At 40.7% G+C, this 144,179-nt stretch overlaps 2 protein-coding genes and 1 long non-coding RNA gene across 4 annotated transcripts; 2 read left to right on the top strand and 1 right to left on the bottom strand.

The window, feature by feature from the left end:
• Positions 1–26,497: 26,497 nt before the first annotated feature.
• Positions 26,498–35,318, bottom strand: LOC135298172 (uncharacterized). Of its 2 annotated transcripts, XR_010360166.1 has the most exons (4): positions 33,968–35,318; positions 32,871–32,950; positions 28,537–28,677; positions 26,498–27,982 (listed from the first exon to the last, which is right to left on the bottom strand). It is a non-coding gene; the product is annotated as an uncharacterized LOC135298172 (long non-coding RNA). The 2 variants fall into 2 exon arrangements; XR_010360165.1 differs by having other exon boundaries at positions 32,871–35,318.
• Positions 35,319–35,689: 371 nt separating this feature from the next.
• On the top strand, positions 35,690–56,962 carry RRP15 (ribosomal RNA processing 15 homolog). Its single transcript, XM_064414174.1, has 5 exons — positions 35,690–36,072; positions 39,294–39,568; positions 41,381–41,478; positions 42,276–42,477; positions 56,290–56,962. Exons 1-5 carry the CDS (start codon positions 36,012–36,014, stop codon positions 56,440–56,442), a joined length of 789 nt encoding a protein of 262 aa, XP_064270244.1. The 5' UTR covers positions 35,690–36,011; the 3' UTR covers positions 56,443–56,962.
• A 12,433-nt stretch (positions 56,963–69,395) lies between these two features.
• On the top strand, positions 69,396–131,462 carry TGFB2 (transforming growth factor beta 2). The gene is made up of 7 exons (XM_064414173.1): positions 69,396–70,316; positions 107,044–107,207; positions 123,125–123,257; positions 123,376–123,486; positions 125,211–125,385; positions 125,958–126,111; positions 127,933–131,462. The coding sequence occupies exons 1-7, from the start codon at positions 69,974–69,976 to the stop codon at positions 128,089–128,091; spliced, it is 1,239 nt and encodes a 412-aa protein (XP_064270243.1). The 5' UTR covers positions 69,396–69,973; the 3' UTR covers positions 128,092–131,462.
• Positions 131,463–144,179: the final 12,717 nt, after the last annotated feature.

Below are 144,179 nucleotides of genomic sequence, written 5' to 3'. Positions count from 1 at the left end.
TTCCATGATCATACATAGCCATATTTGGGGGTGAGGGGTGGGGGATGGTTGAAGGTTTTGGCAGCAGAAAATGGAAACTTTGACTTCTCGCTGTCACACATGAGATGTGTCTCTCCTGCACATTGTCAACTCTGTGTCATGACCACTGTGTCCCAGTAATGGGACATTTTTACAGGACTTCTAGGAAGTTGATCTCATCTCATCTCATCTCATCTCATCTCATCTCATCTCATCTCATCTCATCTCAGTCTCCCCTCATCCTGTCTGCTCAGTTAATTATTTATTTGTCAAAAAGAGTAAACAAGGGGATAAAATAATAGATAATCCTTTTGTTTTGCAGTGCCGCAGTAATAGTGTGGCAACTGGATTTGAGAACTAGGCAACCACACGAAGAACAAAGTTACTTATCACACACTTTTATGCTGGCACATATCACTGATCATGTTTTTTGTCATGCTAAATTACAAGTAACTTTGAAATTTTAAGTGTGTATTAGCAACCTTATTTATGTCTGACTCTTGAAGCTTCCTCCTTGCTTTCCATCCCAAGGGTATTTCAGAAATTTAGCAATGGCAGACTATTAAGACTAGAGAAATATAATTGTAGTACTTGCTGCTCCTGCATTTCACTTTGTCTCTTGTTTGCTTGCAAACCACTAGAAACACATCTCAAAGCCTATTTTCAGCTATGGAGATATGCAGATAGGTGTCCAGTGTGATTGTCACATAGGCTTGGTGTCTGACTCCCATAAAACCAGTACTTTTATAAAGCTGGCTCAGAATCAGAGCCTCCATCACAGACATTTTAACAACTACACTTTGCATGACTACAGATTTATTAAATTCTTTGAGCAAAATTTGGAAACTTTCAATATATTTCCATAAATACCTAAAAACAAATACTTCCCCTTATTCCTATCTAGTATTGTTGCATTATAAAAAAAAAACAATTTAAAAAAAAGGGGGGGGGGAATAATATTGCAAGCAACTTGTAAAGCTCTTTCAACAACAGAGAGGACTTCCTGCATTAAGTTCTGCCTGATGTGCTGCTCTGAATGCTGCTCTGCTATATGGACTAGTGTTCCTAAATATGAATAATCTTTTCCCTATTTGTGTGAGTCTAGCCATCCTTTTGACACTTTAATAACATGAATCCTTTCAGAAATATGATTGATTGGATCAAAGTATTATGCTGCCCTTTTTCTTAAAGTAAGTTATCTGCATTGCTGGAGATGAAAACAGGTTTGTTTTCTAGCAAAAGTATGTCCATGTGCCTGGTCTTCAAAAAGACCACACTCTCTATCTGTTATGTTGCTCAAGAAAACTAAATACATTAATGTTTAGTAAAGATTTTCATAGAACAATAAAATAAAACTCATAAGAAAAGCATGTATAAATACCAGAAAAAATTATACAGTGAGATCACCTGCAAATTACAGAAAATGTCTAACCCGTGTGAGTAGAAAAAAGGGTTAAAAAAATTACAAGAATTCTAGAAGCTCAAATGACTTTGGAAACACAGATCAAAAACAAAGAGACTGGAAGTATAATTAACTCCATTACTGCTCAGTCAAATGAAAACAGCTGTGACACCCTGTCTTATTTATGACAGCAGCAAATAGCTCTATTCCCTTGCTGGTTATTGCTGTAGGACAGCAGTGGTTCTAGCAGGTGAAATAGAAACAAGCTGCTAATATTTATGTCACTAGATCAGGCTATGGATACAAGATTTATGCAAAAGTTCTATAAAAATATCCAAGTAGCTTTCATATCTTCTGCAGCAATCCTTTTCCAATAGCAAACTAAATATCTCTTTATTAAATATGATCCTACACTCTAAGTTGTACTGAGGCAAAAAGGCAGCTCTCCCACTGCTGAAGATGAGAATGTATTTTCACAGCTAACCCAGATTTGTTCATTCTAAAACACAAATAAAAACATTTTTATCTCTCAAAACCACTCAGTTATTTGCAAATGCAAGCTAGACTTTGTCAATGTGGAGTGGAATATGTGGTAGCTTGGTAAGAGAACTCTTCACTGTATTTTGAAAAGCCTGTGCTTTTAACAATGATGAAAACAAAGAAGAAAAACAGCTTTCAGATAAAACCCTTGCTTTACTAGAAAATGTCATTGCCTCCTTTGATATATATATATAAAAATGTTACTGGGCAGATTTTCTAAAGCAGTTTTTTACCCCACTGCTTTAATCGCTGTGCTTACCACATGTAATCGCCCTTCTTACTCTGACTAACTGCCCATTAAATAATGACTGAAAATAAGATTGTCAATAACAGGACAGAAAATAAAGCAAGTAGGATGTTGCATACTTCACTGCTAACCTTTTTATCCTCTCCCCTGCTCATCACCCCTCCCTCCTCCCATTCCCCTCTAGTTGCTTGCACTCCCCAGCTCTACGGTGCACTGACACTTGCTCACTATCACAGTCCCTACCTGCACCTCCACAGATCTAAACCCCTTTATTTCTCCACCCCTCTTCCATTATGCACAAGGCATTTGCTCTCTAAGCACTTCGCTTTGGTCCCATGGAGGCAGAAGGCAGACTGTCTTTCAACAGCCCCTGCCTCCCAGGGGCTTTGGGCAACCCTGACATCCCTGCCAGAAGAGATAATCTCCTCCACTTACCTCATGGATCACACGCCATGGGCCCAAGTGGCAAACTAGGTCCCGATTCCTCTCCTAATGTGGGCAATCTCATATGCCCAAATGCTTCTTCCCACCCCTCCCAACATCATAGTTTTCCCTTCTTTCTGGTTGTTTGACCTAAGGAGTATCATCAGGAACCAGTCTCTGGGGTTTGGCTATGCAGGAACACCTTGACAGCACTGTGTCACCAGGTAACACAGAAATAATGGAACAGATGAATTTGGGAACCAGACTGATGCCATGTGTCTTTGTGTCCCCCATCTGCCACTTGCTTTTTTTTTTTTTTTTTTAATATTTCTCCAAAATCCACAGTGTTGATAAAGCTTCCTGGTATTTTTTGGGCCCATCTACGGCATATCCAAACAAAATGCCATCAAGGCATTATGAGGGATTCAGAGGAAAGTAGAAACAAACCTGCCCTTTTTCTACCACAAAGATATATGGTTCTAAAGGGTTCAAGACTTTCTCCTGTTTCACTTTCACTGAAATTAACGTGCATAAATTGGCTGAATAACTACACATGTGTTTAGGGATTTAGTTATGCGTGAGCACAGCATAGAATGTGGTGAGTTTTCCATGTGGTCTGACCATTACACCTTTACTTGGCCTTTTTGTACCTGTCCATAAGAAACCATGGGCATCACCTCTCTTTGTGGCATCACCTTTGGCATCACCTTTGGCATCTCAACTAGCCTTGAAGACTTTTTTGATCCTTACTCTTCCAATGATTCATGGTAGAGAATACAGGAGTGAATCCCTGGATCTGACAAAGCTGGGAGCAAAACTCCAGCTGGACTCAGCTGTACTAAGGTCGAGCTGCTGGCAGCCCTGTGGGCATGTGCACAACACACACATGAGGATTACTTGGCACTTTAACACTAACACTGAGCTACTGTTTCCAGCTCTTCCACAACCCAGATGTTGAGTCCTCAATCTGGGAAAAATTTATCTAAGTTTTGAGTAGCAGTGATAATAGCTGCAGATTTTAGCTTACAAAGGGATGAATTTTGCCCATGTTTACTTCCTGCAGAATGGAGAAGCAGCTCTAGATGCTCACAGGAAGTAAGAATATAGTAAACATACTTTATAGCCCTTTTCTTAGGCAATGAAATTACTCATTCCTGCCTAGTACAAAGGCTTAGCCCCACAAGGTAATTTATGCAAGCAATGCAAATTATGGAAATGGTAAACACATGCTTGGATTTGAACCACAAATGAAACTCTCCCAAACCTCATTGAGATCCCAAATGAGTTCCCTGCTTCCAGGAGAGACCCTGCATTTTTTGGCTTTCAGCCACCCTGCAGCTGCAGCACCATCACAGCTCTGAAGGCAACACACAGTGGCCAGCTGTGCTGGCAGGGCTGTGCTTCCCATGGAGCCATCCCTGTGAACCCTGTTCAGAGAGCTCTTGGACAGATGAACTGAGCATCCCTGGCAGCCACAGCCATCTGGGGCCACTTGCTGCATGCTGGGGCCATTTGCTGAGAAGACTCAAAAGTGGGGTTTTTCATTCCAGGTTGGTGGAGATGGTCAGATTCTAAAGCATGTTTTGGAATTCCATTTTTGCCTCCTCTGGGTGACTTATTTTGTTGGTAAGAAATTGCTGCCAGCTCTAGCGAGCTGTCACTCTGCAGCAGCCCTCAAGCACAACAAAGCACAGAAGAGCCTGAGCTCAGTGAAAACAAGAACTGGTCAAAAGAAGGGCAAGGTGTAAGGGATGCTCCCCAGGGCATGCAGCTGGCAAGGCTGGATTCCTTCAAATCTTGGGTCAGAAATGGGTTGTAAGAGACTTGAGGCACCTGCACAGAGAAGGCTGTTATCCCTCAGGATTTAAGGAGCCTTGCACCCTGTTGGACAAACATGTAGGAGCCCAGGACAGCCAAAGTACCTGAAAGGATTCTAAGGACCCAGGTTTGGGTTGCCGGATCAAGCTCTGAGAGCTGACATTGAGTCCTGGACCACTGTACTGGAAAACATCCTTCTCTTGCCTTCTGCAAAGGGCTGTGCCAATCCCAGGAACACGGCTGACATGGTAATGGGAGTGCTGATACTGGAGACTTCATCACTGCTTCTCTCTTTTTATTTTTTTTAGCTTGCCAAGAGCATGACTAAAAGCTTTCCTCTATTATAGTAACAAAATCAGATGATCCTGACATTTACTGATGATGAAGCATCTGAGGCTACGCCCAACCAGCACCAAAATAGACAAAAAAATAATTTTGCAGCCTCAATTACAGATTCACTTATTTTGGCATATATTCCCAAACTTGGTCTATAACCTAAAGACAGGAAATGTTTAAAAATTCAAAACAAGAAGTGCAGGCTACCCTGGCACAATTTGGCTGGTCTTTCAGCAACATAACCAAGAGAAGAATGTAGTCTATGAGGTATTCATATTTTTAGAATTAAGTAGTTGTTGCCTTAAAAAAATATGGTGCCATTTGATACAACTTATCCAGAAAGTAGAAATATAATAGTACTCCAAACCAAAACATGTGAGCTAAGAATAAAATTTAAAAAAACACATTTAAAACATACTGTACTTAGTTAAAATAACAGCTAAATACCAGTTTATCTTTCTGTATAGGAATATCTTTAACCTGAAAAACACTACAAAAATATTTTGTCTTTTGTATAAGGGAACTATATTAACTCTACTTTGTGAAGGGAGGAAAAAAAAAGATTTTTAATTAACTGGAAATTGCTTATTAACCTCAAAATAAATTAATTTCTTTATCTGTCCCTCACCCACATCACTGAGATGGCAATAGTAATTAAAAAACAGATAAACTGTTTTAAAAAGTCCATAACTTAATGTACACAGGCAACCTGAGATCTTAAATATGCAGCAATAGAGACATTAAAAACCATCACACTGGTAAGATTCTGTTTTAAAGATGAGACCTCATATGCCAACTTTCAACAGAGAGTGATTTCTTAAAGTCAAGCCATAAACCCTAAAACTGGGATTTCATGGCGACACTATAATTTATAATACTTCTGCAGTTTTCAATTATTCAGATGCTCATGGCCCAACAAATTGAATAATGAATGGAGTAATGAATTGAACCCTGACAAGATGATAACAGAAAATATTATGAGTAGTCAATACACAGTGGAAACCACTTACAGAAAGATCCCTCAAAGAAACTACTTGTTTGAAGGACACATTTTCCCTTGAAATCCAAAAGACTTGCGGGAAAATGTGTGCAGGAGTTGCCATTAACAAATAACCACTGAAAGCATAAACCTGCAGAGCTGTAGTATATTTCTAGTGACCGAACTGTGAATCACAATCATAAATAGACCAGTTATATTTTCTGTGGATGTAGGTTATGCATTTCATTATTGCCTTTTTTTTCCACCCTCTAATGCCACACAGAGAGAAAAAGAATGGCCATATAAATTCTTAAACACTTTAGCTGCAGGCTTAGCCTTGGAGGTGTGATGATATTCCACAGATGCTAAAGCACACAGGTCTTAACAGCATTTAATACATTTGCATCTACATTGCAAGCCAGAAACATAAATAATAAAAATGATAAATATACTGTTCAGAAATGGTGAAGGTAATGCACGTTTGTATCTCCCAGCTAGTATTTAAAGGAGAAGTGCAGGCAGCCAGCAAATGCCATGTTGAAAAAAAAAAAATTACACAGCTCTTAAAAAAATAAAATAAAATAAAACCAACACAACAAAAACCCCTAACCTAAAACCAGATTCAAACAAAGCAATATTCTGCATTAGCAAAGAGATAGGGAGCTTATCCCACATAGTGAAATTTTATGAGATATTGACAGTTTAAAATGAAGGCAAACAACACTACCTTCCAAAAACTGCCCCCAAACTTCATGCCAAAAAGCAAAATAAGCCTTTTATGGAAGACTGGAAAATACTGGGCTAACTATAAGAGAAAAAAATACTAACTCCACTTAGAGCAGGTTAGCACGGCCAATTATTTGTGGCATGTTTTGCTTGAATCCATGCTTGATCTTCAGTTCAGGGCCAACACTTTTCCTGAGCTCACCCCAAAGGCCCAAATAGCTGTAAACAGTGTAAAGGTGGAAATAAACTTTACAGCTCCAGACCCATTGTGACTGTACTTGTGTACTACCTAAGTTGATTCAGCAAAGAAAACTAGAAGGTTTCAGAACCCTCTGAGCTTACTTGATTTGGTAAAAAAAAAAAAAAAAAAAAAAAAAGGAAATTCAGACGCCTGGATGTTTTATATTCAATACTCAAATATTATAGTGGGGAAAGAAGTGTCCTTATTTCTGTCAAGTAGTGAAAGTGCCTATTTCCAGCATTCTGAAGAAAAACCCCATAACCCAGGAACCAGTAGCCAGGTGGCAGGGCCCACCTTTCAGTAACACCTCCAGGTGCTCTGTTCCTATATGGCAACCTCTAATGCGCAATGAGAGTTCATCAAAAAGCTGCATCAGCTGGGAAAACAGATCTACGCCTCAATCTCCAACAAGGGCAGAGCTCCCACCACGTGCAGTTGCCAGCTCACAGCCCTTTGAGAAGCTCCCATGCCCTCACATTTGTATGAATTCATCCTGGACCACCTCAGCAGTGGAGTATGGCTGGGTTACAGTGTTCACTCAGCCCAGACCACACATGCAAACCCCTCCCTGCTTACTGACTTAAAAGGAGGAGTTAGTTAGCTCTCAGCACCTAAAAGATCCTGTTCTTAGGTCATGGAGAAATTCAGATCTCTGCTGTAATACTGTAAACCCATTAACTATATGGGTGGAAGAAATAAGCACACACAAATATGTAAACTGTGTGTATATGATTTTTTGCTTTATTGTTTTCCTCTCATAATAGAGGGAAAATCAGTTATATCTGGAAGTTTGGACTAGTGCTTTGCATTTCCCACTGAAAAGGCAAGCCTGTCTTAAGAATGAATAGGCTTTGAAAATGAGATGTGACAAAATCACTGTAATTACACTTTAAAAATCACTTGCATTTTTATTTCAGTGTTTTCAGCACCCTGCTGATACTAAGTGACCTCCAATCAAATTATAAACATTAAAATGCACCCTTTGCCTTTCCATTCTTCAAAATTTGTTTTTTAACAGGACTGCCACTGTTCTTTTTCCATGAGCATTTTTTTCCTAGTATTTAACTAATCAGCTGTGGCAGCTTGCATTGCTTATCAAATCTAATATCCCATTATTGAAATCATTATATAGCCATAAAAACATATTGATTTCTGTTTACTGTTAATATTTTAGACCTTAAAGCACATTTTCCTCACCAGAAGCATGATTAGGTGGTCATTTCTGTCATCCTTGCTCATCCTGAGCTGCTGCAATGAAGCCAATGGAATGGCAAGACTTAGTGTAGCACAAGACTATGATTCTTAACCAAAGACAGAAACTTTTTATGAACTTTGTTTGAATTATTGCCGTCATTCTTAAGCTCAACTGCTACTGAAGGCAGTGGGAGCTTCTCTAGACAAAGCCTAGTAACTAGTTTTATACAGGCTCAAATTGTGCTCATCTTCTTTCATTTCCCTTCCTCACAAAGGAGCTATGAACTGGAAAGACATGCCAATTTCTTGAAAAGGATATGGAAAAGCTCTTTGCAAAATTTCTGACCTGGAAATAGTCTGTCTCAGTTGAGAATGAGCCTCCTGAACAGATATTCAGCTGTTCTCAAAGGGATGCTTCAGCAAAGAGATCTAAATTTCAGCCTGGTACCACCAGAATCATTTTGGTGTGGTGGAGACCTGCCCCCACAAGGTGGGGACTTTAAGGAAAGATTTAAGGTCAGGGATGTAACATTTGGAAAATGTCAGCCAGATACTAACAAAGAAAAATCACCTAAAATATGTATTTCTGAAGAAATTGCACTGCTAGAACTTCTTTACAGTGGCATTTTCTCCAGCTGGGAGCTGTAATATTCGTTAGAATCTTTGGGGTTTTTTGATAGATTTCTTTCCTTCCATAGAAAAAGCACCGCTGTATCTTCATTATTGGTTTGTATTCCTCACCCTTTGTCTGGTGCCTTTAAGAAATTAATTTCCTTCAATGGAAATTAATTGGACTGTGATGGAAAAAACATCAGTCCTATGTGGAGGGTGAAGAGCCCCAGGCAAGACTCTTGTCTTTATTTACTCTGAGACACTGGAGTACGTTCTCTATAGAGACAGGCTGAGAAAGTTGGGGGTGTTCAGCCTGGAGAAGAGAAGGTTGTATGGAAACCTCATAGCAGCCTCATATATATCTGAAGAGGCTACAGGGAAGCTGGAGAGGGACTCTTCAACTATAGAGATAGGACAAGAGTGAATGGCTTCAAACAAAGGTAGGAAACTTAGCTTAGATATACAGAAGACATTCTTTACTGCGAAGGCAGTGAAAATTGGAACAAGTTGCCCAGAGAGGTTGTGGATGCCCCATTCCTGGAAGTGTTCAAGACCAGGCTGGATGGAGCTCAAGCAACCTGGTCTAGTGGAAGGTGTCTGGGCCCATGGCAGCAGGATTGGAACCAGATGCTGTTTAAGGTCCCTCCCAGCCCAGACCATTCTATGATTCTATCTGTAAAGCCTGTGGTGTCCAGGCTTCCACTAAACAGTTTGGGTTAAAAATTACTCAAACATTTAATATAAAGGTAATTTGTTTATCTGCCTTAGCTCACACATTAGCAGCAATACAAAAGGCACTAAAATAAGGGTAATATTTAAATTCTGTTAAGATTAGTGCTCCCATAGTCCACAAAAATGTTGGGCTCTCCAGACAAAAGTCATCTTATAATTGTAAAATTGCTATTTTATTATAGTTCCAGTACAATAAATCAGTACAAAAAATCTTCATCACAAAACCTCAGCTCCTCTTAGGCCTAGCACAACTCACTGCTGGTATATCAGGACACACATCCCGGAGCAATATCAGAGTGGTTTAGTGGTTCTCACCTCCCTACACATGACAGAGAAACATTTATGCTAGTAGCTTATGCAGATGCTAATATATGGGTTACCAGCATAAATCTACTGCTCAGAATGGGAAAAACATCTAATTCACTTACCAGGTTTCTAAAAGCTGAAAACTGAAACTATTCCTGATACTGCCACCCTATCCACCAACTCTGACTTCTCCAAGACCTAAAACATTAGATGAACCCAACAAATCAGAAAGGGGCAGCACTGCTGCCAAATCCTAGTGATGTGAATTTCATGTTTCCCACTTAAAAGCATTGCCTGAGTGCCTAATCCAGCTAGTTTAGGCATAGATTGCATCTCTCTTCTCAGCTGGCCCCAGGATGTTGCACCATGGAGCTGGGCATGGTTGTGCTGACACAACAAATACCTCCTTTTCTTTTTTGATGGAGAAGTGCTGCAAAGCATGTACATATCATCATGAAATGAAAAGACTTGTTAAAATCAGATGTTATTTAGCACCTCTTTCAATATGTTGACTTTTAAATTTCTGTGAGGAGAGGCAACAACCACTGTGCTGATAAAGGAGGGGTTTGCTGCAAGTACTGAAGATGGATAAGGTGTCCTTGCTCAGAGCCAAACAGTGAGGCAACACCAGTGGTGACTCCAGAGATTTGCAGGTGACTCCAGAGATGTCACTTTCTTTGACTGAGCTCTCCCTTACTTTGATCACTGTTTAATCATCCCTATTAGTTATTTTTCTTTTACTTCAAGACCTCCTGAATATAACCCAAAGGGTGTAGGTCATGCTGTTATTCACTGAGCACATACACATTGATACTCACACAAGAGAAACAATAAAATCAGTAACAACAATGAACTTTGGATGCAAAACAAATGGAAACACGGGTTACAATTTGACATGAGGAAAAGATTCACTCTTTCTTCTACAGATCCACTTTCAACCCACTCTCAACCCAAGTTATCCTATGCCTCTCTCTTCCAAGACTCATCTGCACTTACTATGAATGACAGTTCCTGTAATCTTCAAAACAACAGTGATTGTGTGGCAAGCCAAATTCACTTATGCAAAAATACTAGGATTTTGGGGGCTGTTTTGGTTTGGTTTTGGGGGATAGATACAAAAAGACACTTTTTGTAAATAGTAAAAGTGTCACTTTTTGTAAATACTAAAAGTTTCTCTAATTAGATTGGTTTTAGCTGCCTGCAGATTATTTTTTAGCTGCCATTATCTGCCCAACGATGAGAGGATACACCACTGACCTAAAAGCAGTCTACTCCCCTGGAAGTTCCCTAAACTTCATTCAAGCTTAAATGTCAAATAAACCTGGTACTGGTATTTTGCACAACTATTACTATCATCACCATCTAGCAACCTGATATATGTAATTTATCATGAATTTTAAACATTTCTGTAGGAACTTCTGCTTTATATTATTGGCACATCGCTGGTAAAACTTGTTGCTTACATGGTAGAATTAAAAAATTAAAACTTCAGAAACAAAAAGGCAAGCATTATTTAAAACTGCAAAAATTATTATAAATATTGTGTTAATGCATTTCTAATTGTTAAAGAAAAATTAAATTCTAAACCATGTTTTATTAAACCATAGCTTCTGTGATATCTTCTTTTCCATAAGATAGTCTCATGTTTTATTTTACTAACTCTGAAAACATTGCTGGAGTTAACTAAGAAAATAGGAAGCAGTTTGGGTTTTTGAAATCATGCTTCACAGTTAAATATACTAATCCAGTTGTAATTGCCTCACTTCAAAGCCTAATGTGTAAAGCATTTCTATCTCACATGCTAAGACAGACCAGGTTGAAGATCACTTTTGACTTACAGTCAAACTTGATCCACTCACTGACAGCCTGGTTTGGAACAGATTTCTTTATTTTTAAAAATCTAGTGCCACTCAAAAAATACTTTAAACATGTGTACATACCACGTCAAATATGTATATACAGTCCTGCTGAACTCAGTGGGATTTAATGTATTTAAACCACTGCACCTATGGAGCATTTTGTTGGATTAGAGCTGTACAACAATATCAACATCTGGATTAAAGAATAAGCATCTATAAAATTCATATCTAAAGCAAAATTTTAGCATAGTTCTAGCTGCTTTAAGCACTTAGATAATGTTATGGACAACCACATATACTTGGACAATCATGTATGGGGAATACCTGGCAATTAGGAGTAAATGTGGTTGGAATCTACCTGACTGGGAGTGGGACATGGAAATCTGATGGACAACAAACAATGTTAGTTTTGGAGACAGGGATCAAAAGGAAATATGAGTGCCTCCAGCTTCACTGAACACCATGTGCAGAATCTGAACACCATCCTCTCTCTGCAATCAGACTGTTAAGAGAAGGAAAACATCCTCAATGGAGTCTTAAAGTCACCCTCCTAGAGCTGAAAGCTGAAAATGCTCTCCACCTGTCATTTCACACACCTGTGCCCATCAAGGCCTTCTCTTGTCATAGAGACAAAGCCCAGAGCTGAAGGACTCCAACTTGAAGAGAGAGGACCACCATGATTTCTCTGGGACTGTGTTCTGAACACTTAGCGACCTCCCTTGCTGCTTTCCAGGAGGTCGGGCTTCAGGAGAAGTCAACACAACACACAGAAGTGTTTGCACATTTGAGAGGTATTTTTAAAATAGTAAGGGAGGTGGGTGAAAGCAGAGGAAAAGCCTCCTCTCTGATCATTACTGTAAACCTACTTCTTGGCACACTATGGGAAATTAGTAGCTTTTAAGAAAGGGCTTTTAATTGCTTAATCTAAGTAATGTGGACAATGGCATACGTGTTTTATTTTAGGGTCTATCTAGCCCACTCAGAAAATGTAATGGACCTAATTTTCATTTAGTATAGATCTGTGCAGTTCCTAAAACATCTAAATGGCTATTAATTTAATCAGGTAATTTAACTATAGCTCTAGAAAAGGCCACCAGCTAGTTGTCACGCAATGATTATGAGGATGACATTTCTATCCCATGATGCCAGAGGCAGACTTTGATACATCATTTTCTTTTTGAAGGTTAAACTCAGATAACCTGCCTTTGGCATTTAATTAGCTACATATTAAACACTCTTTTAATAATAAAATGATTAAAAATTTTATTGCTTCTCAAATGAGGCCCTTTTAGATAGATTTAATGACTTGGTTAGAGCACTGTAGTTTGTGAACCAAACCTTAGTTAGACCAGTATATAGTATAATGATATGCTTTACAGCTTGCAAAATCTGTATTTTATTCAAATGACTGCCATAATCATTTTGGGTAAAACTTATAATGCATTCTTCTGTATTTTTAAGTCTAACTGTTAAATGTCATTGAAAAGTAACTGAGAACCAACAGATTTCAGGATTTAAAGAAATTATCAAATTCAGGTAGTTGCATTAAGCTGCAGCTGGATTAATGTACTGTGTTTTATACAGAAACTGTTTATCCTTTTAAAGATCATTTTTTCACAGTTCAGTATCTGTAAAAAACCCCCTCATGTTCACCTAGCAATCATAAAAAAAGCATGAAGTAGCTGACAGTCTCCACTCTATTTGGTATAAAAATGTAAGAAATTTAATGAAAATTGACGCCAAAAAAAGAAATATTTTTCCATTCCTTCATGGTAATAACAGTGTCATGACTGCAAAATAGCTGTAAAGATAGTAATTCCATGGGCTGTGCCCACAGAGCAAATAGCACTATAAGGCAAAGCAAGTACATGACATTTAAGTATATATATATATATACATATATATATATATATGTTTTATGTCTGTGTGCATATAGATTTCTCTCTATACTTAAACAAAAAAAGCACCTCACCTAAAGATTAAGGCAATTATTAAAGCTCAAATTTTTGTGGCCAGAAGTTTGGCCTGCCAAAATCTCATCACCTTCACAGCCAGAACTAGGTCATCTCCTCACAGGCAGTTAGTTACTGGCAGAGACGCATAAAGTAGGAGTCAGCCTACCATCCAGTCCCCTTAAAAGTGGTCCCTCAGGGAAGAAGTACATTGTCAAGACAGCTGGATAAAGAGGGAAGTTCATCTCCAAGTCTGTCAACCTAGCACTTTTCATGGGCATAAAACTGAAGGAGAAAAAATAAGAGCAAACCAAATGAAGAACTGAAAAGTGATATATTTTAAGCTGTACTGCCTTGTTTCCAAGACTTTGAAAGATTTCTCTGCTGGAAAAAACAGTCTGTCCTCAACATTTACTCAACCTACTTGTGACAAAGCTGGAGTCTTTTTAAACCTGCCCTTAAGAAGCAGATTATTTCCTTTGCCAAGATCTATTTGAAAAAAGAAAAGTGGGAGGTCATCAGGATTGTGGTTATGCCCTTTTAATTTTCAAACATCTTCATCCCTATCCAGATGTAAATTAGGACATTATACAAGTTACTCTGCTTACAGACTCAGCTGAGATGCCACTGGGAGAAGAAATCTACTTCTCCCTGCTCTTCCCATGTTTCTTGTGCCCGAGCAGGCATGCACCAGTGTCCTTCTCACCACTGACATCCACACAGTTTAACATCTCGGTTTGACACAAGACACCACAAACCTATAGATCAGGGCAGTTGTTTGTGCCAGGGCTACAAGCACGTCACCAGTGCCCTGAGCAGCCTCTCAGGCAGTGGATATCTGCCTTCTGCCTCAGTGGTACATTGGCCTGACGTGTCCCTGGAATTTGGAATCACCAGCCTACCTGGGCTGTTGGCTGACCCTGGTTGTTGCTGTTGGACTCGATCTGCTCCTCTTGTTCAGATCCTGTGGGGCTGAGAAATTTCTGCCTAAGATGTTCTCCCTCTGTTACCATTGCCTCTTGGCGTCATCAGCCCTTGGGAAGCAGCCTGCTCCTGCTGCTTCTGGGCAGGTTGCTGTTCAACAAAATGTTGACCTTTGGTTTTGTGGCATTTTGGGATTTTTTTGGTAGGTTTTGGTGGTGGGTTTTGTTTTGGTTTGTTTTCTTTACACCTGGCCAGTCTGACTCCCAGTAACTGTCAAGAGTTCCAGGTTTCATGCTGATGTATGGACATGCATATCATGCACTGTTAAAGCTTTTGTAAGCCAGACTCATTTCAATGTTTAAGATGCCTGCATGCCTAAGAATATGAAATCTGTAAAAGTGTAAGAGGTACTCGCACCTCACTTGGTGCTTGCAGCACCTAACCTGTGAGATGAGATAAAACTTTAGAAGTGTTGTCCTGGTAACCCAAAAGCAGTTCCATTTAGTGCATTTACATTTTATAAGCTAGACAAAAGAGTTGCCTCAGAGGACCAGCACAGAAATGTTTCTAGTAGAAATTGTAGTAGATCAAAGAAAAAAGACCAGATTATCTGCTCTTGGGCATCCTTACAAAGGCAAATAGAGAACACCTAAAATACCACCATTTCACTTCACCCACACATTAGTAAAATGCTGTTAAGCCACTAGGAAGCAGAGCCATGTACCAAGAAATAAAGGTTTTGGAAGCTATTTCTTCTCATACGTAGCAGACTTTTTGCTTTAAGAGACAGTTTATCACTGGGGAGTTGATACTCCCAATGTTGCCTTTGCACACAACACATTGTTGCCTTTGTTGCCTCACTCTTTTGTGAGGATGGAAGAAAAAATCACTCAGTTTGTCTTCAAGCAGATATAGATTCCCTCTCCAGAAGAATGATGGTGGAGAAGAAGACAAGGATTTTCTGAAGTATTAGATCTACAAGCATGTCAGGACAAAAGAAATAAAGTAGTCTTTTTTGTAACGTTTTTCAGTATAATCCATTTTAAGTATGTCTTCCAACACTGCTATTCTTTTGAAGACGACTAGTTTTCATGGGTTTTTGTTGTGGAAGTTGAACCTTCCTTTTCAAACTGCCTGACTCTGCAAGCTATTGTTATTTGAGAGCAGAGCAATAAAACAAGCAGCAAATCTGCCTTAAAATACAAATTCCCTCTTCCAGTCACACACATGCCTGCTCTGGGATCATGCCTACCTTCTGCAAAAAGTCCTAGGCATATCAGCTTCCATATTCTCATTTTCTTTTCTGAATAATGGCTATCCCTTTTCTTATGTTAGACTTCTGTGCCAAGCTATACAGTTTCTTTTTTTTTCACAGGGGAAAATGATACGATCTTAACATCTTGGGATGATACTCTAGTGTATTATTTTGCTATGCATCTATGTGGTAGGTAAACTAGTGAGTGACGAAGGTTCAGGCAACACTCTTGCTTTTTACTCCTGTTTTGAAACTATACAGAATTTTTACTCTTTGAGTTCTGCAAAAAGACTTTCTAATGTAGTGGATTACATGGCCAAGGACAAAATCTATGCTGAAATACAAATTTTTAGCCTTTCTGTGCCTCTTGCAATGCCCATCAGGATTAGTCAACATGAAAACAGGTCAGAAGGTGTCTTCCAGCAATGCCACCAAGCAGGTACTTGGGTAAAAGCCTGAGTGCAGGAAACTTCCTCCCTGCAGTGATGGCCATGTTTCACCCAATTTATTTAAATACATCAGTTATAGCTAAGCCAAATGATTGTATTAAGGGTGTCATATTAATCATTAAGCCAAGGTAGCCACTTGTTGCAATGAAATAAAACTTTTTGCTTTCTCCTGGGCATGTGATCCCACTCTCCCCTCTGTGGGAGCGGAGTTATGGTGACTCTGTCCATAACACCAAAGAACATCTAACTTGGCAAGGAGGAAGTTTTCTGATTGCACAATCAGCAGAGCTGGTTCACTCAGGGATCTGACAAACCCCAGTGCTGGCCTAAGGGAACAATTAAAGTAATTTTTTGACTGGGACCAAGATGGTCTCCTTCAACAACAGTGAGCCTTTTGCTGTCATCAAATGATGTCCTAAATATGAAATGAAACATAAAAACACCTCTCCAGCACTCCTTCAATAGAAATATAAAACACAGATGTAATTTGTTGAGAAAAGACAGTGATCCAACTTTGAAAAACCATAGGATATTCACCTAAAAAGACTGTAAGCATTCCATCATCATCACATGATAGCTGATGACACAAAGAGGTTTGGACCTGCACCTTGTACTTTAACTCCAAGCTACCTGCAAAGTAGTAGCAAATACAAAGTGAATCTGAAAATGAAGTACACTGGACTCAGATACTACAAGAATTCCAAATATTCAAAACCACATTTCTAATTATTATTTAAAACCAAAAGTCTGCCTGTGAAGTTATAAGCTCATTCCATGACTAAGAACTGGAAAACTAACTAATTGTAAGAGAAAGGACACTTACAGCACTGTGCCAGCAATGATCAGAATACAACATTTAAAAAATGATGATGAGATGCTTCCATACAAAAGCTTGATGCAAAATATCATGGCATGAATGAATCTTTCCTTTGACTTCAGTGGACTTTTTGTGAGGAGTGAAGTGTCTGCATTTAAGAGGTAGTTGTTTTGCTAAGATAATTAGATACAGAAAATAAAGCTATTAGGATTCCAAGTTTGTCTCCAAAAACCATATGAATTTGGAAAAAAAAGTAATCTTTGAAATCTCAGGATTGGTACCCCATCATTTGCAGAAGAGTATCTGGTTTCCTATCTCATTTTCTATGGATAGAACTATCCCCTTCCTACTCTTACAACACTTATCAGATTAATATTTGCTTACGTTTTTTCTTTAGGAAGTAGAAGGTAGTGAAAACCACAATGAATTTGATATATTTACTTACGAATGAGAAGCCAAGTGAAACTACAGAGTTTTAGTTTTCATTTGGGACCTAAATAAATAGAAAACACACAACTATAAAGAAAATTAGACAATTAAGAAGACTTTTATATTCAGAAAGATACATGGTTTGACCAATAAAATTTTGACATAATTGTTTTAAAAATATTTACTGTTTAAAAAGTGAAAGTCACACTATTAGTTTAGCATCACTTTCTGTAATTTGAAATGCCAGAAGTCAAGAAAAGATAGTACAAATACATTTTTACATTTCAATATTCTTTAGCTCTGAAACTAACAGTGAATTTTAGTGGTTTTCAGTCTCTGGGCTTTTTTAGGTACATTTTGGCAAGCTGTTATGCAATTTGTATTACTTTTCTTTTAGAGAATGGTTTTGTGGTCAGAGCTAGAAAGCTGCTGACTGATAGTTCTGAGCTAAGAAGACAAATACTGGTTTGGAGTTCCACATATTTATAAGATGTAATGCAGAATGAACACAAACCCAAGAAAGCATAAGGTTGTTAAGTTGTTGTCATGTTTTAACCCCAGCCAGCACTGCTTGCTTACTCTCCCACCAGCAGGATCAGGGAGAAAATTAAAAGCATAAAAGCTGGAAAATCCATGGGTTGAGATAAAGACAGTTTAAGAGGGAAAGCACACAAGCAAAGAAAAAGCAAGGAATGAATTCACTACTTCCCATGGGCAGGCAGGTGTTCAGCCATGTCCAGGAAAGCAGGGCACACAAAATCACACTCCAAAGTCACCTGAAAAACAGAGCATCCCTTTTATATGAAGTTCTGGTTCAGCCCCTGGTGGCTATAAGAGATAAAGGATCACCATGAAAATAGGAATCAGGATGTACTTTCTTGGCATGACTCTATTTAACCCCAAAATTACTTTTTCCTCTTCAAATTGGGTCGATAGATTCTACTGAATAGTAATTTATTTATGTCCAAATGAAAACTAGTTTCTCCACAAGGATTCATATTTGAATTCATATTACTTTTTCTATTCTGTGTATGAGCTCAGAATTATGTGTACAATTTGTTCCTGAACCTAAAGCCTCATGACCAGAGACAATGGAGCAATATATTCTTCCACCATATGCTTTGGCCTGTGCCAGAAAACACCTGATCCTTTTGTTTTATTCCTGTCTTAGTGTTTAAAATAGTAAAGAAGTGATCACTTGTAAGTGTTTTAAATTATTAGGCATATTTTGATTAGACATTTGGGTCATCCAGAGTAATGAAAGACTGAAGTTAACTGGTGAAGTTAGTGGTGCAGAAGGCCAAAACAGATATATATACATGTATATATATATATATATATATATATATGTATGTATATATATGTGTGTGTGTGTGTGTGTATATATATGTGTATATATATGTGTGTGTGTGTGTGTGTGTGTATATATATGTGTATATATATATATATGTGTGTGTGTGTGTGTGTATATATATATGTGTGTGTGTACATATATATATATATATACACACATACATAGATAAGTATATATAGACTTCCCACAGACATATACAGCTCTTCCTGTATAGGGTAACATCAAGGATTCCTGCTTTTACAAAACCAAGTAAAATCCAACTCTACCTGAAAAATACTACCTGCAAAGCACAGGAGCTTTCCTTTTCTTATGTGAAGTACATGAAACCACTACTCCCTGCCCACACAACCCCAAAACCCAAAGCTGTTGTTTCTCTGCACACTTGCTGCTTTGCTGTCTCCCCTCAAGGGCAGAATCTTGGGGGTTTCATGTAATTTGTATGAAAATGTAATGCTTTCCAGCTCTTTCATTTATGTTATGCAAAGTCAGGATTCTCCTCTTCAGAATTTAAAGCATACCCAGTGAAACTTGACAGGTAAGGGAGGGTAGGTGGAGGAAGGTCTTAGAGGTCTGAGGAAGTGAATATAATTTACAACACCTAAACCCATAAAACCTTATTAAATATGTAGAGGCAGCATACCTAGCAGGAGAGGAAAGTGGGTAGGGCTGGCCCCAAGCACAGAGGATGTGCTCCACAGAGACTCCCTGGTGACCTTCAGTAGGGAGAGGACTGTGTCAGGGAGCTTTCCTGCACACTCTCCTGCTCAAGTCTTGTGGGATGCTCTCCAGCAAGGCAGGTTGCTGGGAAACCTCTCCATTCAACCTTCCCCTGCATCAGCAGTGGAGGAAGTGTGGGGTCTGTGTGTATATTTGTCCATTGTGCCACTCCTTTGCTGGCAGGGATTGCTGAGGTGAATGAGAAATCATCACCCTGTGGCACTACATTTAAAAACCATTTCTGTGACATGCCCATGATTTTTTTTGCAGTTTCTGCTATAGATCTGATTATCTAGTGTTTTGAATATATAGGTAGGGTGTAGGAAATGTAGCTGTCCTGTGAACTCTGATCCACCACAGCCCAGGAAAGCCCATCATTGGGCAGAACTTACCCTTGTCTCTTGTTAAATTCTTCACCAAGTCCTCCCAATTATAAGAAGACCATTATTAAATGGAAATGTTCAATATTAACAAATTTTTCAGACAAATGCTGGTTTGAGACTTTCCCAAGCATGTCACACTCAATCTGCAGATGTGGCCCATTTCCATGGTCTCAGTAGAAACAAAGGGTTTTTAAAGACCCCACAAAGACAGGTACAGAGCCAGATCCTATATATTTCCTGTGTCCATTGGTTGAAAAACAAGAACCATTTCCAAAGATTTTGAAATGCCTAGTGCTCTCTAAAAGGAGGGCTCAACACATATTACACCAACTGAAATCCATCTTTCTCCTTCTAGTTCCTTATGTTCTTTTTCTCCCTCTCTCTCCTTTCTGTTTCAGTGAAAAAAAGAAATATTCCATCTTAAGCATGGCACTCAGCCTCTCAGCTTTACTATGAATATGAAAAACAAATGCTGAAAAGAAATGTACCTGGCTCTATGCAGGTCTCTAAAACACAAGACACAGTGAAAGAGCTGTCACAAATCTTACAGCAAGTATAAAAAAAATCTGGGGCTTTTCCTTTCCATGCTTCACATCTAATCAATTTATAGCCTGACACTATTCCTAGAAAACCTTCTTTCTCACTGTATGAAGGCCTGGTATTCAAGCATTTTTGAGTGATAATTCAATAGGATTAAATTACACTCATGTGACAGCTCAACCTCACTAATGAGGTACATTTCAGTAAACTGTTGACAGAACTGTCTGGAAGGCTTCTTTAATTTACCAACATGTAACAACATGGGAAAAGCATTAGTCAACTAGATGAAGATGAATAAGCACTGGGGTCTGGGGGCATTTTGCATTAACACATGACAACCTAAAAGTGTTTTTGTCATTTGCTCTTTTTAGCCCAAGGCAGTCACTGAATAACTGGTACCTGTTAGTGTGATTGACTTACCAAAGCAACAGAAGGGATTATTTTTACAAATGTCTGCATGGAAAACAAGCCAGAGAAATATCTTTATTTTTTCTTAAAAGATAACAGTTGTTCTGTGGGAAGATGTCTTACAGCTTCAGCCAGGCTGAAAGAACATTTAAATCTCTTCAGCCTGCCAGCATGCTACATCCATTATTTCATTTCAGAGGTTCTTTTAAGACTAGAATTTTTTTAAGCTTGTTTAAAATACATCATTCCATAGAGCTGTTGACTACAATAGTATATACAACTTCTACTAAGCAGAAAATGTAAAAGGAAGAGTAAAGGATGCAGAGACAAACTCTGTGGCTTCAAGTAACACAAAACTCTTCATATGCACTAGTTTCTGCACATATACTGCTATTAGCAGGCTTAAATAGAAGCTGGGGCGTAGTTAATGAACTGATGACATCATTAAACTAAGGAGACTTAGGGAGACTAAAATGCAAATGAAAGCGAAGACAAAACAATGCCAGTAATTTTAAATGTGCAGCTTCCTGTAGATGTAATCGGTGCAGGCGATTTTAAAGATGTGATGAAAAGTCTCTTGCCCAGTGCACTCAACTAATGCGTCTGCTGCATTTTTAAAACTAGGAAGGTTAAATACTTGTAAATAACATAAGATTTGAGCAAAACAGATTGCACCATGAGCGATGGGAAGTAGTCCACTGTAGGAAAAGTCTGCCTTTCCATTTATTCAGGTTGCATATTCAGAGAGTGTGTGAGTGTGTTTGTGTATATTTTATTCTGTTCTTCCTTGGTGTCACCTGGTGCAATGCTCACAGTTCTGTGAGTCTGCATCCTCAACAGGGACTTTCTGTTTCAGAAGAATTAAAACTTTTCTTGATGGAGGGGGGAAAAAAGACAACTGAACCAGAATACAAGTTTTCCAGTGTAGTGGAGACAAGTTAAGCATCCTAAAATAAGACTGTGGTAGAGGATAGAGGGGCAGCAGGAGATCTTGTAGGCCTACCAAAAGAGAAAAATTCAAAGGCTGAATTCACTTGAACAGGAAGCAGACCCCAAAACCACATAGCTGTCTGATTATATTGAATTTGAACAATACGAAAAGAAGATAAAAAAAAGAGGCATAAATGAATCTTGCCATGAGTAAAGTTGATGAGGTTAAATGATAGATAACCACTGAGTCTTTAAAAAGATTCATCTTTTCCCATTTGGATTTGTGCTAGTCTGCAGCTAAGGGCTACAATAGCCTTAATTTTTCCCATCTGTACTGGCTCTACTACCTGAAGTCACCATTTCTTTCATCTGTTCCTTATTAAAACCAGACTTTATCTCACCAAGGTAACTCTATTGTCTGTGACCACAAAATGAAAAATCACAACTTTTAACACCAGTGAACAGCCCTCCCCAGTCTCTTCAGCATTTCAGACTGGTAAATATGATTGATCAGAACAAAAGGGGCTATGTAGGTAACATCTGGGGAGTGGGATAACTGCTGTGGTCTCATGCTGTGTGTCCCTGCCACCTCCCTGTCACTGACACACTGACACCCCTGGCTCTAGACAGGAGCAGATACACAGAACAACTCAGGCACAATATTAAGGACAACCCGAAAAGTGTAGAGTAACCCACACTTTGGTCCCTTCACACAAGTTACTTCCTGCAAGAATAAAATACTGAAGGTCTGGGGCTGGCAGGAGCCTCTGTCCTCCTCTGCAGGCAATCGTCTGTACTCCTTCCCCTGTGGCCCCCTCTCTTTCCGGCTGTGTTGCTGGTGTTTTGAATGGGCTGTGCTCGCCTTTACAGCAAATAGTGGGGAGCCAAAACTTTTTGACTGCATTTTCAAAACTGTTTTGAAAATGTATGGAGAAATGTCTCAAATGACAAATATCCAGAAGAAGGAAGAGGAGAGGGGAAAAGCTATTCTCATTTATAAAAGAGCTCACTAAAAATTGTTTTTGAAGAACCTTGCACCTTGCAATCCCAGTGATGGCTGATTGAAAGCACTGATGCCACAAAAGTAGAGTAGAAAAATAGATGCGTGCTGTGCCAATAATGTATCTTTTTTAACAGTCTAAGTCTCTGGGACTAAAAAGGGCTGGTGCATGACTTTGTCTCTTCCTTTTTTTCCTCAACTCAGATGCAAGTGTATTTATTATTCAGCAAGCTGAACCCCTTTTGTCACAAAAAGTTAAGTTTTTTCCATTGAGTTTTACTATTTATTGAAAAGGGGAAATACCCTGTTTTCATGACTGCAGTGCCAGAGTAGCTCACAGTCCTGGTGCATTTATCATCACAGAATTACTTGAAGGACACTCTTACTTGTTCTTTGTGTATGGCAGAACTTGAGCTCAGAAACTGGTGCATTGCAACTCAGTGACTTACCCCACATTACATAAACTTTTATGCCAGAATGAGGACCTGAACTTGAACCACCTGAGGTTGTCTATATGGAAAAATCAGCAATTTATAGTTTTCTTTTCAGACAAACCTAATTCCCATCGTAATTGCTTCTTAGGTCTACCAAATGTCTACAGCTACCACACGACACCTTGAATAAACCTCAGGATGATATTATCTGGCTTATTAATAAGTCTATGATGGCTTTAAGTGTTTTTCCTGTTCTGATATTTTATTATTAATATTTTTTAACTATGGCATAATCAGTAAGTGAGATTGAAAAGGTTGGTGTGTATTGGTGAACCAGGGAAAGGCTGAGAGCCCTAGCTCCAAAATACCAAGAGAAGTAATAGTCTAGCTTGTTGAAAACACAGGGATCCTTTTTTTTTTTTTTTTTAAAGCACAAAACCTTCCTAACTAGTCACCAGAATCCTTAGGAATAATTTCAACTGGTTTCCAGGGGAAACAGGTAGGAATCTTGTAAATTCATTCCTGTCCATGAATACCTGACCCCTTACAGAAACAGAACTATAAGTGTAAGGAGAGGTTCTCTTTCAGAGACTAGAGGTCATAGGTTTCCTCCCTTTTCCCTTCTAGCAAAAAAACTTGGAATTAGTAGCACTTAAAAAACTAGTCTGATCCTCTGTAATGAAAGCAGCTTTTTTCAAGTTCATCTCATGCATTGCCAAAAATACATAAAAAGAAGGGAAAGTTAAAACACTCACTGCACTCTCATTTACTTTTGGATGACAGAAGGCAGCTTCGGAGCAAACCTGAATAAAAACCACTTCTCTTCCTTGACGAGGCAGTATTTAGGAACATCCACAGGTTATGAACTATGTTGTGTTTTCTCTCACACCCCATGACTTCCTCAGGTACAACAGATGCTTCTAGGGAAGTAAGTGTAGCTGAATGAGCACAAAGATCTAAATCCATATAGGATTTAGGACTTACACTCTGTAAGTACAGAGAACCACAGAATATTCTGCGCTGGAAGGGATCCACAAGAATCACCAAGTCTAACTCTTAAGTGAATGGCCCATACTAGGATCAAACCTACAACCTTAGCACTATTAGCTCTAAGCAGCCACACGACAGACATCCAGCAGAGGATTCACCACTGGGTCAAACTGACACTCCTCTGGCATGTGAACGGAATGACTAAGTTTGTACTCAATACAGGGGAAGAAACCGGTCAGTCTAAAACTTGAAATAGGACACTGGGGTGCCAGAAAATCTGTTTTTGAGTGCTTCTTCCCTGACAGCACCATCAAGCACACAGTCTGAGCTTGCTGGTACTGCTCAGCCTTTCCAGCACCCTCAGCAAATTCCACAGGGCACACAGAGCAGAGCTCGGCAGCCTCCTTTGGTCCATCCTAGAAGGGAAGGACAGCAAGGCGTCTTCCTTACAGTTTTATTGTGCAGTTGCAGAGCTGGATCTTGGGGTTATTTTCTCTCTGTGTTGAAACATCCATGGATTATTAAGTTAGTATATGCCCATCACTGTCTTGATTCTTTTTTTCAGTTAAGAGTGCCACAAGTCAGTGTCCTTTTTTCAGGACTGTAACACAAGCACTTTACAGGTGGCAATGCCTTCAGGCAGCAATATCTGCAAATCCTGCACTTTCCAATCCACAGGTAGTGCAGGCAACTGTCAGAAATGGCAGTCAGCTCCATGCTGTCCTGCTTGGCTCCAGCTCCTGAAACACAAGTCCCATTCCTATCTCTGCTGATCAAAGGTAACATCTGGGGCAAAGGTGATGGGCTGGGCTGGAGAAGCAGCACCTGCACATGAGTCCAGGCCAGGGTGGCTCCTGCCTGCAGGTGTGGGCCTGAACCGCAGTGGAGCAATGAGCACAGGTAACACCCATCTGGAGGCATCTCACAGACAACAAACAACTGAGCAAATAGCTTAGGTCCCACCTTGTCCTTTAAAACATGTCTTTATTCATGTTTGTGCAGCACCACCTAACACAAGATAGAGAAGAGGCACCATCCCAAACAAATTGTAACTCTTCTAACAAGTATAGCACCTGTCCCAAAAAAATCCACATTGCTTGTTTGCCATTCATGGCCTTGACTTGCCCCAGGAGAGTAGCTAGGTGGACAGAGCATGGATATCCTGCTCCATCTTTCATCTCAGGGAGAAAAGTACACCCTGAGCTGTTACTGCTGCTATCACTCTGCTCCTGCAGCTCGGAACACTGACAATTCCAGGTCTGCTGCCATTATCTACTACAAGATCTGCTAGCCAAAAGATGACACACACGTCTTGTTATGACAAATTGCTTAATTACAAGTTTGGCAATATGTAATACTTTGTATTTTCAGCTATCATTAAAGCTGAAGAAAATGAAAAAAACATCCATTACCCTGAGAAAAAAGTCTACTCTTACCATAAATTTCTGATAAAGAAATGAAGTAGGTTCAAGTTTAATCACACCAGCAGTAAATCAAATATCAAATTTAAAACAACGAATTACAAAGAGCCTCCTCACAGTCACTTAGCATTGATAAATTAGTAATGTAATATTAAATTATTCATATCTTTTTTTTTCCTTAGGACTATAATGATATACTGTACACAGCACTGATAATTTACTTAGGCTGAGTCCATTCATTTAATTATGCTGCTAAACTTGGTAGGCCAATTGGTCATCATGAGAGTTTCCAGGCAAGCTAATCACAAATATATAGAACATGTCCCTTATTGTCCCCAGCGGCTAAGTGCTAAAATGCTATTTAGTGCTCAGAAGGTTAATGTCCTGCTTATGTAAATTGTCCAATTTAACATTCAGCGGCAGTATCATAAATTCTGGCTCCAGGATTTCATTAAACGTATGTTCAAACTAGTTGACCTTAAAGGTTAACAAGCACAAGTTAAACAGGACAATTATTTAACTCGCTTCTTATCAAGAGACTGAAGCGCTCTAGCCATTTAATAGTTATGCATACTTCACAATTAGAATTCTTAAAAGGTCTCTGATAAAGCAGCAGGTCATGAATTTTCATAAGGATGTCAGATAATAACTATTTATCTGCACTTGTTTTTCTTTCTTATAAACTTAAACTTTGATCTTAACATTCAATTAGAAATTATTCCACAGAGAAAGACTAGGTGACTCAAGGAGCTTGTCTTCACATTAATTTGAATCTAAATTAAGCTTTAAAAACATTGCATCCGTATTGTCTCCTACAGAAATTAATTCAGAAGTTAGCGACCTATTCTTCATGCAAAAACCACTTCAGCCTTTCAGTGTTAGGCGATCGAAAACCACTGAAAGCCAAATTATTACATCAGGTTAACAACTGCATTTTAATGCAAATCATAGAAAGAAAGCCTCCCTATACATCATGCAATAATTTGTATCATACACAATTAACTTGCCTCGTACTGTGTTAACCAAGGATGAAGACAGATTAGCTGAGATCATTCCTTTTTTACGCTGCCCTATTTCTCACACAGCCTCTTTTCTGGAGGCTTTGGTGAAATATGAACAGCAGCAGTCCCTGGAAGTGGCTGCCACAGCCACTGCTACCTATGGCAGTGGTGATGCATTGAGAGCAGCTCCTCTGCTGACATTTCAAATCCCAAACACAACTTCTAAATGCAACAGGATCAAGTCATAGCTTCAGGGATACATTAAAACAGTAAACATACATGAGAAATCTCTGGAGCTGACAGCAACTATATTCCAAGGAAGTCATAAGAAACCTTTTTTATTTTTTTCCAGTCTCAAAGGTACAAGGTGATTTCACTTTCAGATAAAATAGAAACTACAGTTTTATATTTATAAATCATGCAATTGCCACAGTATTTTAGAGAGAAAGAAAATGCAAGAGAAATTTAATGGTTATTTAAGAGAGAAAAAGTCTTTCCCTTTTTCAATATGATTGTGCTTTCGCTTAGCTCATGAGGATCTTTTGAGAACAGAATTTTGTTCCTGGGGGTGTCTGCTGAAAATAGGATCACAGGACACTTTATAGCTAGGGCCTAATTTTTTCCAGTAATACATATGAAAAAATGCAGGTCAGTGGGAGTAAGTCCATAAAGATGGCAAGCTGGCTACCCATTTTCCAGTATTCAATTTTAAAAGTTTTCTATCCTAAAAGAGATCAGAAAGCTACACACTTTGGCAGTTAGGACAAATAGTCCAGAATAAAGTTACATCATATAAGCCTTGAGGGGAAGAGACTAAGACTCTGAGAGAGCTGCTTCCTGCAGTACATTTAAACAGGCCAAGGAAGTGTGATATATTCTAATTTTGTGAAATTAGCAGATTACTTTGGCTTGCTTTGCCAGAGTTTTGTTTCCTAAAAGCACTGTAATTTAATGATGGCAAAGCAGTAAATGATGTATACTCATTTGTCTTTGTAAAGGTTACAGAAAAAAAAGAATTTTCTAGCATCTTGAAAGTGACAGCTTTTTATGACCTCATGTGTGGCTCCTTTTCCAAACTTCATCTTTTGCATTCTGGCTTCAAATTCTTCTTGAAAGAAGACATAAATAAAAATGAATGGCTAATGGACTAAAAACACTTAGGATCCGGTTTTCATAACGAACATTATTAATGGCTTCCTTTGCACATGCACTGACATACAGTGCAATACTCATTTCTAAAGTAAGATTTAGAGCCCTATTTGCAATAAAAAGCTAACAGATGCAAATAAAAAATGAGAGATTCCATTACATAGCTACACACAATGGATTTCTATTAAAGATAAACAGAAACATTTTCTTCTAAAGGCAAAAAGAGCCTCATTAGAAATTCACACATGTATGTAGGATTCACACTTGTCTTCTCAGACATAGGTATGTTTCTTTTATTGCTATCAACAGTAGTGGTAAAACCTAGGGTCTGGTTTTGAGTAGCAATGGACACACACGTCCTATTTTGGCTCTTCCTAGAGTTGTGAATCTTCACACCTGAAAAATCAGGTTGACAGAACTCAGATCATCTCCAAACGATGCAAAAAAAAAACCAAAAACCCACCAAACACACCAAAAAAACTCCAAATCAACATGCCCAAAAAACCTCAAAATCAACTCCAAACAAGTGTATATCCTTCTGCCAGATTTCTAGTCTTTCTCCCACATCACACCACCACCACCACCACCACCTATTTCTTTTTAAAGGGCAATAATGAGACAGAAATTAAATCCAGAAAAGAAGATGGGCAACTTGAAGAGTTACTATTATATAAAACTCATCAGTCTGTCCAACTATTGGTTAAGAGCACCACGAATCCTCTGCTCTGGCTATTCAAAAATCCAAGATTTAGGTAAATATCTTTGTTCCTGTTTAGAAAGGCAAGTAGTTTTTCCTGCTGCCACCATGGGACTCCAGGCAGCCCCATTCCTGCAGATCCTGCCATGATGGGGAGGTTCAGTCAGGCAAGGAGGTTGAACAGCCCCATGAGCCTGATTTACTCTACAGGACTTAATCTCACAGCAAAGCCAAGAACATTTACAGAACTCACTGCTTTTGAATTTAAAAGTAAAGCTTATATCTCTGACTCCACGTTCTTTCAATAATTTCCACAGATCCACTCCAAACATCCAAACTCATTGCATCGAAAAAAATTCATGGATTTCACTTGCAATAATTGTTTCTGTTGGGGCTGCAGTAAAAAAAAAAGCTATTTTAGTTAGTGTCAACATTCAGATGAAAGCTGAAAGAGTACTCCAATAACAGGTTTCTCCTGTTATTAGCAATTAGCAATTCCATCATTAAGGTACATCACTAGAAGTGTATAGACAAGAAAATGAACTTAATGAATAATGACTAGTAATTATGGTTTTGCACAGGCAACAAAAATACTGTATGTAATTCTATTTTGCCTGAACACAGTGAAGGATCTGCTACTGGATTTGGGGGAATTTATTCACCTGTCTTTTACTAAAGATGAAAGACTCCTAAAACACTTTGAAAAAGAATCCCAATGTCAATTGGCAGGGTGCCTGTTGATAGAACACAGGAAAACTTGATGAAGACAGATTGGATGATGAATCTCTCCAGCAAGTTTCCTAACAGAATGGGTTTCTGGCTTGATAGAGCCACCTCTTCCTTTAATTCCACATGTCTAAACACTCATTCACTGAAGAGTTTGGTGCCTCTAAATATGCCCCAGGCCTGGTAAGACTCTTGACAGATATCACCTCATTTAAATGAGTATTAACTCATAACTATTGTTTTCCAAGTTCTCATTCAGCTGAAGGAGTATTAACTGAATTCACTCATTTGTAGATGATTTTCACTGTGAGGGCAAGGGAGTCGAGAAGGGGAAGGATTTGATTTTTAGGAATAACTTACTTTGCAGCAATACATCTGAATGCAAAGTTTAGTTTCATACATTTAAAGTGTTCTTGTGACCTTACTTCTAGGAAGGTTCAGGTTCCTAAAAGCATACTATTACTTGAAAATCTGAGACTATGACAGGAGACCAACTGTAAACCAATTCCCATTGTGCTTCAGTTGTCAGAAGGAAAAAAAAAAAAAGAAACAATCATTGTACAGAATATTTGCTGATATGATAATTATGGCTTTTCATCAGCAATCGGGTGTAAGTAGGGCACCCCAGTAACAGTTCTTGTGCCTGCAAGAACTTGCTTCATCAAGGTAATTACACATCGGCTTAGTAAGCATATTTTAAGAACTCATGGAAAGATTTTCTATGCTGAAAGGTCACAGGTATAGAAGTCTTGCTGAAGATGGGCTGAGAAGCTTTTTGAAGCTGGATTTTATTTGGTTGTTTGGGCTTTTTTTTACTGATTGGTGTAGGATAATTTATGCATCAGGTGGTATTGAAGGATGTATCAAAATCTGCTATTAAATGAAGTGCAAGAATTCATGCACTTGCTGATCTTGTGCAAACAGGTTTGAAGTAAAGGCCAAGCCTAGCTAAAACCCAGAATTTCACTGTCTTAGGGTTTAAAAAATATATATAATGAAAATTTTAAGCTGGTTTAACAGGATTTTTCTTTGGCTGTTACACCATTATACAAGGGTATTATCTCATCCTCCTCAATTATCCCAGTACAGATTTTGCTTTGTAGTTACAATACTGTTTTTGGCTAACACTTCTGCATCTCTATTTTATAATGACTTTTATGGCCAATGTGAAATCACTGCAGTGAGGCTTCAAGTGGTTTTGTGAAGACTGTTATAATAATGAAAAAAGTAGGTCTGGAAAATTTTACTATTTGAGGAATAATTAAGAATAACTCACAAATATTTAGGCAACAAAATAAACCTTTTAACTAAGAATATATATAAACTTCCATGAGATTATTCTGTAGTAGGAAATGACTCATAATTAGCCACCTCACAGAATTATCTTTCTCTGCATTTTGTTGCTTTATTACTTGTGTCCCTGCACAACCTTCAGTGCATAAAAGCTGAGTCACTTTTCTGGCACCCTTGTCCCACTTGGAGCTTTAATTACAACTTGGGCATTAGACATTTAGATTTTCTTCTTCTACAACAGGCTCAAGGCACAACCTCTTCTGTGATTCCCAGGGAGCAGGAGACAACTTTCTGACCCTACCTAAGCTTTTCTGATTTTTCATACATGCAAGCTTGTTCTTCTCTCTGATTACTGAGAAATCTTAAAAATTATCAGCCATGATGAACATAGCTGAAAATAATTTAAATGTAAAAAACCCCATCCCTAAAGTGTTCATGATTTGGATACAATATTCATTGACTATCTCATTCTCCCACCTGTCCTTCTTGATAAGTCCTTAAATATTAAAAATGTACTCAGGACACATTTTTTGGGACAAGCTGTTTTTCTCAGTTGCTCATTGCAGCTCCAGTCATACTGATAAAATGGAAAAAATCTGACAGGAATTCCTAAAATTACAGTCAGTTCGTGTTTTGAACTTGATTATTTCAGGTAATACATCATTACCACAATTCATTCCTGTTAAATATAGGAACAAGAATTATTATTGAGGGTGAATAGATGAATGAATAGAGTTAGGGAAGAAGAAACACAGAAAAAAATTAAGATTTAGGTACATATTAGGTAAATTAAGTCCTTTTATCTTTTTCATTTTCTTATATTGATGAGGGAGGAAATAATAATTGCTCCTCAACATGACACATAAACTTACATATCTCTCAAACCAGGAAGCTGTTTTTCAAATGGCACTGCATTATTGGTTGAAAGTTGATATAATAATAATCAACAATCACACAGAGAATAAATTGTGTCAAATAATAGGGATAGTTTCAAATTCAAGCACTTGTTCAGAAAACACAGATTTAAGATTATCCAGCATCAGTTCATGCATACACAGGTGCAAACCTATTGTGTTCAGTGGCCAAAACTACACAATTTCTTTTTAGAATCATTTCTCAGTCCATGATTCTCAGCTTGGGGTTTTTTAATGAACACAAGAGGTCTTGTCTTTTCTGTTTGTCATTGCTGAGGTAGCTAACAGTTGCACAAGCACCCAGCTAATCCATGAACATGTTTATGTTTAAAACTACATGCATAAAGGTTTGCAAAAGTTGTATTTACCACTCTGTGTCTCCCTCCTAATAACATAAAGATTTACTGCACTGGTGCTTGTGAGGCTCAGGGAACAAATGAATTCACATGAAAAGAAAGAGAAAGTTTCCACCTGACCTTGCTGGGAGCTGGACTAGAACTTTCAAGAGGTAAAACATTTGCAGAGGACCAGGTAGTACTTTATTATGATTTATTAAATGTCAGTGTATATGAGTTTTATTGAATATGAGATTAGAGCAGTAGTTATTATATGACAGCACAGTGTTCTGTGATTTGCTCATGAACTGCTTTTTTTTTCTTCATCTGCAAATATTCTGCAGAGCTGAGAGGAAAACATGGCATCAGCTAAACCAAAGGAATTGAAATGAAAATAAACATGTTTAAATCTTGAGGCACTGGAGAGTTTTATCATGCTCATCTCCATCTGGAGTTATTGATCTCTCTTAGTGCAGGAATCAGGCTATGAATATGACCTACAAATGTGGCAAAGATTTTAAACTTTATTATACTGGCTTGGAATTCAGTCTTCACTGGAACAGAAAAGGGCAATTTTTCGGGGGATGTGTGTGAGTCAAGGCAATTTGTTCAGAAAGGGAAGAGGAAGAGAGTGGTAGCAGCCATAGGAGAAAGCTGGAAAAGAAAAATCAGCTGGAAAGATCTGAAACACTTAGTGTTCAGCTGGGATAATATGCGCTCAGATCTTGGGAAGCTGAGGATAATGGCACATGAACATGTGAGAGTTGCTACAATTCTCCATTTTCACGGATGCCAGTAAGATTTTCTAGCACAGAACAAGGGGCTACATTTGTAATTATAACATTTTTTTTTTTTGTTGTTTCTATTCCATTGAAATTTAAGCATGAAGAACTCAATCCAAAGACTGGAGGCAACAGATATCTACATTTACTTCCAGACCCATCTAAATAAGCCAGAACTGGAGCCATATCTTAAAGACTTTTGGTGGCCTGCACCCAGGGTATTGAGAGGCTCCACTCTGGGATGAAGATCACAGCTGAGAACTACAGCCTGACTGAACTTTTTTAGGAAGGGTAATCAATCCTGTCTGTCTAGGCAAGAGTTCCTTTGCACAGAACGAGACAAGTTTGTGGAGACTTTCCCACAAGAACTAAGGGTAGCACAAAACTTTTACTGCCTTGCTTAAGCACAAGGAATGTTACTCTGTCCTTGTTCTCCTTTATACAAACCCACTGCACATTTCCCTGTGAGTCTCTGCCTTTGTGTTGAAGAACATAACGCAAACTTCTTTCCTAGAGACAAACCGACAACATACTTACGCAGATGTTGGTCACTTTGTTGCTGGGATCCACAAATTCATTTTAACTCTAGAACACACCAGAACACAGGAACTGTACAACTGCAAAGAGAAACCAAAGGAAAGATTTGTTTTTATTTGTTCTCTGTTAAAAAGGCAGACCAAGAAGAAGAAAGCTGGAGAGGGACTTTTCATAAGGGTGTGTGGTGATAGGACAAGGGAGAGTGGCTTCCAACTGACAAAGGGCAGGTTTAGATGGCATATTGGGAAGACATTCTCTACTGCGAGGATAGTGAGGCACTAGCACAGGTTACCCAGAGAAGATGTGGATGCCCCATCCCTGGAAGTGTTCAAGGCCAGGTTGGATAGAGCTCTCAACAACCTGGTCTACTGGAAGGTGTCCCTGCCCATGGCAGGGATCTGGAACTGGATGACCTTTAAGGTCCCTTCTGAACCAAACCATTCTATGATTCTATGAATTTGCTGCTGCTATTTCTGTAATGAAGAATACACAGTAACTGCTTCAACTGAGCTTTATTCCAGTATTGTTGATATGTAAAATTTTAGCAAAAAAAAAAAAAATTAATAAATTAACATATTTAAAATCTTAGGGGAAAAAAAGTTAGGATTGCACCATCCTTTTTGCACTTTTGGTTTGGATTTTTTCCTGATGTTGGCCGTGGTGCACACATAAGTAAAAGTTTTGTGCGCTGTTTCATTAGCCAAGGCTTAACTACAGATCTGTACACACAGAATGCCAGCTTGTACCTCTGCTGCTCTTCAGCCACAGTTCCTAATGATAAACTGTAAATGTAATGTATGGATGTAAATGCTGCTTTGTCTGGTTTGGAAAGATTCTGTAGTCTGGTTACATCTCCAGCATTCCTCAGACCACGATTTCAACACAGAAAACATTCAGACCAGAGTGATGCGAGACAATGACAGTCATTTGAAATGAGGTTTGGCAACAGATTTTCTGACAAATGCTCTGGGATAATGCTCGCAGAGAGAATTGTGCTCCCAGAGATGTAACTTGTTAATTCAGTCTGAGGGAAGAAGATTCAGAGCTGTCATTTATTGGAACCTATTAAAGGACTTAATCTGAAGATTTTGACATACTTCCAAGACAAATAGGCTACCACGAGCGAGACATGTTCAATAAGGTGTGTATTGTAGGAAATGAGGGCTGTAATTGCCATGCTGAGAGAGCTTGTTGTCTATGCAGTTTAATGACCTTCCCCTCGCAGTGTCCCTTCCGACACAATGTGATTCAGAGACGAATCGTGGAAAGGGTCTTTATCATCACACAGCAGACCTGACTGAGTGGTTACTGCTTATTACTGGTGGGCACCGTAGGATTTGAGCCTCACAGAGTAAAACATTAGGAATTACATCTCCTGTAATGCTTGGGCCTCTTCATTCAACACCATAGGGGTGTTTGTAATTTCCTTGTTACTCTACACATCGCAGCAATGGCCCAAGATTTTCACCACAAGTTTTCTCTTTGCTTCTAACAGTGGGTTAGACCAAAATTTGTACCAGATAGCTCCACTCAGCAGCAGAGATTATTACAAGAAACAAGAAGTCCAATCCTGTTTGTCCTTCGCACTTAACCAAGACATACTTTCTTAGTCTTTTTAATCTTTCCTTGTGAAACAGTTTCCCCAGTCATGTCAGAATATCTGTCACCATTTTCTGACCTCTTTCCCACCTCTAGTTTTTCCACCTGATACTGAGGCAGGAAAAAAAAAACCAACTTGCTATCTTGGCTGTAATCCACATCACTGAGGAAAAAAGGTGGAATGACAGGCGTGCGAAGACATAGGTCACTTATTGTGCAGGGCTGCAACAACAAAATACAAAAATATAGGGTGTAGAAATTAAACAACATTTTTAAAACCTGAAAAATACTGAAGACTTCACTACATGTAACAATTTCCCCCTGTACTACCTATATTCATATATGTACTTGTGGTTATTTCTACTGCGCTACGTTGGGGCTCCAAGGAATCCTGGAGCTTCTGTCCTCCAGCACATTTTATTGCTACAAGAACAGCAGGTCTTGATAACTAATTTTCATTTCTTTAGCTTTTATGTAAGAAGTTGCCTAAGATTTGCTTCTTTTACAGTTCTGGCATTCTAGGTGGTGCGGTTTTCAGGATGTACTTCCAGATGCACCAAATTGGGTGATTGGATGGCTGGCACTGTTACAATCTGGCCTTAAAATAGGAGTGCCTGGTTTGTGGTTGTGAAGTGACAGAAAATTAGGGTTACTAAGACTTCTTTCACCTTACATAGAAGAAATTTTGTTTTTGTACATGCGGTGGATGGTCTGCTCTTCCAACCAGCCAGTGCTAACAACAAATACCTCCACTAAGAGAAAGCAATTTCAGGACATCAACCAGAGTTTCCAAGCACTTCCAGTCCCTCCTTTTGGGTCTTAAAGCAATGTTTGAAAGCGTGACTACGTTTTTCTGGGTACACCAGCACTGTGGTGGAGCCTTCAAATTCCTCTTTGCACCAGGACTCCTATATATATATATATATATATATATATATATATATATGTGTGTGTGTGTGTGTGTGTGTATGTATGTATTTTTATATATATGTGTGTGTATATATATGTATGTATGTGTGTATATATACATACATACATATATATATATATATACACACACACATATGTACAGCATTATTTTATTTTTATAAATAAATGCCATGCCGTTGCCATGTCCATCCACAGCGGCCCCCCAGGGTGGAAGCCAGCAATCAGCCCGAGCTCTGCCGTGCTGGAGCGGTTCCCAAGGCACTTTCCATGCTCCAGGTGAGCGAAGCTCTGGCGGCACAGGGAGCGCCGGGAGGCCCCGATCGGGGCCTGCCTGGGACTGACCCCACGACGGCGCCGGCAGAGGCCGGAACAGCCGGAGGCTCTGCGCAGGGTCGGCCGGAGCAGCAGGCAGGGCCTGATGGCAGGAGGGGCGCGGCCAGCCGTGCTCGCTCTACCCCCGGGCCCATTTCTCCCCGCCCGAGCCCCCGGCCCCGCTCGGCCCCGGCCCCGCCCCGGAAGCGCCTCTCTCTTGCCCGGAACCTCGGGAGCCGGAACGCCGCTCGGAGGCCTGGGGGTCGGGCCGGAGCGCGGCACTGGGAGGACCGTGGGAAGATGGCGGCGGCCGTGGCGGGCCCACGTGGGCGCGGAGCCGCGGACACAGCCACGGACAGCGGTAACGGCAGCGGGGACGGGTTGGGGCCCTCTGTTCTTCTGAAGCATCGCCGGCCGCCGCTGTGGGCATCCTGTGACCTTGGAGGCCTTTCCTCTCTGCCCCGTTCGAGCCCGCCGGTGCGTCCGTGGCCCTTCATACCCCCGCTCCGGACCGCGGGCCGAGGCCGGCGCCGGTCGGCGTGGGGTACGGGAGCTCAGGCCCCGGCCCGGGCACCTGCTGAGGCCGCTTCCTAGCGGCGTGTCCGGGGCTGCCATTGCCGCGGTGCCTGGTGGCTGCTCCTGCCCGCCCTGCGCTGACCCTTGGGCTGTTCCTACCGCCAACAGCTCCTTAATTCCCTAGGCCCGCCAAAACAGATTTCACTGCCCTCCTTCTTGGGAGGGATGGGAACGACTGTGCAGAGCTGCACGAATTCCGTGTCTGTGCGAGCCGGGATCTGCTTCTCCCCGAAGGAAAGCCCTGGGACGCTCTCGTTCCAGTGATTAACCATTAACGCGCCGCTCTGCACTTGTTCTCGCCTCCTTGCCTGTTGTGAGAATGTACCTAACCAGTTGTGATCACTTCTTTGTTCTGTCCTGTGACTGTTTCTTTTTTGCTTTATTCTGGGAGGAGTCAGGGTTGTGGCCGTTTGGAGCTGTGGCTCCAGCATTGGTTCTGTTTGGTTTGAGCGTCAAAATTGAACCCAAAGGGAAGCGTTGTGCGGGAGCTCCTTTCAGAGCTCATTGCTGAATGTTCGCTGTGTTTTAAGTGTGTTTCACCTTCATCAGTGAGCGAGTCTGACAGAATGAGAGAGAAATGTGTATGTGTATTTCACAACAACACACACAGAAACAATTAAAACTTTTTATATTAAAGCTATGCTAGATATCAGTTTTTTCTATTCAGAATAGGGCCCCAGGTCCTACTTCTGATTGAGTTAATCTGGTTTAAATTATTTTGAAATGTCTCTTCTTTATCTCATGCTGCTGTTACTCTGATGTATTAAAGAATAAATTATGGCAGCTAGTGGAAACCTTGTTAATTTTTCTGTAATTGTTCAAAGAAAGTGTTGGTATTATTCTGTTTTATTGGCAGAAGATGTTATGTAAAGGAAATGATACATATTTTTGCAAATTTCCTTTTTATGAGTCCGATCTGGTTTTTATGGCTAACTGCAAAAGTTGGTCCTCAGCAGTGTGGGGGATTCAGGTTTGGACTTTTGGTAGTTGTTTGCTTTTGTGTATGTAATAAAGGTCACAAACAGGGGCTGATTAAAAGCAAAATAGCAACATGATAGAATGGACAAGGCCCAGGGTGAAAACTTGACCTTGTTTTAGGTGTAGGAACCAGGATGTGGTTCCTACATGTATAATGAATGCCATGTGGTACTGCAGTTACTTCTTTGCAGGCAACGGTTTGAATTTATTATTTATTGGAAACTCAGAATATGGATACAAATATCTAGAAAGATATTAAAGGATAAAAAAGATGCCTTTAAGTAGTTACTGAATGTGTTGAGAAAATTTGCCACTTCTAAATTTCCAGTTTATAGTAAGGACTGTTGGAAAACACTCCTATAATTTATTTTGAGTGGAGCATGACATACCACTTGGTATGTCATGCTCCACTCAAAATAAATTATAGTCATACTGATAGAGATAATGACTAAGTATTCAGTCATTATTTCTCTTCCACATTTGTTTTGTAACCACAGACTCTCACTTCTTTCCACCAGGATAACTAAATGCTCCCCCCAAGCCTCTAAACATGCCTGGGCAGTAAAGGTTTTGTTTTAAATTGGTCAATGCCACTGTTTTCCTGCTATGTTGTTTGTTAGTTTTTTTCTGGTATAAACAGGCACATGGAGAAGGCAGAATAATGAATTAGTGTGGCAGCAGAGTGTATGTTTATGGCTGCTTAGTAATTAAATAGACAGTTGATTAATGGGGAATATCGTTAATAGCTGCCTGCATGGTTTTATGGAGAACAGATCTTGTGAAGCACTCCTGGCTTCATTCTCTTAATGGTTTGGTTGATAAAGGTACTTCATGGGATATAGGAGTGCTTATGAAGTAAAGCACTTGGCTCAGCAGTACTGTGGTTTAAAAGTTAATTTTTAAGGAGTTTGAGACTGGTAGGTGAATGAAAATGAGGAATCTGGGACGGGGTGAGATCAGAAACCAGCTTCCTTCTGTTCAGCATTTGATTTTGCAGTCTTGAAAGTTGTATGTAAGATAATTAATTAATGTGGCACAAATATTAGTGGAATGGTAGTTAATGGTGGCACGACCTCGAGTATGCTCTGATCTTGATTACGTGGTGAAGTGAAATAACCCAGCATATTTTAGCACACCCTAAACCTGCAGCCTATTTCATTCTAGTTAATCACCTGTGCTGTTAAAGACTTCTATTTTTGCAGTTTGACCTACTGAACAGAGTAATGAGGACTAACTCTTCATCTATTTCTTGTGCTGTCAATTTGGCTGTTTTCAGCTGTCTTAATTCCAAACTTTGGTATTGTAACTTCGTTTCCTTCTTTTATTTTGACGGGCTCATAGGGGTAGGGAAGTTTGACTTTGGGGATGTTTTATTTGTGTGACTTGAGCAGTTACTTACCCATAAAAGCTCAGTGCCTCTGGTTTCTTTTGACCTGTCTTGATGCTGTATTCCACAAAGCAGTCTCCCCTGGGTTGTTATGCTTAGGTAATTGTGTTTTTGCTGGCAGTGCTGTCTCTGAGCAGGTTTTGCTATCACATAAGAAATGCCCCCCCAGCTTCAGTTTAATTCCTGTGGCTGTTTGCAGTCAAACACCAGATGTCACTGTTGCAGTTTCACTCTGTGTGTGTACATACATATGCACACATATTTGTGTGGATAGGAATTTATAAGTAACACTTTCTAAACTGGATAATAGACAGGCTTTCCCCCCACAATTACCAGTCCTAAACATAAAAATTTTCAATAATCTAATAATAAATGTCCAAGACTGCCTTTTCCCTTTTGCCCAGCCTCTTTTAATCACTTTAAATCCTCACTGAGGTGAGCAAGCACTTACACTACACAGTTTCAAATAAATTCAGTATAATGGTGTGTGCCTGCTTGAGGAATTAATTCTAACAGCACATTTACAGTAATACCTTGCTCTGAACTTGGATAACATTTACATGGCACTAGTAAAAGATCCTTACTAGAAACAGTTCCTGATATTTTTTTGCTTATGTTTTTTTTTTTTTTTAAATCCCCAGGTTCTGAGTTAAGCTCAGAACTTCCAGAAGACAGCTACTCTTCGGGAAGTGAAGCCCTGGAAGGTGATGATGAAGATGAAGCAGCAGTCCCTGGCAGTGTGGATGAAGAGGCAACAAGCTGCAAAGATGGCCCAAGTTCAGGATGGGCAGATGCCATGGCAAAAGTGCTCAACAAAAAAATTCCACAGAATAAATCCGCCATCTTGGCCAAGAATAAAAGCCTAGAGAAGGAAAGAGAGAAAAAAAAACAGGAGAGGCAAGAAAAGAAGATGAGGGTGAGAAAAAGATGCAGTATTCCATGTGCAGTGACTGTCAGATGGGCTACATGCAATATAGTCTCTGAGTACTGTCCCAAATCTCTGCTGAGGCTGTTTCAGTTTTGGAGTCTCTCCTTCACTGTGATCTTGAGTAGCTTAATTTTTTTTTTTTTTTTTTTTTTTACTTTCCAGTCATGCTGTGTAAGGTTTTTTCTCTTACTGCTTCTTCTGGGTCATCAGACAGGCTGAACATTGGCAGCAGGAGTGTTCCAGTCTGTCAGCTTAAGATGTTTTCTTTTTTGAGGGGATGAAAGCAGCTACTTCAAGCTTGATTTTCTAATTGGTGTTGTTAATCTGGGGCGAAATTCACTTTGTTTGCATTACAAATTGAAATAATTGTCTACCATAGAAAGTGAGAGGGAGAAAGAGAAGAAAACTGCTTCCATTTAAATTGTGCTGTGACTTCCAAAATCAAGGCCTCTAGGCTGAGACTGCAGTAATCATTGATGTGGTTGTGCACTGTTGTTTGCTCCCCTCAGTCATTTTCCTGATTGGAGTTTTCTATTACCATGTTTGTGCCATAAATTGCTTCTGGTTCTGAAACTGGTATGAAGAAACCAAACCATGTTGGCAAGTAAGTAATTTGTTTGTGCCTTCAGTGGAACTTTTAATTCTAGCCTCTGATTGATTTACCTTCAGGCTAGAAATACATTAATAGTTCTAATGTCTCATCCTACCAGTTCTGATTCTGTGGGATAACCAGGTTATTCACCTGACAGTTTGGGACATGCTGCAGTTGGGCCATGGCTTGCCTTTTAAATTCAGAGAGCTTCAGTACAGCATCTGCACAGTTATGGCTGTCCTAAATACCTGCTCTCATCCTGTAAATACGTGAGAATACTGCAAAACAGAGATGGGCCAGAGGTCCCCAAAGTGACTTGTTTGCTTTAGAAAAACTTGAAAGGAATTTGCCTTTCATTGATTTCTTGCTGATGAAAGGTAGAATAGGACAGTTCTTTTGATCAAAGGCGAAAACATGGTCATAAACTCAGAAGTTCATAGTAGTCTGCCTGTAATTATAAAGATAAGGACTCTGAAATTCCATTAGAGACTTCTTGCATGAAACAGCTTTAGTGGAACATCACCAGGCCTAAAACACTGTTAAATTGTTCAGAGGGGAAGAAAAACTTACTCCTAAAGCAGAGGTCTTGAAATACAGTGGTCTCCTATTGCAGCAGAAACAAAGCTGATGGTTTTGTGTCTGCTGGTAGGAAAAGGGGATCAATTTGGTTTAGAAATGGAGAGCCTCCAAAAAAATAGACAAAACTCAGTACTGTAGACATGACTTATTGTCTCTTCCTGTGTTAGCATTCTGCCTGTTGCACTCTCTGCTGAGCTGTCGCTTTAGTCACAAAGCCATGGGACCAGTTCTGTCGGGGGAAGTCAAATTCTCAAGGCTCAAAATGTGACATGCCAGTCTTGATGGACCCAGGATTTTACTATGTATGAATTTCTCTGTGACCAGCTTGTGAAATGTGGGGTTTGAAGGCTGTCTTTGAATAATTTCCTTGGTTAAGGCAGTCGGTGTAAAAGCATCTTTTTCCTAGGCTTTTGTTAGTGGAAGCAGATGACTCTGGGAGAGTCACACTTTCAGTGTGGCCCCTGTTGTATCAATGCAAGAGACTTGTCTAGCCCTATATTAGAGCTCCTTTTACTTTCAACCACACTGAACTTAGCGGATACTTTTTTTCCTGCTGCTACATACTCTGTCAGGTCATACTGCATTCTCAAATGTCCATGTTGTTTCACATAACAATATTTATAATGCAGCTTGATAAAAAGCGGGAATGGGAAATGATGTGCCGAGTGAAGCCAGATGTTGTCAAAGACCGAGAGAAGGAAAGAAATCTTCAGAGAATTGCCACAAGGTAAAAGTTTTTCTGAATGTTTTCCTTAAATGTATGTATATCAGAAAGAGGAGGAAAAGGCCTGTGCAGGTAATCTGTTTCCAATCAGATTGAACTCCTTAAAAAGTGACTAGCAGGAGCCGAGAGATTTATAGACAGGTCTACATTCTACAGTATCAAGTTCAACAAAAGATTTCAGAAGCTTTATGAAAGAGTAAAAATTTAGATGGGAATCTAATATTTGCTTAGCAGAAGTGCTTAGTTGGATCCCCTCATTTTGTTAATTTAATGCCTTAAAAATGCAGAACAGTTGTTTCTACTGTTCTGGTTTTTTGCTTCTCCACAGAGGATTCACCAGATCCATGGCTGTGAAGTTCAGCTGCCTGTTCACATTGTGGTAGTTTGGTGTCACAGAACTAGCTGAACATTTTGATGTGCTGCCTGTATGTCCTATCTCCCAGCTTCAGCTGCCTTTAAGAAACTTGCCTGAGTAATTTAATAACTGATTTTAGGACAAATAACATACTCCCAAGGATGAAACTGATCTTGGTGCCATGTTTCCACGCTTACTTCAGAGTCTGAATAGTAGATTTGTTTGTTACTGGTTCCTAGCAATAAGTATGAAGAAAGAATGAAAAGTGAAAGTATTTTATGTTGTAGCAAATGTTCCTTCTTAACCAAATCGAGGTTCCAGGTAACCATTTTGGGGAGTTAGAGGCCATCCAGCATCTGCACTGATTAGCTTTAGTAGGGTGTTCATTTCTGTAAAAGGAACTTGAGTTAAAAGATTTGCTTTGTTGTCTTTTTCCCTGTCCCAGAGGTGTTGTACAATTATTCAACGCTGTCAGGACACACCAGAAGAAAATGGAAGAGGAGGTGAAGAAAGCAGGGAGCTCTGAGAGGAAGCGTGCTAAACTGATGTCTTCTGTTTCAAAGAGAGATTTCATCGATGTTCTAAGAAATATGGAGGGGGCTAAAGGAACCAGGAATCCTGCTGGAATGGCCACTAAAAGTAAACAGGTAGGCTTCATCTGTGAGAAAAAAAATGTTTAGGTACCTTCTCAATACATTGACTCTCTGTTAATGTGCTTGCTTTTCATAAACCTCTGACCCAAATGGCTGGGATGTTTTTAGACTTGTAGAAGGGAACAAGTAGCTTTTAGCCTATTTTCCCTGTTTTTTGACTATCAAAGTACAAAACAGTGGAAGCTCTTCTGATAAGACATGGAGCCTATTATGCAAGTAACTTGCTTTAGCTGTGTTTAAAAAAATATTATGAAACACTAGATTTTATCTTGGATTTTACACTAGTTATGGAACAAACTGCTGTATTATGGTGGGTTGTGACATTTGGAATTTGACCAGTAATAGCTCCTTGAAATTGTTAAAGACCTGGAGGCTGTTCATCTTACATGGTGTATTAGACTGTACTACTTGTGTGTCCCCACAGTTTGGTCATGTCAAACTCACTTCCTTTGGGTGATTATGGTGTCTGAAACGGAATGATTTGCTATACAAAATGAATACCACAATAGAAAGCAACATGGATGTATTAAACCTTGTATGTAGGATTTCTTTCCCTGATTCTCTGTGTGCATTAGGCTGGTTTGGCTTCCTTTCTCTTACGATATTTTGGTAAGAAATCATTCCACTTTTTCCAAATGTGTTTGAGACACAGTGTTGGACTCGTCCAACTCTTCATCAGTTCTTTCAGCTCATCAAGTAGCTCAGGGTTGAAAACAAGTTGCTCAGACAACTCTTTCTCGTATTTCAGAAGCTGCACGTTTTTGAAGCATATTTGTGTCCAGGTTTAAACTCTGTGCTTGGTGGTGGGTGGAATACTGCAGTTGGCACAGACACACCACAGTTAACTAAGTGCTTTTCCATGCCAGGAAGAAATACTTTAATCAGTCGGGAGACAACATTTTGTCATATGTTTTTTGTTTGTGTGCACTTGGGGAACATGCTGAAACACTGCCTGGCATGGTGTGCTCATACAATTTTCATGCAAGTGTAATATTAAAGTATTTTTTAAGTTCTTTGGATAATGAGAACAATTTAGCTTGGTGCTGACACTTTATTTCTCCTTAAATAATTCCAGCTTGCTTGTTTGGTTGGGGGGGGGGGGGGGGCATGTGTATGTGTGTGGTTCTCTTTTTTTGGTTCATTTGTTTGTTTCTCCTCCCTTGGAATAGAAAAATATTGGAAGAATGGCAGTGCCAACTAATATTGTAGTCAGCATTAAATCAATATCTGAGCAAGAACTAGGACCTTTGTTTTGTGTCACATTGTAGCAGGGCAATTTTTTAATTACTAGGTCAGAAAAGACAGATTGGAAATGTTCCTATGCTAAAAAAAAGTTTTATTTTGGCAGCATCAGTAATAGCATATTTCCATTCAAGACCTCTGGAGATGCTTTAGATGCTGGCTGGTTAGTCTTGGGTTTGAGTACTAATGTAGATGCTGCTTTCACATTGCTTGTGCACAAAGGCTGGGGTGTGGATTGGGATTTTTTGGTTGGATTTTTTAATTATATGTCTGCTTAGACAGACCACCCCCCTTCCTCTCTCCCTTGTTTCAGTGACTCTTCAGCCTTTGCTTCAGTGACTCTACATTCGATTTAATACAGAACCAAACTCTTCAATAACTCCTTTTCAAGCTGTTACTAATCTGCCTTATTTTCTCTTGAACATATCTTACTCATTTAGCAAGCTCCCCTCCTGGTAGTTGTTGTGGCTTGAGGTTGAGGCCAAAATCTGCTCTTCTTTCTCAGAATTACACAAATATTTAGCCACTGAACAGTTTAGCTGGCCTCCACTGTTCTCTGCTTCGTGGTCTTTGAGAGTGTTTCAGAGGGTAGGAAGCCTGGATTAGCCTTTTTGGTAGTAAATTCCTTGCAGCAGGATTTCAGCAGATTGTTTGTGCCATCTGAAAGCTTTTGTTTGTTTGTTTTGTGGGTTTGTTTTTAGCAGTCGAGAGTATAGAGTGTATTCATTTTTTTAAAATGGGGGGGGAGGTAAATAAATGTATCTCAGCAAAAACAATTGAAGAGATGCCAATCCCAAAATCCAGGCACTCTGCCATCAATTAAAGGGCAGTCCAGAACAATAAAAACATTACCCCACCCATATAAAACAAGCAGTCAGCAGGAAAAATAGCAGAAAAAATTTTACTAGTGAAAGCAAACCTCTTTTGACTCAAGCCTTCTGCTGTGACATGAGACTTGACTGTATTTTGAGAGTGGGTGAAAGCATTTACTTGCTCTGCAGGAGTTTTTGAATGCAAAATTTGCTTTGTATTTTTAAAAGTTTGGCAATTTCTTTCAAGTGTCAGGGATTGTTGAAGAAATCCCTTATAAAGTTCTGTTGATTGACTGTTTAGCCAAGTATATTTATGTGTGAAAAAAAGAAATTAAATGCCCTGTAAAGTCCCATTTGCAGCAGTATAATTTCAAAGTAGCATGACCACTTCTTAAATTTTGTTCTCTACTTCCATCAGCTTTATGCGTGCCTGGGAAGGGCAGGTAACCTGTGCCCCACTAGAACATTGTTCATAGTTTTGTTTACTTTTAGCCGTTGGCCTAAATGTTACTTGGCATATACCTATCAACATAACTATGAAAGAAAGACTGTAAGGCTGTGTAAGTTTTCCTGTGCCCTTCTTGTGAAATTGTAGCCCTTCTTGGAGTTCTCTGTGCCCAGCTGGGAGTAATTATTTTTCTGAGCTGGAGCCAAAAGCTTTGCCTTTCATATCATTTGCTGTTTATCAAAGTATTTCTTAATCCTTGCTGAGCCAGCTGACTTGTGTAATATTTTTTCCTGGTTTTTTTCCAAGTTACTGTGCATGATGCTTGCCTCTGGGTAAGATCATCTAATTTCTCTCCCCTCACCACCTAGTCTGAAGCCTTGCAATGTGGGAGAAAAATGTAGTCATTAAAAAAATCCTACTTGTTTGTTTTTGGATGGGCTTTTTTTTTAAGTTTTGGGGTGGGTTTTTCTATGAATCTTTTATTGGCAGATAAGAGAGTTTTCAATTTGTTTAACACAATCCTTACACACTAGCTTTTCATTTCAGAATGTGTTGGTCATATCTTCATGTAAGACACTACAAGTATTAAAGTATAGGTTTAGAAGGGGTATGTATCAGAATTGCTGTATTTTCAGGCCTGGAGACTGAAGTTATTTTTATGTCTATAGAATGAATACAGAAGTAGGTAGTGGCAGTAAAGGATTCCTTGTAAGAACCTTTTGTTTTCTTTAGGTCCTTAAATACAGGGTGCTCTTAGGAAGTACCCTTGCTTCTAGGGTCGAGTGAAGTTTCTCTTCTCCTGGAGTTGCACAGATATGTTGGCTAATGTAGTGAACTACATGAAGTCTTGAAATCTTAATTGTAAGAAAACAAGGAAATTCAGAGTTATTCTCCTTGCTTGCTGTGTGTCACTGACAATTTCATATTGATTAGTCATTTGTGCTGGTCCCTGTCAAGCATTTTACGTGGTAATGCTTGGTAAAGCATTTTTTTAGTGACACATAAACAACTGGCATGAAAGTTACAGATGCTCTTTATGACAAGCATAACCTGCACTCATTGACCTTTCATTTTTCATTAGGACTTTGTAGCATGATTTTGCTTCAACTTGTAAGCTTTCTTAAACCAGATCTGTTGCAGAGCATTTCAGTGGTGAAAGTAAGAGCAGGATTTCCTGGTCTACATCAGTAACCATGATCCAAATTCTGCAATGTAATCTTTCTGTAAGCTAGGCTGACTACATGACCCATAGGCACAATTTACTTCCTGTCTTGGGATGGCATCTGGAAAAAAATTGGTGTGTTGGTCTCAAAATATTCTATAATTTTATATTCTAAAATAAATTATTGATGGGAAGGAAGATGAGTGGAGAAGAATGCAAGTGCTATTTCATTGCAGCTATTGCTCATATGGGACTTAAAGTGCTTTTCCAGAAAAGTTACTTCTACCTCAAGTGTATTTTATAAATGCTCCAAGTATCTGGTAAGTAATTTGTAAGGACAGTGATTAGAGTCAGACTTACTATAGATTTTTCTTCTGTTCATGAGACTTTATTTTAAGCTGTAGTTTGAAGATTGTTCAAGTGCAGGAGGAATACTATGCTTCCGACTTTGACCACTGTTCTTGCTGGGATACGAGGAGTGGCATGGGGGCTTTCATTTTTTAAGCTAAATGGGGGTATAAATTGTACTTTCCAGCTTAAAAGTCACATCGGTTTATAAACTGAGTGACTTCTTTTCCTTGCAGCTTCTTGAGTACTGGCCATTAGCTTGGTCTGTTTCTTTCCACTGCTTTCACAGTGTAGAAATGGGGAGGGTGAAAAAGAAACCAACTGTTTTCATTCATATACCTCTTTGGAGTGACAGTAGTCTGAACAGTTGCTTCAGCCTGTGCTATGAGATTGTTTCTGAAGTGTGGATGAAGGCGGAGATGACTTCTGGAAATTTGGTAAGGTGTATCAACATCTCTTTTAATCTTACCAAGAAACTTCCTTAGGTGATAATGCCATTGCAGAGTAGCAGAAGTTTATTTCTACAGCTGTTCTGTGCTGGTTTTACAGACCTAGTTGAAGGAGTAACCAGGCATACATGTATTCCAGCAGATTTGGGGGGGCAGCTAAGTATTAATTTAGTTCGGCTGTAGCCAGAGTAGATTCTCCAGTTTTAACAAATGTCTTCCCATCACATGCACAAAAACTTTTAATTTGGATTCCTTTGGATCCTACATTTTTCTGTTTTTCCTAACTGCGTGTACATTCTCTTGAAGGTCACTCCATATGTGTTTGGAGGTGATGCTTTTAATGAAGTTTTTTGGTTTTGTACCAGAAAGTTGCTGACAACTAATTGTATGCTGTATTCTTAGGAATATCCTTAGGGATAAATGCAGTGCAGCCTGCCACCAGTTTGCTATATCCTATATTCCTTATAGGATAAGGAATATAACTTATAAGTTCTTTAATGTAAAGGGTTGTTGTGCAGTACTAGAGGATGTTTAATTATGACATTTTTACTTTAAATTTGTTTAGAAATTGTATTAACTTACAGAGTTTGGGTCATCAACAGGACTGGGTTTTTAAGATTGTTGTCATAGCAGGTAATGCACATCTGTGTTAACATGGGAATGTAGGACTTTTTCAATATTTAAATGTCAATTTAAATTTGTCAGTGTTTCAATATAATTTGATTGATTCAATGTCAAGAAGTTGACACTGTAAATTCAACTCCACATAAGACAATTAAGGGTCATGTGAAGTATTTTACTAGGTTTACCTTTTTTCCTGTGGTATTATATGCAGATATCCCTTTCTGTCCTCTTTAATCAGGTATTTGATCAGAAATCAGGAAGGGGAAAGGCTGTGATTTTGCACTTTGTTCCCATCTACTCTTTTTTTATCCTCTTCCTGTTCTGTGTTCCTGACAGGTTCTTTCCCCCTGCACCTGAGGGCCAAGCAAGTATCCTGTGTCTAATGCAGGAGCAGCCCTGACAGCTGTTACCACAGAAAGGCCAGTTCCCTGTGTGTCATCATGAGTCACTCTCAGTTCAGCTGAATGCTGCCTGCTAAGATGCAGATAGTGATCAGTGAGGACAGATATCTTAAGAGAATTTGGATGCTAAATGCTTATTGCATCTACTGAGGTGATGACCTGAGGTTTGTAGAGGGCCATCTTCCAGATGTTTATAACTTGTCCAGATCTGGGCAAATGTTCATGGAGATAGTAAAAGATATGTTGCCAGCTCCAAAACACATCCTTAACTGATTTTTAAGTTTAAAAAGAATGAATGATACAAGGTTTTAATGGGTTCCTGTAGAAAATATCTCTTTCTTCCTTAGAGCTGAAGACAAAATATTTTAAGTTTGTCTTTCTGTGAAAAGGGATGAAGTGGTTGTATTTGAAACATTGCAGAATTCTTCAGCATAAAGCAGTTGAAGTTTGGCAAATTTTTAAGTGAATGTAAACAGAGACTTGTGATTGAAATGTCAGGCAATGCTGAGACAGCTCCATCTGTCATATTAGAGAGTAACTTGCCTTGCTATTTGTTTATTAGTGCACAGGATACTATGATGTGTTTTGTTTTCAGATGTTGCAAGGCTTTTTTTTTTCAGTAAAACTGTGTCTAAAACAACCACATTTAAAAAACTTGTGTCATACATGTTTTGATCTTCCTGTGAGTCTACAAAGCACAAAGAGTCAAATACTATTAGGCTTTTATCTGGTAAATCAAGTTGGAAGTCTTATAAAAGCAGCTTTCCACTCTTGGCTTTGTTCATAACTCTTACAGGCAGGGCAGTGTACTTAGAGAAAAATACATCTAAACATTTCATTAAGTTTTATAGAAAAATGTTCTCTGGAAGTAAGAAGGTTTGGGTGGAGCTTGTCTATCTGAATAAGTTTGTTTCCCCCATCTGAGCATTTGCTATTGGAAATTATCATGGAAAGTGATTCCTTTACTTTGAAGTTTTATTAAGGTACAAAATGTTGTGATTTCCAGAGTGTGTGTGTTATAAAAGACTTCTGTGGGTACCTACTCATCTGTTTATCTTGGTCAATAGACTTCAGGAGTGGTGGATCAAACTGCTTCCAGCCTGCAATGGTTAGAGGGTCGCTGAGTTCAGTAATTTTTTTTTTCAATACTGTGGGAAGTCCCAGCCAATTTTTAATGAATGTTTCTGAAATTTACCGAAAGATTAGAAAATATACTTTTAAAAACATGGTTGGTATTACAAATTATATTAAAATTGCCTCTTGGAAAGGTCTGACCTCTTTTAGGTTTGCTGCTGAACTTTGGACAGTGGTCTGCAGGTGGTCTGTGTAATTTCTTCTCCATCTGCAGCTGTTGGGAAAGCCCATACAGAAACATAGACAGAGATGCAAAGGTCAGAAATGCAGAGAAAGGGTAGCCAGATGTTTAAGGTAAGGGATTGGTATTGTGGGCAGTTTACATCTTCCTTCATCAGGTTTAAACTACTTTTAGAAAGCAGCTTGGGAATGTTGAGGGGTAGGGTCTCTTCCTTAATGAGCTTGCCACTCATACATGACAATGTGAGGGGAAATTATAGGAATATAAAATCAGAGAAATTTGGATTTAGAGACCTCCAGGATATGTCACAAAAAAACAATGAAGTAAAAGCAAGGGCAATGACTGTAGGGAGGTGAAATCAGACAAGCTGCTTTGCAGATAAAAATGGCATAAAGCTTAGATCCTTGTAGACTCTTTTGCCATTTTTTTTATTAATCGCCCTCCTACCTCAAAGTTTTTTGGATCCTTACTCTTCTTCTGGGACTCAGAAGTGGAAATCCTGAGTTAGGGAGAGGCTTTTTACTTGCCCCACTTCCTTCTGATCAGCTGTTTGTGTGAGGTGATTTCTTAAGTGCTGGAAGGGACAGGCATGGTCATTACTGTAGCCTTTATTGTTTGAGACAACCTTTTGGGACTCAGTCCATTATGCCTCTTGCTAAATCATAATGAAAAACACTGGATTATTTTAGCATCATTTGTTGGAAATAATTTGAGTGATATTCATATCATTTAAAAATTTGCAACGTACTAATTTATTGTGTAAAAAAAAAATCAGAAATACTCCAAAATGCTGCAGGTCTGCATGTTTCCTTACTGGGCCAGCAGGCAAGCTTTTATAACAACTTGCAGAAAATTTTAGGTACCCAGCTGAGATAGTGCTTAAGTGTCTTTCATAAATGGGTAACATCTGAGAAAAATCTGCTGTGACTGGAAAATGTTTTTCTGAAGTAAATTGTTGAAAGACATGAGGATGTACTTCTGAGGGATAGCACAGTGGAGGCCTTAATCTTGACTGCATACTTTTTTATTAGGCACTCTTGCTATATCTGTGTATTTTCCAGGTACAGCTTGGTGGTTCAGGAACTGTGCAACTTGCTCCTGGTGTAGCGTGCCCTTGCTATACATCATGCTCATTAAAACATGGGAAGGGAGTCTTAATGCCAGTGTGGCCAAACAGGTCATGCAGCAACATGTGGTGGAATTCCTGGTGCAGCACAGGGGTTTCTGAGATGGCTGCTGTTGATGGCTGGAGTACAGCACAGGCTGAGGAGTTCCAGAGCGTCCTTTCTGCAGAATGGCCCTGTGTTAAGCTCAAATTCTTAAAATATTTTTGCTTTTCCTGACAGAAATAATAATTTATGAGGTTTCTGGTGAACCAAACCTGAGGAAATCTGTTCTCTCATAAGCTTTTTCTAAGATTCTTCTTTGCAACTGAGCATCTAGTAACAACGCTTCTGAATTTTGTTCTTTGCTTAGGCCCAGGTTTATGCTTGTTTTTAGAAATTCTGTAATTGAGTTCTGACCCCTCCAAAGCTGGGCCATGTTTAAGCCTCTGCGTGCCAACCCAAAGCATTCCTTCTCATTCACACATCCCCAGTTGTAGTAAACCCTAGAGGAGGATGTAAGGATGAGGAGATTCCTTGTGCAGGTCGTTACGCTCTGGGTGGTCTTCTGGCTGTGCTCAAAAGGAAAAATCACTATTTGTTGTGCTTGTAGTAATAATTCCAGTGTGCTACTTTCAGAGAAGTTTGAACAGGAACAGCAGGTCTCAAAACACCCTGTAAAAAAAATTTAATTCTTAGATTTATTCACTAGAATTGCCAGAGCAGATTCTGGTGTATATGAGAAAGTTGTGATCTGAGTAAATCCCCTGTCCCACTGTTGATACCCACAGTGTAGTGTCACTTCAACTAAACCAGGGCAGTTTAGTTCAGTCGCTTTAATTTCTGATTCAGAGAGAGAATGCAGATGGGTATTGAATAACTCTCACCCTAAGGAATAAATGATTGTGCAGAATTATACTGCAGCAGAATAGCTTTCTGTTGTGCAGCTCACATATTCTGCAAGCTGAAAATGCTTCCCAGAGTGAGTTGCTGTGAGAATTCAGTTCAGAAGTTCAAGATAATAGCGGTGGAGGTTTTAGTCTCAGTTTGCAGAGACTAAAATTTGTGGGGTTTTGGCTGTTTGGGATCAGGCTTACATAGGAACCTTTCTTAGAGTCAAGATCTTGCTGCAATTCAAATTAGATTAACTTGCCGGCAGCGCTAATGATCAAACCCCAAGTATAATTTTCCTGTTAAAAATCATTACATTTTGTTTTTTGCTTACATTTCTGCTTTAGGTACTTTGGCTGCAGTTTTTTTTCATTTCTTCTCAGCCTGAAGGAAATTTGTTTTCTTCTCTGTGAGCTCGCATATTGCTGAAAATTAAGTTAGGAGAAATGATTATGCTGGTGTTCTTTGCTTTTCATTCCTTCCCCCTCTTCTGCCAAGTGAGGGGTTTATTACTATTACTGTTATTACTATTATTATTATTATTATTATTACTACTACTACTACTTAAAATTGAGATTTATTAAATTTTTTTAATTTATTTTAAATTGAGATTTTACACAGCTCAGTGTATGCCTGTGCTGCCTGATTGGGGTTTTTTGAGCTCAGTTTACATGGACTTTCTTGGAGATGAGAACCAGAATAGAAGCAGTCATTCAGAGCAAGATGCAGGCTGACAGGGAAGGTAATTGTCAGATGTTTGTGAGAATGTGTTCTGGCAGTTACGCTTTTTAACTTCTTTGTCATGACAAAAGCTTCACTATGTCTCAAGGTCTTAAATGTTTGTATTGAGCAAAACAGAGGAACCTGGGGAGGCAGTTCAGATTAATTAGACACGTTAGAATTGTTTTCTCAGTGCTTAAAGTTGTTGCTTGAGAGATATTTATGTTAGAAATTCCTTCCCTGACAGGTACAAATAAACATTTATTGTAGGTGATGGTAAAGAGAGATGCCCCTGCAAGCTCTGGCATTTCATCTTATACACAAAGCAAAAGCGTAGGGGTCCAGTGTGCTGATTGTAATCCCTAGGTCTGAAAAATGTTCCTTTTCTAAAGCCCTGGAATTCCTGTCTTCCTTCTGGACACTGCTGTCAGGGAATCTCCGTGGTGCTGTAGGTGTGTTTGTTGCTTTCCAGATGCAGAAGTTGGAGTTGCTCAAGTGCCCCATGCTGGTGGACAGCGGAGTGAAATGTTGTCCTTTGTCTGATTTCAAGGCTTATCTTTTAATGCCATTACTTACCAGTAAGACTATGGACTTCGGTTTGCTTGAGTGTAAGGTTCTGAACAGCTCGGGCAGGCATCATCCTGCTTCAGACGGGGCAGAGAAGATTGATCCCAGACCTTGGTGTCAGTGCTGTCTGCCACAGCTCCAGTGTTGAGTTTGGCAGGTCTCAGTTGAATATACTGTCTTGTCATTTACCAAGAGCAAATTTTGTAGCTCCAGTTTTTTGAGGTGGTAAAGAAATGAACAAAAACATGGAGATTTCTAACTTGATCTTACAGCTGCTGCTGCTACCACAAGGCTTTCATAGACCAATTCCTTTAAAATTTAAAAATCCAGGAGGCAGTTTCAGCCTGGATCCTGCAAGGGTCAGCTGCTTGTTCTAAGTGACAGAACTAAGCTTAGTTGGAGCTTAGTTTGGACCTCTGTTTTATTAGGACTTGACCAAGAATTTCAGTTCCTCTTGTCCTGGTGCAGATTTTAGGGAGTATGTCTTCAAAGCAGAATTAGCTCAGGAAGTATGTCCCCACTACGGAGCCCTACTTGTAAGAGGCTTTAGCTAATGCTGTGATAGCCTCGTAAGTAGGCACGTTTTTTTTTAAATTTATATGAACTCTTCAACTGGACTATGAGTTCATCAGAGCAAGTATCAGCACTAGAGTAACCACAGTGCATGCTTTGGTCTGCCTTATTTCAGCTCATGATAATAAGTTCATCACCAGCAATTAGTAAAACGACAGTGACTCTTGAGGTATTTTACTAATTGCTGCCTCTCAGACCTTTTGAAATCGGTTGCCAGACCCTTTGGCAAAGAAAACCCAATTCCAGTGTATAAAAGAGGAGAGGAAAAAAAGCAACATGAGAATTCTTCACTCCTTGCCTTACTGAAGGATTCAGATTCTGCTTTGTTTTCATTTGGGGATGTTCAAAGGGGACTTCAGTGTTGTAGTGAGATGTGCATGAACAGCTGACTGGGAGTTCAAAAGCATTTGTGTAGATTAAAAGTTGGTTTATTTTCCATGTGCCAAGAATCAGTTTTGTTTTATTTAGATGAAACTAGATTATGGCATTGAAAACTCAACTGTATTAACTTTCTTACATAAAGCAAGTTGGGAAGTGATGTTACAGTTCAACTAATTGTCAATTATACAAATATTCTCACTGCATATTTTCTTAAGACTGAGAATGTTTTGTGATGCAGTAGACTTGGAGAATTTTTATTCTGAGGGGAAAATAAGTAGTAAATGAGTTAGGAATGAAGATACTAAATAAGGCGTTTTCTTCACTTGGAGGCATGCTTAAAATTGACTAAATATTTGCTTTCAAGCATTTAATCTTCATCTTTGAGGCATGAACATGCTACCTCTGTCTTTCTCCTTTGAGCTTGTTGTAAAACTCTATTCAGGCCTTTGTGGTGCCTTGCAGAATCGGTGATGCTATGGAAGATCAGCATCCCTCTTTTGTTAAAGTTCTGCTTTTGTGCTGTTGTTCACTTGACATAGACAGAAAGAAGGGCTAATGGTTGCTGAATAGTAGCTTGTGATGAATTTGAGGATTGAGCTTTTCAAACCCTGAGCCTGCAACTGTCATTGCTGATAATAATCTACTCCTTCTGTGCTGTTTAAAAACCAAAACAAAATAAGAAAGAAAAAATCCCTGTTCTGCACATATGGAAAAAAAAAGCAATTCTGTTGGGTTTATTATTGAAAACAAAAAATGTAGATTGTTTTGTAAGAAATATGGGATGTTTCCTTTTAAGTATTTTGGATTCAACTCTTAAATTTCACTGTTCAAATATCTGTTTATCAAAGATCTAGGATTAAAAAAGAAAGGACTTGGTGATTTTTGTGATTTTTTTTAAACTGTTCTCTACTCTGCAAAGGCAAACATATACGACTGCAATACAGTTAAAAAGGAGGAAAACAAAAGTTACCCTCTCCTTGCATCCCAGAACAGACTACCTGTGTTTGCACTATCATAACAATACAGATGAGTCTCATGTGAAAATTTTAAGGTCTGCCTAGGGACCTGCCTTATCTGTAGCTCTTATCTGTAACTCCAGGTAATTGATTGCCCCTTCTGAGATGATTTTAGGTTTACTGGGTGTAGCACTTAAAGTAAATTTCTGCAAGAGTGATGAGTGCTTAGGAGGCACTACCCTTGGGAAAAGGGGAATTGTTGGATGGGAGTAGCCATTAATGAGAGCATCTGTGAAGGCACAAAAGCAAACCCTAAACCCAAACCCGGTGCAAACATCTTGAGGAACAGCTGTAGAGTTTCTCTTTATTTGAACTGGGCCCTGGGAAATTCCTTTTGTGAAGAAAAGTGTTAAGACTTGTTACCCAATTTTTGTGAGGCCAGCATGTGACTCGTGCAGAAGTCACATGTAGCATTTCTGCTTTGATTACCTATTAAAAGCACATACCTTGTTTGGCAGACGTTTTGCACTCGGGTAACTTCTGATGGTGTAATAGGGCATGTTTTATTTACAGTAATGGACTCGCATTCTTAATTTCTCTTTTTCCTGAAATCAAATTCTGTATGCTGCTCTATTCCAAATCTTGATTCCCACAGGCTTCAGCTGAAATATGCAGTGGTATCACATTCCTATGTGCATGGCAGAGAAGAGGTGTGGACAGATGTCTAAATTTACTGCAGATTTTGCATCCAGTAGGCAAATCTTGTCTGCAGAGGATGCTGAGGTCCCTTCTTTGGAGCATGGGAGTGGGGAACCCTCCGTGGGGTGCCAGTGTTAAATGTATTTTCAAAGACCTTGCAGAACTAAATTAGTGTTTTCAGTGTCCCTAATTCCACTTTGGTAGGACAATTTTTTGCTTGCCTGCTGGATTCTGATCCATGTTGTTCGTCAAAAATGTTTTGCTGCTAAGGCGTTAACACTGAAATAAATCCTTTCTCAGTACATCGGGCAGCTTTCGGTATTTTCCTCCGGAAAGGATGCAAGCATAGCTTCCAGCTGTTGTTTGAAAGTGTTGCCACAGGATGGGGCTGTTGCACTGCTCAAATGTGGTCTGTCACCTCCGGGAGCCGTGACCAAGCGCTGTTTCCAGCACTGACCTGAAACTCCACTCCCGGCCCTTCTCTTTATTATTCACCAGTCCATGCAGTGGGCCTCGAGTTTATCCACTTCCAAGAGGTAGCAAATTTGGAGTAAGGTGTTGTTGGCTTGCTAAGAGTAGATCAGCTTTGTTTCTTTTAGAGGCAGTTTTGTACCATATGACAAGCCCAGGTAGTGAGGTAATAATTCACATAAAGGGGATTTGGTTCATGTATCACTGATTATGTTAAATATTAAATTTGGGGGGGGGGAGGGGGGTTAAACTTTTATTAAATCCATATTTGTGTTTTAGAAATGTGCCAAGAAGTGTTCTAATGAAGTAGCACCTGGGGGTTAATAAATGATATCATGAATCCATTCTGATTGCCAAGAAAGATTTTAATAAAGGAAGCCATACCCAGACTGTTTCATCCATGAGGAATAATTGTTTTGTTTCCATATTTCTTTTATTGGTTTGTTTAAAACAAGTTTGCATTTTAGCATCAAGTAATTTTTGGTTGTTCTGCATGTTTCTGTACCATTTGCACAAAGACCTGGCCCTCCATCTGCTGATTGTAGGAGGTGTTATTTTGATTGCATGGAGACCTTGCATCTTCTACTGTCTTTCACATTTATCTCATTTCTCTGTTCTTTCTTCTCTGCCCCTCAAACATTCAGGGTGAAGCGAAGTCTGAAGAGGGGCCAGAATGGAATATACTGCGTGATGACTTCATGATGGGAGCATCTATGAAGGACTGGGACAAGGAAAGCGACGGAGGGGGCAACAGTGAAGAAGGAGGTGGTCTGAAACAAGAAGATGACAGTGACTGAATGAAACTGAAAGCCATTCAAGATAATGTTTTATCTTAAGTTTGTTTGGATAAAAAGTCAGCATTCTATGAATGTACAACACTTGGAGGATACCTCTTTTAAAAAAGAAAAAAAAAAGACACAGCCTTGGAGTGTTTTCTCCTCCATGTCAAACTTTTATTTAATATAGCTCCATTTGCTATACTGAAATCCTAAAATATTTTCCAAAACAAGTATAATTTTCAACATATTTCCAAAACATTTTGTACAGTCAAAATAGTGGCACTTGCCCAATGAAAGATAGATTTTGCCAAGGTCATTAAAAGTTTACACATTAGTCATGGCAGTTGATGTATTAGTGTGCCTGCATTTCCAAATCACTGCTACACTTTGAAAAGTTGTTGCAATTTGCAATAGAAATGGCTTACAATAAACACAGAAATGCCATCACCTTGTAAAGTTATCGGACTCCTATAGAGTCTTTACTACTTTGGACAGAAAACGTTCTGTAGATAATAAAGGAAAGTAACTATTGATGTGATAGTTCTGGTCTTGGAGCATTAGTTTGATAGGAGACAACTCTGGAAACAGAATTGTAAAGACAGAGACTTGACCCTACTGATAGGGTTTAGTATTTATGTGTGTGTATATATATATGGTTTTTCCATTGCGAGTCTGAGATTTCTGGTAGGAAAGGACAGTCATTGCTATTGATTTCATTGAGGAGGGAGACCTTTTCTAACAATACCACAGAAAACATTGCTTCATTTGCAGTTGTGGTGTTCTGGCCTTTTTCAATGAGGAGCCAGAGCTTTGAAATTGATCCTGTGGGTTTAGTCAGCTCTAATGCTAATTCCTCAAGTGTGCAACGGGTCAAACCGAAGCCCTTCCTCTTAGTGTGGGCTATAACAGTAACAAATTTGCAAGTCATCTGTCAGGATAACACAATTGCCTTTCTTTAAGCTGCAGCAATTTCTCCTCAGTAGTTGTTGGTTGCAGAGGTGCAGAAGCTAACACAATAAGAATATATTTTATGTAAGCATATGCAGAAGGAATTGTGTGGTGATAAGGGTGTTCTAAATGAGTCTGAGGTTGAATTCTGCTTCCTTTGCTGTTCCAGACTGACTGTCTGATGCTGTGTCATTTGTTTAACTTCGCTATCACATTTCCCCATTTGCTACATGAAGAAAAAGCCTTGGGGCCCATTAATTGATAGTTAAAATACATGGTACTGATCCATCCATTTCTACAGATGCCTTACAGACATCTGCCTTTCTTTGTACCTGCTTATAGGCAAGATAGGATTAGGAGCAACTTCGAAATTTTCAGTCTTCAGCATGGAAATGTGCAGTAGGATTTAGATTTTCATAACAAAGGCATTGTTTGAACTTTGTGTGTACTGCAGGATAAAAACTGTGGGTACAAAATGGCAGAGAAACCCATACCAACAACTGGCAATCATTGTCTTATCCCTAGCCTATTCATCTGGTATATATTGTAGATTAATCCTTCCAGGAGAACTCCAAGCTAACAGCAGAAATGTTTCGATTTTCAAGCTGTTTTGAGTGTTAAACATATCAGATATCTGAGGAGACATTTGTTTGTGGCCTGATATTTATTATCACAAATGAAGGCATACACCCAAAATACCAAGTGGCAAAACCACAGAAGTTTGACATATAGTTATCCCAGCTTCTGAAGGCTCGACATCTGTACAGCTGTGCAGTGAGTGCCATCTCATTAGTGCAGTGCAGAAATGTACTGCAATGGGGCTTGAGTCCATGAAGCAGTGTAATGTTCTAACCTGACACTGCTCTCTCTCTGCAGAGTTCAGCTGCTTTCTGTGGAAAAATTACATCAGCACCCTTAAATCTACAGTTGTTCTCTAGTTTCATATCAGCAGTTTCTTTCCATAATCTGGAAACTTTTCCAGAAACTTCTGGAAAATAATGTTAAGTTTTTCTTAGGACCTGTGACATCCTGAGGTGATTACTAAAAATTTCAGAATGCTTTCCAACTACTTTTAGAATACTTGGGTGTTTGTGTGTTTTTGGAGTAACGTTTTGATTAAAGCACTGAAGTGAATCTTGTGTGTTTAAGAAAAATGTGGAATCTATCAATATTGCTAAAGGTATTTTGAGCTTCCATTTCATTTACAGTGTATAGCCTATATGGGCAGAGCATTTCTTGCCTTCTAAGAAGCTTAGTACTTATATTTTTCTGTACATTGAGTAGTTATTTAAATTTTATACTGTACCTTGTCTTTGCCTTGTTCTTTTTTGTGCCATATGCCGAAAAGCTCCAAGAGTTGCAAAAATTGCTAACTACATATTTTGATTTTAGGCTGCTTTATGTCACAAGTTCTGTTTTTGTTGACTAGAAGTTCAAAAGATCTTCTTTGGCCCAGGCACCTTCCAGTCATTTCTCTGGGCTGCCCTATCCCCTTTTTCAGTAATGTTCTTCCTCTTCGACAGCTACCAAGAACAACCTTCAGCAGCTTTTCCCAGCAGAGTGCTCACTCTGTTTTTCCCGCTCCCATGAATATCTCTGCTCAAGCAAAGCTGTGCTGCTGCCTTTCATTCCAGAGAGCATGAATCATCTCAACTTTGTATGTTTCTGCACCTATCTATATAAAGCCAATAAGGATGGGGTGGTTCCAGTTTTGTTAGGCTTCAAGCCAACTCCAGAGTATGTAAAGTTTTAATATTCTATGGATTGCACGCAAAGCAGGAGTTTTGTTTAATAAGAGAAGGCACAGGGTCAGCTCTTCCCCATGTCTCTTGTCCCTTGGTCTAATTTCTCTTCACATTAATTGTGCTTTTTTTTAGCAAGGAAAGCATGAGCTGGCCTATGGAAAAAAAAAATAACTGTCTTGTCCCTGCTTTTCTTCAGGCTCCTGGTAGGGAAATACTTTGGGAGTGGTGATGAAATATCCTTGTTGCGCCTGATGCCACTGTACCATAGCACCTATGCTGAAACCTGGAGGGTAGAGCTCCCACTTCTGCACCTGTGAGGCAGGTTCTCCTGGGTTCACAAGCTGAGCAGGACAGAAGAGCTGGAAGCTGCTTCCTAGTGAAATAGGGCTTTTTTGTCTGATTTGATTTAAAGAGAAACATTAATTGTGTGGAGGCCATAAAAGTTTTTTGACTATCTCATGCTTCCAGAAGAAGGTGGTCTGTAGAGCTGCATCTGTTCAGAGCTGGCTCAGTAGCTGTCTCCAGGGAGGAAGGCAGAAGTCATCTGGCACAAAACACTCTGCACAACTGAAAATGACAAGCTTCTCATTCTTATGAAATGAATCCTGGCACAGTTAATATACACACAGAGCAGTCATCAGTATTGTTCTCTTCCAATCCCTGCAAATTGCTCAATGATTTCTTCAAGACTTGCTGAGGTAAGGAGTGAGAGGGCCAGGAGGAGGCTTGAGGTAGTGGAGGCTCAGGATCATATTACACAGATTGGGTCCTTGTGCTAAATAAGATGTTAAGCTCAGGAGTCAAAGACCTCAGACACTGGAGACTGAAGAAGTATCTTGATTAACAGATGGTGGAAGACTGTACATTTCTTTTACTGTGGTTCTAAAGCAGTGGCTTCTAACCTCTTGCAGCACGCAAACCTCCAGTGTTTCACCTCTGTAAGTGATCTAGCAGATAAGGGCTTTTTCTTAACCGTTCTTCTTCAGATTTTTAGCAATGGTTGATCCTTCTTAGACAAAGCATTGTTTTCAAATGCATCTTTTCAATTGCTTTTCTGTCTTAAGGGACATGTTAAAAATAAAACTCCAGTCAAACTGTATACCTTCAACATGAAAGATCCTTGTGTTTGTATAATGCTCTATCCCTTGAAATGACTTAATTTTGATTAAATCCATGTGTTTACCCTGTTGGATACAAAATTGTTGAATTAATTAGGGTACTTTCATCAAGCTGTGGGATGAGCACAAGCAGTTTCCAAGAGGCACTTTGGAAGGTTATTTTAGGAATACTCATGAAAAGCATTATTTCTTCACAATGCCACAGTTGGTTCAATAGCCCATTCTCTCATGACAGTGCATGAACTTTTGGAGCATCATTTTACATTTTCTTAGTGTTTCTTCACTCTGTTTTCAGTAAATGTGGTGGGGTTAATTGTGAACTGCTAACCAGGATCAGACTTGCATTAACGTTTTCCACTAGGATTTCTTACATACATAGTGTTCTCAGAAGCAGCTGAAAAAATGAATACAAACAGTTCACCTACAAGATGAGCTGATTACATTTCTTACCAGAAACTTCATGCCATAATTAAGAAATGGTTAAATATAGAACCTGCTGATGTTATGTTAATAGTCTTTAAGTTGTGTTGTAGGCATGTATGATCATAAGTAGAAGGTAACAGTGGATTATTTGCCATAATTTTAAAATCTGAAGTACTTAAAGATTCAACTAGCCACTTCCGAGCCCATTATAAAGTGTATTATGAGTATCATTGTGGAGATTGTGACTTAAGACCCATGGGTATTCAAGCACTCTTGCTTTAAACTTTGCTTTTCTGTCCTGATAAAGGAGGACATTCTCATCTTGTTCAGAACAGAAAAGCTTGAAAGTGTTGTTTGATTCAAGCAACAAGATAGTGACAAGCCTTCCTGATTATGTGGATTTTGTATTGACTTTCAGGTTGAGTACAGTTTATCTCGAGGATTTTCTTTGGTTTTTAAGTGATCCATAAATTGCAAGTTTTGTGGGCAGTTAAGCAGCCTTTAACTTAGGTTACCGTATGTCCAGGGACCAGAGCTGGCCTGTGTCCATTTCAGAAAGGGTGCTTGAGGTAAGGCAGCTGAATGCCTCCACTGGAGAGCTGAGCCCCTGAGCTGTTGGTAATTGAGCCTTTGCTGTACCTGCCCATAGCACCTTCTCAGTCACACCTCACAGGGCTTGGAGGAGAAGGGCAATCGAACACACATTGTCAGTCTGCACCACGGGCTACTCTGCATCCTCTCTTATAACCCCAATGAGTTTCAAAAGAGGTTCACGTTGCACAGTAGTGCAATATTGCTGCAATGGTGTAGTTTTCGACAAAAGGTAACAAGTGTGGTTTTGTGTAGGCTGGATTTTTTAGAGGAGTGAAGTATTTGACAGTACCTGCTGAAATTTGGTATATCGTTATGATTGTCTTTAATAAGAAAAGACTTCATAAAATTCTGAAGTGTCTCTTCATGATTAATAGAAAAAGATTGGAGATTTTTCAGAATTTCAGACAAGATCCTCAATTTAAGGATGCATTACTCACCCAAAACAATGTATTAGACCCAAGTATAAATATACTTCCAGTGGAACATTGATCAAATTGGGAGTATGATATATTGATACTCTTTCTTGTGGATTGTTTTAGAAAGGGACTGGTCAGACCTTGCAAAATGCTGAACATCTTTCTGATGTTGTAGCACTGCAACCAGCAGGTCAGACCAGGATTGCCAGTGCCACTGCTGTTCTCTCCATCTGCTATGTTTTGCCTTTTTTTTAATTTTAATTTTTTTTTAAACTGCTGGACTGTTAATTTAAATTTTTGTGTCATGTCCTAGAATTAAAGAAGTGGAACACACCTTATGTGAAGAAGATAGACACACATTTCCCTTCTTACTTGAACTTTCTATGTCAATATTGTGCCTCGCAGACACAGACTGTTGTCTTCAATTCTCATTCACTTCAGTTGCTGCTGAAACACATTGCTGGACTGTCTGTCTCATGGTGAATTAATTGCTTTTAATTTCACCAGACTGCAGGGATGAACTTGAGGACTCAGGTCCTTCATGTGAGACACTACTGGGTCTGATGCACATTTGCAGCCAGTTTGTAGGCATTTTTACATGCTGACTTAATTGTTGATAAGGTGGATGTTCAAATGACACTGGAATTTGTGAGAGGAGGCATTTCAGCTGTCAAGTCAATATCCATGATGGGGAAGCTTAGGGACTGGTCCTTAGAGCCCAGCTAAAACCAAGGGAGTAACCTACTTTAATTTCATTCTCGTCTAAAAGATCATTGATTCAGGAGAAGAAAATACTGAACATCTTTGCCACTCCACAGAGCTGGCCTGTTCAAGATCCAGCTCTAAAATAATCTGAATATGGATCCAAAGTACTAATACAGAAATAGATCTTTCTGTTCTAATTCTAGATGGAGTCACCAAGCTCAAACAATCTGTCTGGGAGGATGTAGTTTGATCAGCCATTCAGGAATACTGCATTCATTGATTTCAGTAGCCAGGCATAAAAAAAGGGTTTAAAAATTGTGTAAGGCTGAGAGGCAAAGACCTCTGCACTGATCTGATGAGTGCAGCATAAAAGCTTGGTACTTGGTCTGGTTTGGTTGTGGGTTTGGTTTTGTTTCATGAGGTAATAAGAAACAAGGCATTGCTTTCTGTATGCTTTCTAGGATGTTCTTGAACATGTATTGCTTAAAAACCATTAGGAAAAAAAACAATTTCTGAAGCTGTGTTAGCTTATTAGAGCTTTTCATCTGTGCAGACTGCATAGGCAGCTTGTGAAGAAGTCAGGATGCCAGATGCAGAGCTTTTTGATTTTGTAGCTGCAGAATATGATTTAAATATGGCATTACCACTGGCTGGCCCATTATTAAAGTTGCTGCCAATTAATCTTGCTATACACGTAACAACAGTGCAGTCTGGGTACACATTCTAACTTGAGTTACATGGTTTTAATTTGTTGAATAAACTCCAGTGGATGCTCTGTTAGGAATCCAATATTTACAGATATTATTTGTGTGTTACTTAATGAGGTATAACCCAAATCATCACCATGCAGTTCAGAAATAGAACGCAACAGCTGTAATTCTGAGAAGGAGATTCAGGTCATGAGTTCAAACCTTGAGATTAAAGGGATGACTTTTACCCTACTGTCTTTACTTTGTCATGCTTGCTATAAGTAGATGTCAAGGCCCTCTGGTTTATGAACCACTGAGCTTATATTTCTCTGTTTTATTTTAATTATTTTTATTTTTAGTTAATGAATCTGTTCATTTGCCTCTGCTGATATTTAAGTCTTACTGACTTAAGTGGAAACAGGATTTCCTGTGGTGATTAAAACCACAGGTGCTAGGATTAAGGAAGCCTTTTCTTCAGTGGCATATAGACTAAAACTGGAATGATACATAGAAGATTAGTGTGGCATCCTCAAGTCTGACAAGCAGTTTTAGGAAAGCATGTGAGGGGATCAAACTCTGGGAGGTGTAACCATGGGGAAATTTCTCTGGCAAAGTTTTTATGAAGACTTGAATCTGAACTTATTCAAAGCTGGAAATCAGCTGTTTGAAGCAGAAACCTCTTTGCATGTAGCAGTGATGTGTGCAGCCTTTATGGGAAATGTGTATGCTTTTAGGATATGGAGTTTAGGCTATTGATGACTGGCTGTACTCTGTGGAGACAGGGTGCAACTTTACTGGAGAGAAGCTATTTTAGGAGTTGTAAAATGTGAAGAATAACATAGCACTGAAATACAGACTAATGGTGATGTTCCTTTCTTTTCCCTTTTCTTCTTTTCCATAATAAGTTTTCCCCTTTCCTTCAGATTTTAGTCATTCTGGTGTGAGGTCCTGTCTAAAGTTCCAGTGTTGTTGTTTTGGTTTTTTTTTTGGTGGTCTTTGGTAACAGTTTTTTTTGAGGTTAATTGCATTCTAGGTGTCTTTTATTAAGCTGCAGTTTTAAACACAGACTATACACTGCTGTGTGGACATCACAGCTTTTTGTGTTCTTACTTGATGGTGGAAGATGATGCCATTCCATAAGTTCTCAGAGATGACACCTGAATGGCTTTTTGGATCAGATCCAGTGACTATTTGTGACTGTTTCCACTGAAATTATTAAATGTACTTGTAGAAACAAGAACTTCTTTTATGTATGTAGATATTTACGTATTAATACATAAATACACAAAAATATATTTATAAATACACAAAAATGTGTCTATAAATAAATATTAAAATAAAAGTTCTTATTCCATTTTTATATTTGTTCTATATATATTTAAAAGAAGTTCTGACTCAAATAAATTATCTCTTTATATATATCAGAAGCATACCTTTGATTTGCAAGTTGACAAGTAGTTATGTATGTATATATGGGTAGCAGTCTTGCGTGTCAAACAGCATGTTCTGTAAAATAGCCTTTATCTTCTGGAACATAAGTGCTGCAGGAATGGGCTGTGATTGTGTGAAATGCAATCCTGGGCCAGTGGGGCTGCTTGTGTTAGTAAGGTCAGCAGGGTTTGCTCTCAAATTCATCCAGGCGTTACAGTGCACACTAATGAAATGTGCAGCACAGAGGTATGGACTTCACTAAGGATAATAAACAGTAAAATATAAGGTTTTATTATAGTATATATTACAATTTTCCATTATTTGTCATCTCCTCTTTGCCTCACCTTTATTAGGTGCCACCTTGGCTCTCCAAGTTGAACCTTTATACGTGTATTTTTTTAAAAAGGAGAATTCAAAAGTTTTTTTTCCCTCACACCCTGCATCAGAATGACTGAGATTCTACACAACCACAGTTATGGCTGCAGATTTCTGTGCGTGCCACAAAGAATTAATTGTGCAATCATCCTACACTCGTCATCAGTGTGAGCATTTACAGAAGTCACCTCTTAACTTTTAAAAGTTATTCCTCTTCCAACAATGTTCCTTAGTTTATGAAATGTGACCAGCCCCCTTACTTAATGGCCTGGTCGTCAGCAGTTTTAGAAAGATTATTGCCTTTGTATTTTGCACAGCGCATTTGCGTGTAACCAAAACAATCTAAAAAGAAACCACAAATTGTAAAATCCTGACCACGTAATTTTTAACTTAATAGGAAACATGAAACCTTTACATTTAGTGAAGTAACTTTCCAGGTGTCCCTGTTTTTCTAATAAACAGTCAGTGTTTATTAAAAAAAAAAAATGTAAAAAAGACAGTATTGTGTTGAATTAAAAGCGCCAAAACAGATAAGTTCTGTTCTTTCCCCATATGCACACCTAAGGTCCCATTCCCACTTTTTTACTTACAAAGCTTTCACTGACAGTAGCTCCATAGGACAAGGCCATTTCATAGAAGCACAGGGAAGAGATAAATGTAAGCTGAGTTAACCTTCAGTGTCTGATAATTCCAGCAACTTTTGAAACTAACAGGCAGTCATCAGTAAAAGCTGTTGTGGAATTAATAAAAACTAAAAAGCTTTGCATGATAAAATACAAAGCCATACTTGGGATAATAGTAATGAAAATTAACAGTAGAATGTAGAAGCAGAATTACCTCTGTAAAAGGTCATGTTACAGTTGAATTCTGTGACATAAGACTTTATCCAGCTTTGTGGAGTGCCTGAAGTTTGGTTCTGCCATTTCTGACAATTTTTTGTTGCCTCTTCTGTGTGTTCCTCACTTTAGCAAGGTAAAAAATGACACCTGTTTGAGTCTAGTTTGCAGGATTCTGTGGCAAAAAAAGGCCTCCTTAAATGTGCAAGGGGGAGATTTTAGAACTAAGACCAGATCTATCATGATGTATATGTTCCAGGTATTTTCCATTTAGATTACATAATGGAAATTCAATGTTTATGCATGTGGATGTGTATTTGAATGATTTGGCTAGCAGGTAGGTGTCCCTGGAGCAAACTGGAGTAGCTCAGGCATGTGGGGTGGGCTTCTGCAGCTGCTAGGGGTTTAGCCCAAGTGGCCAGGGCTTTTGGAATGGAGTATGCATGCCCAGGAAGTTGTGCATGGCAAAAACATCACCATGGTGATGCTGGGAAGTTTTAGGGAATCCAGCCTTGCTGCACTCATAAGGCAAAATGGAAACATGTACCTGGGTAAGCCTGACACCCTATGTCACACTAAAAGGGTCAGAAGAGAAGCAAAGGGTTTTTCTCAGATGAGAACAAACCCAAGATTTATCTTAATTATTTTCTTTTCCATTTTGCCTAGATGGTCTAAAAGACACTGAGGAATCATTGCCAAATCAGAAGGAATCTCAGCAACTTTTAAAATCTAGTTGGACTGGTTTGCTGTCAGCCTGGCTGGATCTCTGACAGGATCTCTGACAGTTTACAAGGAGGGCTTCTCTGGAGCTTGGACCCCCTGCAGCTCCATGGGCAGTGTGGCCAGCTGGGCACTGAAGACATGGGGTGGATGGCCTCCAGTGGGGCATCCCTAAGGCTTCAAGGTTTTTGAAAGACACTGGAAAGTTTGGGGTTTTGGGTTTTTTTCCCCACCAATAATAAACTTTCAAGGATCAAAGCACTTTGTAATCTGGCAGGTTTTGTCTGCAGAGGGATCCTGAGAGATGGAGGTGAGTTCCCTGCCTGAGGAGGTTGTCCAGCACTGTCCCAATCACTGCTTTGAAGGCCTCGAGGTGAGTGGCATGCAGAGCCAAGTGTTACAGGGCTGCAGTTGCTGTATGAAGGAACTCCTTCATGGTTTCAGCTATAGCTTTTGGAGGAAATAATTTAATAACCCTTTTCTTTAGAAATATTTGCAGTTGAGGTACCTCGTGTAACAGAGCTGATTCCTCAGCTGTCTAGCAGCGGAGCTGTGAGATGTAACAGCTCGAGGAACTTGGTTTTGTACAGGTGTGCTGCAGAAGTAAAACCAGCTGAGTCTACATGTTGAGCTTGCTTGTTTATTTGAGTAATTTTGGAAACGTTGCCATTCCTGACACTGCAGCTGTGTTTTTGAGGTCAGTAGGAGCAGGACATGGACATGTACAGCAGTAAAAGAGTGATGGTGTGGCAGAGAGGTTTAATCTAGCCTTGCAGGAATTCATGGATTTGAGTGGAAAGTACTATTAACTCTTGCATCATGAGGATGCAATCCTAGTTGCACGTAGGGCTGTACGTACCCACATGCTGGTAAGGAATGAAGTTTACTTTTAGAGTCTCTGTGTGTACACATACCTGTCAAAAATATATTTTCATAGGTCCTCCATCTCTCAGAGAATGTCATCGTCGCTGGTACCCACAGCAGTCCGAGGTTAGCTGGCTGTGTTGGCACAAGGTTCCCCTGCAGCAGAGCCCTGCCAAGGCAAACAGCCTGTAGCAGCTCCGTGCTGCTGGGTGCCTCCATCACCCCTGCACACAGCCACAGCTGCTCACAGGAAGCACTTTTCCTCACTGGGAAGGGAAAACTTGCATTTAATTTGGGGACTGGCATTCTCCAGCTTTGGAAAACATTTCAAAATTTTGCAGAAAGAAGATTGTTCCTGAGGTGTGGTCAGCTGGAGGAAGCCTTAGGTGGTGTTTGGCTAGTTTGTGTCTTATGATTCTGGGTGTGCTTCCAGGTCCCAGTCATGCTACCTCCTTTTTCCTGTGTGTGCTTACCCATAATACCACTGGCAATAACTGAGCTGTTCTTGGGAACACCTATGGCCCTTTAAGTACCTTTTGTACATCTTTCTTCATCTCTGAAAATAGAGGTTCTTCAAAAACAGCTTTGCCCCACTTAGGATGATATTGAAAAGTTCTGGCAAGTAAAACCTGTGATAACTTAATTCAGCAGGGAATGTAAAGGTAAAATGGGTGAGAGTAAAGAAAAAGGCTACTTGATCACTTTTTAAAGTTAATGTACAATGGTGATAAATGAACTGTAAAGGAAAAGCTTTATGGCATAAAGTTGAGGGATCCCTAGTAGACTGTGGAGTGATTTCCCTGGGGCACAGTAGGATATGGATGGAGGCTGTGATATTTGTTGGGCAAAAGAGCAGCAGAAAAATTGAATTACAGGCATAGCCAGAGCATTTGGGGCTTGAGAGTTTCTGTCAAGTACAGATGAGGATGTATTTGCACACTTCTGACAGGAAACCTCGGCGAAGGAGCAAATCCTCCTCATCTGTCGTCTCTCCTTGGCCGGTAGTACCGATTACCAAGGTATCCGGGGAACAACGAGAAGTGCCCAAAATATACTTGGAAGTGAAAGTGCGGGGCAGTGCCGAGGAGCGTTCTGTGACGGGAGCGGGCAGAGCTGCCCCGCAACCTTGAACAGGAACGCGTCTGAGCGGTGTCCAAGATGCGTGTTATTCTTCCTCTAACGCCAGAGTGCTATTTGGCCCAATTACTTTAATAATAGGTGCAAGAAGCACAAAAGCCTTTATTTAAAAAAGAAGTAAAATAAAAGCCTAGCAGGACTTGCTCTTTCGTCTCGGCTCCCGGCTGCCTCGCCTCTCCTTGCCCCGGGCTGAGGCACCTCGGCAGCTGCCGGGCTGCGGCGAGTCCCTCCCGGGTGGTGCGGAGGGGAATAAATAGCCGGGCGGCGGCGCGGAGCCCTCCGCTCCCGCAGCCCCTCCACGTCACTTCGCAGCGAGCCGAGCACGTGGGGCGGGGAGATCGTATAAATCTCCCTCTCCCAGCGCGGCCGTGATGTTATCTGCTGGCACTCGTCCCTTCCGCGCAGGGAGAGCCGAGCGGCCGGGGGCAGCAGGCGGGGGGCGCCGGGCGGAGCGCTAGAGCCGCCGGGGACGGGGCCAGCCCCAGCCCCGCGGGGGAGGCCGGCGGGCGGGGAGAGAGGCGCTGCGCTGCGGCCAGCCCCGGGCGGCCGGCTCCGCGCCTGAGACCCGCGGGAGGCTGCCGGGGCGCGGCGGCGCAGCCTCGCTGACTGCGGCGCGGGGTTGGCGTTTCGGAAGGAGGAGGAAGAGGAGGGAGCTGGGAAGAGCTGTGCGGCGCGTAGCGGCCCGGGCGGGGTTGGGTCGGTGCATGCGGCGCGGGGCGCACGCAGCAGCCTGCGGGACGCGGCCGGACGAGAGATCGCCGCTCGCCGCGGGCGCCGGGCGCTGCCGCGGGGCCGGAGCCGCCGCCTGCCGCTGCGCTGCGCCCGGGCCGGGCGCGGGGGCCGGAGCTCGGCGCTGCCGGGCGCACACGTGCGCGGCTCTCGGTACCCGCCCGTGCCGCCGCGGGGGCTGAGCGGCGCCGGGCGCGGGGCGGTGCCTCTGCCCGCCGGGAGCCGTCGGGCGCCGCGGGCGCACGGCGGGGCTCAGCGCCGCGCCGGCACCCTCTGTTTGCCGGCTGTGGCAGCGCCCTGTGATTCCCATCCCTGCGCCTTTTCGCCCTCCTTCTTTTTTTTTTTTTCGTTTTTTTCCTCCCCCTTTTCTCCCCCCATCCCCCCCCCCCCCCCCCCTTCAGATTTTTGTTTTACAGCGCGCTGAGAGCAGCCTCTCTGCCATTTACTTGATTTGCAAGTTTGTTGTGTCTATTTTTCTTCCTCTTTTTTTCTGTCCGGCTCCTTCCACTCCCGAATTTTTATCTAATTGTAGCAACTTGCTTTTTCTTTTTCTTTTTTTTTTTTTTTAATTATTATTATTGCTGGGTGGTTTTTTTCACTAGCGCCTCCCGTGCGTTATCCGATTGCGAGCCACCCTCGCAGCCAGGTTTTTAAGAGCATTTTGTCTGCAGATCCCCCCTTTGTTTGCACAGATCCCCCTTCTTTTTTAAAATTTTTTTTCTTGTTGTCGTTCGTTGTTAAAGTCACTTTTTTTTTGTTTGTTTGTTTGGGTTTTTCTGGTTTTTTGTTGCGGGGAGGCGCTGTATTTAAACACTTAAAATGCACTGCTATCTCCTGAGCGTGCTCCTCACCGTGGATCTGGCCACCGTGGCTCTCAGCTTGTCTACCTGCAGCACCCTCGACATGGATCAGTTTATGCGCAAGAGGATCGAGGCAATCCGAGGGCAAATCTTGAGCAAACTGAAGCTCACCAGCCCCCCGGACGAGTACCCCGAGCCCGAGGAGGTGCCCCCCGAGGTCATCTCCATCTACAACAGCACAAGGGACCTGCTGCAGGAAAAAGCCAACCACAGAGCTGCCACTTGCGAGAGGGAGAGGAGCGACGAGGAGTATTATGCCAAAGAAGTTTACAAAATAGACATGCAGCCTTTGTACCCCGAAAGTAAGTCCTCTGTGTTTGTGCATGTGTGCGTAGTTTCGCCCCCGAGGCTTAGCGGTGCTCAGCCCCTTTAAATAGGACCCCCGGGCATCGTACTCTGCCTTCTTTGCTCGGCTCGCTTGTCTTCCTCAGCATCGTTTAGGTGGAGGCTTCTAGGGATTAATTTAGGTGACGGGGCATACATGACTGGGTGGGTATGTTGTGGGGAATCACCTGTTGCCCCAGACTCGCGAGGTTTCCAGACCCCTCTGAAGTCACCCAGGGATTCCTGAGGGTGCCTCTGCTGCCACCACCACGTACCTGAGCAGAGCTCCCCCTTCCCGGGATCCCACTCCCTCCCCAGCACCGAGTGTAGCTCCCCGGCAGCCCCGTGTACAGCCCCGTGTACAGCCAACATCTTTCCACTGCTCTTGTTTCCCTTGGAGTGTCTGGAACGGGCAGGTTTCCATCTCTCCATAACTGAAAAGAAAAGGAGGTCTTAAAAAAAAAAGTTGCCAGCTCGTCTTGTCTGTGTCCCTTTAGAACATTGTCCCTCAGACTGCTGTTCGCATAGGTGCTCAGAAAGGACGGAGACGGCCTCCCTCCTCTTCCCACTTCAACTAGCCGCCCCTTTCGGTTCGTGGGCACTTTTCATTTCAGATACAGAAAAACTTTTCCCTTTTGGGTAGCCTCAGTTCTTGGAACCTGCCTCAGCCCATCTACCTTTTGGTGTTTTTAACAACCTTCTGGTGATCCATGCCACGTTTTGCACAAAAAGAAAAAAAAAAAAAGAAAAAAAAAGGTACAAATGCTCTGTGCTGACCAAATCCACTTACAGTGATTAATAATCATAATGACACGCCTTTTTATTTTGGTAGTGAAGCTTAAGTGCATAGAAAAAAAAGAAAAAGTACCGCACTGCCTTAAAAGAATGTAGATCATCATCATACCGAAGAAAGTGAAATACCAGAAGCAGAAAATAACTTCACTGTTCACATAACCAAACCCTAGTCCCTAGTCATTTCATTTAGCTTGCTTCCCTCCCCCACCACTTGATGCCCTATATACTTGCTGTCTGTTTCTCAAAAGCACATAGCTCTTGGTTAAATAGATAATTCAGCCATCTCAGTAACTTTATCCTAGAGTTTCTGGTTGCATTTTCCCCTTATTTATTTTTAGTTTAGCAAGTTGTGGCTTTGGGGCTTGCTCTGTCTTGCATGGGATAGTCCTAGGATGCCAGCCAAGGTATCTGAGCCCCACGCTCTGTGCAGCTGCCTCTCTTTCTTCCTTTAGTCTTAAATGACAACATCAGGTACAGGACATCCTGGCAGTCAGAGCCATTTTATTATTGTAATTATGGCACCATCCTTAATAGCCGTGATACATACACTCCACCCTTGTTACCCTTGGGGAAGAAATACTTTATTTTTAAAAAAAACCACCGCATATTTGGAGCCAAGTGGGTATGAGCAGAGCAGTTCAGTATAATTCATAGCCATAGCAAGAACACAGAAGTCGTGCTTGTTTTCCACGTTGATGTACTGTATTATTTTGCTGGTGGTTTTGGTAGAAGTCAGCACTTCCTTTTGAGACCTATTAGATCTTACCCAGGGGAGAGACGCAACTGTGGGCAAAGGTTGGGAAGACCTATAGCAGTGCCTTGGCTTGGGGAGTTGGCCCTATAGCAGAGAGTCTTTGAGAACTGTAAAGTGCATCCATCCTGAGCACATCTGTCCTCTCTCCTTGCTTCAGCAAACTGCAGAGAACCAATAGTCCAAAATGCAGCTGCATGCTTCCCAAAAAATTAAAATATCTGTGGTGTGTGACTTGGATGGTACTGACAAAAGAGGATCTATTTTTAAAACGTTGTCAGGGGCCAGATTTGGTCTGAAGTATCGATAGAGGCTTTGGAAGAGCAAAGGAGATTGCAGGTATCTACCAACAGAGTGCATCAGACGTTTGGGATCCGAGGGCCAGCTCGCAGCAAATCCAGCACTACTGTGCAAGGGCTGTCACTAACATCAGAGTAAGTAGGTTAACTGTTTTTCCACTGCTCTCTAGTTATTCTGGATGGAGCGAACCTTTCCAAAAAAGACAGTAAGGAAGAAATCACTCCACCATATTTTAAAGGAAGAAATTGAAAGCGCAGCTCTGGCGGCCACAGGCACTTTCTCCTAGGCATTTCAGAGTGGATTTTTTTAACTCTACGGTGTCTGCTGTGTTGGAGAGGGGTAGGAGGGAGAGGAAGATCAGTGTGAATGCACTGGAGGTCAAAAGCTGCTGGAAGGCAGGCATGGGAAAGATCAGTGGTTCAGTTTTTACCACAAGTTAACATTCAGAAACTGACTACAACCCAAGTATTACAAATATGCTCTAATTATACTCATAGTCAGCAATATATCACTACAGATCGCTGATAGATCTTCGTGGGGCATTTTGTAAAGTTCAGACTAAATATTTTTAGCAATGAGGAGATTTAAAAGGAAAACTATAAGAGATACTGTATATACCCTAAGGCATATTTTGTCTTAAATATTATCCTTGGCCAACTGTACTGTATAAATACAGTAAATATGAATAGAACTGGCAAGATGCCAATCTCCTGGGATGAATTTTAGTCAAGAAGGTATTTATGGGATATAAATAATACTGTGTCAACATTTAAAGAAGGGATCTGATTAGTTTTGAAATTATTCATATTAATCTTTTCACATGCTGTTAATTTAAGGCTTAAACTAAAGTTGTGCTAAGGTTTACTGATAGTTTGCACTGAGGAATTACGGGGGCATCTGGCTTGAGAGTCCACTTGAGGTTAAGGACACATCGAGATATAGGTGGAAATTCCGTGAGTCAGGGACTGCATGACCCAAAAGCAACAGATGCAAAAGAGGCACCAGAAAAAGTACTACAAAGACGATTGGAAAAAATAGAAAGATTTTGTCTGTCAAGCATGCCTTGTGCTTAGATCATGCTCATGCATCTGTATGAGTCTGAATCTCTCCTAAGTCCAGGTGGAAGGCAGAATTTGAGGTTTTTCATAGGAGTTTAAAGAGGAAGGTTGGATATGGTGTTCTCTGAGCACAACGTCAGAGAGTTCTTGGGAATTTTTTTGTCTAGACAAAGTTACCTGAGTAAATGCTTAAAACTGGTTATTGTGAATGCTGGATCACATTAGAAGCTTATTACTTACCAGTTGTTGACTGAATATCTAGGGCCTGATACTTAAGTTAGGTGATGATTGTCGTTGCACAAAGAGTAAACAGAAATTAAATGCCAGCATAATTAAGGAGTATGAATTGTAATGCCAATGAACAACAGGCATACTTGAGAAAAACAGGCAACACTCATATTTGGAGGCAAAGGCCATTCTATCTTCCTTCAAATCAATTTTTACTACAGTCAGTGAACTGCTTTGCAGTGATAGCTTAAGGCCAATGTAAGTAAATTTTTAAGTTTTCTGCATTCTTAAAGATAGGTTTATAAGTACTCATTAGCCTAAGAAAAGTTCTTCTGTGTTTGGGCCTGGTTTTTCAGGAGTTTTAAGCAACCTTAATGTGAAGGAGCCTCCATGGGTTCCATCCTGCACTGGTGGTTAGGATTAGTCTTCTCAGGAGCTCTGTCCCATGAATATTGCTTTACATAGGCCGTCCTTCTGCTGAATATTTGCCTCATGAAAGACAACATTATAAGCTGGCAGGGCACAATGGCATGCTTCTACTTTATCAAGGACTCAATTACCAGCAATTACACATTTGTGGGTTTCTTGTCTTCAGGTACCAGAACTGCTCCTGTAGACGGCTCCCAGCACGGACTGCATCATTACCACAATGTTAACAGCTCACCTGTGTTTGCATTTAGCACAACACAAAAGTCTAACCTGACAGGCTTTCCCGTGTTATTAATTATGGAAACAGACTCAGAAGGAACAACTTATTTTACAATTTTCTAGTTATGCCGGACCTATAGTTGTGGTCTGGAGCACCTCTTGGAGGAGGTTTGCCAGGCATACTCTGTGCATTACAAACAGCACCTGAAGCAATGTTAAGGCTTTCCCAAGGAGGGATGTGGTGGGGGGAACAGTTCCTTATTCCTTAAGGAATGGCATTTAATGCAGTATTCAGAGGTGAAGACCCCAGTGAATTGCAAATGGCTTTAGAAAGGCACAGGGTAATTTTGTCGACAGTAGTCCTCTACATACTGAGAGGGATAATAAAATAACATGCTCTGGTGGACTAATGAAGGGCAGCACCACATGTGCTTCCTGCCTGGCTTCTGAATCACCAGCCACTTTTACTGTAAGCAGGGTGCCAAGCTGGGAAGCAGGGGGAAAGGTCCAAGAGGCAGTGTGGAATGATACATGGTCCTTGAGTTATTTCCAGAAGATGAAGCCTAACTTCTGGAAAAGTATGAAAAACTAAGTGCCCATGACCCCCTCTTTAATACTGCATGGTCAGATGAGCTACAATACAGAGCTATATTCCCAAGTCCCTTCCGTAACCCTCCTGGAATTTCTCTCTAGCGGCTGTTTGAAAGAGGCACTTTTCACTGCAGTTTGGTGAGTGAGAAGATTTGACAGAATTGTGGAATCATTTAGTTTGTAAAAGACTTTCCATGACAGCTGAGTACAAGTGTTAACCTATCACTGTGAAGTTCACCACTAAGCCTTGTCCCTATGTGCCACAGCTATACTTTTAAATACCTCCAGGGATGGTGACTCAACCACTTCCTGGGCAGCCTGTTCCCATGCTTAAAAGCCCTTTTGGTGAACATGCAGCAGTGCCCCTGCTGCTCCCCACCCTCCAGCCATTGGCAGTGTAAGTATTTTATAGTCCCAAAGACCTTTCTGGAAATGTGCCCTTGTGTTCTCGTGGCTGGAGATGTGCAGGGGTGCTCAGAGCTTGTGCTGCTCTTGCTGGCTCTGCCTGCAGGACTAGTGTGAGTAGGTGACCGAGTGAGGAAAGCAGAGCATAATCTTCATTAGATACTGGTTTTAGCCTTGCTCCTCTTTAGTACTCTGCATGAGAACTGTAGTGGCCATCAGGATGGCTGTGCTACTTTGAAGCTACTACTTCCAGCATTTTGCTGTCAGCTTGGGATTCCTGTCTGCACCATAGCTGAGGAAAAGGATGAATGAGAGAACTGGCTGTCATTCTCAGTGAGCTTCTTCAGCACAGTCCTGAAGCACAGAGCTTCACACACATGAACAGGCTCATTAGCATTAAGGCTCTGTGTATGCCTAATTAGCTTCCTGAGTTGGTGCCCAATTTATGGTGCATTTGTAGGGATGAACAAAGCCAGACAGTTCAAATCCCTCCACTGTGTTGAAATCTGCCACTGGGGCATGGAAGCCCTGTGAGAAGGAAATGCTTTACAGCATGTTTTAGAGGGGAAAGAAGAGACTCTTCAGTGATTCTGAAGAGGCCTGACCCTGTTGGGCAGCTGCTTCCTTTGCCTTTGTACTGATGTGCTAGACTGCACAGATAGATGGATAAAGAGAGGAACCCCAGGGTATGGTGACAAAACGAGTTATGAGTGAAGACACGAAAACATTTTCTTTCCTGTTGTGAAACCACATGCAGCAGGTTTTCAAGCAGGCAGTTTTTAGCTTGAGGATGATATGCTCCCCAGGTATTATTTAATGTAATAATGTGTTACGGATGTTTCTGCTGGTTTGTTTAGATTAAAAGGATTGGCTTGGTCATTTGTTTAGGGAAAGCTCGCACCCTGCCTTCCACCACAGGCTGTTGCTTGCTTCCCCTTCAGTCTGTGCTGTGGATAGTCAGTACCTAGCTCCAGCATCAGTCTCAGTTGGCTTCCTGTAGTAGTCAATCTGAAGAAGCAATGTTTCTTCTTAAAACATCTCCCCTTGTGCTTGTCCTTGCTGTCTGTGCCGTGTTAAGTGATTGCAGCTGGGCACCCAACTGTACAAAACATGCAGCTGCAAGGTATAGAGAAGAAACTGAAAGATTTGTCTGTATCAAGACAATAAAATGTTGGTGGGGAAAAACCCTTAGTGTCAAGGGTTGTGTTTTATCTCCTTCCAGTGTGACCAGTGGTGTTTGGATTTATGAATTACTCATGAGCCGGTTCACTGCTCTGGTTCTCTTAGCTCGAATGGCACAGGATTGGCTTTACAGAAGTGAAGAACTAGACCTGGCTTTGTTAGACCTCTCTGGTCTTTATAGTTTTTTACATGTTTTTGGTGCTATGCAAGTTGGTCCACAGTAGAGAAGTTGCTTCTTTGGATAAAAGAGCATTCTTTAAAACAACCAAGTTTTCCAAAGGGAACATGGCAGTTCATGCCACTGGGAAAGCTTCTGGCTCCTTGTCTTGGAGGCTTTGTTGGATGAGTTATGGCAGCTGTGCAGAGAGACTGCTTGCTCACTGTGAACAGACAGGCTTGCTGAAATACATCTTATGTTGTTGGGGCTCTCTGGCATCTGTGTGTGGTTTCCAGGAGATGCTGGACCTCACAGGCACCCCTGCAGCAGATTTGTGGCAGAGGGTGTGGAGAGGATCTTCAGAACATCTCTCTCTTGTTCAGGTTTTAATTTGGACAGTGACTGAGGAGTGCTCCTCATTTCAGCTGTGATGCTCATTGATATATTCAGGCTCTTCACTGTAGAGCTGAGCTTTTCCCCTCTGAATCCTCCTTAGGAAAGGAGCCTCTTTTTGCTGTTATATAGTACTTAGTACAGTGTGGTGCTGACTTCAGGTTATTAAAAATAACTATATAAATTATAAAACATAAGTTGACCTCATAGCTGACCCTGCTTTGAGCTGGAGGTTGGACTTCCAACATGAATTAACCTGTAATCCTTGTAATACTACATTTTAATACAAGGAAAACAATGCATTGTATTTCAGCTTCCACAGGGTGGTCTTGATTCAAGTGTCACCACATTTCTAAAGATATGCTGTTTTCTGCCAGTCTTGGATTTGTCCCTCTATAGTAGCTTTCTTGCATCAAAATGTTCCTGTTCTTCTCTCCCTCTGCACAGTTTTATTTTGTTTTTCTTGCTTGAATGTTGCTTTTCAAATAAGCATGTTAAGTTGCATGAAAATAGACTACTGTATTGGACTTCAGCAAAAGCTGTGGCATAGTTTTAGGCAAACTGAGGAGGGGTGGGGAATGAAAATGTTGTGATACTGACCTTTCACTTTGCTTGTTTGGCTCCTTCCCATCCTATCTAACCCACACTGCACTGACAAATACCGCATCTGTCTTGACAGGCAAGTTCACAAATAACCATTCATTCATAACTTGGAGCTGCTGTAAGACTCCTTATGGATTGCTTAATCTGACAGTTGTGCATTTGAGCAGAGACTTTGAAGCAGAGACTGCAGAATGACCGTGAGTTCAGTCTGACTTTGTGAAAGCAAAGAGGGAGGTCTCGTGTGAAAGAGGATACTGTACTCAAGGGTGCATTGCGTGTGTGCATGCATGCACACACGCGCGTGCATACATTTTAAAGTATTAAAACATCTGTTGTTGCCAAAGCTCAAATTGGAATGTTCTGGGAAAGATAATTTAATTTTTAGCTTCTGGATTCATTTCAGTGATGGTAATTTCAACACTTCCCGGGGAGAGTCTATCGGTGGTTATGTGCATCAAATGCAGCAGTAAATCTGTCATTCTTTCCATTTCAGTTTTTCAGGCTTACAACTTCGTTATTTTTCCCTGTTTGGCTGCTGTTAGTATCCAATGTTTTCCCTGGCTTCATCTCTTTTAAACCCCTGCTTTGAATTTTAAAAGGCAAGCTAAGCCTGTTGAAGTTCCTTCTCTTACTTGTTTTTGTTTACTTACAGCATTTGCAATTCAGGAGCTAGCTCAGCTGAAATAGTGATGGTAATATTTCTTTACCATAGTGATGATTAAAAGATAGGAATCAGAACATGTTTGGCTTCATTTCTTGGGGTGGAAAAAAACCCCCAATCCACAAAATCCCCCAACCCTGTGGGTGAACTTTGTAATCACAAGGCTGAAAAACTTATATGTGTAAGCAGCACTGACTCTTTTGAAGTGGTCAGAGAGCACTCGCAATCACTTATTTGATGAAGACTTCTGTAAGATAGTACTTATTAATCCTGAGCCCGCAGTTGTGTTTACAGCTGATCTCCAGTACCCCAAATTGAGAGAGCAGTCCTTGCTTATTTGAGTGGGCATTGTCCAATATGTATAAAATTACTTCTCTTGGGCTTTTGGCAAACAGCCATAAAGATCTCTTGGACTGCCAAGATGTACACTGGGAAGAACACCTGCAAAACTTTACATCTCCCAAACTGCGTGTAAAAACAATGCTGCAAATTCAGGCTCTTCTGATGCAGCAGTGGGTTGAAACAATGGCACAAGTGGCGATCAGGGCCTGGTGTTCACCAGAGCCTGGGGCAGGCTGCTGGTCCTTGTCCCATCTCTACTTGGTCTCGTGGGTGCCCAGACTAGCAAAGCTGAGAGACATCTCTGCTCTTCCTGACTGTGGAGGGGCAGCTCTGCCCTTTGCATCACAGTTCCTGGCCTTTGTGCTTTGAGGCTTTGGTGCAGGAATTGATCCAGCTGACTGGAGAATAATTAAGCAGAGCACTTAATGAATGCCTAGTAAGCAGGATTTATGGATGCCACGGTTCAGGTCCACTGGCAGTTCATTTCTGCCTTCAAATGCCTGCAGGGGATAGAAGGGATATTTGCCTTCAGGGAAGGATAAATGATATATTGTATTCTCCAACGTGATAGGACATTGTAAGCAGTCTCGAGATATGTTGGATCTGTGCAGATCATTGATGTTCTCATTCTCGCCTAATCTCCAAGAGATCCAACCCAGTTTTCTTGGCTGTTGCAGTTGGCTCTGGGCCTCACTGGCAGAGCAAGGGCTTGTATGTCTTGTGCCAATCACTGCTTTATGCTGAGATTTTTCTTGATGCACGCTTTGGAAGTGAAGTAGCCACATTTCAACACTGAGGTTTGCTGAAAGATATCTGTAGGTTTCGCTTGTCATGCTCATTGCATGTTTATCCAGCCCACAATGGCAGGCTATTGCAGCAGACACACATCTCTAGGCCTGTGATGGGGGAACAAGTTCCAGCTTTCTTCAAAACCAATCTGCTGTTCTGATCTGGTGGTGTGATAGGAACTGAGAGGATCCCTGCCAGGATATACAGTGTGCAAAGCAAGGAAGCTAAGTGAGCAGCTTTGGCCCAGTTTGGAGAGACTCAGAATGGATTGTTGGGGACCTGACCTTTCTCTCCCTCTTTGAATCTGGATTCCCCTGTTGCAGCTTGCGTTTCTCTTGCATCTGATGCTAGGAGCCATGTATTTGGAAGTTTCACGTTTCCCTTTCTAATCAGGGAAGAAAAGAGCCCCAAAAGAATCTAGAAAAAGAGATATTTATGAAGGTGGCCATAGTCTGAGTTACAGCAATATAATGTGTCTGAAGGAACTTGCCTCCTTCCAAGATGCAGTCCCATTATTTACCACACTGTATTGGGAAACCTAATTTTCTCTCGCTGGAAGTGTATTTGTTGAGGTGGAGTCTGGAAAGGAATCAGCCTCATGCACACTTGCCACCACTGGGCCAGCTATACATGCGATACAGTCAAACCTTTCCATTTCTCTGCCTTTTGAGAGTATGTTCCCCAGATTAAGGGCCCTGGTCCAAAGCCTGTTGGAAGTCTTTCCACTGGCTGCAGAAGTCATTGGTCAGGTATTAAGTGTGATTCATTTGTTTCAGGGAGTGGCTACATCTCCAATATATATTGGCGTGTATTACTGTAATGTGGTGCTTTCACCTTTATTGAGCTTCCACTGGAGACATTCTTCTGCATAAGGCCCTGAAAAACAAAGACCACGTCTGAAAATAAACACCTTAGTTAGCCTTATTGATGGCCTACATTTGTTGGCCTATGTCATCTGGGATCAGCATATGGTGGCAATATGGCAAGAACTGCAGAATGCAGGGAAGGAGGAATGAGTTGAAGTCCTGTGCTTCTTAGGTATTCCACATCTTCCCCGGTCTAAAATAAATGACCATCTGACTGCAAAGGTCTTGGCAAATAAACGTGCCATAATATATCTTTATCATCCTCCCTACAGCGAGTTTTTGTCTAGAAGTTCATCACTTCACATCCAGAGGCTTCTTAGAAACATGTGCAAAATCAGACCTCAGCGCCTGAAGCAGGGAAGAATCTAAAGCTTTGACTAAGAATGTGGCAGATCTCTGTGCAGTGGACTGTAAAGAAAGGTCAGGGCTAAGCCAACAAGATGTTTTTATGTTATCAATAAAATCTTAGAAGTCAGTTCTGCATAGAGCAGGAGCCAAGAAGACCATTTCTGAAAGTTGGTTTGCTACATGATACATTCTGAGTTTACAAACTGGAAAGCCAAGAAGTTTGGGAACAGGAGCTGTGCTTATAGCATGAAGGTGAGTGTGGTTTTACATAAAGCCTCTCTGACTTGATGTGTCTCTAAGCTCACAAAATAACAAGTTAACTTCTGAGATACTTTTTTTTGCATGGATGAAGAGCTGGAGCAATTTAATTTGAGTCAGTAAAGTCACTCCAGATTTTTTCCTGTGATGTGGAAACTGGATTCTGTGCAGCAGTTGTTTAGGCAAGAAGAACAGTCACTGAGGCCAGGGCTTTAACCAGCACCTAAAGGAGTGGTTTCTTTTTAGCCTTTGAGAATACCAGCCTTTTGTTCAGACGAAGACTGAGGCAGTTAAATCTGCTTTTCTGATAAGAAATGTCCTGAATGCTGTTTTGTGTCATATTTGTATTACTATGGTACACTTCTCAAAGCCTGAAAAGACTTAACCTACAGCATAGGTTGTTGGGGTTTTGTGTGTTTCCTTTTTTGCAAAAAAGCAAAAAGTTAGGTTTGTATTCTGTCTATGTGGTACTTCCTGTGTCCTGATGGGATGAAATTTCATTTGATTCGGGATATGAAACCAAATGTTTTGGATCTTGTTTAATATAAGGTAATATTTTAATGTATTTTATTTTAGGGCCTTGTTTAAATTAAGGCACTTTAAGGATATAAGGTGCCTTAATTTAAGTACTGCCAGACCTGCAGGCAGCTTTCTAATTGAGCCTGTATGTTGCCTGGCAACTGAAGGAGATGCTCATCATGAGGTGTTCTTCTCAGAGTGTAATGTTTTCAGGCCTGTTCACACTCATTGCTCACCAACAGTTGCTCAATAGTTGCTCACACACATTGCTCAACTCAACAGTTGTTATCATACTTTGGAAAGGATGAGACTGATATTGCTCTAGGAAGTTTTGATAGAATGGACAGGTTAAAAAAGCTGGAGGCCCTCAGTATGGTCTTCTGATCGCTCTACCTGCATATTCCAGGCAATTGAGTTTTGAATTAATTCATTTTTGAAAGGGAGTTCACAGCACACTTGGTAAATTATTCCATTGTGATTATGTACAGGGACTAAAAATGGGTATCTTTATGGTTTAAGTTGTTTTGCTTCAAGTTCTAGCATTTGAATCTGCTTTAAACCTTCTCTTGCTGTTTTGAAGACCCATTGTCAGATTGGTGGGCTTTCTGTAGGTATCCACAGGAAAAAGGTTTTGGAGAGGGGAACAGATCTGGCTAAGAGTAAGCAGGTGTGGCTGCTGGAAGACCCTGCAATAAGCAGCCAGGAGTTTGGCACGGCCTGCTTTATCCATTTCAGGTGTCTTTCAGATCTGTAGACTGAGCAAGCCATATCTCTTTAAAATTAAGTGTGTTGTATGTAATCCATGAGATACTTCCTGGCCTTTTCAGTTATTCTCATGGCTCCCCTCTAAAACACCTCTGCTTTGTTCATATTCTGCTGAGGCTGTGGACAACAGTATTGGACACACTATTTCATGAGTGGCTGTGCTGTTATCAAGTTACACGGATATTGCAAGCTCCTTTGATTCAATACTACACAATTCATGCAGCTAACTTTGGCAGTAACTTTGCCAGGAGCTCTGTAAGAAGTTAAAATTCATGCTTGGGTAATTATCCACAGGGTCTCTCCCAAGTTCTTTTCAGAGGTGCTGACTATCAGATGGAGTCTCCTACTTTTTAAGTATGGTCCAGTTTCTCTGTCCTACAGCTGTATTCCCATACTGAAAAACATGGACATCTTGGTAATTCAGGATTCAAGTCACTCTGTTTTTAGTGCATCTTCTTCATTATTTAATACATCCATATCATTTTTGAATCTGCAGTTGATTAGTAATGGTTTGGTTTCTTTCCAGATGATGGATAAAAATATTAGATAGTAGAGTATAGTGAAATGGGACCTTGGTAGATGCTTTCCTCTCAGTAATGGTTTGCTGTATACCATTGTATTCGAAGTCTCATAAAAGCACAAGGCTTTGATTCATTTACTGCCTGGCCCTGTTTGTCTCTTGTTCATGTTTCCTAATGAAGCCATTATGTAGCACCAGCTTAAATGTCTTGCAGCTACCCAAGCACATTATATCAAAACAGTTGTCTTACCTACCCGTGTCACTCACTAAGGTACAGACCAGTGGCATCTCTTTTCCTGAGCTGCTGTAGATTATACTCCTGTGGATTATATATAAGTATATATACTTAGTTCCACTGAGCTCATTCTCATTCCCACACTTCACATATTTTTTCAGGGATCATTATAAGGCTGATTGTGTAAGTGCAATATCATGAATTGTCTGTTGAGGATCATGTATGAACAATTATGTTCTGCCTCAAATCTTTAAGGTAGTTTTAGGTGTTTAGGATTTATTGAAAGCTAGTTTTAATAATTTCCATTCTTCCCTGGACAGCTCTTCAGAAAGTCCTTATGGAAGTTACCCAGTCTTACTTGTTTTACAATGTTGTTTTAAGACCTTCTAAGTTGATGCTGAAATTAAAAAAAAAAAATCTGTTAACCTTATACTTGCCTAGCTTTTGTATCTACAGAAGTTTATTTCATATTTCTATACTACTACTTGAACAGTTTTTATGTAATGGAGGAATATCACTGTTAAGCTTCCTTAGTACTAAAGTAAATTTCATGTCTGTTTCTTGGCCATGGAGCTGGTCTTCCCATTTGTTTTTTTCTCATCTATTATCTGTTCTTGTTTTCTGATGTTATAGTAGTTCTCAGCAGCTGTTAGTTTTAGTTTTAGGGTTTTTTTGTTAACATATAGTTGCATTTTTAAATTTTATCTTAGGCTGGCATTCTTAAGGTTTCATTATGGTTCACAGACAGTTTTGTAGCCTGAGTGGTCTTTGTTGACTGTGTATCATTTCTACTTGTCCAGCAAGCTAAGTGTCTGTCCATTATCCTGTCCTGCTTTCTCTGTAAACACTTCTGTCCAATTGATTCAGTTGTATCATCGTATTCATTGTATCATCGTTATCATCTTCATCTTCATAGTACTAAAGGCATATGTTCAGTTATTTGGGACTTCCTGATTTTGTGCAGAACACGAGGTAATATCTTCTACCTGAGCTTTGAGTCTTGGCTGTCAAGCACCTCACTTCTGTCTTAAAAATAAGTCAGTACTTATGTCTGTCTCTTTGAAGTTGCTTCTTGTTGAAGTGCCAGCAACCTAAAATCAGGGTTCTGTAGAAACCAGCTCATCAGAAACTCACCATATTTCCTCAGGAACCAGGTGTAAAGACGTGGCCTGGCAGAGTTTGGTGGCCCTTGTGCTGGCAAAAGCATGAGGAGAGGTGGTACCCACCACTCCAAACTGCAGAGGGGTGGTGATGGGTTATCTGGGGCTCATACTATTGGCAGCTCTTTACTCTGAGAAGCAAGGGGCCAGACACTCCAGCTGTGAGGTTACTTCTCTTGCCAGAAACCATAATTTTGGAAGGCAAATAATATTTCTGGGTTTCTTTTCCATGTTCAATAGCACAAGACATGCGAGACCTCCAAGTCACTGACTCAGTTGGTGACTCCATGTGCAAAGTAGTTAGTGGATGTGTTCTTCCTTACCCCACCAAGAGGTCTGAGCCCTTAACCTATAAAGAAATTTCAATTGTACTAAAAATAGTGTAGAGGGCATAATGGATCATAAGTCATCCTAATAATTGCTACTTAGTAAAAGGACCTTGGCATTTGAGTTATCTGTACTTAAATAATAGGAGTTGGTATGGTTAAGGCACTAAATTGGAGCTAACTCTAGCAAGTATCTTCACGGAGCAATCTGTGTTGTTAATTATTTTCCAAGTTACTGTGTCAGTAACTTGGAAAGTTACTGACACAGTAACTTGGACAACACAGTAACTGGTCGCAAAGAGAGTGACCAGTTACTCTGCATTAATCCTCTCTGAGTTAGCCATGATTCCATCGTAGCAGGATTTGTGGCTAGCTGAACATGAAGCACTGCAGATTAGTTTATCCAGGTTTTGTTGTGCTGTTCTGTCCTGTCTGTGCTGCAACTTTTAATCCTTCCATGTCCATCTCTATAGCTATTTCTGGGCTCGGTGAGCAGACACATTTCCCATGGAGTAAGTGACGCATTTTAGGGATCTTCAGAGGTGGCCTGGGAGCTTCCTGGGCCAGCTGCAGTGAAGAAGCAGAAGAAGGAGTTGAAAGCTGAGCACCTTTGTATGGGCAGATAGGTGTGTGTTCCCCGCTTGCAGGCAGCCAGTGGCACTTCTAGTAGCTGCAGAGATTTCCTGAGAGAGGCTTAAAATCTTTGTGCTTTTCTGTTCCTGATTTGCACTGCAGCAGGGTGTAAATCGTTTTAATTGTAATTACTGTTACAAAGCAGGAAAGATTGAACAATTTTAATGTGGTTTAAAACTTTCACTTCCCTCTGTCTCTAGCATTCATCTGTTGTCTGCTGTCTTTATCTTAATCATTTAAAGATGTGTTGCCTGTGCTTTGAGTCTGTGAATCTTGACTTCTCTACAATGAAAAAAAACCCCAATGTAGTTTTCTTTTGCTTTTCCTTCTTCACGATACTTTTACTTCTTGTAAGTATAAATAATTCTTTTTTTCTTTTTTTTTTCTTCTCCGCAGAGTAAAAGGGTTGGACAATCCGATCTGCTTTTCTTGAAAATAACTTGCTTTCATTTCCTTCTGCAGCCAGGGAATAGTTTGGAAAGGCTGTTCTCTGGACCCTTGGCTGAGCAGGAGAAGGCAGCCAGCTGTACTGCTTGCCAGGGGAACAGGGAGCTTCCTGGCAGAGGTGGGGCGAGAGGAATGGAGCCTGTGTCGTGGGACTTGCTTTCATCTCTTCCACTTTCTGCAAGGCAGTCATGAAATTTCCTGACCACTGTTAGATCTTCCAGTTAGAATAGCTAACTAGTGAGGCCCACTTGTATAGAAAAAAAGTTATAAAGGGAGAAAATGCAGCTTGCTCTTATAAACAGCAATAGATTAAAAATAGTAATAAGGGAAGATGGGTGCTCCCATGTGTCTGGTCACCATCTCTGTTCACCTGGTGTGAGTGTCCTTTTTGTATAATCATCCACATATATTTCTTCTGTTAAAAATAAGTCTATGGTTTATCCTATTCCATTTTATTTAGCATAGTTAGATTTGGATGTGCTGGAATGTTCTGATTCCTTTTTTTTTTCCCTTTTCCAAATTTTTTTGTATGTTTGGATTTGTGGGTTTGCTTTTGGGGGCCTTGAGTGTTGCAGATTACCACAGCCCTGTTGCTGAGGTGAAGTCTTGGGCAGGAGGAGTGCATTTCATTCTGGCTTTGGACTCCTGGAGACAAGTTGCTGTCAGCAACACTGCAAATGCTTTACTTCTCGGAGTGTTCTCTGAAGTGAAATGTTGCAGGTTTCCTGGTAAACTCTAATTAAACTTAATTCCTTGGTCTTCATTGCTGGAGCCTTTATCAGAAATATACAAGCAGGGAGGCTTCTCTTTTAAGCCTCTGGGAAAAAGTTAGGAAGTATATATCCCCTTTTATGGTTTCATCACAGACATGTTTCAGAAGAGGTCCCAGTGTGAAAATGACTCCCATGGAGAAGCCTTTCTTTCATTTCCCTCCAAGTCTGACTTGCCTAAATATGTAACTGTTTGATTTCCTTCTTCCTAAGGCACTTCAGTGATACCCAGAGATGCCATGGATTCTCATGCCACCTTTTTAAGTGATACATTCCTCTATATGTGTACTGGTTCAGCTTTTACCATGAACTTTAAGTGAAGTCAGCAAAACAGTGAGAGGTTCGTGGCTTGGCTTGAAGTCACAACTGACCTACCAGTGGTGACAATGCTCCTCACCTGAGGAGCCGATTCCTGCCATTGCAAAAAAAGTGATGCAAAATCTTTAAGCTGTGCAAAATCTCAGTATCACGGGGAAACTTTGCTCATGCTCCCATGTGTTTTCAAAGGTGGAAGAAACAATTTGTTTGAGGCTTTGTTTTATCTGCTTTTGTGAAAGTCTCATTATGGTGAGATGAGCTTCATAAGCTTCTAGTTTGGATTGTTGCAATTCATGATCCTGCAGTTGGATGCAGAAACTGCTGATGGCTGACTTCACAAAAAGCAGACAGTGCCACCAAGAGCAAATACATCTCGTGTGCTGTGCAAATGGTGTTTGCTCCGCCAGAGTATTTCTGTTAAAAATTTGTGTCCCTGCCTGGAATTTGGAAAACCTATGAGAGCTTGGGATCCTTCTGTCTTAAAGATTGTGTTGCAAATAGAAAAATACCCATCTTACTTTTAGCAGTGAAATGGTGCGAGCCCCTTTTATCATGAAGCAGTGGTTGTGGTTTTGGGTATTGACAGCTAAGCAGGTGGGCATGAGCACTTTTAGTTCAGAGGCATTGGCAGATACTCTTATGTTTTTTGTAACCTTTTCATTGCTTTTGACAAGGAGCTTTAAACTTTTATTGATGCCACCAAAGGGAAAAAATCTACCTGAAAGCAGTCTTGTTCTTCTATGCCAGAAGAAGTGAAAAATAGAGAAAGAAGTTCACTATGGATGTTACTTTTTTTTTCCCCTTTGGTGTTATTGAGAGGTGCTAAGTAAAACATCTATGGGCAGGAATGTTGCAGCTGGGGAGGCTGTAGCTGCCCATGTTTAGTGAGTCAGGGCTCTCCACAGCTCCTGTAACAGAGATCCTTTTCTTTGCTCCCATTCTGGTTCTTCTGGTGCATCAGCCAACTTTCACCCAATATTGCAGCTGCTGACAGAGAGGTTTTCTGATGTGTGGAGCCAAGGGCCAACCACAATTTGTCCATGTATTTACAGGGATCATTTCACTCTAGAAGCGCAGCCAAGTATTTCTTGATAGAAACATGCTGCATCCATCTAACAACACTATCCAATTGAGGCAAAGTGGAGAATGCTGTAATACTTGTAGTACAGTAGTTCCTGAAGTCCCAGTGAGAGATCAGGCCCTGGTGAGTGAGGCACTGTTGATCTCACACTACTTTTCCCAGCCCTACAGACCTTCTCATTTAATCTGACAAGTCAGATAATGATGCTCTGTGGTATTATCAGTTACACAGCAAAAGGCACGCATACTTGAAACCAGAGATTTTCATGTGACCTTAAATATTTTTTCATGTAAGAGTGTTCATCATCTCATCCAGATTGCTTATCTAGGAAGTGATCACACATGAGAAATGGAGAAATTTCATGTGTTCATTCACTGCTACTGGTAATTTTTTTGTTTTGGATTGGAGTTGGGTTTTTGTGGGTTTTTGGTTTTTTTTTTCAGAACCAGACATTAATCTTGGCTTTACAGCCCCAATAACTATTACTTCTCATCAGCAGCATGGTGAGTCTGAAAAGAGAAATTGAAGTTAAGAGGATATTTTCCCAGATTACAGCAGTTATAATGGAGGTCAAACTTTTGGTTTTATCTATTGGACTGTTTCACTTCAAACTTGAAATGCACATCAATAAAAGGAACAATGAAAGTTCAAAGTTTAGCATGAAATAATGCCAAAGACTAAAGAGAAAAAAAAGCATATCATAGTAATTTTACAAAAATTGTCCATATAACTTTTCAAGCAATATAAAAAGGAATAGCAAGATAATGAAGCACCAGTGGAGGAAAGTGTCATACAGCATAGCGTTCTCGTTTGGGGAATTCACAATCGGGGATAAAGTATCAGTTATAATTATTTACTGTGTTGTTTAAGCACAAACTTGGTTTTAATACCAGAGAGAATTTACTCATTATACTTGCATTATTATACATGTCAAGTATCCTGGTATAAATTCCTCTAACACAAGGCTTATCTCTTTAACTTAAGGAGCTGTTATGATTTATTAGTTGGCTCCAGGATAGTTGCAGCAGGCTTCCAAGTGCATTACCAAGGAAACAGAATGCTTCGAAGAAACATTGTTAAATTTTTTAATTAGCTGGTCTCTATATTGGTGTCCTGTGAAAATAATTCCCATGGGAAGGGTTGCAGAAGCCTGCCGCTCACTCTGGATGCAGTGGGAGCTTTCTGTGCATGGCCTTTGTTGTCCAGAGGTTTTCATGATGCCTAGAGCTAACCTTCCGTGCTGCAGCTCAGACCTACTCAGGATTTGTCCCTCATGAACATGGAAGATGGATCATCCCCCTGCTTTCTGTGGCAGCTGTTTAGGTAGCTGGGGGCTGTTTTTATGTAACACCCTCAGTAGTCTCTTTTTGGCTGAGCAGCCCAACTCATTGGCCCATGTTTGATAGCTCAGTACTAATCTCATTCCTCTGCAGCACCCAGGTGGGTAGAGCTTATGTTTTAACTAGGAGCCACTGATAACTTCTGGCTTGGGGCAGTTTCCCAGTCCTGCAGCCTACCTACTGTCTGTTGTGTCTAGACCCCATTTCCCTTATTTGCTAACAGGCTTGTCAGTGTCCAGATTTACTGAAGTCAAGATAAATGTCATCTGTTGTTTCTCCTCTAGTTGTAAAGTTTGTTATCCAGTCCTGAAGGCACTTCAGGTTGTTTGGACACTAATTGCATCTGACAAGGCCATGTGAGCAGTTATTCAACTTCTTGTTGAGCAGTTATTCAACTCCTTGTTTTCTTCCAGGTGCTAACAAATTGTTTGAATATTTTTCCATTCTCATTCTGTCTTTAAATTCTCACTACCCCTTCTTTCACTCACCTCCGATTTTATTTTATTTTATTTTAATAGATAGCATAGATTGCTCCATTCCAATCTTCTGGTGCTTGACACTGTATTTAAAATTATCTTTTCCTAATTGTAAGAGTAGTGTGGCAGGTATTTTCAGAAGATTAGGTAACTGTAGTAAAATATGCAGGTGTCCATAGTCCCTTGCACGCAAGGCTATGCACTACAGCTGCATTGCTTGTATAAGAAAGGTAGAAAAAAGAGGAATTGCATGTGTGTATCAGAGAGACTGTGCATGGATCTCTGCCTTGATCACGGTCTATGTCTGAAGTTTTTTACACTGTGCTGTGACCCTGTTTCATCAGCTGGTCTTTTAGTTGGTTTGTTGCCTGCTATGTACTTGGAGAAGCAAAACAAAGTTTGGGAATCCTGTTGAAATATATTGTAAACAGCCAGCTGAGTTGCTGGTTGTATGTTAAAGTCATTTGTTAAATTTGAGCAGTGTCATGATCATACCTATTTTTGTTTTCCAAACCAACCCGATGAGTAGTATCTGTAGTACCTACAGTAGCATCCTGTAGTATCTTTTACTCAAGTGCTTTCAGGCGGCTGTCAGCTGAGAAGAATAGAGCTCAGCTGTGACTCTCCCCATCTCATATTATTATTGTTATTTTGATTCCTTTTTTTCAGATGGGATTAGGATTTGATGTCCTTTCAGAAAAATGGAAGCTATGAAAAGAATGGAGAAAACAACTTCTAACCATTTTCTCTCAGGCCTCTCTTGAAATAACTGAATGAATTAAGAAGTAACTTGTTCATACTCTTTTCAAGAAATCAAAATAAGGCTGTATCATCTTTCTGATTCAGTGTACAATGCTGGCTAGGTTTGCTATCCCAGACATAGAATTGATATTTACGAGTAAAATAATTTTCTACATTCTTTGGGTTTTTGATCTTTGGGTAGGGACTACTCAAGTTTCATGCTAGCACAGTACTCTGCCCTGGTCTCCAGGACAGTGGTGTATCATCTCTTCTGATTAACAGAGATTTTCAAGCATTATTTTTTCCAGTGGCCTGTATTTGATGGCATGGATTATGTTACTTTGCACATGAGCTTATTCTTTTTTACATTTCCTCTCTCCTTTTTTGCATCAAGTCTCAGTTGCTCCCTTGCTGTATCCAGGTGCCCTTCCCTCCTTGGGGTAGCTGGCAAGGCAGAAGGAGGCATTATGTATTTTCAGTGCTTTAGGCAAGTGGGGCCACAGATTAACTGGAGATGTGGTTTATCATACGTAGGTGCTATTCACCTAATCCTCAGATTAGTGCTTTCATAACTTATTTTGAAAATGAACTGTTCAGTCTTTGTTTCCTTTCATTACACCCTGAAGCCATTGGATCTCCTTGCTTAGCTCTGACTTCTCTCCATTTTGACTCTATCCTCTTGGAAAGAGATGTGCGGCGCTTAAAGGAAATATTTTGTATATGTGTGTGATCCCAGTTAATTTATGTAGTAAAAGACCTCACTTTTCCTTGCAGTCTGAGAGCACATTACTTTTGCTGCAGTGATGCACTGAGAGCTTGTTTATCTGCAGTACACTATCAACCCTTGTCTTGCCATGTCCTTTCAGTTGAATAGCTTTTAAAATTTTTTTGGCAGTGATTTTAATATTTATGATTATTTTGTGCATTCTAGTAATACTTTTGTTTATGTGAAATAATCTATTGTTGTGTGAATTTGAAAATGGCAAAAAATTGTTCTATGTTGCTTGACATGACTGTCGGGTGGTTAGCCTGTGTCCTGTACATCTCATTTGTATCTGTGATCCTCAGGTGTTGGTAGTACCTGTGTATCAAGAGGACAGAGCCAGGACAAAGGTGTCCCCTCGTTTTTGATGTAATTCATGTGCATTTTGAAGACAAATTCCTTCTGAAATTTCACCTTTGAAAGGTGGAGCTTTTCCTTTTGATGGAGGGTCAGCCTTGCATTGAGGAGAGCTAGAATAGTCCTGAAGCATTCTGTGTTTTGTATAGATAGGTGTGATATTTCACTGTCACCTGTTCTTTTGTATCAGTGTTGAGGACAACTCTGCCTCCAGAGTATGCAACCAGTACTTCAGACAAAACACCCAACTCAACAACAAACTCTTCCAACAGTTCCCTGTTTCACAGCCATTTTCCAGTGCTTGTTCCCTCTGAATATGATCCTTAAACTTAAGTATCATGTGGAATTTCTGTCAGTATCATATGTCTGGAGCAGTAAAGACTTGTTTCTGGAGCCCTGCTTCTTTAGGCCCAGGTCAGCTGAATACCTGCAGAGCCTCACCAGTAGGAACTATGACTAATAATGCATGTAGAGCAGAAAATTTAAAACTTGCATGGTTTTCATGCTCCTTTGAACTAAAGTGTTTTCAAATAATTCTTTAGCTAGTTCCGAGAAGCTGCTGAGGCATTCCTAGTCTGTTTTGATCCTTAAGAAGTGCAGATGCTGACCCTGTAGTTGTTATCCATATTCATTATCACAGTCATGGTGTTGTATGATGCAATTTGTGGAGCTCTTTCACTGAATGTGATCTCTGTCTGGAGTCTGCGTTAGTTTTGGATTCTTCTGAATCATAAATGGTCAGAACATCTTTTTCTAATATTTAGTTGGATGTAATTTTGTTAGTCTGAAACATATTCTTTTATATTTTTTGTTTCTTTGTGTGCGTAAAAGTGCGTCTGTTAGTATGCACGCCTTTTTCTCTAGAGAGTTTTGCCTCAAACATTTATGTGCACCCAAAAAAACAGAAACTAAAGTTGCTTGCCATTGTAAAGCAAATTTTGGGAGGGTATTACTCTTTACAATTTAAAAGAAAATAGGTGAAACTTTAGGTGGAGGGAGAGTTGAAATTAATTGAGCAAAACCTGTCATTAAAATAGGAGGCAATAAGCAATCTGTTGTTGAGCTGGAGTGTAGTTCCATTGTCTTGGTGGTACCACAGACCTGCCAGAGGTGTGTGTCCCAATCCCACTCACTCTGGTACCTCGGGTGCCCAGCTGTCCTGCACCAAAGTTCTGTTATCATGGTGTCTCCTCCAGGGTGTGAGAAAGCTCACCAAGGACAAAGGAGTCAGGAACTCCTTTGTGGTGATATCTGTCCAAAATCCAGTTCTCTGCAGATGGATCTCAAGGCAGGTGGTGGCACTGGGGGTGATTGATATTTGTAGTATTTTAGGCAAAGACATTTATCTTGCCCTTTGGAAAATCCACCTGGATCAATCTGGCTGTTTTATTTGGACACGGGAAAGCCAGTCTAGCCTTGTAAACCTGAACACTCAGCTATGAATAGCACAGACCTAAGAGCTGAGTGCCCACTATGATACAAACTTCTGCCATTTCCTTGCGTGTTAATCTGTTACAAGGAGGAGCCACGCTACAAAATTACATCTTCTTGTCTGTAATGCCCTGTGTTACCTTGTGCAATGCAAAAAGAGAGTCCATCTGCAGCAGCCATTGCAGTGAGCTATACCCCTGCCCATTCTCCTTAGTCCCAACTCTCCCAATTTTCTTCCATCTCAGACACTAGAAGGTTAAAATATAAAACCTGCATATATTGTAAAAAAAAAACCTTAATCCTTTTTCAATCTGTATGTGATTTTACTCCAGACAAGGCAACTTTCCAGATTTGCATAATCTAACATTTGAAATGGGATGGTTTTAAGACTCAAGAGAACTGTCTAGGACATCTTACTGTATTAACTTGAAATTATTCAGAAGAAAAATATTTTTTAATATCTTTTTTTTCCTTCTCTTTTGTTTCCTTTTCCCCCCTGCTTTTCTGGCAATACATTTTTTAAATTTTTTAGATTTTTTAAAATTGTATTGCTGTTTAGGAGTGATATGGGGGGCTCTCACATGCTCAGAAAGGCCATTGTTTGCTTACTCTTCCTGTGCTTGGACCAGTAGAAATGGAAGGCCATAGTTTAAATCAGACTGGAAAGAGTTGGGTTTGCTTAAAAAGTAGACTGTTGGAATAAAACATTTTTAGTCATAAATTTCCAGCATTGGATTAAAAAAAAGATCAAGTCGGAACAAGAGGGTCTGAGAAGCTATGGACTTCCCTTGTATGCCTTGCTACTAGTCAGAAGTTCTTGCATAAACATCTGTGATGAATATTGGTGTCATTTCAGTTTCAGAGGCATTTTGTTTGTTTCTACTTCAAATTTTGAGAGGCGTTTTGGTCCAAGGCTTCTGAGGATTAGGTTAGCAAGGCATAACTTTCTGCCTCAAAGTCAAGCAGACCTGTAGCCTGTATTTAAGTTAGTCGAGTCATACCATTCAGAGCTTGTACCTGTTGGGTTGGCCAGCCATTGCATTCCCATGGGAGAGAACATGGAAATGCTGTCTCTTTCTAACTTGTGCTGACACAAAGCATCTAATCCATACAGTTAATTAGTAGAAGCAAATGTTAAATTCAGAAGAGCTCTTCCAGCCTTAGGGGCTCTAGCAGTTCTGAACAGTGCACTTGGAAGTTAGCATTAGTGAAGACTGAGCCTGTATGGAGACAGCCCTAGGTTAGAAGGTGAGAAATGCTTAGAGTTTATCCTTGCCAACCTATCCTACATGGTGCCAATCAATAAGGCTTGATTATAAAGAGGATTGTGACTTAATTCTTGCTTTGTAACTGTTCTTTTTCTTATATATCAACTGGCTTTCAGCGCTATTCTGTAAACTTAGCTATGGAATGACAGAAGTTTGCCTATGCTGGTCCTTGCTGTTATGCAGTTCATAATGTGACAGGCAAGGATCCTGTAGGACAAAGCGTGAGAACCCAGCCGTTATCTTCTTTCTCTTGTCTGTAGTTTGTGAAGGATGATAACAAAAATGTAAATGTATGTTCCAGATGGAAAGGTCTATTTGAGACACTGCTCTTTTCAGGGACTCCAAAAAGGCATGTAGCGCTCTTTATCTTCTCTCAGTGGCATTTCTTAGAGGGCATTTCTCTTAGCTTGGTTTTGGTTTTTAATAGATTTGTACAGTCATGGGATTCAGTATCTTTATTTGAATTGAATAAAGCCAGTCAAATACTGTTTGGCACTAGGCAGCGAGGTGTGTATGAGAAGCCAAGAAGAGACTCTGCTGAGCTCTAGATGCTTCACATTCCAGACCTGTTACCTTGCAAGTATAATATTTACTGAATTTCATTTCAGATGGAGATGAGGAGCAACAAGCCTGTGAAGGAGAAGGGCGTTAGGGGGATTTTAGGCTTGCAGAAGAAAAGCTTGACTGAACTGGTACAGCATGCTAAATTCTCCCTGGGTAATTGGCTAACATGAAGACATAAAGAGCGGACACTCATGGGCAGTTTGTTCATGCTAAAATCAACATGCACTGCAGTAAAAGGAAAACAAGAAAAAGAAGGAAGGAAAAAAGAAATGCTTACTCTAGCTGTGAATGAAAAACACCAAGCTTCTGTGTTTGCAAATATGGATTCTTGAAAGGGCACAAGAGTGGTTCCAACACTTCTGCTCCTCTGCATGTTTTGATTGATTCCCAGATGGCTTTATCAACTCAGATGACCTCTGTAGAGGGGGTCCTGGTCCATGGTTCAATTGGTGCTTGCAATCTTGTTTAGAAACAGAGTTAGTAAATGAGCAAAGGTGAAAAACTGGAAGTCATAGACATTTTTAATGGGTGCAAATCATAGAATCCAAAGCCTGAGTATGAGTGAGGAAGCTTTACAAAATCACCCTGATATTGTATGTTTCAGTCCTACAGGAGTGCTGGAGAATTATTTCAGACTTTTGTCTACCAAGTTATGTGTCAAGGAGAAATTGGATCTAGTTCAGTTGGACTTTATTGGATTATGCCTTCATGGTATTGTAACTGAAAAAAAAAAGGCTGTGATTCCAAATATGATGTGTAACAATTGTGCAAATTCCTTAATCCTGTTTTCCATTCATTTATGGAGTAATTAAAACCATAAACCTGGAAACTATTTTCATAGGCAACTTTCATTTGCAGAGACCTCTTTAATTTCCTATGATTTATGGCTGTATATTCAATTTTACTCTCCTTCTCTTCCAGGGGAGAGTGAAACCTGATGGTGTTACCTTCATTATCAGTCTGTGCCTTGGCTTTGTTTCTTACAAGTTGTTCAGAACATGACAGTGTAATTTTGGGGCGAAAGAGGTTTATTTTGTTTTGTTCTCCTTAGAGAGCACCACAAAATGCATTAATGAAAGAATAATCATAATCTTAAAGAGGAAGGAAAGTTTTAAGGGACTAATTGAAGAGGGAAAATGCCTGAGTGGTTTAAAGGAATGAAATGGTGGGAGAGCTCCAAGTGAGATGAGGCAGCAAAAGAGCTACCACCAAGTGTGATGAATGACAGATGTGCACCTAAAAACCATGGTCGTGGGACTGCATAAATATGCAGCTAGAAGGAGGAAAAGGAGAGTTCACAGTTTCAAAGGTACATTGCCTTATGTGCAACCTGCAGCCGTAGGTAACAGGATTTGGTGCTCCAGACCTTTGTCAAGAGGACACTGCTCTTTCTTAAAAGGAAAAGTAGTTTAGGACAGCTTGGTTTATGGTATACTCTTACTCAGTAGTCATCTGCGACTGAGCAAAGACTGCTGCCCTGCTGGGTTCTGTGGGATGCACTGTTTAATTTAATCTCTGTGCAAGGGACTTCTGGCAGTTGAAACTGTACTCTCTTCCCACATTAAAACCAAAAAATATCTGGGGAGACTGGATGACTCTATCTAGCCTGGAATGTAATTCAGGCTGGGGAGGCCTGGAGAGTGTTAGTAGGAGGTGACTGTCCACAGGCCAGCCTGAGAAGTGTGGAATGAGCAATCTCTGCAGAAGGTTGATGCTCATTTTCACCTCTCTCACCAGGAGTGTGAACTGCAAGGCCACCAACAGCATAGGCAGGAAAGCTATTACCTCTTCCTGCTCCTGCTCAGGGGAGGCCTTTCCAAAACACAGGCTGGGTCTGGGTAGGTTGGGAAAGCAGTAACAAAAATCACATTCCAAGTGTGAGCTGCATGGAAGATTTGGTCTTGTAGGCTCTCCTCAGTCTGAGGAGCATTACAAGGACTAGGTTGAACCTGTGCTCCCTCACTGCTACAGGCTCTGAGGCAGGAAGTCCTTTAAGCACATGGCTGCATGGAAAAGCTCATGGGATGACTTTGAGAAGACAGTGTGTAGAGGGAAGCCTGTGCCTGTGCTCTTTCTCTGAAGCAGTGGTAGGCTTCTTGCCCTGTTACTGTGTTAAATATTCAGACTGGTTTTACCACTTATATAACATACGTTGAATTCCAGCTGATCAAATCACCCTGCAAATGTATAAGAAGAGAAATAAAATGTTGGACTTGAGATCAAGAGAAGTGATATTTGCTTTATTCTGTGCTAAGGTAGAGAGGCACATAAACACAGAACCTTAAACTGAATTGTGAAATAGCCTGAGAATGTCTTTTTGCTGCCATTTCCTTGATTTCAACACTACTGAGTTTGTCATGTATGACGGCTTTGTGGTTGTTGTGACACTGTTGGAGAAAATTGGATTTGGGAAAAGTTTTCTTAGTTCTTTAAATAATTCAGAATGTTTTCCAGTTCTGTTTTTTTCTCTCCAGTCAGCTTTGTTCTACAGCAGTACATTTTTTGTAAAGTAGATTTTTGTATAGTTGCATTGCCCTGGCATAATACAGTCCTTAGGACATATCCAACAGATTTCCTGCCATCCCCATGGATTTCGTAACAAAGCTTGTAATTAGAAGCCCTTCTGCGCAGAAAGTTAAAATGAAGATGGCATTCATGGGCTTAAAAGGCAGCTCAAGTCATCCAGCACTAAAGGCACAGGTCAGAGCCTGTGGGGAGCATGTTTGCTGTCAGAGTGCAGCAGCCTGATTTTACAGAGACAGATGATGGGTGACCACAGCTCATCTTAAAGGAAGTACTGAGTCCATCTCCTTGGAGAGGTTAGCCTTTTAAATCCTAGTTCCTAGCACTGACAGGATATGCCTGTGCTTCTGTGCCGGGATCAGGCTTAAACACAATCTGCCTCACTGGAGCTGCTTTCAGGGGTCCCCAAAAGACCACCCTGGTTCCCAGCTCTGTGGGTACCTGACTGGGCTGGCCCTGTAGGACCAATGTCCCATGGCTCCTGTGAGATCCTGACCCTGTGGGCTGGCTGACTTCTCTGCCTTGGGTGCTGCTGAGGGAGTGCAGCTTTCTTAACTTACCATGGATGGCAGGTCCCCCAGGGCAGCAGGATGTTGCTGCCTTTGGTCTTGTACCTGTGGAAACCCTGGAGCTGAGAGGAGGGAGAGATGCTGAGTGTGCGGAGCTGTGTGCATGCATGCCAAGCTCCATCATGTCAGTCCCTCATAGACTGACAGGGAAGATAGATTTACAACAGAAATAATTTTTTGTGTGAATTTGAGGGATTCAATAAAAGTATGTCTGAAAAAAGCATATTTTTAATATCTAATTCATTAGTAAAATGGCACTATAGTAACATGGTGAAGCCAGTTTGAATCCTGCTAGCTGGGCTGTGAGTGCAACTGAAATTCATCAGAAGGGTGTCAGGAAGAGGAAGGATTTAAAAAAATAATAAACATATATAGACTTTCTCAAACACACACACATAAATCTAACCTTACACCTAATCTGCCATTGAGAAGGTAAAATGTTTTTCTTAGATAAAAATTATTCAAGGTGACTTGGGTTTTGTGGGGGAAGTTGGAGCACTGATGGCTGCTAGGGGCTTTCAGTCATCATCCATTCAGTCAACAATGTCTGTGTAAAGCAGTGGGATACACAGTGGTGCAGCTGGGCTTGTGATCATGTCTGCCTCTTCAGCCTGCCAGCAGAGAGGTCTCTTGTTACAGGTACCACTTCAGTAGCATGCAAGCAGGAGGAGTTTGGGAAATGGAAGAGAAAAAAGGTCTTTGTTACAGGGAAGACTGGTCAGTCCTGTGAACGGCAGAAGGTTGGTTTGCTCTGTTTTCACTTGCTGAGGTCATTGCAACCATAAAACCTCAGCTGAACTGTGCCAGCAAGTCAAGTCTTATTCTGCCTGTGTTCCCTGGTGAGCTTTTTCTTTTTGCCCCACCTTTTTTTTTTTTTTAAGATGAGGTAGGCAATTGTACTTACTATTCTTCCCTATGATTCCTAGCTGAAAGCGAGCAGTCTTTCATGGAGAGAGATGAAAGACACTAGGAGTATTTTTCTTACATTCCAATGTAAGTAGAATAGTGAAGTACATACCTGAGACGTTTCCAAACACAACACACATCTATTTACATATTTGATTTCAGTGGTGATACATGATAACCTGGGATTTCATTCAAAGGATCCTGATGGGGATTTGAAAGAGTTCTTCTTCCCTGAATGTTCACAAAGTAACTGCTGAAAGCTGAAGGGCCTTTTGTTGGCAGATAAATTCACAGAGAGGCTGGAGACAGTTTCTTGTACTGAAAATCTTCTCTGTGCTTGCAGTTGCAGGGGTAAATTCCTGGCCCTTTTGAAAGTGTTGGGAATGTTTGTTTCACTGGGACCAAAACTTTACTCAGGTTTTGGTAACTTTACTCGGGAGAGGCTTTGGCATCTTTGTAATTTGTTCTAATGCCTGTTGACAGACACAGCAGCTTTCCTGTTAGCTTGTCATGCACCTTCCCTGCAGAAGAGGATCAGCTTCTCCTGGGAATGGTCATGGGCTTGCTGTGCTGGCACACAGTGCAGGAGTGAGAGACACATCTGAAGATGTGTTTTTCTGTCTCACTATGAAAATTGCAGTGTTGCAAACACTGCAGTGAGATTAGAGGGGTTTATGTGTGAGAGAGCGAGTGGTTTTGCTGTTCTTTTACCCCATATGTTTTAGCCTGCCACATGATTAAGACTTCTTTGTTGAGAAACAAAGATAGCAGTAGGGTTTGTGTTTACATTCCCTCTCTGGCTGTTTTGCATGACAGGTGATGTGTAAAGAGGACTTTGAGAAGAGGAGAATTGAGGTCAGACCTTTCAGACTTCCTAAACTGCCTGGAGGTTTATATATGTGAAGGATGGTCTGGAGTGGAAAACTCAGCATTTACTGCTCTCCAAAATAATCCCCAGTAATTAAGTTACCCCAATTAAGCATTGTTCAAATGGCTCAAAATGTAGACCTGAGAACAACACTCATGATGTTTCAGTGTTGTTCACATTACCCAGCTCCTGAGTTTCAGCATGGATGAGGGAAAACAAGCCAACAACCTGGAAAGCTTTGAAGGCAGGCAGAGAGGGCAAGGTCTGGTGAGTTCACATGGTGGAATTTCTCTTCAGGAAATTTACATTCAAGCAGTCATAAAGGCAGGGGCAGAAAGTGTCTGTTGAGCATTGTGCAGGTGTTGTCGTGTGAGGTGCTGGTTTACCCATTCCCATCTATTCCAGCTTTTGCAAATAGGGAAAGAAATACCAGGCCTGGGACAGTACTGTGTGTGCTACTTTGTGTCCAGAGGGTCTGTCCCCTAGGAGGATCCACACAGTTGATTTGAGAGACTCAGTGTCAGATTCTTCTAGAAGTTAATGCTCAGAGAATTTTGGTTTGTAGCAGAAGTGGTCTCCTGGGCAGCCTTTGCTTTCTTCACAGTTGTGGAAGTAAAGTGAACTTTCCTAAAGGAATTTCCTCAACAGAACACACTCTCAGAACAGGAGATTTTTGTAAAGCACCAGGATTGTGTCTTGTACTTGGCTCAGGACTGCTCTGTCGTGCTAAAGTAGTTATAAGTATTTTGCAATTTCTGTGCTGGTTTACCTTACCATGCATCCGAAGATGTAAACTCATACGTGCAGTCTGTAACCCTTAGTTCCAGGTGTCTTCCTGTGTGTTCCACAGGCGTCACCTTTTTGCTCCAGATATCCCACACAAACAACTGATTTCCTCCAAAGTAAAGTGTGTAGCTTGTCTGGAAGGAATATGTATGTTTTCCTTAAGTATTTTTCTCCCATTGCTGAAACATATTCAGATTTTCTAATCTTCCCTGCAAGGAGCAGTGATGGGGGAGAGGTTTTTATCTGTGGCAGGCTGCACCCACTTGAACTCTCCCTCCCCTTGCAGCAGGTGTGTGTGAGGCAGCAGTACCTGCCTGTCATTCACAGGATTCTAGAGACTTTGTCTGATGCTTTTGGTCATCTCAGATACAGCAGAATGCTACTGCAGCTTTTCTCTTTGGTTTTAATTTTGACTCTCCTTTGCCTTTTGGGTGATGGAATAGCTGGGAACATTTTCCAAAAGGTATCCATTTGGGGCATCTGCTGTAGTCCAGACTCTTGGTGTTGCACCTCATAGGAGGTAAACAAATGTGTGTGATGTTGGCCTGGTTTTTTATTTCGTTATGGAACCCATAAGAGACGGATGAGAGAAGAAGCCATCATTGATTGTTCAGAATATATATTTTCTCCTCCTTTCTGGCTGGTGTGAGTAGTATGGATTTTTTCATGCTAAATGCTGTTCTGGACTGTGTACAAAGACTAGTAGCTTGAAAATAATTGTGAAAGTGTGGCAGAGAGAGAAGGTCCAGTGGAAAGAAGAATCTCAATGAGGGCTTTCTGGTTGATAAGATTCACTTAAATCAGACAATTTAGTGATGTAGCAAAATTACAGCTCTTCTTACAATGGGCTGATACCAAATTAACATCCAAAGCAGTCAGTTTCAGCTGCAGCATTTAAACACAGTTGAGGTTAAACTTGAAACACAATTCGACCCAGCCCAGGGAGAACAATTAAAAAAAAATATTAAAATATGTTGAATTGTTACAGCCTTAAAACAGCAAAATAGCAATGGTAGCTTTTCCAGGCAAGGTTTTTGCCCACTGTAAGACTCATATCCAGCTCCAATATGCTAATAGGGATGAAGTGACAAAAATTAAGGGAGCATGTAATAAGATGCCCTTTTCTTTGCATCTTTATGGTGACTCACAAAGCTAGGATCTAAACCTGTTTTGTACAAGAATTCTATGCAGCAGCTTTGCTACACCACTAAAAATTACTTGAGTTTATTTTGCTTCTTGTCTTTGTGAGAACTTTAAACCTAAACTTAATCCTGTGATTCTTTAGGGGATAATTACAATGTCTCAGAATCCTTACTATGCCGGTTGCATTTTGACCTAGAGACAACTGCAGGATGTTTTTCACCATCACAGAATTTAAAACTACAAAAGACAATTATGTAAAAGCGTTGTCAGAGTCGATCAAACTCCAGAGTACCTTGAGGGAATGAATTATTCGGGTAACTGGAAACCTGGCTATCAGATCTGTTTGCTGTTGAAGTATTTGCTTTGGCTAGTTATCTTTTGACTCACTATTGGTGAAGCAGTGAGGAAGTAGCAGCAGAACCAGAAGGCTCTTCTCAAATTTTAAGTAAGGAGCACATAATTTCATAAATGTGTCCTCCAAAAATTCCCTCTTTGCCTCATTGTGCCTATTTTTCAACCTGGTATATCCTGGGGTTGTTTACTTTTCATATATTGTCATAGATCTTAAATGTGTTTCAGAAGAGAAATAGCAAGTGGTTCAACTTGCTATTGAAAAATGTGTCACAAAATCTGGTAATTATGTAGCTATTCTTTCTCAGCCTACTGTGATCCCACTGGGTTTTTTCCTGACTTTCAGTGTACAACCCCTCCTCAGTAGCAAATGGTTGATGACAGATAAAGGTAATACCTCAGAGACAACTTCATAGATAAAAACTGGAATATTGGAGTAAGTCTCTTACACTACTGCTGTGCTGTCTGACTTTGAAGCCTTGCTGCAAGAACCTGGAAGTGATGCCTGAGGAAGAGTGGCACGAGTGTTCCATCCGAGATCACTGATCAGCTAATGGATGTGCTCATAGCTTGATGTCATAGTGGGACAGAGGTTCAGAGCTAATGTGAATGTGATGTATGACTGATTAACCTTGAGGGAGAGTCCCACTTCCTAGATATGACCTGTGGCTTCCATTATTTGGTCCCCTTTGATTGCAGAGAGGAGGTTTCCAGCAGGATTTTGCAGTTGCATCAGTGTCAGGAAGGATGAGCAGAGTGATTATTATGGGCTTTGGGAGCCCAGATGCATTAAACAAAAGCTTCTAATTTCTTGGAGAGACTTTCCCTGAAAAAGAGGAGAGGATTTGTGACTGAAGTGTGCCTGACGGGAAGGATGGGATCCTGCTGGAAAGATGTGCTGTCACAGCTGACAAGATGTTCATCCTTCCAGCACATGCTGCTTCACTTACCCTGTCTTTGGAGGCAGCCTGACCCAGCTCCTGGCAGGGACCCCAAAGCTGAGCAGGGAGTGAAATTCACACAGAGGGAGAAACAATGTCACGTTATGCTGCTTGTCAGGAAAAAAACATTGAATTTGCTATCAGTGAGCTGAAATCTAAACAGCCTAAATGGTCCTGATAGTTAGAGAGGTTAGGGAAGCTTGCCAGAGCATGGAAAGCATAACAACTGAATTTAATAACAATCAAGCTACTCTTATAAATATTTGCATGTGCCGTTTCAAAGCCTACTACACGGTCATTCATGTACTGTAGTCAGAACAGCAGTTAGAAAGATGAGGAGGGGGGAAAAAAGAGAGCGAGAAGAAAAGGGCACTCCGTGTTTTGTAGCTGCCATAATGAAGAATGGGCAAAGCACCAGAAAGAAAAGAAAAAGAAACCCTCCAAAGTTCAATAAACACAAAAGGGAATAAAAATAAATCTTTGGAGCATTTATTACAAGCCCTTGATGGAAGGATTGGATTGAAGCTCTCAGCCTTTCCAGTGTGGGTGTATGTGTGAAGGCGGCCTGTCTGGCCTCTTCCAACTAGAAAAGACAAGTTGTTTACATTTCCTAACTTGGGCTGTACATGTAATTGATTTCTTTTTGTTTCAATAGCAGAAATGAAAATTCAGAGGGGAAAAAAACCCTCATTTGGATACAATTGAATTTAGGTCTTTTTCATTGCCAGAACGAAAGCTCAACTCTCAGAAGAGCTGTGTCAAACGGAGTGTTTTGTTTCTCCTGAAATGTCAGTACATGCAGTACTTGTGAGGAGAGCTGTGGAAATGCAGGGCTCAGTTCATCAAATACAACTGCGGAAGGGAGAAGTGTCATCCTTTTATGCAGGTTATTCCTGGTTTGGGGAATATCTTCAGCGTGAAACAAACTTCCTATCCCTGCTTTCAGTTTCAGGGTGCTTGACTGCACCTTGCTTTCCTCCCAGGTGCTGCTGGTGGCCTGTGTGCTGTTTTGGATGATTGGTCAGAGAATGTGTCCAGTCTCTCCCATTGACCATGTTCCAGCCTGGAGCGATGTTCCAGACTGCCACTGCAGTCTGTGTTGGGATGGGTCTCCTGCACCCCTCCCATTGGTGCTTTTCTGCTTTGTCAGAGCAGGGCTGCTTTCTGTCCAGGCTGCTGGCACAGAAGCTTGGAGGATGCTGGATATTGAACAAAGTCTGTAAGAGGCACAGAAACCACACTGTCCTTATGCACTTAATCACTCACATACCAGAGTACATTTTAACCTGGCAGTTCGGACTGTCCCATGTAAAGCAGCTGATGAAGTTTCAGCTTGTTCAAGACAGAAAAAAAAAAAAAAAAAGATAAAAAAAGAGTAAACTTGTGATGCTCCTTGTTTAGCAGCCTAAAGGGAGGAGGAGGATGGATGCTGCCTTCACCTTCTCCAGCTGTGTTGTGTAACTCATCTCAGCTGTGATGATTGTGATTGTGATTATTACAGCTGGAAGTCTTCAGGTTTTTTTGAGGGTTGATTTAATGAGTAATGTGAAACTGACAAAAATGGAACCTTTCATTGCATTTACTATTCTCTCTCCCACCAAAACAAAAGAAGTCTATATTTTCCTAGCTACAGGAAATATATTGATTTAATTCCACTTATTAATGATAATAGTTCAAAGAATGCTTCAGGAGTCTAGTCTGCAGGAGGGTAACTGTGATTGCAGACTAGCTTGGTCAGAGTCATCCTGGTGTCTCCTGGAGTTATGGGGCCAAAACCAGAGGGAAGTGCAGAGGTATCCAAGTGAATGTGAATTGATAAAACTGTCAGGTTAAGGTGGAGTCACAAAGAGAGATAAATTTCAGCATCTGAGATCACTTAAAGGCTAATCCAAAAGCCTGTAGACTCCCTGGGGTTCTTAGCGTTCCTTTAAAGAGAGTTGCAAGTCTTATTTCTCAGTCTTCGTGTTGATTAATTTTCACATAAACCCCAATTGTGCAGTCAGCCATTCCATGAATAATGCCTTTTCCTCAGTTGATTTGGTGTGGATACTGTTATGAATGATAGAGTAAAGAAATCAGATTTCTTATGTGAGGTTTTATATATAAAGATGTAAAACTATCTTGCAAGAGAGATGAAACTTCTGTAAGACCAGAATTCCTGCTTACTCATAGAGGGTGTCCCATGCCTGCTTTCCAGTGGAAGATAAATACTTGTTTGCAATGTATACAAATGGACATATGCCAACACAAAAACAGGCACACTGAGAGTATTCATTCTCTCTGTCTTCCTTATATATGAAAGAGAGAAAAAATGTAAATGTAGGAATTGCTCAGGAATATCCACTCAGATACATATTCAGAGATTTGTAATATACAGTATCTAAAACAAAGAAACTGGAAAGAAGTCCTACAAATATAGCACAAGAAGGTTCTAGGAATAAGAAGCTAAATATAAACCAAGCTGACAGTTAAATAGGGCTTTTCAATCTAAAATAAAGTCAAGATGGACAGGATTTGTCTGTGCCAGGGCAAGTGAATGGCTGCTAGTTTGGCTTGTCCACAGTGAACAAAATGGTTGGTTGATGCCTCAAACAAATGACAGGGAAGGACAACTTACAACTCATCCTGGAAGCATCAATCTTATATATACATATTATTATGCCAAATTATATTCCTAGTAGGATTAGGTTTGGCTGAAAAGCAAGTAGTAGTCTCGAAGTTTCCTACAGCAGGAAAAATAAACTGAAGATACTATTTCTCTCTTAAAGGAGGATGTAATTTCCGAACCAAGTAGCTTTTATAAGAATTTGCAAAATGTATCAAGGTCATAGTGGCATACAGTTAAGTGTTTCTCAGAATCCCTTCCTTTGGTATTTTGAGAGACTCTGGCACTGGTGTGTTGCTGATGGCAGAGAGGAGCAGCTTTGGTATAGGAGTGATTTGCATCAGTTTGCCTTTGGGTTCTCACTGTGAGATTGTGGCAGTTTCCTGTCAATTAGTATAGTAGCCAAGAATAGTGATTATGATGCCTGGGGGGTTATTTTCAAGCACTGCAGATGTGAAAATATGAGAAACTTTTTTTTTTTTTTAATTTTCTTTTTTTTTTAAATTAATTAAATGGAACCATAAGGAAGTCTGGAGTTTCCTCTTCATAGTTGTACCTGTTTGGTCATACTGAGGGTCTGCTTTGGGAAGTACTCTTTTCAGAGGATTTTTTTGAAGTGCTTTAAGAACTTGTCATCTCTCTCCTAAAATGCATCTACAGTTGAGGCTGAGATTATTTCTTTATCATCAAATATTTTCTCGTAGCTACATTTATTAAGTAGTCAGTTTAAACTTACTCAAAGAGCCACAACAGGTGGGTTGTTAAACATGTAACTGTAAGAACATCTGTGCTTCCTCAGCTGAAAATGCCTCCCCAGCCCCCAAATACAATTTTCCTTTTTCTTTTTTTTTATAATTTATCCATTTCAGTTTTCACATTGTCAGAAAAGAAGAAACTGTTTCCTTCATTTGAAATGAGATTTTTATCAGGCCTTAAAGTAATTTCATCTCTTCTCTGAGGAATGTGAGCTTGTCTCCTTCCACTCTCTTCCCCTGTCTCTTCTCCAACGAGTTTGAGCGTCAGGCAGGAGTGCTGCAGGCAAAATTCTCCTGGTGCTTCTGCTCTGGGTAGTGTGGAAGGGCCTCAGATGATGACTGAAACACTTAGGGTTACCTGGTTTGTGCACAACTGCCTTGCTGCTTACCCTTAGTCAGGGTTTACCGCTGGGAAGGAGAAACACTGTTTTGAAACCTAAACTGATCTCAGTCTGACACTGCTGTTGAAGACTTGAGCCTGTTTTTCTGGGGTTTTTTTCTGCTTTTACCAAGTTTGTAGTAAGTTTATGGCTTTTACTGCTTCCAAGGGGTCAAAATTCATGTAATCCTGTTAATAGTGTCTACTGTCTTCTTGTCTTTTCCCCTTGTTTTTCCTTCCTCTTCTCTTCCAGCCCTCATCACTATAACCAGAATTACTATTTTGTTCCAAAAATATCATTTAATAACTAGGTATGGAATAAAATCTGAAGCTGGCTAATTCATGCTCCATATTCTGAGGGGAAGTGGTTTTCAGAAAACATATAGATCAGATGAGCTGCTGTTATTTGTTGTCTTAGCAGATACCTGTGAACTCTTCATAAGCCTGAAGGCATTTACTATGTCCCAACTGCTATATTTTTTCTCAGTTCATAAGTATTCAGGATTTTCCACCAGTAGGTTGAAAGAGGGGAGGTTTAAATGCATGACCTGAAATAGAGTTGAAAGTAGTTGTTAATCTCTGTTAATAAAAAACAAAACAAAATGTTATAAAAAACACGTGGGGTAGATTTTCTTAATTTTTATTAAATTGTTAATAGTACTAAATTGACCATTGGAAACTATGAACCATGCTTCAGGTATTTCCCTGTCTGAGGCTGTCTTTTATTAAAATGTTTGAAGAAAGAGTATATTTCATCACTAAGTAATAAAATCCCACTGCTTTCTTGCAGACACCATCCTGCCGAGCTATTACAGCCTTTACTTCCGAATTGTCAGGTTTGACGTCTCGGCAATGGAGAAAAACGCCTCCAACTTGGTGAAGGCTGAGTTCAGGGTCTTCCGCCTGCAGAACACCAAGGCCCGCGTCTCGGAGCAGCGGATAGAGCTCTACCAGGTATGGAGGCAGCTCCCACACCTCAGCCCCCCGCCTTGCTGCTGCAAACCCATCCAGCAGGCAGAACAAACCGTGGCAATGAGCAGTTGGGTCCCTTCTCTGCAAAGCAGCCTCTTACTTCAGTGCCTTCCCTAGAAAGGACTTGGCTTGAAATCATGTGAAGCTGTAGTGTGCAAACTTTTTCTAGCAGTTAAGCCTCAGGACTCCAGAATTTTGAGCCAGCAGTGTGCCCAGGTGGTCCAGAAGGCAAATGACATCCTGGCTTGAATCAGCAATAGTGTGGCCAGCAGGACCAGGACAGTGATTTTCCCTCTCTGTCCAGCTCTGGTGAGTCCAGTTTTGGATACCTCACTGTAAGAAAGACATTGAGGTGCTGGAACATGCCCAGAGAAGGTCAAAAGAGCTGGGTAAGGATTTAGAGACTCTTATGAGGAGTGGCTGGGGGATCTGGGGGTGTTTGGCCTGGAGAAAAGGAGGCTCAGTAGTGACCTTATCACTCTACAACTCCCTGAAAGGAGGGTCCAGCCAGGTGGGGATTGGCTTCTCCTGTGCAGCCAGCAACAGGACAAGAGGAAATGGGTTCGAGCTGCAGCATGGGAGGTTCAGATTGGACATCAGGAAGAATTCCTTCACTGAAAGGGTGATCAAGGCTGCCCAGGGAGGTGGTGGAGTCACCATGCCTGGAAGAGTTCAAGAAATGTCTGTTCATAGCACTTAGTGCCACGATCCAGTTGACATGGTGGTGTTTGGTCAAGGGTTGGACTCTATGATCTTGGAGGTCTTTTCCAACCTTAACGACTCTGATTCTGTGATTCTGTGTTTCATAGCATACAAAAAAAAGTGAGAGAACAAGACATCAAAAATGTTATTCCCAGGATATCTGTCTCCCAACACCTGGCCTGAATTGTAGTTTACGTAGAGGTCAAATTCCTTCTCTCTGGCCTGTGTTCAGGAGAAGCTTTTTAAGACTTTCTTGTAGAAATGGAATTAAAACTGAATTGCAAAGCTAAGGAGTTTCAAACCTAGCTTCTGTATAGTAGTCTAGGGGTTGAGGCAAGGGAGTGGATAATTCAGGGATTGTGGAATTAGTAAGAAAATGCCCCATGACTCACTCCTGAGTGTTGACAAGATTTATATAATTTAATCTTTAAGGACCTTGGAGCCTTTTACCTCATTTAACATAGAGTCTGTGCATTTCTGCAAATACTGTCTAGAGCATATTTCATCTGAAGCATAGTTCTCCTCACTGAGAAACACAACAACTAAAAGAGGCTCATCTCCCAGAACTTTTATACTGAGGAAAACTTGCAGTTGTTCCAGCAACCTGTGACATGTTCTGCTGAAAACCCTGATGGATAGAATGCCCCTTGTAAAAGTATATGGAGACCCTCTATAGCTCTGTTCTTGGTGCCTGCATTAGCTGTGCTTGGGCACTGTCCTGGGCTTGCAGCACTTTGGAGTCCAGCTCGGATCCAGTGGGTGCAAATTTGAGTCTTCTCCCTCACTTTGAATGTTCAGCTTTTCCTGCCTGGTCTGGTCAAGTGGAAGCCAAACTGGAAGCAGAGAGAGGGGACACTTGGGGTTCACAAGCGCACTGAAGTAACAGTAACAGCCAGTCATGGAGGGTGACAGCAGGAAAAGTGCATTATTCTGTTTAGATGTTGTTTAAATGTAGGAAAAGCTTAATTCCCATTTGAATGTGGTTCAGGCACACAGGTGGCTGCTGCCACCTTCTAAGAACAGGATAGCAGAAAAGTTGAGCAAATAATATGTTATTTGTTAAAAGGGAAAGCTCAGAACCTCTATTGAGAATCACTGGTGTTGCCTGTATAGAGCAGCCATCCCAGAGAAATATGCTATGAGTCCCAGGGATGCTGCCGCAGCAGCCTGCTGAAACAATTGTATATGTTGGCTTGGCCTCACTGCTCAGACACCCTAAAATGAGTTGATAGCATCTCTGGGCTTTCTGTTCTGCTTTTGAGAGCTGTTAGTCAGCTACCTGAAAAGAATACAGCTGTGGTTGCCTGAGCTCAGTTCATTGCCTGTCTGTGTCTGAGGAACATGGGACACAAAGAGTTCAGCAGAGGTATAGAAGAAAGGGCCTTGGCTTGCCTTGTGATGAGAAACAGCTGGGGCTTACTTGAAAGAGCCTGACTCCAGCAAGCCTGTGCCCATGGAAATGACTGACACCTGCATCCAGGACAGGTACTTGGGTCCCTGGGTAAATACATGGCTGGTGAGTAAGGCAGTTTCTTTTTTAGGCTGGGTGGAGCAAACTAAGTGAAGTGTTAGGTGAGTAATGAGTGCAGGTTATTGTAGGATTAGATCTTTTCTCCACCAAGTAACAGGCAAGCCAAAGGCAGCATGCCCTGTGTGTTTGTGCCAGGCATATTTTAGGCATGTTACTTTGTTCCTTTGCTTGTAGTGAGGCAAGCTGTCTCTGGATCATTTCCCTTTGATCATGTTTGTTTCTTGCAATCTTGTATGCTAAAACCTTGTATGGGGGTATTACAGCTCTGTGGTGGGCAGTCTGAACTGCATGAGTTCCTTGGCAGGAGCTCTTCTGCCAGGAGCATGAGCATCCCTAAATGTTGCTGCAACTGATCTCCATCACAGCACATGAGGTTAGGATGCAGTGTTTAGTAGAAGTAAAAGCAGGGAGAAATTGGAGACAAGGGACCAAGATGCTTTTGAGTCCCTTCCAACTTGAGATATTCTATGATTCTGTGGTGCATTGTAGAACAGTGCTATAGAAAGCATTTTGAAAGTTATTATATGAATTCTAGAGATTAGAAAGAAGAAAATCTCTGCAGATGAAGGTGAAGAGGTACAGGTAGGAGGCATTGGTGCCCCAGTGCTGCTGGTGCTTTGGGGCCGTGTGTTAATGTACTGAGAATGCAGATAGAGTTGTCTAGTGGTGAACATGATACAAGCATGGGAGGTAAAAGGGGAGAGTCAGGAAGATCCTCATTTCAGTGGAAGTGGGAGAGGCAACTATCTTCTGTAAGGGCTGGAGACTTAGTCAGATCTCTGACTCCAGCATGAAAAGCCATGCATGGAGACTGAGCTTGCAGAGGAGATTGCCGGTGGAGTTGGCATGAGCAGCTGCCGTTCCTCCTCTCTGCATGAGCTTTGCTTCCTGTCTTGTGACACACATGTTGGGCTTGCCAGGGCTGTTGTGCCCAGAAGGAACAGTGCGGTTTTTCAATATGCATAAGCAACATTTAATTATTAGGGGTTTTTTTCCTCCTCCAACCAAATTTCAGGTTGTCTAGTGTTTTGCTTTGTTGTGGAGTTCCTCTTGATGAGGGTTTTTGAAATTCCTTTCATACCTGCAGTTTCAAGGAATGGTTGTTCCTTTGTCTCCTTGTCTTTCTCAGGAGAAGAGGAGCAGAAACCTTCTGGGGAGAATCAGAGCTCTCTTGTGGTTCACTGAGATAGTCCCTGAACATGTGCACATCTTCTGGTTGCCCTCCAAGAGCTGTCTGATTTAGTCTAGTGGCAGTTTAGTAGTAGCATATATACCACTGATGCAGAAGGGACAATGTTATTCTAAAGAACTACTTTAGGAACAGCTAGAGACAGATGTGCAGGGTAAATTGCAAAATAAGCAAGCAGAGTATAAATATTTTGTTTCTCTGCCTGATTCTTTCTTTGTGTGGTCCTCTGACCTTACAGATCTACCCCTTAAAATGAAAGAAGAAATGCAAAACGGCACCTTTTCAACTTAGCTTTCCTCAGGCTGTACTTGGCTCCCTTTTCCAAACCACATCAGAAAGGGACTTTGTGTTTTCCTGCAGCCCTTGTTTGCACTGACTCCGGGAAGGCAGTCTAGGGCTGCTTGGCATGGTGAGCCAGGGCTGTGGCCCCTTGTTCCTGGACCCTGGCGCTGCAGCAGCAGGACCCTGTTCCTACCTCAGAGCCTGAATTGGAGCAGAGAGCACTCCGTCGTATTTATGCTGGGACTGAGTGGTTATGACTCTGCCTGCCAGGTTTTCTGCCATCTGGATTTCTCCAGGCAGTAAATCCTAGAGATTAATTCTCATGGAGGTGCGCTGTGTGCATCCACAAAGCCAATGGGCAAGTAGTAATCCCTGTGTGCAGAAAATGTCTGTTTTTACCCAGAATGCTTCTCTTGGTATTTAAGGATTACTCAGTCACATCTGTGTGTTCCCGCACAGATGGGAAGTACAGTGCACATACTAAGTAGTCTTAGGATGGAAAATAATAAAACTCACTGAAGTAGGAATTAAGTTACTTTTATAAGGCTGATATGAAAGCTACTGTCTCTTCTTGGCTCTGATTAAGTGAAGCCGCAAAGAATTAAATTCTTCAGCAGCACTACCTTTTCTGTTGTTTCTTCTGCCCGAAAGGGAGGCTTAATGTGAAGGTTATACTGCTGATCATCAGCACATTGGAGAGTGGGAAGTTGAAGGGAAGGAAGGAAGTGGTGTGACCTTGGACAAGGCGCACTTCTCCCATCCTTCCATCGCACCATGCTCACTCAATGTGCTTCCCAGCGTGCACCAAGACTTCAGAAAATATTAAGAGGATAAAGTGCTTTTGGGGAAGGGAGGAGGAATAATATTAAATAAACAAGTTTTAGCATCCTCCAGTGGCCCTTGCTATGTTTTTAAAGATTTATGCCAAATGCAGGCTTTATTGGAATTTCATCAAATAAAGCTCAGTTGTTATGGGAATGTCTTTGTTCATCAGTTTTCTTGCCTGCTTTGAAGACTTCATCACATCTTTCTTTTATTAAGGTGCTTCTGTATTTATGAATAAAGTCCCTGCACCCTTCAAAAACAGCCTTGTCTTTTATGGATAAGCATTCCAAAAAACAGATAGGCACCACTGCAAAGTTGAACTAGTAAATCCTTACAGGGTGAAAAGACATCCTTCAGAGAGTGCTGTGGTATTGTGTTTAAGGTATTTTTATTATGTACAGGCAGTCAAACAATAACAAGTAATAATTACTTCCTGTGGAAGCAGTGCCATGTTTTGTTAACACATCATAAAGCATCAGAAGAAGTGCAGCTGAAGCGATGTGTTTTATTGTCATTATTATCTAAGGCTGCTGTGGATGGGATTACCTGAGAGGCTGTGGATGGGAGGGATGTATCCACAGGATGTATCAGAGCAAGGGTGGGGGCAAATGAACAGTGCCAGGTTAAAGCTAGGGGGGGACTCATCATATTGCAGTGAAGAATTTGAAGCAAACGGGAGAAGACCTTTGGGCTTTCCATGTTGGGGAGGGCCCAGTACATGTCAAGAGTTCCTGTGGAGCTTGCTCAGGGTCTAGGAAGAGCTGTCTGTCCTCTAAGCGGTGGTAGCCCACACTTCCTCCAGGGCCTCTCTGCCTGCTTGGAGGTATGAGGAGGAAGGTGCTGTGGAACAGACTAACTACCCCATTATGAGTCAGATTTAGATTTAAACTACAGTTCGTTGTTCAAATACTTTCAATTCAGACAGTGTTTTGTCTTGTTTTTCAGTTGGGGAATACATTTAGAGTGAGCTACTATAGATTTGGGCCAAATCTCTGCAGTGCAAATCTGAGGCAGTTTACACTGACTGCAACAGAGATCCTTCAGGCTGATCTCCATATAATCAGGAGCAGAGGGGCCTTGCTCTCTTTTCTTGCCAAAAAGTGCCATCTCTAATGCCACAGAAGAAAATATCATGAAGCAGGATTTGTGGCTGTGAGCTGGCATAGGATGTCTGTATAACAGATATCACCTGGGGCACTAGGTTATAATTGACTGCCATCACTGTGACCCACATCTAAAGTAGTGCATTTGGATCTCACCATTTTTGTATTGCTATCCTGAAACCAGATTCTTGCATTCTGAAGGGTTATGAGTTAAATGGCAATTATACAGTGTTCTTTGAAGTGCCAAACCCAGTATAAGGCATGGATGTAATAACTTTCTACTCTACCGACTCCTTTGCTTTCCCCCAGCAGCAGCTCAAGACCAAAGGAAGTTCATTTGCAGTATATTTCAGTTGAATTGCTGTTTTCTCCTTTTTCCAGAATCCTCCTTTTCTGGTTCCAAATACTGTATGCCCTACAAAAAGATGCCAGTACATTGGAGACCATACCTAGGGTACCTTTGGCAAATACTCTGTGAGCGTGAGGGGAAATATTTATGGCTGCATCATCTTCACTGTAATTTGGGAGAATATCTCAGATGCATCCACCTCCTGTCAGGAATAGAGCAGTTACTGAAGACAACTTGAAGGACTATATATTTCCATCGGCTCCTGGCAAGGGCCAGTGTGTATTTCGCAGCTGAACACTGCCTTGTGTAGAAATGCAGGCCACAGATGGCTGTATTGCTGTTTGTAGTGCCTGTACATTATTGGAGGTGTGGGAATGCAGGCCGTGGGTCTGAAAACAACAGCTAGGTTTGGGTTCCTGTTGTTTGGGCTAGGGTTTGTTTGGGTAGCCAAGCCTACATTACACTGGAACACAAGCAAGTTTGAGCCCAGCAGCTCGGTATGATAGTCACTGGGTTAAGGAATATCAAGTTGGCTTGATGGCCATGTGCTAAAGAGTCTCTTGGAAGGGGGAAAGGTGGTGTTCCTGTTCTGGAGAGGTTTAGGAAACAATGTGACGCTTTGTTGGAGAGAAGCCTACCTGAAGAAGAATAGGTGATGGGAGAAAATGGAGAACAATGGGAGTGGTTTGTGTGGAAACCTGTAGGTGGTGGGAAGAGAAAACGAAAAGGACAACTGTGTGTTACAATGAACAAGGCAGGCAAGAGGAAGGAAGAAAGAGGAGGGACTTGTGGAAGAAGACATCTTGGAGAAAGTACTGTGTCCAAATACTCACTTAGCCAAGAAAGTTGCCAAAATGTTGTAGTAAAATGCACATGAAGATGAGATATGACTGTCAGGGACAGGACCAAGGAAGAGAAAATGGATTAGGAAACCTGTGCATAAATGGGAGATGAACAGAGGAGTACCCTGCAGGATCTGGGAGATTTGGCTAGAAGACAGGAGAACCCACTCTGTTTCTGTTGACTTTGGCTCCTCTTTGTTGATACTTTAATAAAACATAATGTGCCTTTGGCAAGTTGAAGCTAAAGGCTAGATAAGTTTAGGGGATTTTTTTGTTTTGCTTCATTTTATATAAAATCTTTCTTTGGAGCTATCTTAAAATCCACCAAATGGCAGGAAATTGCCCTCAATATTTCAGAATCTTCCAGGAGAAGGACCCCAGACCCTCAATTCTTGTTTATTGCTTAAACAATACAGAGTCTTCCTGCCTGCTTAAAAATCAGGCTGGGCAGCCTCAGGGCTCTGTCCCCAACTTACACTGCATATGTATCTTCAGTATCAGGAGGAAGGCCCTGCTTGGGGAACAAATGGAGAGGAAATCCCTTCCTGGGATCCATTCTCTTCCCAGAGCTCATCCCCTCATTGCAGGATGATGCAACAAGTCAGTCACAGTGATTCCATGACACACTTGACTTCCCCTCCCTTTCTGACCTGCTTATGTGCTCATCTTTTTGTCTGCCTCATACTTCCCCTTCTTTTACCTTTAAGTGAGCAACAGCCAGCACTGTAAGAGAATACTTCTGCAGCTGTAGCCCATCCAGATATAAAAGCAGTTGGGTTATGTGTGCAATATGTTCTTTTTATATGCAAGTTTGCATGAAGAACGTGTCTGGCAAGTTCTGAGCAGATGGATCAGAGACCTATGGGTTTTTTTCAGAAACTTTGGCAAGCACTCCATACCTTTCTTTGTATTTTGGCAGGAACTCTGCATCTCATATAGTAGTCTCTAAAGATTCTGCCCTCGGCTTGAGCCTGATTCGGAGACCACTGTAAGTAATGGAAAGACTTCACTGATAAGCAGGGGGACTGTAAAGCCCTTTTAACTCCATGGCACTGAAGGCCGAGTCTGAATCACTCCTTTGCAGGAGTGGCTACAAGAGCTTAAAAACTCACACTGACATTTTTTGAAAAAGCTGGTCTCTTGCACTTACAAGCAACTAAGATTTTGATAGCCAGTAGATTCCAAATTATCTGGCAAAAGGTACTATATGGAAGCTTTGCACTTTACACCATATGTTTTCACATATAATGAGTAGTAAATTGGAGAGGTTTGCAGCAAAATCAAGGATTTTCTTTTCCTTGTGTCCAAAATAGGATCAAAGGCATCAGACTTAAACAGGGAATGAGAAAGGATTGATAATTAGCATGGCCATTTTTTAAGTGTAAGTTTCAGAAAATGCTGGCTGAAGTCCCTGAGAGCTGTCCGAGGAGACCTTTGAAATCTGGAACCAGGCAGTGTGTGAATCTTTCAGTAGGGTGAATCGTATGTAAGAATTTGGAAACTCCCAGCAGCTGCGTATGCAGACCTTGGGAATCTGGTCATTCCAGTGTAAAGATTTATGCTGGAGTCCCCTGCAGTTTCTTCTAGATCAGGAAAGGTCATCCTAAATGGCAGTTTTCAGCTGTGGTGTGCATAGCTGAACTTATCTTTGCTCTCATGTTAACCAGCATAAGCACCTCATTTACCATTGGATCTCATTGTTTGGGCTTATTTACTTTAGGCTTACAAGCGCATGTCATGTTATTTCCATTATTTTTAAAAGGGCCATGGAATTCCAGTGGAAATCATGGATAATGACTGATAAGTAAGAGAAAGAGTAGTGAGCCTGCCAAGGTGTTGTAATACAAGAACATCACAGGAGTCTGAAATGACAGAGAAGGGAAGGAAGGAATTTATCAGGGGACCAGCAGCATCTGAAGGGAGGAGATCAGACAGTCCAAAGTGAATGGAGAGGAAAGACAGATAAGACAGATTAATAGCAGGTTTTCATAAGATAATGTTGTTCAGTGACTGCAGAACCCACACTGGCTGATAGCAGTGACCATTTCAAGTTCTAAGGCAATGCAGGAAATAGGATAGATATTTTAAGGTGGCCATATGATCTTATTACTATGTTTGGAGTGTTCATCAACTTGTTTTAAGAAACTAAGTCACCAAAAATATTTCAAAAGAGTTGGTGACCATAATTCCCAAACCCAGCTGTAAAATGCTCTTGGTTTTCTTGGCTGCAGAAGATGTATGTCATTAATGTATCAGCCTGTGTGTCATCACTGCTGAACCACATTCAGTTTATGGTTTGTTTGCTTGCTGAGGAGGTGGTGAATTTATTAGCCAAAACTATTCCACTGTAAGTTATACTTAATTGTAATTTTCCCATTCTTCTGCATCTGATTGTGGTGACAATAGAAGAGGATAAGTAGTTATTGGCCACAATACCAAATCTGAAGTGAACTAAACAAGTTCCTGTTCTGGGGCTCTAGTTATTTGAAAGAACCAGTGTACCTTTGTGTCAATTTTTTTCCTTTTAGCTGTGTAATGAGTCACGAAGACAGGCTGTTCTGGTGTCTGCTGTCAGTGGTTATTGTCTAGAATACATACACTAATGTGTTGATTCAGTTATGCCCTGCTTTAGCTGCCTAAATATGTGAGCGGGGGAGTAGGCAAAGGAAACTTTGAGCAAAGTAATTATGTTTGTTTTAACAGTCGTGGGCTTAGTAGTTCTTCTGAGTTTGTTTTTGAACCAGCTTAATTACACTGACGCCAAGTGCTGCTGCTCTGCTCATGTCAACTTCTGATATGCCCCATTCTTTAAAGAAGTCATGTTTCTGCTAATTTTTCAAGCATTCTGCTTTGTTTGTTATAATGAAGAATGTAGTGTTCTCAGTGTACTTTACAGTTTATAAACTACAGACTAAGATAAAATCTTTATCCTTATTTTTATACTCAGAACTGTGTGATAGTTTCCTGAGAGTATAAATGTTTTTGCCTATAAATAAACAGTTTCATCCTCCAGTATTTGAATGAAGATTTCAGCTACTTGACACATTTTTAAAAAATGTATCTGTTAATGCTTTCCAGTTAGTCTGAAAAATAAGCATAGCAAGTGACAGAAGTAATTTACAAATCGGTATTTTCTGGAGACTCCTCATGCTTCTGAAACCGGTTTGTGACAAAACTAAAATTTTTCACTGCTGAATGCCCGGTCGTGGTGATTCGGGATATGCTTTCAGGATAACACCATGGGTCAGCCTCCTCTAATGGATGAAGAGAAGCAGAGACAAATCCTTGCCAGCCAAGCAGAAGTTCTCCCCAAGAAGACTGAGCAGAATGAAGAGTATATTTCAACAGGATTTGTAAAATACTAGAAATCTGGCAGGCCTGGTGAGGGTGGCATGTTAGTGCTGTCATCACCAAGATCCCGGCTGGGCTTGCTAAACATAAAGAGCTGTACAAAAAAGAGCAATGCTTTGTTTGCATCTGGCTTCTTCATGAGCCATTTCCTGCAATTAACTGCATTATTCATTTATTCATGTGTTTGTTTCACCTTAATCTGCTGGCAGTAGCTGCATGCATGTCATATCTAGACTCCTCATGGGTATTTGTAAGATTATTTTTTCACTGGGTGTTTTCAAGAAGCCTCAGAATTGAAAAAAATTGTATTGAGAGGTAGGTTAGCAGTGGGCATGGAAAAAGGTAGGTAGAAGGCAATGTGTAAGACCCTGGTCAAGAAAAGATTAAGTGTTTTCATTGGTGGTTTTCCTGTGAAAGGGAGGAATCACATTAAAAAATGAGGTAGAAAAAACCTGAAATTGTTCTTAGAATTTAGGGCATTGCTACTGAATGAAGATTACTCTGTATACTGGTCTAGAAGTCTGGTGGATCACCTTTTGGTAACACTTCTTCCAATTCAGCTCATCCCCACAGCATGTGATCATGTGCGTTATGTTCCCTGTGTAATCATTTATCATAACAGGCAGTAGAAGCAAGACCAAGTGAGCAGATACCCCTTACAGACATCCCCATGTCCAGAACCCAGGTTTGTTGGGTTTGAGCCGTCTCTGAGGCATGTGCAGGTGTACATGCTCACAGCCGTTCGTGCACAGCCATTGTGCATCACCAGCTGCTTGTACCTGTGGGTGTTGGGATGTGTCCCTCCTCAGCGAGGGAGGTGGAAGCTTCCTGTGTGGAAACTCTGTCTCCTGCTTATGCAAATGACGGGATCTGTGTCTCTGCATGCAGTGGGTGATGCACAGGATTCCCCCACAGGAAAATCTTTGCCTTCCACATCATGGCCTGTAGTCAGACCAAACTCTTTCTACCTCTTCAAGAGGGAGCATTTGGGTGAGGTGCCAAAGGAAGTAAGAAAGGATTCAAGGGGAAGTTTAACTCAGTTGTCTTTCTCTTCTGTGGATTTTCTTTTTTCCCCTTGCCTTCTGTTAATACTTTCAGTGCACTGAAAACTTTTGCACAAAGGCTTTCATTTAGCTCCTGCAGCTACAAGCTGTGCAGCAGCAGTTCTGATAACAGTGTTTGATGTGGTTGTGATGGGCTAAGCATGAAGGTGAGGTGGTGTTTATAGGTAAGACAAGGCAATGTTTATAGGTGAAGGTAATATCTCTTCTAAGACCAATCAGTGTGGTTGGAAAAAGTAGAAAAGCTTTCAAGCACAAAAGCTGCAAGGCACAGAAACTGCTTTTATTCTTCTTTGAAACTACATTAGTTGATCTAGTAGGAAGAAAGGATTGGAAATGGTGAAAGAAAAGTTTTGCATTGAGGATACAGGCTTGAGGGTGTATTGGAAGAAAAAGGTATGTTGCTGATGGGGAAGGTTAAAACCAGAAATAGTAAAAAAAAAAAAAAAGTAAAAAGAAGCAAACCAAAGTGGGGAAATGGCAGAGAGAACCTAAAATGCTTATTTCATGGAGTGATTTCTGGAAGACTCATTTGAAGAATATATTGTAGCTGTAAAAATTTCTTGAGAGATTCTTACAAAAAGGCCCCTTTGTTTACCCCCATATAGAGTACAGTTGCTTCAGTGTGGATGGAAATAAAAAGCAGTGTAGGAAAAGATTAATCAGATTATTTGTGGGAGAAATTGGACTCTGAGGATCCAGTCTAGGATTTTATCCTCCATTAGCTTTCCCCACTTGCAACAGTGTAAGAGAAAAAGAGGGGAAAATTGAAATGGTGAGGCTAGAAGATCATTCTTGCTTACAAGTAGTAAGAAGTACTCAGGTTGTTAAGATCATACATCACCCTCATACTATAACGATACTTAACCCAAGAGAAGGCGATTGAAGTTAATTTCACAAAGTATAACACTCTTCTCACTTATCAGCCTTTTGCTTAAGAATTGCCAGTGCCTGTTTAACCTATGGTCTCAGTTGTGGAAATTATCTTATACTTAGTTTGTGACTTTTTACCTTGTTCTTTATAATTTTCTTCCTGAACATGTTGTATAAAAAACATGGAGAGAAACTTTACTCTCAGACATTGTAGGTACCATGGGATGGATAATATCCACCTCTTTTAATCCATGGTATCCATTCCTGTCGCACAGTGCCATAACAGCTCAGAAACATTTTCTTGTCATTCAGCTCAAGTGTGGATGGATTTTCCTTGGACCATTGGATACATGCAGTGATGATTTCTTGTACTTTTACAAATGCCTTTTATTCCAGGTAGACACTGACAGCCCTGACTCTATCTTTTGGTAGCAGTTGGGATAAAGACTGCAATAAATACATTTATTTTTGATACCAAGGCACAGCTGTGTCTTCAGAATATGTCTAAGACCAATTATAGTTAACATCAGGAGATTGCTTTTGGCACATTACTTACTTTTAGTCCTTACATCACTGCCAAAACTGAGGTATGCAGTTTCTGGAGTCTTTGGAAAGATATGACTGTGCAGAAAGGAAGAGAAATGAGCCAAGTTCTTGTGTCCCATTTGCCTCACACCCCCCCACCCCCCAGCCCCAACACATCCTTGCAGAATGACAGCTGCATTACATCCTCAGAAACACTTGACCTGATAAAGACCAAAGGGAAGGCAAAGTTATATTTGTACTTCTCTGGGACTTTCCCAGCATTGATTACTGATTCTCTCATCCCTCTGGCACTTCTGAGCAGTGGTAGTCCCCTTGCTGCTGCCAGACTCTCTGTAAACAGTTGTTCAGACACTTTGAAGGTTACCTCATAAAAAGGAGTCCCAGTATTCACTGTTAGTGTGCCCTTAGTTTCTACTGGGGAACTCAGCATCGCCTACCAGGGACCCTTAGTAATCTTCTGGACTAGAACCAACATCTTCTTATGGCTTTTTGCTAAATGTGTTGATCAGAAAGAAGACGAAGAGCCTGTCATGTTGCTGTTCTTTTCATAAGACAAATGTTATTGTAAGAGCCATGCTGTTGGCCTATAAGAGATCCAGCACTGCCTTGCAATAAACAGAGAGACTCTACATGATGACTGTACATGCTGGACAGAATCTGAGCCTGTTTAATTACTAAAAGCCTGATTTTATCACAATGACATAGTTTCACACTTCTTTTGAAATATTTTTCTTTACATGTGTTATGCAGTTTCACCATGATTTTATTACAGCAGTGCTTGCTAGATGTCAGGTTGTTCTGGGCTGAGAAATAAGAGGAAACAATGAGACATTGTCAGTTACTCATTTGGAGATGGACTTGGGTGCTTAAAGAGAGGAAAAACCCGAAACAAAATACGAAGTCGTACAGCTGGCATGCCAAAAGTTGCAAAGTGATGTTACCATGTGGTATCTTGATTGGAGTTGACTAAATGTTGTATGGCATTCCAGCTCCCTTCATCACAAAACTATCAACAGAGTAATAACCAGAAAACCAGAAACCAGCTGTTAACAGCCAGAAGTCCAATTGTTTTTACCTAGAGTTATTTTAGAGTTAGTTTATTTACCTAGAGTTAGGTAAATAATAGCAGGCTATGCTTGTATATGGGAAGGCACTCACTGAATTGTTTGTCTGGGATGAGCAGGACTGTGGACCCTTGAAATTCTGGTTATGCAGGGCCTGGGTTTCTTTTTGTCGGGGTTTGACCAGGAAGTGAGTTTCTGGAAAAGTTGTGGTCAAACCAGTCAGTGGCCAGATTTTAAACTGGCACCTGTTGTGGCCACTGAGGATCTGGATACACCTCTGAGAATACACAGGGGTTAAAAGCAGAGGATTCCCAGAGGATTTCCTCTTTTGGAGTCCAGCGGTGAGTGGAGTCTGACTTCTCGCCTGCCCAGCTGCGTCTGGGTGGGGAGGGGAAGGCCATGCAGCCTGTGGGGAGGGAGGCCGGAGCCCTGTGAGGTGCAGGGGTGGAGGAGACCTGGGATGTCTGGGCAGCCCCCCTGGGAGAGAGTGATAGAGACTGTGCTGGCAGCACAGCTGGCCAGAAGCGAGGGATGCGGGGAGAGAAGGTGCCCGGCAGCTGTGGGAGTTCTGGGCAGACACAGGCAAAGATTTTAACCCCTTTGTAGAATAATGGAAACCTTACAAATACTCATTCTCCTGAATCAGAATGAGGAGAGAGAGATGAAGCATGACGAAATAGGCAAGTGTGAGGAAAGTTTGGAAGAGGTGAGAGGAATCCTAGGTGGGAAGAGATGGTGGAGTGGCCTTGGGCTGGACTCTTTCTTGTATGGCCATGGACAGACCCATGTTTTTCCTGTGACCTGGAGACTGTATTTAGGGGGAGGCAATACCTTAGAGTAAAGAGTAAAGCAGTAGCTTGAACACAAACGGCTAAGCAGGGTGTGGGATGCCCTCTGTCTCCGTGGAGGGGAAGATCTCTGTTCATGAGGCCCCTTGGCCCCAGGAGGTAAATTTGGGGGGGACTGGTGTCCCAAAGTTGAGAGACTGCTGCTTTTAGAACTGAGTGGAGCATCCTTAAACAGGGAACCCTAAAAGCAGTCCTGGCCCATGTGCAGTGGTGAGAGCGCTGGACATGGGGGGGAAGAAGTCACGAGGGCCAATGTTCTCTGGGCGGTGCCGCGAGTGACACGGAAGCACAAGAGGTTTCAATTGTGTTTCCGGGGGAAGCCTATGGTGCAAGGGGGGGACTCCTCTCTCCCTGATAGATTTGAGGGTTGATTATTTGAGGGATGATGAGAGACTGAAAGTTGATTATGTGAGAGTTGGTGAGGGGGTGGAAATCTATGGTGTTATTTCGTTCTGTGGAGAAAATGGAGGGGAGGAGGAGGAATGTATTTGGAGGGTTTTCATTATTAGTTTTGTGTCTGTTCCTTTTTAGATATTGTAATTAATAAAGTGTTGTGTTTTTCCCTCCATCCCCAAGTTGGAGCCTGCTTTGTTCTGTTTGCAGGTCACATCTCACAGTAACCATTTTGGAAACATACCTTTCATGGGGGCCCTGGCATTGTGCCAGGGTCAAACCGTGACACTTTTGTTCAGGTATTTTTTATAGCTTGGTCAGTAGAAGCTTTGCTGAAACATTTGACAAAAATACAACGACAGCCTGTATCAAAGTTTGGATGGAAGCAGCCTCACCTGTTGGCACAAATCTGTGCATGGCTGTCTGTGTAATGTATGATTAGTACCCGAAATCAGAGGGAAGGCTAAAAGCATGGATAAGGCAATACCATAGGTTAGTTGTAGGGGAGCAATGTAATATCTTCAGTGTACAGACTACATTGTACAGCCTGGACTTTGGCATCTTATGCTCTAGTCAGTATAAGTATTGCTGAAAAAGGTGAAATAGCTTCTTTTGATGATTACTGTGATCTCTTCAGCACTTGTCATACAGGATAGGTTTTCAGGGCAGTTATTTCTGTGTGATTTCTCTCACTAAGGAATATGTGTTGGTGTGTTTTGCTTGGGACCCTAAGCTGATTTCATTAGGATATTTTTATAGTGTTCTTCTCCTTAGACACCCTAAGAAGACTCTTTCTGAAAATGTGCATGAATGTTCAACTGCTTCATAGAGGTTTCGACTGTAATAGTTTCTTGTGCTGTTTTCTAATGTTAGTGGTCCATTTTAAAAGCAACCAGGTAAATGTTAACCTGTAGGAAATCTTATTTGTTGTTTCTTTCAGGTTTTAAAATCTAAAGAATTATCATCCCCAGGACAGCGCTATATCGATAGCAAAGTAGTTAAAACAAGAGCTGAAGGAGAATGGTTGTCTTTTGATGTCACTGAGGCTGTACATGAATGGCTCCATCACAGAGGTGACAAAAAGTGCTCTTTGCCTTCATTCCTGTCCCAGCTATTCCTTCTTTAACTCAGGAGTATTTCAGAGTCATTCCATGTGTAAAAACCAACCCCACTCACTTTTATGTTTTTCAGACAGGAATCTTGGATTTAAGATAAGCTTACATTGTCCATGCTGTACCTTTGTGCCTTCCAATAATTACATCATCCCAAATAAAAGTGAGGAGCTTGAAGCAAGATTTGCAGGTAATTAAAGAAAAAAACTCCAATTTTTTAAAATGTTCTGGTATGTACTAATTGAGAAGGGAAATAAAAAGTTCTTTCTGCCTTCTAAATGACATTCAGCTGATTGAAAATGTGCTCATTTGAGAATCGTGATTCTCAGCTGGTAGGAAATTTTACTAAAGTCACTATATCATCTGAACAATTCTAAAATCACAAGGCATGAAAAACTGTCTAATTCCATGTATGCAGTTTTGATGTCCTTAAAAGTCTGTGTTACAGTTTGCAGGATGCTCGCAGGATATATATACATTTTTGGATTTAGTGAAGACACTTGCACAGTTTGCCGTCCACTATCGGACAGTAATGAGAAAATAGCTCAATATTTTCAAAATAAACCTTTTGCTCTCCATCCTAGTACTGCGATGAGTCAGACTTAGTCAAAAAGATTGGAATGAGTGGGCTTTAAAAAATAAAAAACTGTGTAGTGAGAGTTATGAATATATGTGCGCTTTATGGACAGCAGGCAAGATGGTATGGATTAAATATACAAAGGTTGTATAAGCTCTCTTGTGTTTTTAAGCCATTAAACTTTCAGTTTCACAAAAGAGAAATTATATTTAATTGACTGTAATACAATTACCATCCACTGGCACACATGAATCTATAGCTGTATTAGAACCAATTTTAACCTAAATTCTGTTCCTGAAGTTCTCATTTATTGAACTGTATCATGATTTGGTTCACTTGTGATCCAAGTATTTGGCTATATTCCTTGTGAAGTATTAAGTTTTTCTAACCGTTGTTTCACTGCATTGGAATTTTTTCCTGTAAGTAAATACATGTACTGTACATATAATTAAAGCCATTGTGTGCATATAAAAAATGGTTAGTATGGTGTTTGGTCACTAGAATTGTGTATGTTAAGAAAAGAATAATGTATCTTTTTCCATTTAGATGGTAGTATCTGGTTGGGGAGGTTAATTTTCTAAAGGATGTTAACAAAAGTCATTATGTGACTCCTGTGAAAGGCCAATACCTTGACTCTCTTGTCTGTGGTATTGCCATGATAAGAAGCTAGTAAAGCAGTTAGTGTTTAAAGAGAATACAGAATGTGAGGCCATAGATTGCCATTTCAAGAAGAAATACTTTAATCAAATGTCTTTTCCATGCCCATATAAAGGAAGAGACTAGAATAACTGACTTTCTGGGGATAATTAGCAGATTTACATAAACTGGCAATGAAAGACGGGGAATTTACAGTATCATAAAGAAATTAATGTGATGGAGGAAACTAGTGGGATAGAAGTAAGAGTGGGAAAGGAAGGTGAAGTATCCAATGCATCTTTAAGTGTGTTAAAAGGTTTTAAAATGAACATACGTGTTAAAAGTTGGGAGTACTGCTCTGACTGAAGCAAGAGAATGACTGTTTGGAGCATTTGAAGCCAAGACGCGCAAAATGCAGTGACTGAGGTTGCCTTCTCTGTTACTCTTTTAAACGTTTTTGGTAAATGTGCTGAAATGCCATCAAACAGATGTGAATGTGGGAGGGTTGATCCAATAGCTAACATGAGAACTGTGGGTATCTTAGGCATCTTGGGCTGAAATTTGGCCCCACTTCCCCAGTAAACATGCCCGGCTGACACCATCATGGCCCAGTTTCTGAGAGATTATTTTTAAGAGATGGTTTATTTAATTTGTGAAGAAAAAGCAACACAATGTTTATCACCAAAATGTATTTTTTGAAGGTATTGATGACTACACATATTCCAGTGGTGATGTGAAAGCTTTAAAGTCCAATAGGAAAAAATACAGTGGGAAGACCCCACATCTTCTGCTAATGTTGTTACCCTCCTACAGACTTGAGTCGCAACAGCCCAGTCGGCGGAAGAAGCGTGCTCTAGATGCTGCCTATTGTTTTAGGTAACTATGCCTGCACATCCAATATTCTTGCACAGTGGTGGGAGACTGGAGGTGTCATGCAGTTGTTTATAATGTTTCTTTACAGTTGGCATTTATAGAGAATGCAGACTCTCATTCTCAGACCTGGGGTCTGTGTGCAGTAGGTCTCTACCCAGCGGTCTCCAATCCCACAGAGACAGGGGCAGATTGTTGTGGCCTTAGACAGTAGAAGCTCAGTTCCAATGGGGATGATTCCCAGATGTATTAGCCCCATAGTTAGAGCAAAATTATCACCTTCATTTTGTTTGCCTACTCAGAGTCTCCTCTGTAGGATCTGGAGAAAAACACTTGAGTAGTTCTCCAGGGAAGCCATTAGCTTTGTCTGTAAGAGCAAGTCCTGCCATGTCCAAGCATCCTGAAATAACTGTAATTTCAGTTACAGCATAAGCTGCTATTGATCTGATTTAGTTGAGAATTTTTGTGACTCAGACCTGCCTGCCTGTAAAGGATCATTCAGTGAGGAAGCAACTGGATTATTTTTATTCCCAGTGTTGTCTTTTTTATGACTGATATGTTTGTATTTTATTTCCCAGGAATGTGCAGGATAATTGCTGTCTGCGTCCACTTTATATTGACTTCAAGAGGGATCTTGGATGGAAATGGATTCATGAACCTAAAGGATACCATGCTAATTTCTGTGCAGGAGCCTGCCCATATTTATGGAGCTCAGATACTCAGCACAGCAGAGTAAGTAATGGATTTGCTAATTTTCAGCTTCTGTTTTATAACTGCAGGTTGAACTATGTTCCTGAGGCTGACATCAGCACCAGTGTCCAGAGTTAGTCTCAGTAACTAAGGATGATGAAATGTGGCCATATAGAAGAACTCACACATGGCTTCAAGCTAGTGTGAAATGTACTGACCCAGAGATTTACTTTCTTTTGCTATTTCTTATTATTTTATTTATTTAATTTTTTTATTATTTTATTTTTTAATTTATTTATTTATTTATTTTCTTTCTTTTGATATCTTGGATATGAACACATGGTTGGATTGAATACGTCTTGTGAGTATGTAGCCTTTGGAGGTGGCTTGGAAAAGGCCTTTCAGTATCGATGTGAGTGAAAGACGGCACAATGAGTTTGGTCAGCAAAGACACTGAGGGAGGCACTTTCAGAGTGACAAAAGGGCTGAGTTGTACCACCTGGTCATCACCTACTTTTATGACATACCATACTGATAGCTGTCTTCCTTTTACTTTCAAAAGACTTTGAAAATTTATATGGGTAGGAGGGATTTTGTGTATGGGATGTTGAAGAACCAAATCATAGTTGTCTGAGATGGGACTTCTTATTTTAGGGATTGGATGTGGTATTTTAGCCAACTGCCTTAGGATGAGTAGTATTCTGCTGTGAAGTGCTAATTTCCTCTCAGCTGTCACTAAGGATGTCTAGACAGTAAATCCAAGAGACAGACATTTGCATCATAGTTGTCATAAAGTAAGAATTTCACCCTCCATGCTAAGAATGATGTCTCCCCTTTTTCAAGCCTCCCTTAAAATGACAGATCAGTGTCAGCCAGCTGGGAGAACTGGCCGTGCCCAAGGGACAGCTTGAGTTCCTTTAGGTTGGTAAAACCATGATACCGAATTCATCCTGAGCTTACAGACCCCTTTGTAGCTGTCACTGTCTGTGACATTGTACTGTTAGCAGTATCAGCAGGCAGAGGTATAAATAAGGTATGTTTCCATGCTGGTATGGAGTAATGGTGTACACATTTTGGAGCTGCACTTGTTTTTAAAGGAAAGAGGAAGAGTAACTGTCATGGTCACAAATACGTGGTTTGGATAATTGCCCAAGGAGCCAGAAGTTGCCTAATAAAGTAGTTAGTGTTGCTGTCCTTGCAGATTTTCTGTCTGTCTAAGCTGCAAATGTTGTGTGGAAAAGGTTGCTTGGTTTTCGGCTAAGGCATTAATGGCATCCTCAGGAGCACCTATGCATCATCAGTGGCTAACCCTACAATCTTCCCTTGCAGAGAAACATGCACAGGAATCCAAGGTGACATAGGTGGTAACTCCATGAATCTGGCTCTCAGCAGGAAAAACTGCACCTTGAGTCCTGGTGCTTGCAGGGTGGCATTAATGGACTTAATTAACATAGCCAGAGAGTAAAAGAAGAGGGGTGCCTATGCTCTGAAGCGGTCTCTCTTCTCTTTGGTCACTTGTAAATCCAAAATCTGTAAACAGCAAATGGCAACCTGAAGAAACAGATAAAAACCTTTCTATTTCCTCTGTACTCATAAATATGGTGTGCCTGTTGATTCAAAGGGCAGCACTTTAGAGACATACTCCAGGTACCTGCTTTGAGGCTTAAAACTCTATGGACAAAACCTTAGGAAATTCAGTCATATTGTGATCACTAGATTGAAGTGGAAAAGCATAAAAACCCCCTAAAATCCAGGAATCTTCATACCATTTTCATTGGGCATTCTCTCAGGTGCTGTGGGAGGAAGTGATGCAGAAAACAGAGGTAGCTGCCTTAATCTCTCTTTTTTGGTTTCTCCTTCTAGGTACTCAGCTTATATAACACTATAAATCCAGAAGCTTCAGCCTCTCCGTGCTGTGTGTCCCAGGATTTGGAACCCCTCACCATCCTCTACTACATTGGAAAAACACCCAAAATCGAGCAGCTTTCCAACATGATTGTAAAGTCTTGCAAGTGCAGCTAAAGGATATCCCTGAAACAGCATGACATGTGTTTATAAAAAATAAAGATAATAAAGAAAAAAAAAAGAAGAAGAGAGTGAGAAGGAAAGAAAGAAAGAAAAATAAAAACCCGGGTTCATCAGTGTTAAAAGAAAAAAAAAAAAGAAGAAAAAACAAACGGTACTAGTCTGAACTGTTTGAAAGTTTGTTTTGTTGTTTTTTTTTAAACTGGCATCTGAAGCAAAACATTGAAGGCTTTTTCCTACATTTCACCTACACATAGTGTGAGATAGACAAGAAGCAAAGTTAAAGAAAAAAAGAAACCTTTTAAAAAATAAACACTGGAAGAAATTTGTTAGTGTTACTATGTGAAAGGAAAAAAACAGGAAAATCCCATGAAGTGGAGTTGCTGTATCTGTCCCGTGCCTTACTTGATCTCTCTGTATTGTTATGCAATAGGCATCCTAGTCATTCCTCTTAGCTATAGAGTTAACAGTGCATTATTTATTTGTGTATAAAAACTATCAAATGAACATTTCGGTATCACCATTGGGAAAACGAAAACCAGCCAATGTGGACAAGGTGGAGACCAAATAAGCTGCTTGAAATACATATAAAGCCTAAAGGAACACAAGCTCAAAAGAATCAGAAAAGTAATGGTTAGTTTAGTTTGATTAAAATAGAAATCAGTTGTTGCATTACTGACAAATTGCCTTTAAAATACCTTGTTTTTCATGCCAGCTGCCTAGAGAGACTTTTTGTAAGGTCTCAAACCCTTGTTTTAAATACTGAATGATTTACTAATAAAGGACACCCTGTTTCAGTCTCAAAGACAAGTCTATAAGATTTTTTTTACTGTAAATGATTTAAAATGTCAGTTTAGTAAACCAGTGAAATATTTAACGTGTACTAGTCTAATCTTCAGACCTTAATATGTTGCTGTATAGCTATGCTATGGGAATTTTTTTTTTGTTCTTTTGGTATATGTAACCATACCTAGAGTATTACAGTAGGTGGGTAGTAAAAGCCAGCTGAATTGGAAACATATCTGTAGATCTCTATTTGTAAACTATTAAAAAATTACGTACTTTATATCTAATGTGTAAATTTTCACCATATTTTTGTACTCTGTAATACTGTCAGCTCTCATGACTTTGAATTTGAATTTGGGGCTCTTTTTGATCATTCAGAATCATGTGTTTCCCTCTAGCTGGCCAGTATGAGTAGAGTCCCTGTATTTTGACTTGCACTACAAATACATGTTTTATAATAATTGCTATACATGTGCTTTGTATATTGTTCATCATTATGACATAAGCTACCTGACTCCATTTGTTTTTCTGTTTTATAAAAAAAGATGGATTAAAGCAATCTCTCCCCCTGCTCCTCCCCTCCTCCTCCAGCTGTTGCCATTCATAACACTTGCAGTTGCAATGCGGTTCAGATTTCTGGGTCATCCCATTTTCCCATTTTCTTTTGGCTGTAGACATTCAAACAGATGGGCAGGGAGCAAGGTGTGGAGAGAAGGGGTGTCGCAGCCTGGCTGAGGTGAGGCAAACCCTTGCAGAGAATGACATCCATCACTGCAGGAGGCTGTAGGGAGCAGCTGCTGCGGCGATGCCCTGCACATGGTGGGAGCAGGAGCAGCGCTCACTCGATGTTTCCTCCTGGCATGGGGGAACTTGGTCCTGCAGCTCCTCTGTGGGGCTGCTCCTGCTGCAGGTAAAAGAGGTTTGCCTTTGACTTCTGCAGTGGCGCAGCAGGGTCCTTTAGGCTGTTGGGGTATGTTTAAGCATTGGCAGGATCAGACCCTTGATTTTTTGCAAATTTACCAATTTTTTTCTCAATTGAGTTGACGCTAAAGCTTCTTTTGAAAAAGCAAGAAAGGAGCATGGGAATTCCTAGGGTTTTGTTGTTTTCATATTGTAGAGGGAGAAAAAAGAAAAAAATACATTGCATACTTCATTTAAAAAAAATCCCCAACCTAAATAAGAATAAAAAGGATACTGAAGAAGGCACAAACATTTCATTTCATGTGATGGATGCTTCTGCAGAGCAAAGCTGGAAACCTGCAGTGCAAGCATTCTACTTGGATAAGAGGGACATTTTCTGCCATTGCCCTGAGCAGTGTTGGGAGGACACTCCTGAGCTTGGTATTGTCAGTTCCAGTTTTAAGAAGTGCAGTTTCTTGGCTTCAGTAGAATACTGGTGCAAAACTGAGGTGCCATGGTGGCTTGCACAGGCAGCTCCTCAGGAATTCTGTGGAGCCCGTGCTTATTGCCTAGATGGGAACATAGCCCCAGAGATGATCTAATCCCACTCGCTGGCTCAGGAGGAGAAGGTATGTTAGACTTCTGATTTATTTAGTGAGCTGAGGTGAACAGGTGAAGAATCTGTCCTGCTAACACTTGCTTGAGCCAGACTAACTCCAGTGAGAAGATGCACTGAACTCAGTGAAACTCCTCAGGGTAATACATACTCTGGATTTTGCTGTATAACGACAGCAAAATTAGTTTTATCAGGTTCAGTAGGAGAACTGTATTTTTGTTGGACAGGAGAGAAGACAAGGATGAGCACATTTTACAAAACTTAAAAATGTTTTTGAAGTTCTCTGATATGGGAATGCAGCTTTCAAACCAGTTTTGAAAAAGTGGGATGGGAGATAGCATAGCTGTCCAACTATACTCACTGTGTGCTGGATGGAGCTGAAAATTTGAACTTGGATTTGGAGTTTTTCTCTAAGCATTGAACACTATTTCTGTAAGTCATTGCCCCAAAATGAATTTTTAAAAAAATGTCTAGTGTTCCTCAAAATGCACTGATAATATTTGAAATTCTCTGTTTTAAAGCTCCTATAATTTACTTTTTCTTGTTTATTAGGCATGTATTTCCCTTTAATGGCCAAGGGTGTTAGGCCTGATCCTACAATGGGTGAAATTCCCCTCTGCAGAGTGGGGTAATGTGACTCCTTAGTACCTCTCAGGTCTGATGCATAATCCCCCTCAAATGATCTTCAGTTGGGTCTGCAACAGCTCAAGGACTTTGTGCTGTGGGGCCTTATTTTGGCAAGGTGATTGCCACTGCCTGAGCAAAGTCCCTGAGAACTGATGGGAAATGTTCAGCATCTGGAAAGATCAGACCCAAGGGGCTGACTGGGGCTGAGGGAGAATCATAGCACTCAGCTGGTTGGGGTAGGACAGCCCTTCTGATGTGTTTAGCATCAGTACAACTGTACAGTATACAACTGTATGGTTGGCATGGTTTAAAGGCAAAAAAAAAGAAGGAACTTAAAGGACAGCTGTGTTGTACTTTGGTGATTGATTACTCTGTATTTCAACACATTGTATGTCTGTTTTTGTGGTGCTCTAGTGGTAAATAAATTATTTCAATTATATGCTGTTGTTGCTTTCGTATGGCAGTATTCTTCTAGCACAGGCAATTCCTCAGCTCTGAAATGTTAAAATACCTGCAAAGCCTGATTTGGTGTGGGATTTTGGCATGCATGACCTTGATGTGGTCCACTGCAGGCTGAGAAGAACATCCATCCAAAATGAGGTTGGATCATATCTGCTCAGGGGGTTGCTCTCCCCTCAGCCACTCTAGTGGATGTCTTGGTCTGTAGACAGCTGCCTCAGTTATATCAGTTTACCTGGAGCAGCTATGTGGCACGTGGAAGTATTTTTTGACATAAAATAGGATTCCCTAGTTTTTTGTCTGTTTCCATTCACTCTGCAATATGCAATTGCATTATCTAAGCAAATTAAGGAGCCTGGAATTGCAGCTCTTCTTTATCAGGCTCTAGTCACTTGAATAAATAAAACTAATGGCGGGAAGGACTTCAGGATTAAATCACTGCTTTTAAAGTTGATGAAATTGTATGTGAAAATTCTTTCAGACCAGGGACTGCTGAGGACACAGGGACTGCTCTCCCTGGTGCCTTCTCCAGCATCAAAGGAGTGCATAGCATTTCTTGGCTTGAATGAACGAGCATGTTTATGCCAGATTTTTTAGGGTTATTGTGATAAATTATAACAAATGGACTCTGAGGTCTGTCAATATGTTTAAAAATGTAACTTCGGATGAGCATTAAAAACAATCTTAGGGCGAGTCCACCATGGTTATGCTCCAGCCTTAATTGGTTTCAGTGAGTTTATACAAGCATAAAACTGTAGTCCTTCAAAATTTTCCAGATGCCAATTTTTATTCTATTTTTAGCTACCCAGCTATGTGCTTTGACATGAATGTAATGTGCCAGCCTCATTCTTACCCAAAGAAGCCCTCACACTGCCTTAAGATGAGAATACTTTGCAACCCTGTCGGCTGTATTTGTGAAGTCAGTATTTGAGGAGGAATGCTGATTGGAAATTGTAGGTGAGAAAGTGGTCATGGTGCCTGTAGCTAAGGAGGAACAAAGTGGAGGGAACGCTGTGTGCTAAAAGAGATTTTATAGCATGGGGCTGAAAAGATGGAAGATCTGCCATGATAATGAGATTTATGCAGAGTATGCTGGGCTTGTCTTGATTTTGTTAACACAGCCTCTCTAGACTGTATCAGTGAAGCCCTTACTGTGCTTGAATCAAATTGTGGTTAATAAATGTGGAATATTCAATATAGGAAAAACATCCAAACCATGTAAATGTCTTGAAAACTGTTTTTTAGGCCAAAATCTGCCTCTTAGTTCAGACAGAACAGATTCTATGAGGAGCCATGAGTTCTGGAAGAAAATAAACCAAGAGGTTATGTAATTATATGTGGTTATAAAGTAGATGTGAAGTAATGTAGTTGGCTTGTCAGTGGGTATGGGTGTAACAGTAATTTCTTCATCTGTATAAAAATAAAATTAAATGGAACAGAAAGCTGATGAGAACTTCCAATCAAATTTGATATGATCATTTAATGAAGTAACCTGCTGGAATCTAATACAGAACCCCTAGGGTATAAAACTTTCTTCAACCATATGGTGGTCCAAGAAACAAGTATTTCTTATAAATGGGGTGTTTTAGTGCCAAACCAAGATGATGGCAGTGATCATTGATTTTTGGGTCTCAGCACTGTTTGCACATACTATAGGCAGGTCCTGATTTAATAATTCACAAACTCATTCCAAAAATATTTGCTACAAGAAAGGGAACAAGGAAGATAAAAATGGGAAAGGGGACCAGAGTCTCTTGTTGTTCAATGAAGTACACCATGAGCTCTCACATACTGTTTGGTCCAGATAATTAGAGATGGATGCAACAAAAATGTTAGCATTTGAGTTCATATTTGATCAAAAATCGAGTGGCTGGGCTCTGAAGAAGGGTTCAAACCTGAATCACTTTTATGAAATCCCGTTAGGTCCAATCTCTGCAGCTGGTTTGTAACCAAACCTTAATCACCAAAGTTGTTGCTGGGGTGTGTTAGACTTTGAGCTCAATATGCCTGAAGTTTTTGCACTTGAGCTGCTCTGAGTGTGTCAGATGCAAGTCCTACACAGCTCAGTCTTCTATTTTTCTCCCAAGAAGAAGGCACATAAATATAATTGCTACTCATAGGAATAACAGTTGGTGCAGTATTGCATTTTATTTAAATGGTATGCTCTGTCTCACCCCTCCAAAATGTATGGTATATCCCAAGCCTGTGGTCCTGCCCTGAACCATCCTGTGTCTGTAATCCCATTGGCACAAGTCTGATTCCATGCCCACTTTCAATCTGCCTCTTAAACCTTGCGAGCGAGACCAGCCACCCTTTTAGCCTTTTTCCCCCTCTCAGCCTTCCTCCCCTCTTGTCCCTTCCCTCCCCTAGGCTCCCCCTTCCCCCTCAGTAACCATGCTGTTCCCGGGGATGGGATCCCAATAAACCTCCATCTAATCAGCACCCTCAGAGGCCATGTGGAGTCTCCTTGCCTGCCTGCTGCTGCCAGTGCACTCTCAGCCTAGGGGGCCCTCCGGGGACCCCCTGGGGTGTCCCCCTCCAAAACGAACTACAACAAGTTGGAAACAGTCAAAATGTCCCTATGCATCAAGGTGTTTCCCAGAGAGCCAGGAGTGTTACAGGTCACCTCATTCTTCAGTGATTTAAAGACCAGTAATGTGGGGACTATGAGATGGGTTTTTGCCATCTGATGGAACCCACATGAAATGAATTGATGGCTTCATTCCAGTTCCTAGTGTAAACTTCTTGGTAGTCTCCAAGGATATGCAGACTGATTTCATCCATCAAAAGCAAAAATATCTTTATCTGGAAAAAAAAAGTTCTTTTTTTTCCCCTTTGGAAAAATGTAAATACAAGATGAAATATGCAGCAGTTCATGGGCAAGTTATGCATTCCTCTGCAGTGTGTAACCTGTTCTCAAAGAGGTGGTCTGAATCAATTTGTGAGCAGTTGGGAGGGAAAGCTGCAGTTGGAGGTATTTGAAAATATATTATTTCCTCTGCTTCTTCTATGAAACCCTCAGTTACCATAAGACACACAAAAAGGAAAGAAAAAAAACCCCAAAACCAAACAAACAAACAAAACAAACAAAACAAACAAAAAAACCAAAACCAAAAACAAAAAAACCCAAAAACAAAACAAAAACAAAAACAAAAGCAAACAAACAAACAAAAAAATACAAAACCAAACCAGAAGACTGTAAATAAGAAAATGAACTGACATTTTTTCACTGTGATACCCAGCTGTGATGTATAACACCAAAGGTAAATCACTGGAGATCCTGAGTGTCAGATACAGCCAACTGATGTACACAAGCTTGGGTTACAGAGGAGCAGGAAAGATGAACACAACAGAAGGTTTTTGTCAGCATAAGTATAGTCCCTACATAACACCACAGGAAAACTGGACTAGTTTTTGTTGTTCTTTTTGCTTTGGACTGCTTCCATAGCACAACAGGCCATTCCCATTTCTCATGCTTTAAGAAAAGGGGTATCTTTAGGGAGGTAGGAATTTACCTAGGAGTAACTGAAAGTCATTGATGCATTTTAAGATCATTAGCACTCAGGAGACAATTTAAATGAGTTTTTACAAAACCTTAATTACCTTTTCCTGTAGCTAAGCACCCCTTGCTGTTCTCCTGGCCTCTATCTTTAATTTTAGTGTTAAAAGTTCCTCCACTGCTTTGCAGTAACAGATGGTGTCTATCAAATAGTCAAAATCTCAGCAAGTATCCCAAGGACTGAGGAGGAGATCTTGAGCATTAAACCCCCAGGTTTCTCTAGTTTCTGATCCCTTAAAGCAGTGCTGTAACACACCAGATGATCTGCATGTTGTGCACAAAGCAGGGACGTCAAATGCAGTGCGCTATCCATGTAGATGCAAAAATGCTGTGTTTTGATCTCCACAAGATACTCATGGACTCATTCAAACAACTCTTTCACTGATCAGACCTCCTTTCCCACTGTAAGCAATGTAGAAGGAATCCATGACTCTCACCAATGCCATGGGAAATTTATCCTCAGATAAATATGTATGTACAAAAATATGTGTCATGGGTTGCAGAGAGGAAAACCCCATTGTGCTGGTTTTTAGCTCAAGCAAATTTCTTCTCAATAGCTGTTAACGTGCTGTGTTTTGAGTTCAGAATAAGAATAGTGTTGATAACTTACTGATGCTCTGGGCTTTTTGCTAAGTCATGTTTATCCTAGGGCAAGGACTATTTTTTTCCCCTTGTTTCAGGCTCTGCCAATGAGGAGATGAGTAAAAGAAACTAGGAGGGATCATAGCTTGGACAGGTGACCTGAACTGACTAAAGGGATATTCCACACCACAGAACATCATTCCCAGTGTATAAACTGGGGTAGTTACCTGGAAGGGCAGCCAGTCTGGGTTCAGGAAGGAGGCCTGGCATTGGTCAGCAGGTGGTGAGCAATTGTATTGTGCATGACTTGTTTTTTGCTTCATTGCCAATATTATTATTTTCCATTATTATTCTATTTTATTTCTTTCCAACTATTAAAATGTTCTTATCTCAATGTACAAGTGTCACTTGGATTCTCCTCCCCATTCCACCAGGGTGAGGGGGGTTGAGTGTGGTGCCTCATCTACAGTCTTGCAAACAACAATATACATAGTGAAAAAGGAAATAATCAAGTCATGTTTGATCCATTTCTGTGGATACATAGATTAAAGTAGTGCATATAAATTTAAAGACCTCTTTAAAATTCGCATTGGGCTGCAATGTTTTTTTCCTGTATTCATAAGCCACTCCTATTTGCTAAGTAACTTTGCACTTTCTGGACAGCTTCACTATGTGTATTCTTAGCAGTCTTGCTGCATGGCCCCAGGGAGGAAAAAAGGAAATTTCAGAGACTGATTCTCTTCTGGGTTACTCCACAATAGCAGTTTGAGTTTGTAACTTGCATTGCTGGATGCAGGAAATTACTTTTGGAGGCAACGGGGTTGAACTGACTGGTCTTATTCCCAGCTCTCTTACTTCAGCTTTAATACAGCACAACTATTTCAGCAGGGAACAAACCAGGCTTAAAAGTTATTTGTCTAAGAATAGTCAGGCTGAGTTTGCTATTTTACTAGAGCCTTCACACAAAGCATATGTGTTTGTAAAAGTGTTTGAACACTGATTGCCAGTGTTCAAACTCAGTAGCCTGCAAGAAGACATTTCTATTGTACATTGGAGCTTATATTTGAAATCTAGAAAGATGATGAGCATGGCAGTATTCTGGAGAAGGAAATTGATCTTACTATCATTTGGATTGGTATATTTTGCAAGGTGTTGCTGCCATTTTTCTCTCATCCAGCGGCACTGAAAATAACATTCTCTAGTGCTGGAATCAATTCTTGTGCTGTATTTACTGCATGGGTGTAATATATAACTATAGCCTGGGGAAAACTATCGTTTTCAGTTGCTTATAGTGCTCTCAAATAGTTTTCAGTCTGACCTTTTGATATTGGAATCCAGCCCAGAGATAAATTTGTCTACACAGTTTTATCTTTGACTTCAGAGATATCTTTGACTTCAGAGAGTAACAGGTAAGTATATTTGCCTTACACTTTTCAATCATACACAGTTCAGCTTGAGAGCAGAATTCAGTAATTTGCACTCTAGTTTGTTGGGGTCACAGTCAGATGAGTATATCAGCCTTCATTTCAAAACATAAAAGCATATTTTCAGTGTTCCTGACTGTAAAGAAAAACATGAAACCATGAGCTGTGTTGAATTAACACAGCAACATCTACTTGAGTCTGCAGAATTACCAAAGCAGGCCGTGGAGTGAAACTTTGTTCTTTGTAGCTTTTCAATGGAGAATATGCTCCTTTCAGATGAAAGGCTTTCCCCCCAAGCCTCTGGCATACAGCAGCAATGTCTTACAAGTGAAACAACTGTCACCTTTCTTCTTTGGAATTTAAGAATGAAAACATCAGGATTTCAGGTTCTTGTGGGAAAAAACAAAAACAAACAAACAAAACAAAAGAAAAGAGGAAAAATAAATAGCCAATCATCTAAACTCTTTTCAGCCTTGACAATATTCTTCCCAGAAAAAAAGAAATGCATGAACTGCTCCACCTGTGTAAGTGTCCTAGTGGGAAGCCTCTCCAGAAAGAGCCCTTCCCCTTCCTATCTCTATTAAGAGGGCAAACACCTCATTGCTAATACTCTCCACCAGCTAATGGAAAAGGGATGACAGACACCTCTTAAAAGTGCTTTTAGCTGCACTTCTCTCTGGCAGTTGGGCCTTTATTCACTGCTGAGTTGTGGCAACTTGACAAGAGAATAAAGCTGTAATGGTTTTAAAAATAAGGTAGATGCAGAAGACAAACTAAGTTCAGACATGTCTTGGTGTTCAACTGTCTGACTGAAGAGAAATTGTAAGCATGAAGGAATCTCATTCAGCAAAAAAGTGACCACAAAGAACAAGAATCATACCCTGCATCTCCAGAGACAAACAGGCAGAAGGAGTTTCTTTATCAAAGACCTGCTTAGGAAAGTGCAAGAGCAGTGACTCTTAAGGCACTACAAAAGATGATGACACATCCCTAGGCTGGCCAGGCACTGCGTGGGAGTAGCTTCATCATAGACTAGTTTCAGCTTCCTCAAGCACTTGGGTTGTTTGGTGGTATGTGTCTGTCTCTGAATCTTGATTTATTCCTTTGAAATCTTTTCAAGGGTAATCTGCCACAGAATGTGTTTGTATAAAGGGATGAAAGTAGCAAATGTCCACATGAAAAATAAAGGTCAATCAAACACTTCTCATGTGAATCATCATTACACCCATACTTCCTGCTGGAATAATTAGGGGATTTGTTTAGAACACTGTGCTTCTTTTGATTTATTCCAAATCTGTTGTAAATTACTGACTAAAGATTACATGCTGACCATCTTTGTACTAAAATAATTCTCAATCCATACCAAAAATTTTCAGCTTGCTTTAAGGGAACTGTTTCCAAAGGTGAAAGGACAAATCTGTTTCTTTTATCTCTTCATTCTGCAGCCTGTCTCCTGACTCTCTCTGTATCAATGCCATGAATTAGTGGTGTTGATTTGCTTATGTCTTATGTTGACATCTCCTGAAAAAGTGTACAGCATTGAAATTTGTCCATCAGTTTGCCACATTCACCATTGATAGCTAGGAGACACGCATGACTTTGAGTAAAATGTGTTGGCTTGAATCTGAGTTCCTAAAAGTGAAAGAAACATCCCAAATTCCTAATCTTGGAGTCCATACTCCAAAATGTTTTTTGGGTTCCAGTCACAGTCATCCCTCTTCAAGTCTGCTTCCAGAAACTAAACAGAAGGTACCTTTCATGGTGGAAACAGAGCAGGAAGGCCAGAAAGCTCTTTAGATCTGTTTATAGGCTTGAAAACCTGAATATATTCCTAGCTGTTGTAGTTTGGTTGGGGGGGGCACCCCGGGGAGTCCCCAGAGGGCCCCTTAGGCTGTGAGTTGGCTGGCAGCAGCAGGCAGGAAAGGAGACTCCACACGGCTTCTGAGGGTGTGAATTAAATGAGGTTTTATTGGGGATCCCATCCCCGGGAACAGCATGGCTACTGAGGGAAAAGCGGGGAAGCGGGGAGAGGGAAGGAGGGGGAGCCTAGGGGAGGGAAGGGACAAGAGGGGAGGAAGGCTGAGAGGGGGGAAAAGGCTAAAAAGGGTAGCTGGTCTCACTCACATGGTTCAAGAGGCAGATTGAAAGTGGGCACGGAATCAGACTTGTGCCAATGGGATTACAGACACAGGATAGTTCAGGGCAGGACCACAGGCTTGGGATATACCGTACATTTTGGAGGGGTGAGACAGAGCATACCATTTAAATAAAATACAATACTGCACCTAGCTAAGGAATATTTACGTGAACACAACTAACTGTATGTGATGATCAAATACAGACAAATTCTTCTTTTCCAAAAAAGGAAAGGAGACTTCTCTGCAGAACCCATAGTGAAAAGGGCTGGTTAAAATGGGGATGTCCCTATAGGTGTTCAAGGCCAGGCTGGATGGGCCCAGGGCAACCTGATCTAGTGAGTGGTATCCCTGCCCATGGTGGGGAGGTTGGAACTCCAAAATCTTGAATGTTCCTGCCAAACCAAACCAGTTTGTGATTCTATGATTAGCTCCAAATAAATCATTAAGTTTACACTGCTGAATGGGCACTGGATTTCCAGCATTCAATTAACATTTTATTTGTTTGATTGGTGTATTTTTGGGGGGTTTAAGATAAAATGTGATACATTCACTCAGCCTTCAAATCCAGCATTATTTAACTGCTTAAATAAGAAATATTGTGCTTTTATGTTACTAGTTTAATGCAGCAAGCAAACAGAGATCAAAGTATCTTGAGAACTACATTTAATTATAATTGCCGCCATAAATGCCAGAGCAAGATGTGGCTCTGTCATAAAAGAAAACACAGTAAAACAATATTATGCAGTTTACAGATTCCATCAAACCACTGTACAAATAAACAATGCTACTGAATCACACAACAAATCATCTTACAATTAGGCCACACAAGACCATCTGGTTTGCAAACGAGCCTACAAGCCAAAGAGGAAAACTTTGAAGATAAATATTGCCATATGTGGAAGTCCAGGAATAAATATTGCTTACTAGCATGGAGCATCATTTTGAAATGTAATTCTCCATGGGAATTGAAGATTTCTTACGGAGGCTAATATGTTTTGCAAGAAACCTCACAAAATGGAAGCATAAGGTATTACAGATAGGCTCAGAGACTGCAAAGGAATGAAAACCTTTTTAAAGCAGCTGGATTTAGCCTGTCTGCTGCTTGAGTACCTAAGTTTAATTGAAGTTGTAACATTTTGTCTGTCCAGGACATTTGTCTAGTTGCATAAGGGAAACATCCTGTTCTTTCTCAGTCAAAGTGAACTGATAATGGAAAAAAGTAGAATTTGGTCTACATGAGCTTTAAATGGCTAAAGTAGGTTATTTTGCCACTCCTTATTATACTGATAATCAGAGATTCTTAGCATTCTGATGGAACAGTTTTGCAAAACTCAAGGTCATCTAAGGATCAAGATTTACCAAAACTGATATTTGGAAAGGCTGCCTTCAAGACACATAATGGTTGTGTAGTTCAGGAGACAGGAATTCAGCATTCTTTAAAAACCAAGGCACTGTAAGACACCTAAAAACAGACATCAACAGTAAGTAAGGATGTCTAAAATCTTCTCTCAAAGATGTTGGCATAGGAACATGTTTTTTCTAAAGTCAGAGATATGTTCCTTCTTAATGTCGGTGATTCAGGGTCAAGTCCTGAAGCATAAGGGTCAGTAAAGGAGAATATTAAAAAAAGAAGCAAATCACAAAACCCACAAAATCAACATCAGCCACTTATCCATTTGAACAAATTTTGATTCAAATAAAAAATGCAGACGTGTTTAATTAGTTTGAAATTTACAATCTCTGTGCAGTTCTGTTTTGCCTTATACCGTGAAAGATCATGAACATTTGAAAAGAGCTTCTCTTTCATGCCTTGAAACAAATAAATGGAAAAAAAAAAAGTTGAAATATTGAAAAGGATAGTTTAGAACATTTATAGAATGATAAAATACACTTTAAACTGTATTGGTTTATATGTATTTTATTGGGTATAAAATTGCTCGAAAACCTATAATTGACATCTCTGTCTCATTAAATGTTTTCTTTCTGTCACAGGTATTTCTCATAAAGTTGATCAAAGGTTTGGATTCTCCAGAAAATGGCTCATATGTTAAGAATAACTCAGAAATGCTGAAGTCACATTTTTATTCTTGCAGGGTTACCAATAAAATCTGTACTCTTGGTGCTAGGTTTTAGAGAGATGGGTTTAAGCAAAGTTTTTACAAACTAAGGAAATATCTTTTAAAAGGCAGTCCCCACTCCCACTTTTGAGCCTTACAGCAAATGTAACATCCCTTGTCCTGATTTCAATTTTTTCCCATCTGTGGTGTCCAGTGTATCATCCTTTAAAGAGATATTATAAAACTAGTTGGGGTTGTAGAGCTTTTTTTTTTCCCACTAGAATATGAAGTTGCACACAACTGTGTCACATCTCAAGCTGTCCCGATGCACACTGAGCTGGGTCTCCATTTGCTGCATTAGTTCAGTCCAGTGATTTCATGAGAGGTCTGATTTATGTCAGCACATGCCTCAATAAACAGAAAGAGAAGCAAAAGTGTTGTTGGCCTGACTTTGGGTGGGTGTAGGTTTGGGGCACCAGAATATTTTATCTTGTATTCAATGGATGCTGCATGTCACAGGGAACACTACTGTAGTTTATGTATATTACCAGCTCATGAGAGTGTTTTGCTCTCTGAAGTTTCTCTTAAAGCTCCTTAGATTACAGGGTAGAAAAAAACATGGCCTGCTCTAATCCAGCTATAACAACTGAGTCTTTTCTCAGGTTTGCTGGCTGGTGTCTTACATGGTTTGAAATGCAGTCCCTGCATTTTCAGGCTATTGGGACTACATGGCCAACACAGAATGGAAGATCTCTCCTTTTGGTACCACAGAGCAGCAGTTTTCATGGAGATTCAGAAAGCAACAAGTAAAGGTCTGCCAGTTTATATAATATATTCATCCCAATTTTGTCAGTTATGCTGGTGATTAAAATTGTGAGCAAGCAGGCTCTGCAGGTCTCAGTTTATGATCTTTGCATTACTTACTGCTTTTTTATTTCAGACAGCAGCAGTTGTTTTGCCAGCATTGACAGCAGGTCTAGACCTACATGGAGGAAGACCGGATCTTTGCCCTTTCACTGAGGCATAGATAGCTCAAGCTGTGGAGAAAACCAAGACAACTCCTGCCACTTAAAAAGATATTCTCCTCAAATGACTATGGTCTTGGGCTTTGACAGAGCAGCTCCAACTTCTCCTGCTGGAAGTGTGCTCGTGGCTAGGCATCAGCACTACCCCTGAGATGGTTTAAAACAAGTGTGAGTCACAGAAAGGGGAGTTTTGGATAGCAAATTTGGAAAGGATGTGCTGGGTAGGGCAGGGAAAGGCAATAAGGGTGCCCATGGCTGGGAAAAAAGGGCACTTATGTTCACTTTATCTCTGTGTTTCTTGCTCTGTTGTCTGCCTGTCTCCTGGCATTTCCACCAGGGCTGCAGCCCTTAGTGTACAAACAAACAGTCAGAAAGACGCCTCCTCCCAGGTGCCTGGATTTTGTCTGAATTGTGAGCAGAAGATGCAGGAGATGAAATCTTACTCATCCTTGCTGGGGCTTGTGTCTGCAGCTGATTTTGAACAGCACTGAGTCACAGCAAAAGACATCATGAACTCCCTGAAGCCAAAGAAATACTTGCCAGCATCCCAAAGGGGATTCCCGGCCACCTCACTCATGTGCAGCGCCTCTGGCATCCAGTGGCTTGCTCATATTTATTTATTTATTTGTTTTATTCACCTATGTTTTGTCTGGAAAAGACTTATCTGTTTCTCCTAATGAGGCTCAGGTCTTTCAGCTCCTGCCAAATTCAAGGGCCACTGGTTTTGCGAGCTTCTTTGGAGGAGGAGCCATGCCTCTCCCTTGTTAGGTTGGCCAGAAGCCAGCTCCTGGGAGGTGACGAGGACCTTGGAGGAGAGGGATGGAGTACCACCCTAGGACATGGCTTTAGCCCTGGGCTGATCTTCCAGCAGGGACACAGCCCCTTCTCCCACAGGGGTGATGGGAAAGGCAAATTGGATGGAGGGAGGAGGAAAAGCAATGCTCAGTGGCACCAGGAATTTTTGCCAGGCCTTAGCACCTGGCATGTGTTGGCTTAGCACTGCCACAGAAAGCTTCTTTCCCCCTTGCCAGCAGTGCCATTCCAGCTGGGACAAAACTCTCAGCTGCTGCCACAGCCAGGCCACTGTCATCCATGGAAATACACCAGCTTGATTCATCTTGGTATTTTCATCTGTGCCTCACTTGGAGAGCTGCCCACCTGGCACCTCCAAGGAGAGGGGCCGATGGGTAGCCCACCTCTGGAAGTCACACTCCACCAGAGGGAAGAAGTAGACCCTTCCTCAATTTTTGGGGTGCCTCAGGTTGGCACAGGCCCAGTTGTGCTCCCAGCACAAGCTCAGACCCAGTGGGTGAGGGCGAGAGCATTGTCAGCACTGCTGAGATCCAGTGTCCTTCACCATGGCTGCACACACAGCACTGTCCTGACATTAAATAAATAGTAAAAAAAGAGATGGAGAGAGAGAGAGAGAGTGAAACATACACCCTCCATTTCACACAGTGTCCAGAAAGCCTGGCTGTCAGCATCCTGCTGGACTCCTTCCAGACAGGTATTCATTACATAGATTTGACTTTTTAAATACGATAGAAATGAGAACTGCAAACTTAATATGTTTTTCTTCTTGGGAGATGAGGGGGCAGGAGGGAGGGGAATAGCATTTACCTCATAATTTCCCTTTCTCTTCCCCCCTCTGTGTAAGCCACATTATTCTTTCTGCAAAGGTACTTGGGGAAACTTGCTAAAATTTTCCCTCATGCTTGAAATTTACTTACCCTGGGTAACAGGAAATGTGGTGTCTTGTGATGTAGATTGTTATACCAGATGGTAATCTTAGCACATGCTATTTGTGTAGATCTGTGGTGAAAGTGAGTCATCATTCGTAGCTGACCTTCACTGCTGTGAAAATACTTCTTTCAATAATAACAACAACAATGACAATAACAATAACAAACAA

Source organism: Passer domesticus, chromosome 3 (genome assembly GCF_036417665.1).
Source record: "Passer domesticus isolate bPasDom1 chromosome 3, bPasDom1.hap1, whole genome shotgun sequence".
Taxonomy (NCBI): Eukaryota; Metazoa; Chordata; class Aves; order Passeriformes; family Passeridae; genus Passer; species Passer domesticus.
Note: the sequence above shows the minus strand (reverse complement) of the source record. Positions and strands in the feature narration are given on the sequence as shown.

Excerpts from the sequence above, each read along its gene's own strand:
- RRP15 (XM_064414174.1), top strand. The coding sequence starts at position 36,012 with ATGGCGGCGGCCGTGGCGGGCCCACGTGGGCGCGGAGCCGCGGACACA. Across the intron at positions 36,073-39,293 it reads GGACACAGCCACGGACAGCG|GTTCTGAGTTAAGCTCAGAA; the intron begins GTAACGGCAGCG and ends TTAAATCCCCAG. Across the intron at positions 39,569-41,380 it reads GGCAAGAAAAGAAGATGAGG|CTTGATAAAAAGCGGGAATG; the intron begins GTGAGAAAAAGA and ends TTTATAATGCAG.
- TGFB2 (XM_064414173.1), top strand. The coding sequence starts at position 69,974 with ATGCACTGCTATCTCCTGAGCGTGCTCCTCACCGTGGATCTGGCCACC. Across the intron at positions 70,317-107,043 it reads GCAGCCTTTGTACCCCGAAA|ACACCATCCTGCCGAGCTAT; the intron begins GTAAGTCCTCTG and ends GCTTTCTTGCAG. Across the intron at positions 123,487-125,210 it reads GCTTGAAGCAAGATTTGCAG|GTATTGATGACTACACATAT; the intron begins GTAATTAAAGAA and ends TATTTTTTGAAG.